The sequence below is a fragment of the Coffea eugenioides genome, chromosome 2 (genome assembly GCF_003713205.1).
Source record: "Coffea eugenioides isolate CCC68of chromosome 2, Ceug_1.0, whole genome shotgun sequence".
NCBI lineage: Eukaryota > Viridiplantae > Streptophyta > Magnoliopsida > Gentianales > Rubiaceae > Coffea > Coffea eugenioides.
The window spans coordinates 12477366-12599261 of record NC_040036.1 but is presented as its reverse complement, the minus strand read 5'-3'; the positions used below and the strand labels follow the sequence as shown (position 1 = coordinate 12599261).

General features: G+C 35.6%; 9 protein-coding genes across 11 annotated transcripts in view; 6 read left to right on the top strand and 3 right to left on the bottom strand.

The window, feature by feature from the left end:
- Positions 1–2376: 2376 nt before the first annotated feature.
- LOC113756724 (TMV resistance protein N-like) lies at positions 2377–3311 on the top strand. The gene is made up of 2 exons (XM_027300283.1): positions 2377–2870; positions 3203–3311. The coding sequence occupies exons 1-2, from the start codon at positions 2377–2379 to the stop codon at positions 3309–3311; spliced, it is 603 nt and encodes a 200-aa protein (XP_027156084.1).
- Positions 3312–3573: 262 nt separating this feature from the next.
- Positions 3574–45875, top strand: LOC113756713 (calcineurin B-like protein 7). The gene is made up of 12 exons (XM_027300275.1): positions 3574–3609; positions 3729–3806; positions 3951–4020; positions 4761–4813; positions 6862–6940; positions 33901–33983; positions 34130–34168; positions 34826–34934; positions 35084–35136; positions 36711–36794; positions 36861–36998; positions 45810–45875. The coding sequence occupies exons 1-12, from the start codon at positions 3574–3576 to the stop codon at positions 45873–45875; spliced, it is 888 nt and encodes a 295-aa protein (XP_027156076.1).
- A 2344-nt stretch (positions 45876–48219) lies between these two features.
- LOC113756706 (zinc finger BED domain-containing protein RICESLEEPER 2-like) lies at positions 48220–60162 on the top strand. The gene is made up of 7 exons (XM_027300273.1): positions 48220–48431; positions 54750–55067; positions 55273–55330; positions 58189–58574; positions 58663–59426; positions 59477–60012; positions 60103–60162. The coding sequence occupies exons 1-7, from the start codon at positions 48220–48222 to the stop codon at positions 60160–60162; spliced, it is 2334 nt and encodes a 777-aa protein (XP_027156074.1).
- An 11083-nt stretch (positions 60163–71245) lies between these two features.
- Positions 71246–76915, top strand: LOC113761824 ((E,E)-geranyllinalool synthase-like). Of its 2 annotated transcripts, none has more exons than XM_027304973.1 (12): positions 71246–71619; positions 71847–72039; positions 72332–72567; positions 72694–72817; positions 72926–73041; positions 73155–73384; positions 73928–74043; positions 74415–74513; positions 74622–74837; positions 75677–75809; positions 75954–76199; positions 76322–76915. In XM_027304973.1, exons 1-12 carry the CDS (start codon positions 71301–71303, stop codon positions 76748–76750), a joined length of 2457 nt encoding a protein of 818 aa, XP_027160774.1. In that variant the 5' UTR covers positions 71246–71300; the 3' UTR covers positions 76751–76915. The 2 variants fall into 2 exon arrangements, with proteins under 2 accessions (XP_027160774.1, XP_027160773.1); XM_027304972.1 differs by having other exon boundaries at positions 72691–72817.
- A 5347-nt stretch (positions 76916–82262) lies between these two features.
- LOC113761499 (S-linalool synthase-like) lies at positions 82263–89132 on the top strand. Its single transcript, XM_027304512.1, has 12 exons — positions 82263–82634; positions 84014–84206; positions 84364–84590; positions 84925–85048; positions 85142–85257; positions 85354–85586; positions 86140–86255; positions 86741–86839; positions 86949–87164; positions 87884–88016; positions 88124–88369; positions 88455–89132. Exons 1-12 carry the CDS (start codon positions 82310–82312, stop codon positions 88962–88964), a joined length of 2538 nt encoding a protein of 845 aa, XP_027160313.1. The 5' UTR covers positions 82263–82309; the 3' UTR covers positions 88965–89132.
- Positions 89133–92724: 3592 nt separating this feature from the next.
- On the bottom strand, positions 92725–102128 carry LOC113756690 (serine carboxypeptidase-like 31). The gene is given in 14 exon segments (XM_027300272.1): positions 92725–92871; positions 93733–93826; positions 93942–94012; positions 94014–94038; positions 94155–94285; positions 94565–94852; positions 95297–95379; positions 95465–95557; positions 95760–95855; positions 96049–96156; positions 96748–96950; positions 98451–98529; positions 98917–99064; positions 101820–102128. Coding segments are annotated over 14 exon segments (1875 nt in total).
- Positions 102009–103288, top strand: LOC113761113 (caffeoylshikimate esterase). The gene has a single exon (XM_027303959.1). The coding sequence runs from the start codon at positions 102176–102178 to the stop codon at positions 103130–103132; it is 957 nt and encodes a 318-aa protein (XP_027159760.1). The 5' UTR covers positions 102009–102175; the 3' UTR covers positions 103133–103288.
- A 3399-nt stretch (positions 103289–106687) lies between these two features.
- Positions 106688–110247, bottom strand: LOC113763366 (metal-nicotianamine transporter YSL1-like). Its single transcript, XM_027307139.1, has 7 exons — positions 109623–110247; positions 109349–109521; positions 108756–108850; positions 108497–108637; positions 108211–108400; positions 107957–108071; positions 106688–107757 (listed from the first exon to the last, which is right to left on the bottom strand). The coding sequence occupies exons 1-7, from the start codon at positions 110077–110079 to the stop codon at positions 106832–106834; spliced, it is 2097 nt and encodes a 698-aa protein (XP_027162940.1). The 5' UTR covers positions 110080–110247; the 3' UTR covers positions 106688–106831.
- An 8132-nt stretch (positions 110248–118379) lies between these two features.
- Positions 118380–121896, bottom strand: part of LOC113760795 (helicase-like transcription factor CHR28) — an 11748-nt gene continuing 8231 nt past the window's right edge. For both annotated transcript variants that reach the window (XM_027303523.1, XM_027303524.1), the window contains 3 exons: positions 120074–120667; positions 119783–119992; positions 118380–118895 (listed from right to left, as the gene is read on the bottom strand). In XM_027303523.1, coding sequence (XP_027159324.1) covers positions 118785–118895; positions 119783–119992; positions 120074–120667 — 915 coding nt within the window. In that variant the 3' untranslated portion in view covers positions 118380–118784. The remainder of the gene's footprint in view (positions 118896–119782; positions 119993–120073; positions 120668–121896) is intronic.

Sequence of the window (121896 nt, the reverse complement as noted above, 5' to 3'; positions counted from 1 at the left end):
TTCTTGTTACCCTATCTTATACGTTGTCTACGTCCCCCCATGCATATACACAAGGAATTAAGCATTCCTAGAACGATGCAGAAGTATATTAACTTGCTTAATGACAAATTAAAACGATGCTATTTGCAAAAGTATAGTATTAACTTGCAAAATTTGAGGTAATTGTTGGATTTTGATTCAAGGTCATCGGTTAAACATTTGCCCCTTAAATTCTTGATTTTTTTTTTAATGTCGCCACAGGTCACTAATTTGGCCATTAACTAATTATCTGGATGATCGTAAAAGTGCATGTTGTGACCTCAAATACCCTTGAAAGTATATTAAACTTCACCGAGCTACGTATTTTATACATTATTCACCCAAGTTTTCAGTTAATGTAATGTTTGAAAAGCTGATCGAGGGTTATTTCCTCATGTTCTGAAATAATAGTAGTGTATGTATGTAACCAATTTTTTTCCCCACCTTAACCTACACTTCACATAATACCATAATCTCATTGAGAAATATTTTCATCAAAATGAGCTTTACCACTGAATTTTTAATGATTTGACGGAATATGTGGCATGGCATGTGTAAAGATGATGTGCTTGGTTCTTAAGACTCACCTTATGTGATAAAAACATTAGTTACGTGACCGTGAAATCTTAACTCTTTTTCTTTTTCTTTGCAAGACATGAAGTCTTACTTTAGAAAAAATATATATGTATAAATTGATGTGTACGAGAAGAGGTCTCTGGATGCAGACTTGGTATAAGTACACCCTTCGTCCTACTTCTAGATACATCACAATCCAACCAAACTACTCATTTTACGTATGTCATTTTCTTATTGATATTGATAAATCAGATACCAAGCTTCTGGACTGCCAAATTTTAAGGTCCTTCTTACAAGGATATTATCTTCCCTAATTTATAAGATGAATAAATAAAATTTGAGCAACAAATGATGTAAAAATCATCAACTGGCATACATGACAGAGGTTGTACATGTGATGCTGAAGTAATTAGTGCAGCTGATTGCCTTGCTAGTGCCTCTTAGTCATGGTAAAACCTTGCAAAATAAGTCTATCGTTGTCCTTGTCAAAGCTCTAGAGGAACCTGGAGTTTTTTTTTTTTTTTTTTTCCAAATAATTTCAAAGCCTACTACAGTTGATTCTGTATAATCTTCCTACAGAGTAGATCCATGTACAGTGAATATAAAAAGAAGAAAATTGCTGAACAAGGAAAAATATCAATACAACTTAGAATTGGAAAAAGTAGATGGAATGAAATACAAATTAATCTCATTTCAGGTGAGGGTAATTTATTTGGATTAATTTTCTGTACACTGATAGTGTGTATATTTATATGCGTGTCAATACTTTAAGTGGCCCTTATCAAATTATAAAAGTAGTAAGGAAAGTTGATTCTCAGACTGAACCCACTCGTCACCTCAGGTGAAAGTGACCCTTTGCACATTCTTGATGCAAAAGTTATGACAATATCAACATTCTACCCCCGTACCCCCCACTGTACATTAAGAAAAAGAAAGGAAATTTCAGAAGTACTCAAGCCGAAATGCTAGCTTGACTCATAATGTTAGGACAAGTTTGAAACAATTTAAAATAGTCACAAGATTTCATCAAAGAATTCAGAAACGAAGGAAAAGTCTCATGATAGAATTCTTATTTTTTTTTTCCTTAAGAAGTAATGGCAGGGTAGGTGGATCTGAATCTCAAATATCTAATTCTTTAGATCTCAATTTTAACCACTACGTTAAGATTTTTTTGGCCTCATGATAGAATTTAATTCAGTAATTAATTAAACTAGTGTGATACAAAATAAAAACCCTCATAAGATGAAAGAAAGAAGAACCCGGCAAAAACAATTCTATGGAGAAAAATTATTATTAACAAAAATAAGAAAATTTTTTGGACAGATGGTTGGAATATTTATTTCTTAATTAAGCAGCAAGCAAAATGAAAAGACCGGAGCTCCTTGCTTTACTTGGATTTTGCATAGTCTAGGCCAGGATAACATAAAATATATTTATTTAACAACCGTGTTTGAAGGATTAAAAGTTCCTCGTTCCTCTGATCGGAGTACTCCAGTCATCCTATTCAAACTCTCTTACTCTTTTTCGCACAATTGTCAAAACAAATACCAGGTATTTGCTCAAAGTCTATTTTGGATTAGTATACATTTCAGCAATTTGGAAATATCTTACATATGATTAATCAGAATGTGGTTTAATAAGAGCTTCAAAATCTATAAATACTAGCCTAGCTTACCCAAGAATCTTCATTACAAATTTACCACATTAAATTACAGCAAAATCCCAAAAGCCACACAAAACCATCAAACTTTACACATTTTCAGCTTTCTTCTTCTTGGGGCCATGCAACGTACAGCATCTTCAGCCAAGAAAACTGGCCAACTGCTTTTCAGATACCGAAATCAAATATTAACACCTAAACAGCAGCAAAAACCATGCGATGTGTTCATCAATCACCGAGGAATCGATACGAAGAAAAATGTTGCAGGATTGCTCTACGATCATCTCAAAAGACTAGGGGTAAGCCCCTTTTTGGACAGCAAGAACATGAAACCAGGTGACAAATTGTTCGAAAAAATTGACGTGGGAATTCACCAATGCAAGGTTGGAGTGGCCGTGTTTTCACCAAATTATTGCAAATCCCACTTTTGCCTGCACGAATTGGCTCTAATGATGGAGCTACAAAAGAAGGTTGTACCAATTTTTTGCAACGTAAAACCTTCTGAACTCCATGTTATGGACAGCCGTACCTGCACATCGGAGAATTTGGAGCGGTTTAGCCGGGCTCTGGAGGAGGCGAAATACACGGTTGGACTCACATTTGATACGTCAACAGGGTGAGCATTCACGTTATTTGGAATATGACATGCATGCGCTAGTATGTTCACACTACACAGTACACACACCAGAAAAAAAAAAATACAGACACACACACCTATCTACGTATTTCTTCTCACACACAGACGTACCACAATAAAAAAAACAAAAAAAAAACACACACACACACACACCCACTGCGGTACAACACTTAAAACAACACACAGATGTCTATGTATGTCTGTATATATACGTATTTCTTCACACACACATATGTATATATGTATGTATGTATGTCATGACTATATGGAGAAACAAATCTGATGTACTTTCGCTCTTAATTTCTGAATAGGGATTGGTCAGAATTCCTAACAAGTGCCTCAGATGCGGTAATGAAGAATTTGGTGGAGGTTGAAGGAGACCGGACGTATTGGAGGAGACACAAGTTTTCTTCTTCGTAAGGTTTAGGCACAAAGACCAGGGTGGAGCAATTTATACGCACAATCTTCAACTAGACTTCATTTAATTCATTTATTGATTCCTTTTTCTTTTTCTCCGATTAGTTTGTTCCATTAATCAAGTCCTTAAAAGCTCTGGGAGACTACATTTTAGCTCTCTACTAGATTTTGCACAGTCTTACCCTTCATCTGAAGTCAAAATTCATAATGCTAGTCAGCCAAAGGGTTGTAGCTAATTAGCTTTAATATCTCGACAACAATGTAAATGTGTCTGCAGATATTTGTAAAAGCTGTGTCCATTGTAACTCTTACACATTCATTTTTCTTCTCCTAATAAATGACTGATCTCAGTAGTTAAAGACTCTCTTGCACTTTTTTTTTTTTTGTCTAAGCGCAACTCTCTTGCACTTCTGTTTGAAGCGCCAGCTATCCCCTCAAATACTTTATGCAACTATTAAGGAACAGCCAGACTTGTCTGATTGTCTCTGGACTCTGATGGTAATAAAACTATGAGAGAACTACACAAATGTTGACAATGGGTGATCTCCCTCAGAGGGAAGAGTAGTTAAACACCGTGAAAAAAACAAAGAAATCCAGGTTTTTGTGAAATTTGATACTATGACAAGTTATTCCGCTAACTAGGTTGTAATTTTTCCCCTCAAAGCAGTTGAGGAACTTGGAGAAAGAGCCCTGATACTCTTCCCATCAAAAGGCATTTCAGTTATATCGTGTCAAGCAATCCTCTTCGCACTCAACTGATAATCAATCATTTTCGATCCATATCTTTGATCATTGGATTCTTGCTAATGTTTCTCCATCTGTTCTGCATTTCTATGGTTAATGAGATATAATGCTGCAAAATAAACAAATAACATAAGCATCAATGCATTGCTAATAGCTTTATATGCTTATCGGAGATGCCAATTACCGGGAAAAAGCTGCCTAAGCTGATTAATCAACACTTATAGTACAGCCAGTTCTAGTTGGCATAGATTTCTTATAAAATGAGTGCCATCAAATAAGCGTGTGTTTCTTTTTCCATAGTATGCCTTGGATTTCCTTTGATGTCACCTAATCTTTTTCACACATGATTTCTAACAGCATTGAGACAATGGCTGTCCTGATCACAGTCGCAACCACGAAAGTTGTCTTACTTCATACATTAATTTCGTAGAAAGAAGAAACTGAAAATATAACCGATCTGTCTTGGTAATTCCTATAACGCGTAGCACTTAGCAGTGATCATTGCTTGCTGGCAAGTTTCATTTCCATTTCCTCTCCATGAAGAAAATGATAGAATCTGCGCATTAATGGTTAATATGATTCTATGCTTTCTGGTCCTATCCATTGTTATTCTTGCTCTGAGATCTTGCTGTAAAATATTAGGAGAGGAATGTCTGGCATGGGAGCTACATTATTATTTGAACTATGTTTTGTTTTTTTTTTTGCCAGGATTTATTTTTCAACTCTTAGAAGGCGTCAAGTTATCCTTGACGGTATTTCAGGTACAGCAGTGAATTGCAATATCATGCAAGAATCAACTAAATACACCAATTTTTGAAGAATCAACAATTTGACCATCGAGGTAAACCTAAGACATACATTTCCCTGAGAAAAATAAAACCAACAAAAGTTCGCTTTATCTCCACACTTCTGACAAATCAAAGAACCACACTTGAAAGAATCTGGTGCTAACGTTAGAATTTCGAGCTGATGGCTTCCAGATTGTGGATGGAAAATACAGTCTCGAGCTCTTTCAACGCAGAATTTTCGGGGCACATATCTTACAGCATTTGTGTGCAAACTGCCAAACTAGGCAGCTGTAGTTGTACTTGTACACTTGTTATCGTTTGGTTCGTTCCATGAACTAGAATACCACATTTCGCAATTTGTCACTTTTTAGCCTCCTTTAGGTAGAGGCTGTCCAAGATTGTTGTGGAAGAAGCTAATGGATTCTAGTTCACGAGTTTTAGACTCCCGCACTCATTATGTTACATTCCTTTTTTTTTTTTTTAATACCACTTTTTAGCCTCCTTTAGGTAAAGGCTGTCCAAGATTCTTGTGGAAGAGGCTAATGGATTCTAGTTCTGAATTTGGTTCTGTTGCATGATGGAGCTGACCTTTCTCATAAGAAACCAAGCTAAATAGGCAAGAAAAGTATAATCAAGACTGTTTTGTTTTATAATGGTTGGAATGGAATGTCTTTGACCAAGAAAATTATTTCAACTCTCTATTGTTGGAAGACCGTGGACCGTTAGTCCAATCCAAAAAGCTATCATTCATCTGAGTTTCTCTTGATGCAGCTGCCTTGTGACGAAAGTGCCCATTTCACTGTTGTTTGACCTTTTTCTCTTCAAAACCGCCATTTTTACTTTTCTCTTCTAAGGTCAATTATTTCGAAAATTAGATACTTATTTCAGAAAGAGAAGGATTGAGCACGATACTTTTCCTAAGCGGGAAAAAAATACAAGTCTCAACTCTCAAGTCTCAAGCCCTACTTTTTTTAACGCCCAATTCAGAAACTGGTTTTAGTAAGCCCGTGAGCTACCCATGGTATTATATTTGAACACGCCGTATGTCCTTTCACATTGTGTCTTGTACGAAACTAGAATTTGTATTTGAACAATTCTTTCAAGCCCTTATTTTAACTTTGAAATAATTTCAGGTCCGTTTGGATGGTAGATTATTTGAGAAATATTATCTTAAATAATAAAGTAATATTGTAGAACTTTTGTGATATAATGCATGTATGTATGATAGAAAGGTAATTGAAAATTGTATTTATGATACAAGTAAAACAAAATTTGCATACTTTTTTTGTGCAAATCTTGATAACCAAACAGATCTCCGAGTTGCATGACAAGTGCATTTACATCCCCTTACGAACAAACAAGTGGTTTCACAAAGGGGGTTTTCTGAATTAATTAAAATGTGACTCAGTCACTACTACGTATACAAAATTTATGATTTTTTTCTCCCATTTTTTGCCATATATACTAATATTATAATTTTCCTTTATCTTCTCGATCAGTACTTGGTAGATGAACAATTCCTTTCAAAAAAGGCAGAACGAGAAAGAGACATTTCTTTTCAACCAAAAACAGGACAATTCCTTTCACATGTGACGTACACAGGCACAAATTTCTTGTTTGAACCATTTTTAGCCCTCGACAATACATTCCCAGCGCTTTCCTTCTTTTCGGTTTATCCTATCCAAAACATAGCGGATATGGACAGAAAAGCGACATTGAGACCTCAACCAATCTATGCTCCAGCCGGGTTTTGAAGGAGTGAAAAAAAAAAAGAAAAATCAACAGATAAACTCAAAAGAATCTAACTTTGCAATTGATAGCAACAGTAAATAGACATTTATCTAAATAATAATAATAATCGATTACCTGTCTGGGGCATGTCTAATACCAGCTCATCCCAATGCTTGAAACCTGTCATTTTTTTAATCCAAAGAGTTTCACAACAGGGTGCTTTACCTTTTTCAATTGATGCTGTAGGAGATATTTGAAGGAGTTTTCTTGGAAAGTAGCATCTCTAACAGACGGGATCCTATTGCTCGAAAACCGTCAGGCAAATCCCTGATTATGAGGAACTTGCTGTTCTTGCAGCTGAGACACTTTGTGAGCATGCACCTCTTTACTAAATTCCTCCTCCTTTGCATAGCATATGGTAGCCATTTATCCCCTTATATTTCTAGCAGGGAACCTTGCATGCATTAATCTTGAACTGCATTTGTAGAAACATGCATGATGACGTTCATTTTTATTTCTAGCTTTACTTAGTTGACATATTTGGACTGCTCCATTCGTTTCAAATTGGATAAGTCATGTAATCTTGCATTCATCTCAAAAAATTACCTCATATTTCATATGTATATCAAAGAATTCTTAGCATTTACTTTCCTAGAATATACAAATATGAAAAAAAAAAGATTTGTACTCCCATTAGTTATCAACTATCTCTTTAGTACTCACATGGAAATTACATCAAATTCAGTGGGCAACAAGTGTTTTCTTTCCTTTTCTTTTCTTTTTTTTTTTGAAATATTGTAAATGATGAGGCCTATACCTGCGCTTTAAATTTTAACCTAATCCCTCGTTAACTGCAAGTGCACGGGTCGTGAATCGTAGTATATAAGAAAATTAGGATCGATCCCACAGGGAAATCAACTATGAATTACTAAGGCTTTTGGCTCCCTTTATTATCTAAACTTTCCAACAATTTCAACTAGACTAATCAACTAAATGCTAAAGTAGTACAATGCAAGTTAATAACTCGAAGTAATTCAACTAAACATTAATGTTTTAGGGTATAGAATCCACCAAATGTACCTAAACATGAATAAATTAGCTAAATATCACTAATACTCTTGTCTTGTTAAGGATGCATTCCTCTCAAACCATCGGAACTTGCTTTCACCAATGAACCGAACTTAGTCTACACAAGCATTTCCCAACTTTCGTGGTGAAATCTTAGGCATAAACCAGCTTCTAGCACAAGAAATGTGATAAACATCCATCTAAGTGCACCACTACTTTCGTGTGTCCACTCCTTAGGTTTCATTCATTCATTTTTCATTATTGTCAACTATTTTCATAGACTAATAACAATTAAAATGGCTTGTAAATGATGATCAAGCATTCACAAGTATTAAATCATGAATAAATGAACTAGCAAGTACAAGATGTAGCAATAATCACTTCATTCATCCATATTCAAGTCACAAGTAGTTTCATCTATCTCTAGAACAAGAAAATTTAGCTAGACATGGTAGATTTAGCACCAAAACTCTTATCTTTAATGTAACAAAGCATTAGTAAGACAAATAAGAGAGTAAAGATGAAGAAATGCTCATTCAAATGGAGAACTATGATCTTCAAGCTCCATCATCCTCATTTCCATCAATAATCCTTTAGTACATCAAGAGTTCTTCAAGTTTTTCAATAGAAAGAAAAACTAGATCTACCACTATATCTAAGTTAAGCTAGAGACAAGAAAAAGAATCTCCTTTTTAACTTCCTTTCTCCCTACTTTCAATAATGTCCTCCCCTTCCATTTTAACTTGTCTCTTCACTTTATATTCCAAAAATGCCCTTAATTGGAATCTCCAATATTACTTCTTCAAATGTACAAAGTGCATTTTACAGCTTCCAGCCGGAAATTGTTGTGAAACATGAGTCAAAAGGTAAGTGTGAAATGCACACAAGTTGTTCTGCAAATTGTAGAGGAAAGAGAAAGATCCGAGACCTAGGATCCGAGGGCTAAAAAACTTATCCGAGCTCGGATCATCTTTTCCATTCTTTCACGTCTCTTGCAGAAGAAGATCCGAGACCTAATTCCTAATGGATCCGAGCTCGGATCCTGTGCTCTAGGATCGGCTTCTGCAGAATAAAAACTGAGGTCTCGGATATGTGGCCTTTGGGAGGGGATCCGAGCTCGGATCCTTTTCCCCTGCTTGTAGCTTCCATCTTTTTCTTTTTTTCCGCGCAACTCCCTATCTTGCTTCATGTACACGTTAGTCTCCTTGAGTTGCCTTGCACTTTGCTTCAACTAGAGAGATTGTTCCATGCGCTCATTCCCTACAAAATGCCATATGTTCCAAGATACATTTGTACATTTAGTTCACTACAAGAAAAATTATATTTGGAGGCACAACAAAATGATGGAATAGGGAACTTTTAGAGGCACTTAGACTATTGAGGCACACACATGAAATGTCTACTAAACTACCTGTTTGGAAAAGGTTGGAGGCACTTTTTAATGCCATGTTTAATGAATTTGATGCACTCACAATTGCCATGAAAGAAATTGCAAACAGGCACAAACCAATGTCTCTAAAGATGCACTATAAAGGCGTTTTACTTGGTATCAGTTTTGTCCTTTTTAGGACACTTGTACATGTTGCCAAAAGGTGTTTGTCTAGGCACAATGAAGTGCATTATATACATTAATGGAGGCAGTTCACAATGCAGTGTTTACCTGTCTTTCAGGGCATTTTCTACCGTTGTTAAAAGGAATCTTCAAACTCTCAAAAAAGTGTCATGATATGTGGTTTTAGTAGATGCATTAGTTTCAATGTAGACATTGGCAAGTGCCTCAATAGCTATCTGTTTTTTTTTTGGTGCAATTTTCATCCAAATTTTGTACTCTAATCTCCTAATACAATACGCCAAACACATAACATGCAAAAGTAAGATAGCCACTATGCCAAAGAATATAAATCTGCTTGAAAGTTTATACCTCTCATAATAAATTTTATGACCATTTCATAAAGTACACAAATCTAAAGTTAATTCAAAAACTAGCTCTAAACAAAAGGCTGCCATCCAACTCTTGCAATAGAATCCAGCAGCATCCTCACAAAAATATTCCACAAATTTGAAGTTAACTCAAAAACTAGCATTGCTTCTCTAAACAAAAGGCTGTTGTCCAACTCTTGCGATAGAATCCAGCATTGTCTTTTCTAAAAGTGCAACTATCAATCCTCATGAATCTTTACCTATACATTAAGTAAGAACACCACTTCATTATCCATCCAACTTACAAAACAGTTTTGTGTCAAAGTATACCAATTTCAGTGGCCAAGCAATCGGTGCACCAAGTGCATCTTCAATTGTCTGCAAGAGCCCATAAGGCCTAATCAATTGTTCGCTGCGTTCCACCACAATTTGTACTAGTATTTCACACCAACATGGTCCTAATGATTGTCCGCCAACAACTTTAGAAGGATCAATTCCTTGGAGGCAACCAATAGCTAGATATTTTGTTGGATCAAGCAAACTGACAATATCCACCCAATCACCTTCCTACAAGATAATTTAAAGTCATAGAATTGAATTAGATAAATTTATTTTAAAAAATTTGATAGAGTTTCCCTTGCATTTTGAACATTTCTCCAATTTTCAGCAATAAAACTTATCAACCACGACCCTACTAAGTTGAAATTGCCATGTTTTAGTATTCAACATAACCAAACAAAATAGCAGTTTAATTAATCAACAAGTTTCAAACAATAAAAGCATCCTCACATGATATAATCACAATAAATTCTTGAAAAGAATCATGAACATACCTGAAGAGAACGAGCACCAATAGGTGATTTTGAAACATGATTAGAGGATGTTGAATTTATCTAGCCACCGGTTTTTGAGCCACTATTTTGCTGCTGACACACCATTGCTTTGAGCTCTGTAAGTTCTTTGGCTTGGTCTTTAAGCTGCTGATCTTGTTCAGCAAATTTTTCTTCCATCTTAGAAATTGCTGCCTTTTGCTCCATAACAATACGCTGACAAGTGCTGCGACTAGGTGCATTACCCCATTTGTCTGATGGTGTCACACCTAGACCATACATGCGCACACGTCCATTCTTATCTTCCCTAAATACTTGGGCGAATGTATCATCACGACCAACATCATCATTAGAACCAGGAGGAAGTTGGCTAACTTTTTCTTTCAAAGCTTGTTGTATTCAAAATCTAGAAAAAGTTTAATATTACTAAAATCGATTATCTTACATCAATCAAGATAAAATCAGTCTTAAGTTAGTAGACAATTTCAGTCATTTAGGGTACTAATTTCATCAACCAATTAGTGACTCACCAATGTAGTTGCAACGTCATCATTTCCCGGGTTTCCATTTGAGTCAGTATAACAGTGTTCGAACATGTCAACTCGTGATGGAAGATGACCTAATTTTTTCATCTATAGAAAACGATGTCTCCATAAGACCACTAGGTGATACAAGGAAAAACTAAATTAAACTAAAATGTTAAACAGATTTACCAATTTCTTTTGAATTTGAGCATACGATTTCTTCCCTGTCTTATGATTCATTGTTTTCTTGGTCCGACTCATCTTATTCTTCTCGCTGGTATTATGAAATTATAGAAAATAGTAGAAACTTATAATCTCAACATAGTGATTGATATTTAATAGTTAAAACAACTATACCTTTGTTTCCTCTAAGCTCCAATAAGCCAGAAGATTTCTCCACTGATCTTTCAAGATCCGTTGATCCCTATTGTTAATTTGACTCTCAATGGATTCATTTGGATTGTAATATTTTGCCTTTAAAGCTGATTTCCAATTTCTCCATTTTTTGCCAATAGATTTCAAAGTCCAGAAATCTGCACCTGGAGGAAGACGAAATTTTTCCTACAATAACACCTCCAATAGTTAGATACATATTTTTGTCATATAAAAGGTACATATGTACATTTGTATCAAGAAAAATATGTATTACCTTCACTAGTACAAGCATGTCTTGCTTCTTATCAGTTGTCATTTCACGCCAATCTGTCACGTCTATAGGAGCATACTTTCCATTTCTTGCTATTGTTCCTAAGAACTCAGCAAATTTGGACTTGTTCTTGCCAACAGGCTCACTATCCTTATCAAATCTAACTTTGTATCGATGACAACTACTAGGTTTACCCCATATTTCTGTCATATATGTTGGCCCTCTAGTTTTTCTTTGTGAATTTTCATCTGCATTTTCTTCATCTACAACCATGAAATATGACCCTAGTGAATTTCATTACCAAAAGAACTAGTAGAATTGAAATTTTGAAACTGGATCTCAAGAATGAACTGCAAAACTTAGCGTGACTTATTAGAGATGTACCTGTAGAATTAGGCTCCTCAATGTGATTCTGATTTTCAGCTATATCCTCGGGTTGATCAACAAGTGTATTTCCATTAATCTTCTGTCTTTTAGTCCTTGCCATTCCTACAAATGAAAACATTTAACAAAAGGAAGAACACAAATGCAAAAAGGATAGCAAAATCTCAAACAAATATGATAATAGTAAGGCTATAACTAGACCGAAGTTTTTCATCTACAAACAAATCAATTTTAAAGTGCAAGTAGGTGGGTTAAAATAGAAATTTCAAAGTAGGCAAATGCAAAGACAAAACAAGGATAATCTGAATTTGCATCGACAAAAAGTGCATATGAAATTGGGACTATGTTTATAGTTACAACTTTTACAGTTTTAATAGCAAAAACTAAGCATTTCAGCAATTCAGGCTAGTGGAGGATTTCATCTCCATCATCTTCTCGAACCCATCGAATGTCTTCATTTTCATTGTCCATTTGAGTTGCTAAGGTTGACGGGTATTTTACATACGTGCAAGCTAAAAAATACCGAATTACACCCGTTCACTGCAAGTATACAGATCAACTAGTAGTTTAGGGTATATATCGGGTCGATCCCACAGGGAAGAGTGAACAACTACCGGTATTACTAAAGTTTCTTTATTATTTAGACTATCAATTAATGATAAGAAATTTAACCTACTGCACTTATACAAGAAATTAACAAATAAAAACTCCTTAGGTTGTGGTATCCCTAACTACTCATGCAAGTGCTATATTTGGATCATTAATTACTACATCTAGGCTAATTATGGTGTAATTTCCTTATGCATTTGAATCCTATTTTCGTAGTGAATCAATTATACTTATAACTAATCCATACCTATTCTCATGGTTATGAAATTAGCTACAAGTTCATTTCTTCAGTGAAATTACATGAAATGAATCACTAAAAACCACATAGGTGCACCTCTACTTTCGTGAGTGTACTCCCTATGTTTTGCACTTATTGAACTAATGTTAAATCTCAATTTTCATTGCAGAAATAACACCTTAGATAATCACAATTAATGGTACCAGATTAATCATGATTTAAAGAGTTAAAGTGCTAAATAACTTGCTCAAATCATAGCAGTTAAATAGCCAAATGATAAACACTAACAATCATAGAAAGTTCAACCAAACCCAAGGCATAAACTTTAGAAACACATAATAGACATAAATTCCAGAACTTGCATATTAACTATATTTAAGAATCCAATACAAAAGATAAAGAGTTGGAGAAGAGATAACCCATGTCACTTGAGCTTCAACTTCTCTTTCTTCATCTCCATTTTCATCCTAATCTAGCCATTATACAAGAATGGATGAACTACACTTATTACACTATCCTACACTAAGGAAATGGAAGAACTACATTTCTGCACTCTTCAAGCTTCTCCCGTCTGATTCTAGACCTCAAATGTCTCTGCATATAAGCTGATGAAAAGTCCTTCCCTTACCAGTCAAAAATTTCTACTATGATTCTCCAAATCTGAATTTGTTAAGGGAGTAAAAAATAATGGCTTTTGACTTGGAACCTTGGCTATATCTCTTCCTTATGTCTTCTGAAGCATGTGCAGCCTACGTTTTCTCTCCAACTCTAGCTGGAAAGTAGTGTGAAGATGAGAAAAATGGCTGAGCAAATTACAGAAATTCGGCTGCCAGACACGTTTTTACTTTTGACCTCACTTCAACTGCATTTTTCTCCATGATGAAGGCCGAACTGGCTTTTGTGCAAAACACAAAAGTTGTACCCCTTTGAATTAGAGTTCCAATGCTTCAAGAATCATCTAATTTGGAGATCGACGGACCGAGATATGGTCAAAATACCATAGACTGGTCAATTCTGGGCTTCAGCTTTCGACCATCCAGATAAGTTTCTGTGTTTCGACCTTTTGACCAAGAAATCGGCTGAATTGGACTTTGATGTCTTCATACCAAATGTAGATATATCTCTTAGCTTCAAAATGGTACCAAGATCACCTTGATCCGATCATTGTAGCTTCTGATATAGTCAAAATACGAAAATGTGTCTGAGTTGTCAAAGCTGACTTTTCTTGATTTTTGTCCTCAAATTGCATTTCTTCCTTTTACACTTCATATTTTATTTTCACCACTTTAATCCATCATCAATCATCCAAATATCTTCTCAATGCACTTCATTTGATGATTGAATCATTAAACCTACAAAATATGAAGTTTTTCCCATAAAAATCAATAGAAATGCAATGTTAGCCACTTTAACATAAAATGTAGATTTTTACCAAAACCTTAGTTATTTTAGTTATAAACTAAATAATCAAACCAAAATTAACTAATAAAACACACTAAAAAATACGTAAAATATATCCTTGTCAAATACCCCCACACTTGAACCATTGCTTGTCCTCAAGCAATAAAAATACAAACCAACAATGATCCAAAATTTGAAAATAAACATATGTAGCATTTCAACTTCATTTCCTCAAAACAAAGTAAATAACCATTATGCAATTATTCAATTAAGTTCAAGTACTCATAATATCAAGTAAAGGAGAGCCAATTATACCGTCATTATAACAAATTCAAATCAATTTTTCATCCTTACCCAATTTCATACGCAAGTAACTCATATGGCCAATAATATGCTTCTAAACCCATGATCATCTTTTTATTCTACTTAAACAGATATTTATTCATATAACGTAGCTAAATATTACTTAAGTTGTGAAAGTATCTTTTTACGCGAGGATCGACATTTTTAGATGAAGATCACCGGTTACTCAACACTTCACATACTCAAGTTGCTTTGCATACTCTTAATTCAAGTACCGTTTTACGCGAAAGTCGACATTTTTAGATGAAGACACCCGGTTACTAAGTACAAGAATCATTGGAGTAGAATAAATCTTTTTTTTTTCTTCTTTTTTTTTTCATTTATTTATTTTTTTTTTAAAGTAAAGATAATAACATTCCCTCGAAAGCATAATCATGAGAAGAGTATTGCAATTATTGACCATATTTATCACTTAACTTATAAAATCCAATAAAGAGAAGAAATTTCATCAAATATGCAAAAAAAATATAGGCATAATTTTCTCCACTTTAAAAGATATACTTTCCTACAAATGCAAAAATTATAATCACATAATAGTCATTTCCAAGTTAAATGAGAAAAGAAGTGCTTAAACCACATATATTTATCTCAAATGTAGAAGGAATTTGAACTACTAATGGTATGGAACTTTGTTACCCCTTTGGATGAAATTTAAAATTTAAAATTTTTTTTGGGGCAAATTTGCAATTTTGGACAAGATGTTAGAAAAATTTTGAATTTTAACACAAGTCCAATATTTGCAACTAATAAGTCAATCACATACAATATATATAATCTCAATTCTCCCCCCACACTTAACATACACATTGTCCTCAATGTGTAAAAAGGAAAATCAAGAGAAAGAAAGTAAAACTCCCCTATGTAGTGATTGAATATGAAGCTTCAAAATCCAGTGTCCGTGTAACTCCAACGCTTCATAAGTTCCATTGAATAACCATTAGTAATAATAATCGAAACATAGAAAATAAGAAACAAAAGTGATAACAAAGGCTTAATAAAACAAAACGGCGATCCGTAATTTCAAACCTTTGTTTTGGTGATGTACCTATATAAAATATACAATAAGCAATTCAAGGTACAAGAAAATATATGAGGAAAAGAAGAAAAAGAGAATCAAGGAATCTGCATTTTTTTTTTCTCCGAAAACGCGACTCAAAAAACGCGCCACCAAGCCGCGTTTTGTGAAGTCGCGTTTCTTCACATATCTTGCAGGATCGAAAACGCGGCTATGCTTAAAAACGCGACTTCATATCGCGTTTCTGAAGGCGCGTTTTCAATTTTTGATCAGGCTGGAAAACGCGACTTGGTAGAAAACGCGACTTCCTATCGCGTTTTCAGGCGCGTTTTCTTCAGTATAGGCGCAGAATTGAAAACGCGATTATGGAAAACGCGATTCTAAGGCGCGTTTTCAGCCCAAATGCGTTTTCTTCTGCGAAATTTTTGCAGAAAGCCAACTTTGAAAAATTACCATTGGTATCCCAACACTCAAAATGCATCATAGATCATTTGTTTGTTAAAATACTCAATACATGCACATGTAAAATGATCAAAATATGCATTTTAACCCCTTCTAACAAATCAAAAACAACAATTACTCAAATTGAGGGGTTGAGTTCCTTGATCAAATTTCGCCTTTTTCACCTCATTTGGTCACTTTTGCTTCCATTTCCCAAACCTACAAATGAAAAATAACAAAATAACTCAAACACATACTTTAAACATAAAATCACACCAAAATAACATAAATAGCCAAAACATTGGGTTGCCTCCCAATAAGCGCTTTTATTTATAGTCGTTGGCTCGACTATTGAACCTCATTTTTCAAGGAGGTTTAGTTAACGAATAATCCACCATTTTAGGTCGTGGTGGATCATTAAAAAGGTGACTTTATAGCAAAAGTCACATATTCTAATGATGTGAGAGATGGAAGTGGCTTACCTATTCCAAGTGTTTCATAAATATTACCTTGAAAATACACCACTTGAGAACTTACTAACGGGGATGCCATAAGAGTATCTTGGGCAGGAATACCTTTAGAACCTATACTTTCACTGCACTCCTCAAGAGGGGTGAAAAATGAGTCATTAAAACTCACCTCTTGAGGCTCAAAATTAGTTTCAAAGGTATTATCATGTGAAATGGATATTTGCTCATTGAAATATAATTGAGATTCATCATTTTCATCCAAATGCAATCCATTTTCACATACAATATTTCCACCATTCATGCTAGGATCATTTTGCAAATTATTAGAAGAAATAACTTCACACAATACATGTAATTGATCTTTTATTCTACCAAAGTGAGAAGCCAATTCATCTATCATTTCCTCAATCCTATCAAAACGGTCGGAAGTCACATTAGCTAATTTTTCTATAGCTAACTCCCAAGATGGTTTTGCTTTATATTGGACATTTTCAGATTGGTAATCATAAAAATATGGATAATCACTATATGCACATTGATTTTCCCAACCATAAGAAAGAGAATTGCTCCAATTAGCACTGTATTGATCAAAATAAGGATTGTAATGCTCTAATTCATCATAGTAATCCACATTTTGTGCTTGCATACATGTATTAGTTGCATGATAACCTCCACACAAGTCACAAATCACATGATAAGAATTAAAAGTATTAACATTCCTCCCTTGCTCAATTTCATTTATAATTGTGTCCATTTGAACTTGTAACATAATTACATCAAATTTTGCCTTTAAGCACTTCAAACCATCTTCAAAAGACATACATTCAGTAAATTCTTGGTTACCTCTGTTGAAGGAGCTTTGCACTAGGCAACCATCCATTGCCAATCTTTCATTTCTCAAGCTTTGTCCTCCCAATTCACCTACCCTCCTCATTATCTAAAATTACTTTTAAACAATCTCAAAAGTAAGATTAGTTAAGAAGGATAGATTCCAAGACACACACTAAAACAGAAAAAAAAATAAATAAATAAAAGTTGACTAAAAAAAAATGACATAAAACACATAAGATACAACAAAAACAACAAAAATAAAAAAAATTGTCTAAATTAATAAAGTTGCTCTTCACACCGATATTGCCAAATCTTCCCCGGCAACGGCGCCAAAAACTTGACGGGTATTTTACATACGTGCAAGCTAAAAAATACCGAATTACACCCGTTCACTGCAAGTATACAGATCAACTAGTAGTTTAGGGTATATATCGGGTCGATCCCACAGGGAAGAGTGAACAACTACCGGTATTACTAAAGTTTCTTTATTATTTAGACTATCAATTAATGATAAGAAATTTAACCTACTGCACTTATACAAGAAATTAACAAATAAAAACTCCTTAGGTTGTGGTATCCCTAACTACTCATGCAAGTGCTATATTTGGATCATTAATTACTACATCTAGGCTAATTATGGTGTAATTTCCTTATGCATTTGAATCCTATTTTCGTAGTGAATCAATTATACTTATAACTAATCCATACCTATTCTCATGGTTATGAAATTAGCTACAAGTTCATTTCTTCAGTGAAATTACATGAAATGAATCACTAAAAACCACATAGGTGCACCTCTACTTTCGTGAGTGTACTCCCTATGTTTTGCACTTATTGAACTAATGTTAAATCTCAATTTTCATTGCAGAAATAACACCTTAGATAATCACAATTAATGGTACCAGATTAATCATGATTTAAAGAGTTAAAGTGCTAAATAACTTGCTCAAATCATAGCAGTTAAATAGCCAAATGATAAACACTAACAATCATAGAAAGTTCAACCAAACCCAAGGCATAAACTTTAGAAACACATAATAGACATAAATTCCAGAACTTGCATATTAACTATATTTAAGAATCCAATACAAAAGATAAAGAGTTGGAGAAGAGATAACCCATGTCACTTGAGCTTCAACTTCTCTTTCTTCATCTCCATTTTCATCCTAATCTAGCCATTATACAAGAATGGATGAACTACACTTACTACACTATCCTACACTAAGGAAATGGAAGAACTACATTTCTGCACTCTTCAAGCTTCTCCCGTATGATTCTAGACCTCAAATGTCTCTGCATATAAGCTGATGAAAAGTCCTTCCCTTACCAGTCAAAAATTTCTGCTATGATTCTCCAAATCTGAATTTGTTAAGGGAGTCAAAAATAATGGCTTTTGACTTGGAACCTTGGCTATATCTCTTCCTTATGTCTTCTGAAGCATGTGCAGCCTACGTTTTCTCTCCAACTCTAGCTGGAAAGTAGTGTGAAGATGAGAAAAATGGCTGAGCAAATTACAGAAATTCGGCTGCCAGACACGTTTTTACTTTTGACCTCACTTCAACTGCATTTTTCTCCATGATGAAGGCCGAACTGGCTTTTGTGCAAAACACAAAAGTTGTACCCCTTTGAATTAGAGTTCCAATGCTTCAAGAATCATCTAATTTGGAGATCGACGGACCGAGATATGGTCAAAATACCATAGACTGGTCAATTCTGGGCTTCAGCTTTCGACCATCCAGATAAGTTTCTGTGTTTCGACCTTTTGACCAAGAAATCGGCTGAATTGGACTTTGATGTCTTCATACCAAATGTAGATATATCTCTTAGCTTCAAAATGGTACCAAGATCACCTTGATCCGATCATTGTAGCTTCTGATATAGTCAAAATACGAAAATGTGTCTGAGTTGTCAAAGCTGACTTTTCTTGATTTTTGTCCTCAAATTGCATTTCTTCCTTTTACACTTCATATTTTATTTTCACCACTTTAATCCATCATCAATCATCCAAATATCTTCTCAATGCACTTCATTTGATGATTGAATCATTAAACCTACAAAATATGAAGTTTTTCCCATAAAAATCAATAGAAATGCAATGTTAGCCACTTTAACATAAAATGTAGATTTTTACCAAAACCTTAGTTATTTTAGTTATAAAACTAAATAATCAAACCAAAATTAACTAATAAAACACACTAAAAAATACGTAAAATATATTCTTATCAAAGGTAATTGTGCTCTGCAAATACATCTCAGTATCACATACGGGGTCCATCATAAACTCATTCCTTGGAGATGTAGCAACAACAACACTCCAGCCTTCAGCTAAGGGGTCTGCAACATAAAAAACTTGTGAAACTTGGGTTGCTATCACATATGGCTCAGGGTGAGACTTTACATTCTTGAAGTTGGCCAATGTGAATCCATCCTCATCTTGTTTTAATCTTTTGCCTTTTGATATCCAATCGCATTCAAATGAAGTGACAATTCGGCCTTCAGTGTAATTTAACTCAAGGATATTCGTCAAAATACCATAGTAAGCCATGTCACTTAAAATTGGATTATTATCTTTAGTACTTGAAAAGCTTGATGTTGTTGCATTGACAAGAACCCCACTATTTTGAGTTTTCCTTTGAGATTCTAATTGTCTTGTATGGAAGTGAAAGTCATTGACAAGAATCTTTTGATATGTTCTCCCCACGTTGTTTGGACCCCTAGCCAGAAGTTTCAAATCTTTGGAGATGTCAACACCATTAGCCACTTGAATCTGCTTAACCTATTATATAAAAAATGTAACAATGACAAAATTTCTTCTTTTTTGCATAAAAAATATAAGAGAACCTGTAAGATTGTTCAGCTTACATGGTTCGAAAACCAATCTGCAAAGTTCTCACAATGAATACACTCAATGACATGTTTTCCAGCATGTGGATTTTGCTCCTCCACCATTTTATGGTGTTGGCTGCATATAGAAACTCACTAAGTATTCAACATATATAAATTTCTGAATTGAAAGGAATCTACTTACTCAACATATGGCTTGATGTGGTCGCAATTAAATAGCACATATTGATGTCCTTTTCTCAAAATTTCATTGCTGAAATTTGTTGGAGTTCCTTTTCCTAATGGATGACATGAATGGAAAATATATCCAACCTTTCACTTGAGGTCTCGGCCACATCATCATTTCTACTTGTCTGATTAAACTTTGTTTCAACATAATCAGCTAGGTATAAGGAACAAAAATTCAAACATTCCTCGGCTAAATACCCTTCAACAATGCAGCCTTCTGGTCGACTTCTATTTTGGATGTAGGATTTCAAAGTTCCTAAATACCTTGACAAGGCAAGTTTTAATTCAGGTTTAGAATATTGAGATGAAGTTAATTACTAAAAATGTCTAAAACTTGTAAAATATTTCAATTAAATATTTCATGAGTACCTTTCTATAGGATACATCCACCGATAATGAACAGGCCCTGCTATTTTTGCTTCGCTAACCAAATGAACAGCTAGATGTACCATCACATTAAAAAAGAGCGGTGGAAAAATCCTTTCCAATTGACAAAGTATGATACCAATCTCTTTTTCCAAATGAACTAAATCTGCCGGATCTAAAACTTTGGAGCATAACTTGCGAAAATACCTGCTCAATTTGATCAAAGGAGAGCGAACTGCTTTTGATAAAGTTCTTCGCAAAGATATTGGGAGAAGCCGTTGCATCAAAATATGGTAATCATGACTTTTTAATCTAGAAATTTTTGGTGGCTTTACTTTAACACATCTAGAAATATTTGCTGCATATCTATCTGGAACTTTTATCCCTTTCAAAACTTTGCAAAATATCTCATTTTCCTTCTTTTTCAATGTAAAGCAAGCTGGAGGCAGAACACTCCTACCATTTCCTTCTCAATCAGATGCAATTCTGATCTTATACCTATATCACGAAGGTCAAGGCGTGATTTTTTATTATCTTTGGTTTTTTCCAGATTCAATAATGTAGCCACAATGCTCTCACAAATGTTCTTCTCAATGTGCATAACGTCAAGATTATCATATTGTCTTTCCAATAGGGCAAATCAAAGAAAATACTTAATTTTTTCTAATTAAACGGCAATTCTGGATTGTCGCTAACATTCTTCCCAAGTTTAATACTATAACCAGCTAACTCATCTAAAATTTCAGACCCCATTAACCTTCCTGGTGGTTTTCCATACTCTACAGACCCATTGAAAGATTTAGCATCTTTGCGAAATGGATGATTCATTTCCAAGTACCTCTGATGGCCCATATAGCAATATTTTCCTCAATTTTGTAGATGCTGTGAACATGTGTATTTATGACATACAGGACATGCAAGTTTTCCTTTAGTGCTCCATCCGGAGAGGATTGCATAACCTGAAAAGTCACTAATGGTCCATAAAAGTGCTGCACGAAGTTGAAAGTTTTCTTTTCTTGATGCATCATATGTATTCACTCCAACATCCCACAATTCCTTTAATTCTGCTATGAGAGGTTTTAAATATATATCAATATTATTTCCTGGAGCAAATGGACCGGGTATCAATAATGACAACATAAAGTTTGGCTGTTTCATACACATCCATGACGGCAAATTATATGGCATCAATATTACCGGCCAAGTGCTATGAGTTGAACTCATATTTTTGAATGGATTAAATCCATCTGATGCTAGGCCCAACCTCACATTACGAGAATCTTGAGAAAATTCTGGATGCTGAAAGTCAAAGGTCTGCCAAGATGGAGGAGAATCAGCAGGGTGCCTCATGTTATCATCCTTACTACGACCCTCTGCATGCCATTTCATATGGCCTGCAATTTTAGCGGACATAAACAGGCGTTGTAACCTATGTTTTAGGGGAAAATGCCATAAAACCTTATGAGGTATTTTTCTTCCCTCACCAGTCGGATCATTTTCAGATTTAATCCATCTGGATTCTTTACATGTTTCACAATGCTTTCTGCTTGCATCTACTTCCCAATACAATGTGCAGTCATTCGGACATGCATCATATTTATCATACCCAAGTCCTAATTCTTTCATTAACTTTTCAGCTTCATAATAAGACTTAGGCAAACCATCTATCGCATCTGGAAAGGCTTCTTTCAACAAATCAAGTAACATATCAAAAATTTTGTTGCTGAGTTTACCAAGACATTTGAGGTGAAGCAACCGAATCATAAAAGAAAGTTTTGAGAATCTTTTACATCCAGAGTAAAGCTCTTTGTTAGAATTATCAATCAGATTGTAAAATTTTTCAGCTTCTCCATTGGGCAATTGGTTTTTGTATTCAGTTCCATCTATCTTTGTATGATCTTGTTCAGGAATTCCCAATGCATCATGAACCAAATCATGCATGTCATCAAGTTCATCCCGTACCCCATGTGAGATATCATGAGAAGTAGGTTTTGGTGCACTAGAGTAGACAAATTCTCCATGAGCTGCCCAATGGGTGTATCCTTTAACAAAACCATAAACTTTCAAATGAAGTTCTGTATTCTCCCTGGTAATACATACACCACACTTACATTCTTTACATGGACATAATATCATCCCATTTATATTTGAATTCTGAAATGCATAATCTAAGAATTTTTGCAAACCATCCCAATATTCTTTGCTTTGTCTATTCTTTTGCATCCAAGTTTTATCCATATTCTGTAACCATGACAAATTTAACCTTAAAATATGCACATTCATACATATATATATATATATATATATATATAAAAGCAAAAAGCAATTAAGAATATCAAGAAGCTATTTGGAAGTCAACAAGAAGATCACTGTTTGAGGTAAAAGCACAAGCCATGAGCAAACAGACCGAACCCAAAGGTATTCCACCACTAGCTATTTATCACGTATCACCAAGTAAACAGTTTTTTACACGAATCAATGTTAAGAACAAAATTTGCATGTCATATGACATATCCACTACAATGACACTCCAGTTTAGCAAAGAAATTAAGAATCCGAATGACCAAAAGATGAAAAGGAACGTACATTACAGGTTCAAACAAATGAACAAATTTAACATCATATCTGTAAATTAATCTAATTTCTAATAGAAAAAAACACAAGAATATAAGTTAGCTTGTATCTCTAGTGAAATCAATGTGCACCGTCTTCAAGAACGAACACTTTTCATAGATAGCTATCTTCAATTCAAACTTGTAATGAAACATTAATGAACTTAAGTAAAATTTTAACAATTGTATAATATTTTGAATAGGTGGTATACGTCCTTCACTAATTATTCAAGAAGAAAATAACACCAGCTTGCAAATTTCTTGACAAATATTTTGGAAAATGAGAAGGAACCAAAAGTGCTGAATGACTTTTCCTAATTATTTTAAAGAAAATAGAACAAACAAATATAGAAGAGTTTTAAACTTATCTTTTTGAGATGCAAATTAATTGTTTATATCTGTGATTAGTTTGAGTCAACCAGAACCGGACAGAACAGGAGTGTCAAGAAACAAAAGACAGATTTGACGTTGTATTATGTAACGGACACAACTGAGGCTACGCTTATCGAATTGAGATGCAATTTATACCGTTTCGAAGCTAAGATAAAGAAATACAACTTTGATGAAGACCACTCAGTCCAATTCGTAGTGTAGCTAGGTCAAAATTTCAATGTACAAAACTAGAATCTCACAAACAGGTTAGCTAACCGCACTATGGTTAAACGACAATAACTCAGGCTATCGAAGTCCGATTGAGGCGTTTTTAGGGGCGTTGGAAAGTTAAGACATAGCACTACAACTTCTATATTTTGGCCAAATACTAAGTCAGTACGCATTAGGGTGAACAGACGCGGTCAGATTGGTGAAATGTCAAAACTGTCCCTCAAGTTCTACCTATGGCAGTCAGGGGTATTTTTATCTTTTCACATGTTACAGTACTCGGATTGAACTAAAATTTTACAGGAAGCTATAAAACATCATTCCCTACAACTTTCATGTTTTGTGATAAGTCTAATTCGGCCTTCCTCATGGTCAACCAGAACCGGACAGAACAGGGCAGATTGGTTTCCAATTTCTGGCTTTTGCACATTTACTCTAGAAATCAATATCTAACAAGTGCTCTATCATCAAACCCACCAATTACTAACTCAATAACATTAATTAAGAGGTAGATAACTATAATCAAAGTTGAAAATATAAACCCTAACTCCATACCCAACAAATCAATAAAAACTAACCGATTAACCGTCATAAACCAAGAATATGAGTTTCTATTCACACTTAAACAAGATTAAGGAAGAGTAGAGGGATAGGCCGCTATGGTACCTTCCAAAAGCCCCTTGGAGGTGAGAAAGACACCACTTTCTTCCAAAAATTTCAGTACACCAAGCCTTCCAAGCACCAAAAGGTAAGTTTAATCGGTTTGGTTCGTTTAATTTCAACTCAACAAGGAAGAATCAAGGTTGGAGGTGAAGTTGTTTTTCTCTCTTTTCCCTCTCTTATTTTTGGCCAAGATGGAAGAAAAATGGAAGGGAATGAAACCAAGAAGAAAGATAAGAAGGAAGGAAACTCATTTGGTCAATGGTCCATGGATTGCCAACAAGTGTCACCACAAGATTCAATCTTAATTTTTTCTTTTTCCTCCCTTTTCTTGGTCAATAATTTCGGCCCTATGGAGGAGATATTTAGGGCCAATTTTGCTGAAATAAAAGTGAGAAGATTAAGGTGATAATGTGGTGTTCAAGTGGTGCACTCAATCGGTAGCGAACGGTACCCGTCGGTCCAACCCGTTTTTCCTTATTTCGCACGTACTAGGGTTTTAACTTATATTTCACTAATTTATTATTATCACTTCTAATCACACACTTAATATCATCTAAAACTTACTCTTAATCACCAAATTTGATCCACACTCCGTACCGAATAGTCACACTACGGATAGGCATAAAAAACCTAATTCGCACTATCTTGAAAATAAAATGGAAAACCCTTAATTTTATGTTCGTTTACACTTATTGTAGGGTGATTGAGTAGCAGGGCCATTATAAAGTAATATTTTTCAAATAAAAGGGGATTTTAAGAAAAATATAAGAGATTTTCAAGTCCTCACACTCTCTCCTCCTTAAGAGAATTTCGATCTCGAAATTCATACCTTTAGTCGTAAACAACTTAGGGTATTTCCCTTGCATATCCGTTTCTAACTCTTAGGTCTCACCGTAGCCACAATTTAACTAAACAATGAAAAACACGATTTGTACCTTCTACTACCTCCGGTGGTTCAGGTACTGCCTGTTGGTTCAAGGCGTACACCCTAACTGGCACATTTGATTTAGTCCCTCCTACATTTGCTTGTTCAAGATTCAGGTGTGACCTACGGGGGCAAGTTGCAAGTTGGTGTTCGGCACTACCACACCATAAATATTTTCGTGCCTTTCGCCAACAATCATCCTCAGTATGATTGGTCTTACCACAGTACCCACAAGATACTCGAGAGGCTGAGGTCTGACCTCCTTGCGAGGCACCTCTTGCTTGTCCCTTTCCACTCGAGGCTCCGCTTGCAGTAATTTCCTTAAGTGTCCTCGAAATTTGCCTACCACCATTCCCTCGACTCATCTTAGAGGGTGGCATATCTAGATCACCTTGTTCCTGCCCGTGACTTCCACCAGGCGCACCTCTTCTTTTTGCATGAAAAACCCTCACTTGTGCCCTAACAATTTCTATTCTCTGGGCTTTCTCCAAAACATCCGTAAAAGTATTAATTTGTGCCGCCGTCAAAACCTCCTGTATGTCCACATTTAGTCATTGGACAAACCTCCTTACCATCCTTTGCTCCGTAGATATCAATTCGGGAGCAAACTTAGATAGTTTCGTGAACTGAGTCTCATACTCAGATACACTCAGAGTTCCATGATGAAACTTAATAAAATCGCCCTCCCTCTTCTCCTGAACTATCGGCGACAGATATTTCGCGTTAAACTCCCGTACGAAATTTAACTAGGTTCAGGCAGTTCCCTCTCTCCCCCATTTAGCCTGAATCACATTCCACCAGGCCCTAGCTGGTCCTTCAAACTGAAATACAGTGAAATGCACCTGTCTATCCTCCGTATAGTTTAAAACAGCAAAGATATTGATCATGGTCTCTAATCACCTCTCGGCTCTCTCAGGGTCCGGTCCTCCCAGGAACTTAGGAGGAGAGAATTTTTGAAATCTCTCGAGTGCTCTATCTTGTCCAATAGCGAGATCCCTAGGTTGGTTCACAGGGGCTTGACCCTGTTGTTCTACCAAACGGGCAAGTATATTGGTCATTTACTGAATTGCCGTTGCTACCTGGTCCCCCCCTTCCGCTCGGGGTCCAGGTTGCGGTTCAACTGTTTCAGCTCTTTCCTCTCTGGATTCTCGTACAGGTTTTTGTGCCTGTCTAGTCCCATGGCCACGGCTAGAACCGCGTCTTCGGGTAGTTTCACGTCCTTGATTCCGTCTACCCTCTATACCTCTTTTCCTACATAAGTATAAGCAAAATAAAATAGCTATAAAGGCCGATAAAAGTATTTTCAAATCATAAAACGAAAATAACATAACACATTGGAAATCATACTTTATATACATGTCAGAGCAAGTCACATATCCTATGGGACATTAACCCTAGATATTACTCAAAACTTGACGAAGTACAACCAAATATGTACGCGTGAATAGAAAGGGTCCCCAAACTCACTAATATCTTCAATTTATCTCAAGTCCAAACTATTCGCATCCCCTTTGCCTTGATTTTCGCCATCCAAACTTATCCTCATATTATTCGGGATACCGACTTATCATAAAGGTATCACTCTCCGGTACTCGGATACAGGAATCCGAAAATATGATAATTCACCACTCGAGTTAGCTAGGCTCAAGAGAAAATCAACCATTTTTTAGATTCCTACCCAACATATATATCTAAAGTCTCCAACAATAGACATTTATTTCACACTTAACAAACCAATCCCCACAGTCCGAGAACCCTCTCCCGGCACGAGCTCGATAGGAGCTCTGATACCATCTGTGACGGCCCCACCTCCCCCTAGGGCGTACCCCAGGGTCTAGCGGACCGCCTGCCCAACTCTCGTCAGGACTCACTCACTCGTAGCTCAAGAAAAATAATGTACAACCATAGAAAATAAATAACACAACCACTTCAACTTAATATATATATACATTGATGCTCAAATCCAAATACAAAACTTTCACACACCAAAATATTTCAAAGCGTTTACAATTCAAGTACAACCAACCCTAGTCGGATGCTAGCGCGAGTACAATTCAAAATTTAAAATAATTAGATTACGCTAGTTTGTACACGTCTCACGCCTTTCTCGTACCCCCTGTAAGGAAAATAAATGACGTGAAATGAGTTAAAAGCCCAGTGAGGTTCCAAATAGAATGTTGACCATTATTTAAACGTGCAAGTATCACGTAGCAAAGTAATGAGCATGAAAAGTTCATAAAAGAGAGTAATAACACTTCAAATAGCAAATCTCAACATGAGCGAGTGTAAAGTTTTCTTTTAAAATAAAACAATAACACGAGAAGTACTAATCATTCCAAAGTATAAGGATATAGATGGCTCTCAGGAGCCAACTTCCCATTGCATCACCAGAGCTTGATCAAGTAATAGTTAACACTCCGTCAACTTTCAAGTAAGTAACCAATCCAATAGAGTACCACTTAAACTACTCTCCGTCCACCATTCAAACCCTCTACTGGGTCCAAAATCCTCAATAAACACTGGTGATAATACTCGAGTATACCGATTAGTCGAGAAGATATTGCTCCACTCGACAAAACAAAAGACTCAGGGTTCGTTACTCAATCGACCAAACCCGTGTCGGCTCGACTCTAGTAACTCGCCACAGGATTTCTGAAATTTCAGGAAGTGCGCACCATATACACAAATATATCAAATCCATTTCAACAATAAACAAATATATCTCATATTAGGGCAAGTGCGATAAAGTGCACTCTTACCCGATCAAACAAATGATATATCATTAAATCACATTGGTCAAGTGTTGAAAATAAGTGTCTAATTCAATCAGGTATTTGGAAGCACTCACCAAAGGTCTAGTGCCTCTCAAAAGTCACGTTCAGGTCCAACTCCCTAGTTGGAGTCCAAATTTGCGATAAAATATCATTTGCGAATGTAAAACTCTCTAAAATTTGAAATATAGGAGTTTTGGTTCAAGAAAATCAAGTAAATGCAATGCACTTAAGTAGTATTCACGATACTTATCAAATTTCAAAACATTCATGCTCGCTCGTAAACTTTTGAAACTTTGAAACAATTACACTTGAACTACCATTTAAGTCGAAGAAATGGAGAAAACATATTTTTTATTAGTCGTAAATTTCATTTTTTTAAGGGTACAAGGTCAGCCACGATCTAACTTATATATCTCGATAAAAGAAGACGCAAATATCCTAGATGGTTCAAGTGGTATTCGTTCTCAAATCCTTACGCAAGTCGCGAGTATATCTACCTAGCCCTCGAGTGTAAATTTGGGCAGCACGTCCTTTGTATTTACCTATTTTTCAGTCATTTATGGCTTCATTATTTTCCTCAATCAGTCCCAAATCACACACAAAATAATCTCATTTCAATCGCCGTTCAATAGGCTCTATGTCATACAAGGACAAAATCAAGCTAGGAACATGTGCGGAAATGAAGTTTGAGTCAAGAAACAAAAGACAGATTTGATGTTATTTTGCGTAACGGACACAACTGAGGCTACGCTTATCGGATTGGGATGCAATTTATACCGTTTTGAAGATAAAATAAAGGGCTACAACTTTGATGAAAACCACTCAGTCCAGTTCGTAGTGTAGCTAGGTCAAAATTTCAATGTACAAAACCAGAATCTCACAAACAGGTTAGCTAACCGCACTATGGTTAAACGACAATAACTCAGGTTACCGAAGTCCGATTAAGGCGTTTTCAGGGACGTTGGAAATCTAAGACATAGCACTACAACTTTTGTATTTGGCCAAATGCTAAGTCAGTACGCATCAGGGTGAACAGATGCGGTCAGATTGGTGAAATGTCAAAACTGTCCCTCAAGTTCTACCTATGGCAGTCAGGGGTATTTTTATCTTTTCACATGCTAAAGTGCTCGGATTGAGTTGAAATTTTACAGGAAGCTATAAAACATCATTCCCTACAACTTTCATGTTTTGTACTAAGCCTAATTTGGCCCCCCCTCATGGTCAACCAGAACCGGACAGAACAGGGCAGATTGGTTTCCAATTTCTGGCTTGTGCACCTTTACTCTAGAAATCCATATCTAATAAGTGCTCTATCATCAAACCCACCAATTACTAATTCAATAACATCAATTAAGAGGTAGATAACTATAATCAAAGCTGAAAATGTAAACCCTAGCTCCATACCCAATAAATCAATCAAAACTAACCGATTAACTGTCATAAACCAAGAATATGAGTTTTTATTCACACTTAAACAAGATTAGGGAAGAGTAGAGGGTTAGGCAGCTATGGTACCTTCCAAAAGCTCCTTGGAGATGAGAAAGACACCACGTTCTTCCAAAAATTTCAGTACACCAAGCCTTCCAAGCACCAAAAGGTAAGTTTAATCGGTTTGGTTCGGTTAATTTCAACTCAACAAGGAAGAATCAAGGTTGGAGGTGAAGTTGTTTTTCTCTCTTTTCCCTCTCTTATTTTTGGCCAAGATGGAAGAAAAATGGAAGGGAATGAAGCCAAGAAGAAAGATAAGAAGGAAGGAAACTCATTTGGTCAAAGGTCCATGGATTGCCAACAAGTGTCACCACAAGATTCAATCTTAATTTTTTCTTTTTCCTCCCTTTTCTTGGTCAATAATTTCGGCCCTATGGAGGAGATATTTAGGGCCAATTTTTCTGAAATAAAAGTGAGAAGATTAAGGTAATAATGTGGTGTTCAAGTGGTGCACTCAATCGGTAGTAAACGGTACCCGTCGGTCCAACCCGTTTTTCCTTATTTCGCACATATTAGGGTTTTAACTTATATTTCACTAACTTATTATTATCACTTCCAATCACACACTTAATATCATCTAAAACTTACTTTTAATCACTAAATTTGATCCACACTCCGTACCGGATAGTCACGCTACGGATAGGCGTAAAAACCCTAATTCGCACTATCTTGAAAACGAAAGGGAAAACCCTTAATTCTATGTTCATTTACACTTATTGTGGGGTGATTGAGTAGTAGGGCCATTATAAAGTAATATTTTCCAAATAAAAGGGGATTTTAAGAAAATATAAGAGATTTACAAGTTCTCACACCCACGAGACGAGATAAACTCAAGAAGCAAACTTATCACTTCGGAAGTTAAAATTCAGAAACCAATACATTTCAAATTGAAGGATTGCACTCCTCCATCGCATGAATAATTATTATCCATACCTCAAACCCTTAATTTTGCAAGAAAATATCGACAAACAAATTGCAATGATTCACGTACGGCAGGCAAAGCATATGCTTTTCAAAAACCCATAATACACTTACCTTTTAACCGCTACACCATCCTTCTCTTCCTCTGGTCAAATTGGAGTGCATCTAAAAACTTAGACAGAACGAGAAAGGGTAGGGATTAAAGAATGAAAAAAGAATGTAGGCTTGGAAGATTGATTTTGATGATGATGGATTTTATTAATAGGGTCCAAGGGTTTAGATTTGGAGAAGAAACTGGTGGAACTTTTGGTGTGAATTCTAATCGACGGAGCTTTCAAAGAATGTATTGGGCAAACTTTTAGTGAATCGGCAAACTATCAGTGAAGTGGCAAAATTTTCCTTGCCGCGTTCTTTTTTTCTTTTCCCTGCGCTTTCTCACCATTTCTTTTATACCAGTGATAAAACTATGTCGTTTCTATCTCAATTTCCTATTACTTCTGCTGACATTCACAGGTAATGCCCTAATAGCTATTCTATTTTGACATATCAAATTTTTCAATTTAGAAAAAATATAAAACAAAAGGCAATGCTACTTGGTTCATGTTATTTTATTATGACACTCACTTTTTCATGTCTTCATAAAAGATGTAAAATAACACTTACAAAAAAGTGTCCTTATAGATATGTCATAATAGGACTTTTTTCTTGTAGTGCAGCTGGAAATTGTTGTGAAACATGAGTCAAAAAATAAGTGTGAAATGCACACAAGTTGTTCTGCAAATTGCAGAGGAAAGAGAAAGATCCGAGACCTAAGATCCGAGGGCGAAAAAACTGATCCGAGCTCGGATCATCTTTTCCATTCTTTCACGTCTCTTGCAGAAGAAGATCCGAGACCTAATTCCTAATGGATCCGAGCTCGGATCCTGTGCTCTCGGATCGGCTTCTGCAGAATAAAAAACGAGGTCTCGGATATGTGGCCTCTGGGAGGGGATCCGAGCTCGGATCCTCTTCCCCTGCTTGTAGCTTCCATCTTTTTTTTTTTTGCCGTGCAACTCCCTATCTTGCTTCATGTACACGTTAGTCTCCTTGAGTTGCCTTGCACTTTGCTTCAACTAGAGAGATTGTTCCATGCGCTCATTCCCTACAAAATGCCATATGTTCCCGCATACATTTGTACATGTAGTTCACTAAGTAACACTTAAAGAAATTTTATACTCAAAAGGGTTTAAACATGGCTATTCTCTCCTAAAAAGACAACAAAACTTGCATTTTATCAAATAAAATCAAGGTAAAATATTTACTTATCAAACTCTCCTACACTTGAATCATTGCTTGTCCTCAAGCAATCCAACAAAACACTCAACCAATAATTCAAGTGTCAAATAGAACATATGCTTTATCAAATTCAGTTCTCCCAACTCATCCTTTAATCATTATGCAATTCCTCTTAATGCATCTAATACTCATCATACTTAATAAAGTGGAATCAATTATCCCTAAATTTTATCATATTCAAATCAATCTCTCTCCCCTACTTGGCTACACAAATAACCGATTCTTACCATCCCTTAGTGAGAATTTTCCATTTCATTTGTTTCCTCCACAAAATACTATTAACGAGGGCATCTCAAATATATACTAATCACCAATACTTGTAATGTTACAAGTGCCTTTTGATGCGAGAATCGACACTTGTAGGTGAGGACCCCCGATTACTCAGCACTTAAACGTCAAATTTCCCACACCTTTCCATCCAAATACCTTTTTACGCGTAAATCAACATTTTTAGATAAAGATTCCCGGTTACTCAGTACTTAAATTTACGGTGTGAATTTATTGCTGCTTTCTCTTCTTTTTTTTTCTTTCTTTTTCTCTTTCTTCACATTTTTTTTCAATGTTAAGAATCAACCCTCTTTCAACATGAAAAGAGAAAAAATATCACTATGGGATAATATCACTCGCCTATTTGTAAATTAAAGTAAAGGGAGAGATTTCATTAAAGATAGAAATAAAAGTATAATTGTTCCCACTTTATTAAATATACTTTCTAAGATACATTAATCGTAATCACATAAAACTAATTACAAGTCACGGGAGAAATGAATTCTTCTAAAGCAGATTTTCATTTGGTCAACGATTAAGGAAATTTGATAACCTAATTAGCTTCTTGGGTCATAGTGCAATTTTGGAAAAGATTCCGGAAAAATTTTGGCAGAGTTTTCCCTATAAATAGATGAAACTCCCTGTCAGCAAACCACAATTCAACAAGAATTCAGTCGTAATGTATATTTTCACAATCATTTCCAGCATTTCTCATCAAAAATAAAGAGTTAACATGTACTAACAACCATAGAAACCACACCCTCCCCTATACTTAATAGTCATACTGTCCTCAATGTGAAAGGAGGGCAAAGAAACAATACTCCCCTAATCAATTTGCGTGAGAGATCCAGCAGTCAATACGAACATCTCGAATATCACGAACATCCCAAAATCTACTTAGACTGCAGGGGGGAAAGTACATAACAGTAGGGGAGTAAGACAATCCAAAAGACTTAACTAAACAAAACACTTATCTAAAAGAAAAATAAACAAAAGAAAGTCCAAAACAAAAGAAAACAAAGGAAATTAAACTAAGGGTCCGCCTCCGACTTCTACATGAACTTCTTGCTCAACTTCGCCTCTGCGTTCAGGAATGGACGCAGCTTGACCCTCACCATGTACGGAGGCAGAGTCGGTGTAGGTGAATGGCGGATTTGGAAATAGTTCTCCAAAGCACGAAGACGCCGATCATGCCTCTCCAACCTCTCCGTCATAACGCGCTTATGTTGGTCAATGCGCTCCATTACTCTTGTCTCCATACAGCAAATGGCATTGAGGACCTAGAGATTGTTCCATGCGCTCATTCCCTACAAAATGCCATATGTTCCCGCACTAATCCATACATTTGTACATTTAGTTCACTAAGTAACACTTAAAGAAATTTTATATTTAAAAGGGCTTAAACATGGCTATTCTCCCCTAAAAAGACAACAAAACTTGCACTTTATCAAATGAAATCAAGGTAAAATATTCACTTATCAGTAAAACTTTGACTCAGTACTCTGAGGTGATCTAGGACACTCTAGAGCTTGTATTGATAAATTATACATGGTGATACTTTTGCAGTTTCAATAAATGAAGTACAGGTATTATTTGAACTGTTTGAGAAAATCAGCAGGTCCATTATTGATGACGGGCTCATCCACAAGGTATCTTCTGTTCACCGGTGAGGTTACACAAGCGACGCTTTCGAACTATCAATTCTGGCCACACAACTTATTTTTAGTACTGATCTTGCATAAGGAAGAAAGGGCCTTCGTCAACTAATGCTTTGTGAATGTAATTTCATTCTCAGGAAGAGTTTGGCTTAGAAAAGAATCTATTTGCAGACAGGGTATGTCTTTCAATACCTTTTTCTTTAGTAGCTGTTGAAATTCATGATCATTGAGCAAATGAAAAATTCTTGGATGGATCAACTCTAAAGCTACATGGTCCATAAACTTTCCTCTTTTATCTTACTCTATTTTATTTTCTTTTGCGACGAAAATGATGTATAAACTTTTATGTGATTTTGTGTTTCTTGCGCCTAAAAAGTTGTAGGAAAATATTTAGATGGATCTAATTTTTACAGAGATTAAGATTTTAATCGTTATACTGTTCTAGAAGGTACAAGTTGACGAATCTGTTCCAGGCATACCAACCATATTATATCCATATTCTTCGCCTGAGCATACACTGAAACGAGAGGACGCGAATCCATACAAGAATTTTCCACAACGAATATATCAAACCGCAGGGGATAAAATTTGGCTGCTTTTGTCTTATTGTTCATGGTGCAAGCTGCAACCAAGCTGCTGCTTCTTCATGACTTTTACTATTAATCTACTTTGAAGCTCTCTACATTCCCTCCTTATTCCACTTTTTGTTCTGCCCTTTGACTCCTGTTTTGGTTCTGTCTTTGGTCTCTAGTCTTGGTTCTACTTTGAACAACTCTCACTACGTTAAGATTATGCAACTGTGGTGACTGAATCCATGGTATTTTGTTGTGCAGTTATTTGATTTGTTTGATATTAAATGCAATGGAGTAATTGAATTTGGTGAATTCGTTCGAACTCTGGGTATTTTTCACCCAAATGCACCAACAGAAGATAAAATTTTATGTAAGGTTTACATTTTGTATAATAAACCACGCTGTAATTTAGACTTGTATTCTTGTTTTGCTTCATATTTTTCTTTTAGGTGAATAAGTCTTTAAATTAACTTGGTCCACTACTCGTTTGCTAATGTATTTTTGTTTGTTTTCCACCAGTTGGATTCAGACTGTACGATCTTAGGCAGAATGGTTACATTGAGAAGCAAGAGGTTAGTTCAACGGCATTTGTGCATCAGCTAAGTTAGGTTGGCTTGCAGCATGTACAATAGGTCCCAATAGCCTCCATTTTTTGAAATTCTTTTTATGGATTTTTCAATTCTGTGCCACGCGATAAGAGTAGGTAATAACAAAAACTAATGGACAAACAAGGAAGTGGGATCACTCCCTATTAAATCTTCTAACTTTAAATGAGCATATTTCTTTCACTCTCCCTTTACCATTTTACCCTTTTAGCAAAACTTGATATTCGGCCTTAATTGATAGAATACACTGATAGTGTATACATTATCACGATTTGATTCATGATATGTGTGTAAAAGTTGAATTTCAAAAGCAATGGAATTATGATTGTTATCTCAATAGGCATAATACTTTGTATATTTTTATAGAGGAAACTACTAATATGTTGAAAAAAGCTTCAATTTAACATCTTCTTGAATTTTCTTGAAAAGGCTAATAAGCGTTATATTTTTAGTTGAATTTTCAACATCTTCTTGCCTAAATTCATCGTCAAAAGCTTCAGAGTTCATTCAAATCAAATTGATTTTGTACCACACTTGCACTGAGATTAAATTCGCAAGATTCGTCATCCATTATACAAAAGAAAATGACTAATAGAAATAATTAAAATCATATAGAAAATGAAAAAAATACAACAAATATTTTCTTTGTCATTTTACCTGGCAACAGACATTGAATGCTAAAAAAAAACCTTGCAAGCCTCCTAACATTGTAAAAAGTATCTTTGACAACGAGCTAACCTTAGAAGTATAAGTAGGATAAAAGTATCTTAAGGATAGATATTTAAAAACTAGGAGGAAGTCTCAATTCTTTCTTTTCCATTTAGAATTAAAAAAAAAAAGTTAGACACACCAGAAAATTGGCGCTATCCATATGGCGCTAATTTTAACTAAAATATATGATAATGAGTAGCTGCTTAAAAAGAGTGATGAGTAAATAGCTGCCTCAAATCGTGGATCATCTTCCGTCAATTTCGGTCATTGGAATAATCAATGAGGACTGAATATCAAATTTTGCTAAAAGGGTAAAATATTAAAGAGGAAGTGAGAGAAATATGCTCACTTAAATTTAGGAGGTTTAATAGGGAGTGATTATTCACTTCCTTACTTATCCTGTGCTCTTAGGCACAGAACAGTTTTTTTTTTTTAACTTCTATGTTCCTACAATCTGTCAGAGATAAATGATATGCACATACCATTGCTAGTTTCTTGCTGTCTTGCATATCCATTTTCACTGATTAATCTCCAGCACAAAAAATTTTACTTAAAGGAGTGTAATAAGCTAGAAAAGGATGTGCGTACATCGTTGCTCTCATCCAAATTACCGCCTTTTAATTGGCAACAAATGCAAATATGAAAACTTTATTTATTAATAGGATTAATCTTTTCTACACTGTCAATATTAGATGAATGATAACTATGCAAAATTTGAATTTGAAATTCAACATTTGCATGCATGTTATGAATCTAACGGTGATAGTGTATATACTGTCAGTGTATATAAGATTTATCATGATCATCAAATTAATCAAACCAACTGGCAGCTAAGGGAGATGGTACTAGCAGTACTATCGCACGAATCAGAGCTCCTACTCTCGGATCATTTTGTTGAAATAATTGTGGATAAGGTGAAAATTCTCTAGACGATTATGTTTTGTTCATTCTAAAATTCCTCCAACTTTTCTACGTTGTAGACATTCAAAGATGTAGATACGAGAGGTGATGGCAGGATTGATCTAGATGAATGGAAATGTTTTGTATTAAAGAATCCATCTCTTCTGAAGAACATGACTCTTCCTTATCTGAAGTCTGATAACCTCTCAAAGTTGTCGGTCAAATTAAATCTTCTTAACGTGTCAAATATGATCACCAAGGTAAAATCCTCAAAGTTTTCTCTGGGTTTTGTAGCAGTAAATAAAACAAAAAAAAAGTGCTAAAAATAGGGATAATTATTCTGAAAGGAAAAGCGATGTCAACATTCATTTGCAAATTCAAATTGGAAAAGAATCCTTCCAAAGGAAAAATTCTGAATTAAGGGAATTTTTTGATAAACTACATGTCAGATTCTAGCCCTAAAAAAAGGTCAGCTAACGCAGTTACTTGGCCTGTCCGGGGACTTAAACTTTAGCATTTCCCAGCTTTGTGGTGAGCTCTGACATTGAAGATCTAGAAATCGAGGTTGATGGTTAAGAAAAAATTGTAGCTTGGAATCTCTAGTTAACTGGGGCTCAATCAAACTTTATTTCTCCGCACTGCCATACTCGGCTTAACCTTAATCATCCGCCTGGTTTGATTCATGGCTCTAAGCAGTACGTACAACTTCTTTGTGAAGCACACTTTTATGATCCTGCTCAGAATGCTTAGATTTAAGAACAGGAATAACATGTTCAATTGTAACATGACCAGTGATACGTTTTCGTGTAATTTTTCATCTTTAAGATGTACACTTACGTATTATTTACTGTTTTTCTCCAAAAATAGGGCTGTTCTATTCTGACACGTCAAAGTGTACGAGACTTGAGAGAATATAAACTTTTAGAACTCTTTCCTGGTAACTTCATTTGAAAAAAAAAAAAGGAGGAAAAGTCTCCTGGTTTGGTGCGTTAAACCCTAACTATTCTTGACGAGTAAAGCTTTTTAGTTTTCCTCCCATATTGTAGCTTCTCGACAACGAGTGTCTAAAACAAAAGCAAGCTGGATTCTGCTTCTCGATTGGAAATTTCTTCAAATTCTTTTGCTACCATAGCTCATATAGGTTTTTATGAATGATAAAAGGGTAAAAAATAAAAAAACCCCTTGTGGTAAGCCTAATACACAGAAAAGCCCCCTATGATTTCAAAATATACAACACGATACCTCATGCTTTGAACTAAATTGTAAAGGTGACGGAATTCGTTAAACTTAACGGAAATGACTTATTGGAACCTAAAAAAAAATTTTATACCTAAGTTTTATTAAATATACCTATTCTACCCCTTAACCCTCAATTCTCTCTATTTAGAGAATAAAACAAATAAATTTTTTGAGCTGTCTTTTGCTTAATTATATCAGGACATTTTTATCATTTTGTTCATTTTCGTTAAGTTTAATGGATTCCGTCACCTTTACAATTTAGTTCAAAGTATGAGGGATCGTGTTGTATATTTTGAAACCATGGGAGGCTTTTCTGTGTATTAAATTTATCACAGGGGGCTTTTTTGTTTTTTACCCATGATAAAATAAAGTTGCCTCTCTGGCAATATAGGGTACAGTTCTAGAAATCTTGACTGCAAACTCTTGATTTTGAATTTGAATTGGCCATACTAAACCAACATAGATCTCTAAAAGAAAAAAAGATCGGAAAGATAAGTAAGCATGCACCACATGCATGTTATATGGACGGAATACAAATACCAAGGAACCTGAAACCAAGATTGGCGTGTATTAATACCAAAAAGGTAAAGTATGCTGATATACAACTATGGGCATGGTACATGAGTTCTTCAGGAACAAATCTGGCAGTAAGGGGCTTCCAGTAGGGTGCAAGTGGAATGAGTAAAAATGGGACATCCCGAGTCTGGACTCCAGCTCATGTAATGATGCAACTCGAGCATGAGAATTTGACTTGACGGTGTTCTTAACATATTTGAATTTGACTGAAGTAATATTCAACAACCAGTTGAGAGCTTGATCAAATTCGAGTTCAAGCACGATCAAGCCTAGATTAATTTGCCAATGAAGCTTGAGTAAAAAAGTAATCATGACGTTGAGGGACAAATAATAGCCCTTTCACATGAATAAAAATAATAAAGAACAAAAGAATAATACGTACGAAAGCTCAATCGAGTTCACCCAGCCCCGGGTTTCAAACCTAATACTTCCGTGCTGGAGCTTGGCTCAGATAAATATGACTTAAACTTTACTCGAGTTGAGTCATTCAACATCAAACTTTGTCGGACTTTTGACTGAATTACTAAAGAATAGATTGAGCTTGTACTTTATTTACACGTTTGGGTCATTATTTAAAATTATTTTTCTTTTTTAAACAACAAAAAACTGAGAGTAATAGTAGCACCGCGGCAAACTCAAATAGATTGCAACAGTTTAATAAAACAAATTACGTATTCTTTCCATGGGTTTTGTGAGTTGGTGTTACTTCAAGATTGCTGTCTCATACTTTTAAGATCCTCCGACTCCAAGTAATTAATATGCAGGCTCCACCCCCTTTCGGCCAAACTGCAGGGCGCCAATTTTCAAAAGCTAACACTACTAAACGATTTTACTTGCTCATGATGGACTACTAAAACATTGCTTGATCCGTCCCCAAACAAAGCTTGAGATAACAATACTAAACGATGTTGCTTGCTCAAAAAATGTTAGTATTGTAATGAAGATTGAAAAGAATTAGCACACCCATATGGGAAAATGTCCATTAAGTCGAGTATGTCCTTGGTCAATTGGATGGAATGGCTAAAAGAAACGTTCTTCAAGGTTTTTAGTAGTTAAAGAAACCATTTCCTTTAGCCAACCAAACCCTAGAAAATAAGGGAGAGAACAAATCAATTTCCTCAAAAACGACTTCTAGGAAAATATTTTCTTAAAGAAAAACTTGTACCTTGTAGCAAACGGATTCTAGAAGAAACTTAGCTAACAGTCCAAACATTGGGACCAGAGTGGTGATTAGCCTAGCATACTGTCGATCGACTACTGGGAAAAACACATGCAAATATTAAAAAATTGAAAAAAAAAAGTAGAAATTATTGGAATTAATAAGAAGAGAATAGAAGAAATTAGTGGAACTTTTTTGAAACTTACTGATTATCTATCTATAGTTTTAATGTGGTCAAAATACTGACTATACGGTGGTAAAAAAATAGAAAAAAAAGTGATACAGAATTTGAAAACCAAATGCCAAATGTCGTGCTATAGATATCCTATGCATATATAAAAAGCAATTTGCAGCTGACTCTTGGGAATTTTTCATCTGTCTTGTGGAGGGGTATTTCTGGGAGAGCAACATTGTGGTGGCAGAATTCCTGCAAAGAGTACAACCTAGGCATGGTTTGAGAAGCAGTGTTTTGTCTATGTTACCCTTTTACCTTAGTTGGTCACGGACTGTTGGGGATTGTAAACTATCCTATGTAGGGGTATTTTGGTCACAGAAGAACAGGGAAGACAATGGTACAGCCTGGCGTACAACATCCTAATGCTTCTGCCAATGTTGTATGCCTATAATGCCCTCTTAAGTGCTTATACAGCTTTTAAACTACGAATTCAATGGCTTAAGTATCTGTTAAATTTGTCATTAATACAAATAGAAAAAGGGAGTAAAGCTGATGAAACCACAGAATTGCAATTCAACTTCGATGAAGAATAGGAACCACACAAATAAGTAATGGGACTCAATTTAAGTGAGTTGTAATATGTGCAAGATGAAGGATCGTTTGGAGAGTGTCCTGAGATGAGAAGGGCATTCGAATTATAGAGTTGGAGCTCAATTCTACCTGAAATGGGATTCACTTAAATGAGTAATAAAACTATGTTGAAGAGAGCTTTAATGCAGCCTGCTTGGAAACCCACTTTTGTAACCGATGAAAAGTGTAAATGCAGGAAGTGAAGGTGTTGACCTTGGTGTTGGGTTTTAGGGACACTACGCAGCGGAAAAATAAAAATTTTTCCCTAAAACCATCCAGGAATCACCCTAGATTTTACGTATGATGTATAAAAAGTAGGGTTATAGGATTACCTTAATCCAAGCAGCGTCTCCCTGCAGCGTTGTTTGAGGATGGTCAGCCCTTGAGCAGTCCAATCGTCCTGCCTCTACTGATATCCACGCTAGAGCAACCCTGAGTCGTCTCACGAACTATGTATTGAAGAGCAAGAAAAAGTTGCTAGCCCTTCTTACTCTTATTCGAAAAATATGTGACACTCACAGATTCTCCCTTTTTCTATTTGTTACCTTCACCCTCTCGTATCTCAGCCAAAAAACTATTTAACGGAGAGAGAGAGGGATACCTGATAATATATGATGATAAGTCTCCTTGTCTGATTCAAAATCAAAAGCCTAAGACTTCTCTTCACTCAAGACTCTATCTATCATCATCTGATAGATAAGAGATAACCATTTACTCTTATTTGCTCAAATAGGCCTGGGATTAATTTTCTTTTAAAATTAAACCCCGATAATTCACATAGTTTCAATCCAGGATTAAATCTCTATTGCGTGTGACCCAATAGGTCCCGAATGTATTGGTAATAATTATGGTTTAATAATTAGATAAAATAAACTACTTTATTTTATCATAACTTATAATAAATAATTAACCCATAATTATAAATCACGAGCGGTGTCTAGCAACACATCGTGATTGCCCAATTATTCGGAATTAGTCAAGGGAATTTGACCTAACCTTTCCGTGAAAAATTACCGTGTAATTATTATCCTTTCACCAAAGATATCCAATTAGTCAGGAATAAGGAATAAGTGCCAATTCCCTGATGACTAATTAAATTTTCTAGTTCCCGAAATTTACCCTTAATTAGGTTAAATTGAAGACATTCTTCAATTTACCTAGTAGTCGACTTTAGGGTTAATTTCTCACTAGTGGCCATCCGGATATCAACTCCTTCTATCAGAGTGGTAAATCCTGTCTTGATCACCCATTTTCTTTACGTGCTTCACACTACATCCAACTTCTACATTTTAAGGTACTCACGAAGAGTAACAAGTAAATAGAGTCAAAATGTAGCGATTCACACTCAAGATACTATGGTGATCTCAAGTCGTAGGATCACTTACACAATTTTCACTAGAGATACACCATTGGCACTAGATAGATATCCTAACGGGATCTCTAAACGGATCATCCAATGCATTTGTACTTTTCAAATCATCTACACATTAGCCTAAGTATCTTCATACCATAGTTGATGAGAACAACCACTAATTACATTAATTAGAGGCTAACTGTGTACTAGTTTTATCGTACTAAAGATGTCCTATTTCATTAGTACAAAAACTAGGGCATTTTAATAATATTACTATAAATGTGATTGATATCTCATAGTCACCAACTCTTGTGACTATCATCACATTAGTAATATTATAAGGACTTTATCGGTTGTATCTAATATTTAACAGATAAATAAGAAGTTATTAAAATACAAAACATATAATAAGGAATGTATAAGATAAAAAACAAATACATTGTTTTAGGGCATACATTCCAACAATCTCCCACTTGCACTAAAACACATTATCCATGTTTTTCATCCCATAAGATAATACATGACTATCATGCTTCTTTTGAGGAAGAACTTTAGTAAGAGGATCAGCTATGTTATCCTCTGTGGAGACTCTCTCTATCTTTACATCATTCCTAGCAACAATTTCTCTAATCAAGTGAAATCTCCTAAGCACATGTTTGGATCGCTGATGAGACCTAGGTTCCTTGGCTTGAGCTATAGCTCCATTGTTATCACAGTACAAAGTGACCGGATCAACAATGGTTGAAACCACACCAAGTTCAGTTACGAACTTTTTGATCCAAACTGCTTCCTTAGCTGCTTCCGCGGCCGCAATGTATTCAGCCTCTGTTGTAGAATCTGCTGTGGTGTCTTGTTTGGAACTCTTCCAACAGACAGCACCTCCATTAAGAGTAAAAATGAAGCCTGACTGTGATTTACAATCATCCTTATCTGATTGAAAACTCGCATCAGTATAGCCTTTGAGCTCTAACTCACCCTTTCCATATATTAAGAACAAATCTTTGGTCCTTCTTAAGTACTTAAGAATGTTCTTAACGGCTATCCAATGACCCTCACCTGGATTAGCTTGAAATCTGCTTGTGACACTCAGAGCATAGGAGACATCAGGTCTTGTACATAACATAGCATACATAATTGATCCAATTGCTGAAGCATATGGAACATTGTGCATCTTGTCAGTCTCAACTTGTGTCTTTGGACACATGTTTTTAGAAAGGCTTATACCATGAGTCATAGGTAAATTACCCCTCTTAGACTGATCCATGCTAAACCTTTTTAGCACTTTCTCTATGTATGTAGATTGTGAAAGACCCAGTAGCCTTTTAGATCTATCCCTATAGATCTTAATGCCTAATATATAGGCCGCTTCTCCTAAATCTTTCATGGAAAAGTTCTTCGACAACCAACCCTTTACCGATTGTAACATCGGTATATTGTTTCCCATTATTAATATGTCATCTACATATAAAATAAGGAAAACAATTGAACTCCCACTAACTTTCTTATACACACAAGGTTCATCCGGATTCTTGAGAAATCCAAACTCTTTGATCGTCTCATCGAATCGGATATTCCAACTCCTAGATGCTTGCTTAAGTCCATAAATAGACTTTTGTAGTTTACATATTTGACTAGGATTTGGAGATGTAAAGCCTTCAGGTTGTGTCATATACACATCCTCATGCAATGTCCCGTTAAGGAACGCGGTCTTTACATCCATCTGCCAAATCTCATAGTCATGATATGCTGCTATGGCAAGCAATATCCGAATGGATTTAAGCATAGCTACTGGTGAGAAAGTTTCATCGTAATCGATTCCCTCTTTCTGCTTGTAGCCTTTGGCTACCAGTCTAGCTTTATAGGTAACCACATTACCATCCATGTCAGTCTTCTTCTTGAAGATCCATTTACACCCTACAGGTTTTATCCTTTCAGGTGGATCAATTAAGGTCCACACCTTATTGTCATACATGGAATTTATTTCAGAATTCATGGCTTCTAACCATTTAGAGGAGTCTGGATTACTCATTGCCTCTTGGTAGGTGGTAGGTTCGTCATCTTGAATGACTAGAACATCATTGCTATGGCTCACAAGAAATTGGTATCTCTTGGGAGTTGAGCGTGTTCTTACTGACCTACGAACCCCTTGTGTATTAACAGCTTCAGTATCTACCCCATCATTATGTGGTTGAAGCTGTTCTTCATGAGATCGTTCAATGTTTGTTGGATGATCCTGAATTTCTTCAAGATCTATTCTACTCCCACTGTTTCTTTCTAGAATGTATTCTTTCTCTAGAAAAATAGCATGTTTTGAGACAAACACTTTTTGCTCAATTGGATTGTAGAAATAGTATCCTATAGACTCTCTTGGATACCCTACAAACAAACATTTGTCAGATCTAGGTTCAAGCTTGTCTGACTCTGCCCTCTTCACATAAGCTGGGCAGCCCCAAATCTTCATATAAGACAGATTTGGTTTCTTTCCTTTCCATATCTCATATGGTGTGGAGTCGACAACTTTAGTGGGTACTCTATTAAGAGTGTAAGAGGCTGCATCTAATGCAAATCCCCAAAACGATTTTGGGGCACTTGAGTGGCTCATCATAGAACGAACCATATCCAATAAGGTTCGATTTCTCCTTTCAGATACACCATTTAACTGTGGTGTACCTGGAGGAGTCCATTGTGGAACTATTCCATTATCCTTTAAATAAACTCCAAACTCGTCATTTAAGTATTCTCCACCACGATCAGATCGTAGTATCTTAATACTTTTATTGGTTTGTTTTTCTACTTCATTCTTGAATTCCTTAAACTTTTCAAAGGATTCAGATTTGTATTTCATTAAATACACGTAACCATATCTCGAATGGTCATCTGTGAAGGTGATGAAGTATGAAAAACCTCCTCTAGCAGTGATCGACATTGGGCCGCATACATCAGTATGTACTAGCCCAAGTAAATCACTGGCTCGTTCCCCTTTTCCAGTGAAGGGCATTTTGGTCATTTTGCCAAGTAAACAAGCTTCGCATGTATCATATGATTCATAATCAAATGAATCCAAGTATCCGTGTTGGTATAACTTGGAGATGCATTTTTCATTTACATGACCAAGCCTACAGTGCCAGAGGTAGGTTTTATTTAGTTTATCTGTTTTCATTCTTTTTCCACTCACATTGAGAATTTGATGATCAAGATCTAGAATATATAAACCGTTATTCCAACTTCCAGAACCATAAAACACACCATTTTTAGAAAAAGAACAACATTTATTCTCCTGGGTTATCCGAAACCCATTTAAATCCAAACAGGAAATAGAAATGATGTTTGTAGTAAGTGCTGGAACACAATAACAATTCGATAATTCTAAAATCAATCCACTGGGTAAAGTGATATAATAAGTCCCTACAGCTAAAGCAACAACTTTTGCTCCATTGCCCACACGTAGGATGACTTCTCCTTTTCCCAGCTTTCTACTGTCCCTTAGACCCTGCATAGATGTGCAAATGTGAGAACCACATCCGGTATCTAATACCCAAGAGTCTGATTTGGAAGTAGACACATTAATCTCAATCATATATGTACCTGATGATGAAGCTTCAGCAAGCTTCTTTTGCTTCAGGCTCTCCAAGTATGACTTGCAGTTCCTTTTCCAATGTCCAGTTTGATTACAATGGAAGCAGGTTGCTTTGGACTGATCCGCCTTTGCCTTTTTGGGCTTTTGGGTGGGCTTGTTTTTGGATTTCTTAAATCCCTTTTCTTGCCTCTTCCTCTTCTTAGAGGAAGTAACGACAAGCACACCAGTAGAGCCTTTTCCCTTTTTGATTTCTTTCTCAGCAGTTTTCAGCACATTCAACAATTGAGGCAAAGTGTGCTGTAGATTATTCATTTGATAGTTCATAACAAACTGTGAGAAAGAATCTGGCAGAGATTGGAGCACTAAATCAACATTCAGCTCCTGATCCATCTTAAAACCTAATTCGGCCAGCTTTTCAATTAGCCCAATTATTTTTAAGACATGCGGAGCAACAGGTGCTCCCTCTGCCATCTTGCACCTGAACAATTCTTTAGAGGTATCATATCTAACCGTCCTCGATTGTTGTTCAAACAACTCTCTCAGGTGTTGTACAATATCATACGCCCCCATGTTCATGTGCTGCTGTTGAAGCTGAGGAGTCATGGAAGCTATCATGATACATGAAGCTTCCCTATTGTCATCCTTATGTTTCTTATAAGCATTTCTAACAGCAGCAGGTGCAGTAGGTTCAGGCTCTTGAGGCATAGGACCATCAAGTACATACTCAATTTTCTCATGAGTGAGAACGATAAGGACATTACGATGCCAATCAAGAAAGTTTGTGTCGTTGAGTTTGCAATCAGTAAGAATAGTACGAAGGCTCAAATTGTTACTCATTCTACAACAAAATGAAAGATAGAATTTGTTAAAAAAATGTTTTGTTTAATAAAATCATAAAAACTTCAAAATTATGATTTTATTTCCACTATTTTTTTTCAAATCAATTACCCTTCAAAATTGATTCGGGAATTTCTAAAATTCCATAGTGGCTAGAATCCTATCTTAATTTATTTCGACCTTGAGTGTGTCCCAACAAATCGAAAATAATTATGAAAGGTAGGTACTTTTACCAATTACAACTTATTGTAATTCCTAGATCAGTTGGGTGTCAACTCTTGACTTTAAATCTCTATGAATCAACCCAACACTTGCCTCTAAAATTAATGATTTTGAGTGAATCCCAACAAATCATAATTTTAGTTAAATCAAACCCATCATTCTTGAGATCATTTCCCATAGCAAAAACACGTAGTAAGTAAGGCAGCCTTGGGTGAATCCCAACAAGCTAGCACTTAATAACTACTCTAGTTTTAGACTATAATGATGGAAGGCATTTTATTGATTTAATATTATTGTTGAGGGATTTGTCTCCTTTTTTCCAAAAATATTTTATAATTATAATTTGGAAAAATTGCTCATTTGGTCTCATCAATAAACATGCATATAACTATATCAAACTTATAAACATGAATTTAAATCGTGGATGGTTGTGGATATTCCTAGACTAATTTCCCCGGCCATTAGGAAAATTAGCATGAGACTAAAACCTTTAATCTCGCGACGAACCCCTTCGTTGTAGTATGCCTTCTTTCTTCTTTTCAAAGTAACAATTTCTATATAAATAATATAAATTCCTATCATCTATTCCTATCTATTGTACATTACAAATAGTATAGAAGAAACCCCGAGTTACATTCGGGGGGAATTTAGATGAGAAAAGAATTTACAATTAGAAAATAAGAAAGGCAGGACACGCAGGCCCTATTTTAAAATTAATTACAACCATTCAATCTTAGAATGATTGTAACCATCCAAAATACCACAATCATATTGCGTACTATATCCACAACCATCCACCATGCATTTTCACGATTTAAACAACTTTAAATAAAAGAAAAGCATGTAAAATAAGCAATCTCAATTCATGGATTAATTGGATTTAATTCCTAAGGTCCCAAACAAATTTTGGGTCCATGCATACGCAAGAAATATTGGTAAAATTAAATTTTATTAGGTCAACTTTATCCTCAACTAATTTGAGGAAAGAATGGGAAAATAATTCAAATTAATCAAATTAGTTCTAAATTAATTCCCAACCTAATAATATATGAAATAAATGATTCCATAATACATTTTAACAATTAAAATGGGATTTAATTCAGAAGATTGCCAAAAGTTCAAAACTTCAAGTTTTAGAAAAAAATATTTTAGTTTCCTAAACCACTCTTGCAATCGTTTTCTAGAATCACTGGCTACCACCACTGGCCACCATTTCTACTGTCACCATTACTGGGTTCTGCACTTATCACCAGTGGCAACGGCTCCCAGCAGTAGCTCCCAGGTGGTCGCAACAATGGAGCTCAGCTACAGCAGCAACCTGCTGCAACTTTTCCTTGCATAGGTTGCTGCTGCAATTTGCAGCAGTTTTGATGCATTCTCATGCCTTAAAAGCTCTTGGTTTGCTTACCTAGCAACCACCAAGAGCTATAGCAACTTTCCACCACCACCAAGGAAGCCTCCCATGGCCTCACATAGCAGCGGCAGCAAGCGGCAGCCCTTGGAAGATCGCTGGCAGCAATCACTCGCATGACCTTGCGGCTCCCATGGCCTGCTGCTGCTTTTGGTCGCCTGTTTGCTGGACAGCGGAGCTACCACCGCAACAGCCACCACCACTGGAGTCTCCACTGACCACCAGTGGCAGCGGCTCCTGGTAGCAGCCATCGGAGGTCATGGGCAGCAACCGTGAGGAGGCTGCTGTGCCCTGGCCGATGTCCGCAGCAAATCTGCTGCGCTTTTGTCCCAGAGAGCTCATAGCTCTGTTACCCAGCAACCACCACCAGGCGTGCATCTCCTACTGCCACCATGGAAAAACCACCATGGTCTCTCATGGCAGCTGCAACTGGCGGCAGCCCTTGCAGCCGCAACATCGCAGCAGCCGCAGGTTTGTAGATGCAAACCTGCTATATCGTTTTTTTTTTTTTTTTTCAATGATCATCTTGCAACTTTTGCAGATGATAAACTTACATCCACAAGCGAGGCAAATCCACGGAAAGGAAAAAAAAACATAATAGCTCCATCCGAGCTTCCATAAGAGCAGACGTACGTAGCTTCAAAAGCTTCGTAAGAAAACCTTTCCTTTTTTTTCTTTTTTTTTTTTTTAAAAAACAAAAAGAAAAACAATTCTCCAATAATTCCGCATATTCAATTAAATCCAATTAGGAATATTAATCCTATTAATCCATGAATCCAAAATTGCCTAAATCATACGTAAAATTCTTAGGGATGGCTCTGATACCACTGTTGGGTTTTAGGGACACTACGCAGCGGAAAAATAAAAATTTTTCCCTAAAACCATCCAGGAATCACCCTAGATTTTACGTATGATGTACTAGAAGTAGGGTTTTAGGATTACCTTAATCCAAGCGGCGTCTCCCTTCAGCGCTGTTTGAGGATGGTCAGCCCTTGAGCAGTCCAATCGTCCTGCCTCTACTGATATCCACGCTAGAGCAACCCCGGATCGTCTCACGAACTATGTATTGAAGAGAAAAAGGTGCTAGCCTTTTTCCTCTTTTCAAACGTATATTTTTCACTCTGTTTCGTGACAATCACAAAACCCTTTTTCTTTAGTATCTTCACCCTCTCGTATCTCAGCCCAACTGGGAAAAAACCAGAGAGAGAGGGATACCTGATAATATATGATGATAAGTCTCCTTGTCTGATTCAAAATCAAAAGCCTAAGACTTCTCTTCACTCAAGACTCTATCTATCATCATCTGATAGATAAGAGATAACCATTTACTCTTATCTGCTCAAATAGGCCTGGGATTAATTTTCTTTTAAAATTAAACCCCGATAATTCACATAGTTTCAATCCAGGATTAAATCTCTATTGCGTGTGACCCAATAGGTCCCGAATGTATTGGTAATAATTATGGTTTAATAATTAGATAAAATAAACGACTTTATTTTATCATAACTTATAATAAATAATTAACCCATAATTATAAATCACGAGCGGTGTCTAGCAACACATCGTGATTGCCCAATTATTCGGAATTAGTCAAGGGAATTTGACCTAACCTTTCCGTGAAAAATTACCGTGTAATTATTATCCTTTCACCAAAGATATCCAATTAGTCAGGAATAAGGAATAAGTGCCAATTCCCTGATGACTAATTAAATTTTCTAGTTCCCGAAATTTACCCTTAATTAGGTTAAATTGAAGACATTCTTCAATTTACCTAGTAGTCGACTTTAGGGTTAATTTCTCACTAGTGGCCATCCGGATATCAACTCCTTCTATCAGAGTGGTAAATCCTGTCTTGATCACCCATTTTCTTTACGTGCTTCACACTACATCCAACTTCTACATTTTAAGGTACTCACGAAGAGTAACAAGTAAATAGAGTCAAAATGTAGCGATTCACACTCAAGATACTATGGTGATCTCAAGTCGTAGGATCACTTACACAATTTTCACTAGAGATACACCATTGGCACTAGATAGATATCCTAACGGGATCTCTAAACGGATCATCCAATGCATTTGTACTTTTCAAATCATCTACACATTAGCCTAAGTATCTTCATACCATAGTTGATGAGAACAACCACTAATTACATTAATTAGAGGCTAGTTTACTAGTTTTATCGTACTAAAGATGTCCTATTTCATTAGTACAAAAACTAGGGCATTTTAATAATATTACTATAAATGTGATTGATATCTCATAGTCACCAACTCTTGTGACTATCATCACATTAGTAATATTATAAGGACTTTATCGGTTGTATCTAATATTTAACAGATAAATAAGAAGTTATTAAAATACAAAACATATAATAAGGAATGTATAAGATAAAAAACAAATACATTGTTTTAGGGCATACATTCCAACACTTGGTTGATCAGTCCTTGGTTTTGATGATTAACAAACCAAAATGTAGATTTGGACTAATGTTTTTATGTGAGAAATTTGTGAGAACATGTCATTGATCCAAAAGAGAATCGAAAAGATTTGAATTAAAGAGAAGTTAAGAAATATGAAGGTTCGGACGTAGAGGATCGGACGCTCGATAGAGGATCGGTCGTCCGACTGACGACGATACTCTTCGGACGCTTGGATCGGACGCTCATTCATTGCTTCGGCCGTCCGATACAAAAAGAATGAACGTTGAACATTCTGACTTCTATCGGACGCAGGGTTCGGAAGCAGAACAAATGGTTCGAACGTCCGATAGGTGGTTCGGACGTATGGTTCGGACGCAGAGCAAATGGTTCGGACGTCCGACAGGCCAACGGCTAGTTTCGACAGCATTTAATATTTGACCGTTGGAGAGCCTTTTGAAGCCATTTCTCACCTTCTATAAATACCCCAAAGCACAAGAAGACACAGACTTTTGGCCAACACTAAATACAAGCTTACAAGTGAGATCTTTGAGTAGAAATATTCTTTATTGGTTGTATAAGGGGTTGGGAAAGTTGGGTTGTGAGGTTGCTCAAGTGAAGGTTACTCTCTAGGAGGAGTAAAACTTTGGTGAAGGTGAACCCATCACTTGGAGTGGTAAAACCTTGATAAAGGTTGCCTCACTTGTATAAAGTAGTTCTTAATTGAGTGGGTAAGCTTTCAATTGTAGCTAGTTGAGGGTTTACTTGGAGAGTAGTAAAATTCCTTTGCTCAACCAAAGTATGTTTGGGGTGAGGAAGGAGTGAGCCTTCACTTGTACAAGTTGGTTAGCACTACCATCAATTGAAGAAACTATTTGGTGGATTCAACTCCAAGTTTGGAAGAAGCTTGGGAGTTTGATTGGTTTGAATTTCTTTTACTTTATTGTTACTCTATTTTTGTGCTTTAAAATTGCTTATATTCTTTGTCATTGTATTTACTTGACTACTTGTCTGGTTGAGTATTTTGGTTGTATTTGGTTGCATCGGGGCTTACAGAAGGATCATTTGCAGTCAATACAATTAACTTTAATGCTTTATTTAGCCTACTTGACAAAGCTGTTGGTTTGAGTATTTAATTTGTTATCATTGTTTTGCACTTGCATTTGTTGGTTGGAATTGAATTGTTGTTGGTTAGAACTAACAACTCTATTGTACCATCAGTATTATCAACCCAGACAATGATGCATTTGCTAAAACCATCTATAATAATATGGTGTCCTTATTGTCACTGCTATATAATTTGCTGGTTCTTTTGCTTTCATAGATTAGAATTATAATTTTGTACAATTCCTTTCTCACAATCCTACTTTATGACACACTATAACCGATCCAAGTACACTTATCACCATCAACATCTATACCTGTACACACAAAAACTAGCCCACAGGTCAAAACTCCCGTGTTGAGCCCGGGCAAACCCCCTAGCGTAAGAAAATATTTTATAGTTTCATGAAGATGTAGGTGGTGGGCTGGTGGCTTATAGAATGTGGTTTCTAGACAGACTGGGTCACTACCCATATCCGCGTACTTCCACGAACATATATGCTTCTTCAGAACAATTATATGGCAATGTCCAAGATCTCTCAACCTTCAATGATCAATTGTGGTAGACCTGATAATTATACTCAAAACCCAACAACTCACCCACTAATTTGAGAGGTTGGGTTGGGTAAGTTGGGTATTGGGTCAATTTTGGGTTAGATAATAAAAACTCACATATATTTTGGGCGGTTTGAATATTTGTATTGAGCACCCATTAACTTAAGTTAAAAAAACAAATAAACAAATTACAAAGGATGGGATATGGGATACAGAAACATTTCATTGTTCATGAAACAGCATGAGACATGAGCCAAAGCAGGGTCTCCATGTATGGATACTTAACAAAATTATATGAGTTACTTAACTATAATACTTACTTGCACGCGTCGACGTTTTATTATTTTCCTATATTCAGAGTATTCCACTCCTTTTACTTCCATAATATTTTTCGCCACTTCTTTTGTCATGCAATCAAATATAAGCCCATTTGGATTGTTATTTTTTGAAATTTTTTTTTAAAAAAATATACTGTAACAATTTAATGTATATGTAATAACAAAATAATAAAAAAATGCATTCAATAAAACATAAAATTTTTTTTGGGAAAAATAACAATCTGAGAAAGTTTGCAGACATCATATCATATGTGTGCCTTTCCCACTTCTTGCTGTACTAGTACGCTATTCCCATTCTCAGTTCTGGTAGACCAGCGCAGAATTGGACATTAAAGAGATCTTAATTGATCAAGGCAACTAGCCTTGCTTTCATAACACGATTCCTTCTTCATTTTATTTCAAAATACACACTACGCTAAATCCATTTCTGACACCACTAACCCACGCCAAAACCCCCCATCTCCTCCCATATCATACAAGATACATGTGTATTTTAGTGTGTTTATATTTGCAAAAATAAAGTATTCAAAATAGCTTAAAAAGTGAGTGTGTGTTTGTATCTGTGAGTGTTTTAGTGTGTGAAAATATGTCTATCTATGTGAAAATGTGTTTATGTGTGCGAAATTTTTTTTTTTGTATGTGAAATATATTTGAGAGAGTTTATGTATCAAAATCTATTAATTAATATATTGGGTCATATTTGGATCATGTGTTTGAGATGACCCAATATGACCCAACCCAAAATTAACTCAATCTAAAGTTAGGCGGGTTGGGTGTAACCCATTTAAATGAAAATCCAATATTAACCCTCTCAAAACTCGCCAAACCTGTCCAATTGCCAGGTATAATTGTGGTTACGAGTTCATGTCTTGCATCCTCCAGAAAATAAAGGGTTCATTCTCATAGTTTCGGTTTCCCTTGTCATAATATGCTTGCTCCTTCCCATCGATCGCTCCGGTTAATGCTGGGAAAAAAGTTCAGAATTTTCCTGAGCCTTGTCTTTTCTTGAAATATATGATTAGATTCTTTTGGTTGCATTACTAGTTTAATGAAAATCTAGAATGTAAGATCACTATATAAAATCCTATATCAGTAATACATATTTAAAGGAGCAAACAAACAAATTAGATCACCACCTGCTTACAATACAAAATAAAACAAAAAAGAAAAACTATTTAATTTTGAATTTACAGTTATCTTACACAAAGGTTGTCCACTAAATCATGTCAATAAGCTTGAATCCTTATGCTTTCAAGAGCTCCTTCCTTATCTTTGAGTTTTACTCTCAATTAAAATTAACTTTCCGCCATATCTAACTGGATGATGCTAGGTAGTACGTGGTTTCGGTATGCATATTTTTGTCTAGCACAAGCATTTGACCAAAGTTATAAATGGTACTGGAAAGTTGAGTGAGGGGAATCAAGTTCTTTTCCTTTCTTTTTTTTTTTAAAAAAAAAATTCATGTTCAAAACTGTTGGAAGAGAAATTAAAGATTCTGAATGTGGGAATACAATGTGTACAGCATTAGGAATTTTGAGAATTGTTGTGGTTAGCGTCACCTATGACTCAATGGTCAGCCATTGCTCGGTTGGATGCGACCGAAGTTTGCTCATGGAAATTTATTTCACGCGCCGCAGAAAATTTATGATGCTCGGTGTCATAGATGTGAGGGGTTTTGACTTTTGAGCCGGGAGAGGGGGCAGGAGCCGTCACATTGCAATCACTTGTAATGTTTTTGGACTAGTTGGCAACTCATTGCAAATTTCTTGCACATTTTTGTGACAAAAATATTATATTCAGTTACTTTTTATTAACGCATAGGAGAAAAAAATTATCATTTTATGTAAACCCTGTAGATGTTGATTGTGTCATAATTATGTGGCTTTTTTTAATGAATTAATCTTTTATATACTGACAGTGTATACACTTTCACCATTAAATGTATGATATATAATTCGAATTTGAATTTGAAACTCAAATTTTACTCTTTTTTTTGAAACGTGTTCCAAGGATCAAAAGTTCAAAGTCTCGTTAAAAAAAAAAAAATCAAACTTTGGAGGCATCAAACTCGATTTATTTTACTCGATCATCAACTCTGGTCAAGATAGATGCGTTATTCCTACGTAGGATGCCCTTCTCCTAAAATCTTAACTCCTAAAACACGCCAAAATAGGGCAAACAAAGCTCCTCTTGAATATTTTGATGCCATGCATCGTTTATCATCGCGCAAGAACACATGCTATCAAATTTTTCAGTGCCAAAACCAAATCAAAAAAACTAGGCAACAAGGGTTCGATGCATTCATCAGCCACCGAGGGATCGACACAAAAAGAAACGTTGCATTGTTGATCTATGATTACCTCAAATGTCTCAGGCTCCAGCCATTCTTGGACTGCAAGAACTTGAAACCCGGAGATGAATTGAAGAAGAACTTAGACATGGCAGTGCTCAAATCTAAGGTTGGAATTCCCGTGTTTTCACCCCATTTTTGTGAATCCTACTTCTGCTGTCATGAATTGTCCCTCATGATAGACTCAAACAAGAAGGTTATCCCGATCTATTGTGACGTAAAACCTAATGAGCTTAAGATTAAGGCTTGGAGAAGCTGCTCCACAGAAGATCTGGAAAGGTTTAATCGAGCCCTCCATGAGGCAAAAGAAAGGATTGCAATAACGTTTGATACATCCACGGGGTAAGTACATACAGAATTTGATCCATTAATTGTCAATTATGTTATGTCTTGTACATGACTGGATTCTTGAATAGATGTACGTGTTGATAAATTTCTTCTCAAAATTCTCCATCTGAATTTGCTTGGAATGCAGAAGGAAAACAAAACAGAGAAAAATCCCCTATACGCTGATGTAATGGTGGCTTGACTTCTCATATGTGTGCAGGAATTGGTCCGATTTCCTAGCAAAAGTTTCTGCTGCAGTCAAAGAGAACTTGGACGAGGTAGTAGAACTGTAGAAGGGGACACTCTGGAGCCAAAATGCATGCGAGTTGTTGAAGTTGTATACTTGCCACCTGTATGCATATGACGGAGAAAAACACATATAGCTTGATTAGACCCCATGGATTATCTATTTGTCTTCCCCCAAATAAAACGCATTTGACAAATTTATGTAGTTTCTGATATATTTTCGGGTTTCCTAGCTAATAGTTTGATTCTGTCAGTTTGATGTAATTGGTAGGGCCTTGGCTCTGTATCATGCTTATCGCTTAGTCATTTAAGAAAATGTCAGTTAATTTTCAGTTAAAAAAGAAGAAAATTAATTACTTTTCTTGATAAAATTTTTAATCATCATGTGGAAACAATATTACGCACTACACATCCTCCACCTCCTTCATCTTGATTCCCTTTTCGTAGAGTTACTTAAGAATTTTGATTTTGAGAAAGAAACTCCTCAATCCATTTGCTTCGTATTTAGAAACTGAATTACGTGATTGCGCAGGATCCCGCAGGATGTAGTTCAAGATCCCGCAGGATGTCTTTTTCATTCTTTTTAAAGTTTCTTCCTAGGAGATGCAAGGGATGAGATTTTCAAGGAGATCTTGATCCTTGCCTGGCAAATGATTGAAAAGGTTTTCTAACCTTTTTCAGTTTAGAAAATTTAATCATAATTTTATTTTTAACTTTTCATTGGAAGAAGTTATTATCTATTATTCACAAAGTAAGAGAAAGTCACTAGTAGAAACTCAGAGAACATTTAGGGACAAAACCAAGAACCATTGTGCCCAACAGAAAGCCGACTACTGAAAATTAAAGGTGTAAAATCTCTAATAAAACTCCATTCGACTAAAATTTATTTGGGCCATCAATCTAAAAGGGTTAATTTTATTTTGTAAGAGAAAGTCACTAGTAGAAAGTAAGAGAAAGTCACTAGTAGAAACTCAGAGAGCATTTAGGGACAAAACCAAGAACCATTGTGCCCAACAGAAAGCCGACTACTGAAAATTAAAGGTGTAAAATCTCTAATAAAACTCCATTCGACTAAAATTTATTTGGGCCATCAATCTAAAAGGGTTAATTTTATTTTGTAAGAGAAAGTCACTAGTAGAAACTCAGAGAACATTTAGGGACAAAACCAAGAACCATTGTGCCCAACAGAAAGCCGACTACTGAAAATTAAAGGTGTAAAACCTCTAATAAAACTCCATTCGACTAAAATTTATTTGGGCCATCAATATAAAAGGGTTAATTTTATTTTGTACCGTTCAAGATATCCACTTTTAGTCCCTTAACTTCAAAATATGACACTTTTGTCCCTAAAGTGTAAAATTTATCCCATTTAATAAGTAAAATCTATAAAATCTACCACACTTAATTATAAAGTCTGTTAAAGATTTTATACATTAGGGATTAAGGGATAGATTTTACTTAAATTTTATAAATAAATTTTATACTTTACAGACTAAATTATTACATTTCAAAATTTGGAAACCAAAGTAGAAATTTAGGTATAGTTGAAGGGTGGAAAGTGAAATTAATCCATCTCAAAAACATCTTATCTAGAATTATTAAGCATCCGTTATTTGATAAAAAGAAAATATTATTAAATAAAATGGTGGAAATTTTAACAAAATTAGATGGAAAATTTTATATATATTTCATAAGCATCCTGTTAGATATCATGCTCCACGAATGTTACTTAATTCATAAAAATGTTGATACGGATGATCCGAATAAGTTCATATTCCACTAGATAAGTTCCATGTATTGCGTCTAATTTTGAGTTCCCTAATACTCCTGTACCTGCTTATACGAAAAGAATTCTAACTTAAACATCCTTACTAACTCACTTTAACGGGATTCACGATATTTGATGAGATTATACTGAAATTGACGTTACAGGATTGAATCAATATCAATCAAAATCTTCACATACCTTGTGGTATAATTATTTCTTAACCAATTAACTACTGGGTTATTATAACTTTACTCCTTTAATATTCGGTGTCATTATCAATTTCCCCCTTAACGTTACCTTTTAGTCACTTTACCCCCAAGATTAATGGTCAAACTTAACGGAATTTGTTAATTAAAGTAAAAAGACATGTTTAGTCCTTAAAATTATTATCACTTTACCCCTATAAACTATAGCTTCATTATCAATTTATCCCCTAAAGTTATTTTTTAGGTAATTTATCCCACCATTAAACCAACTTAGTAAATTAAAGAACTTTAGAAGAAAGTACCCTCCTGTTTGTATAATAAAAAATTTAGAGTGGCTCTTCTACTTTTTAGTATCAAGAAAAAAAGTCAAAGTGTTAATCTCTTTCTTCTTGACAATCTTATTAATATTAAAAAAATAGAAAGATGGGGAGGAGGGGGGAGAGAGATAGAGAGAGAGTTCAATTCTTTTTCTTTTTTAATACAAGAAAGAAAGAATGAGAAAATCCTTTTATTTTTATGTTTTTGAATCTCTTAAAGTGAAAAAAAGAAGAATAACTATTCCAACTTTTTTATTTTTAATTATATCTAATAAAGGTAAATATATTTAAAAATTTTTGATGATACTAGTTAGATTAATAATGAGATAAAATGCCTAAAAAATAATGTTAAAAATTAAAGCGATTGTATCACTATAATTTTAAGAGATAAAGTGATAATAACAATGTGATAATGCTATAGAATAAAGGGGGTATTTTTGTCCAAAATTTTTTAACATGTTGAGTTGAATTACTTTTGGGGGTGACGTAAATAAAAAATAACGTTAAGGGGTAAATTGATAATAGTGATATAGTTTAAGAGGGTAAAATGATAATAACCCTTAAGTTAAAAAGGTCCTAATGGAACATTGAAAGTGCAGTGCAATCACTGCAAAGAACTATTTGCCAAAAGTCCATCTGGAGCTACTTCTCAACACAAGCGTCACCTCAAAAATTGCCTACAAAAGAGACTGGCTGTTGGGGAGGAAAATCGAAAGAGGCAGCAAGTGTTATCCTTTACCGAAGGACCCTCGGATGGTATAACTTCTATAACTAATTTCTCCTATGATCATGCTAAAGTACGAGAGTTAGCAGCTCATATGGTTCTTGTGCATGAGTATCCTTTCTCTATGTTGGACCATGTTGCTTTTAACAAGTTCATGAAAGCTGCATCTCCATTTTATAAAAAGATTAATCGGCAAACAGTAAAGGAAGATTGTGTGACTGCTTACATGCTTGAAAAGAGAAGGCTGAGAAATATTAAAAGGTACCAATAGGGTTAGTATAACCACAGATTTGTGAAAATCTGGTCAAAAAATTCAATACATGATTGTGACAGGGCATTTTGTTGATAGTGATTGGGTGTTACAAAAACGGGTTCTAAATTTTTGTAATGTCCCACCTCCTCACACGGGGGTAATTATTGCCAATGCTTTAAGTAAGTGTTTTCTTGAGTGGGGTATTGAGAATAAGGTTTCTACTATCACTGTGGACAATGCTTCTTATAATGATGTATGCATTAGGAGAGTTAAAGAGGATTTTTCTCTAAGAAAAAGGTTGAGCATTGGAGGAAAAATTTTTCATATTAGGTGTTGTGCCCATATACTTAATTTGCTTGTTCAAGATGGGTTTAACCAAATTGTTGATGTGATTGATGTTGTTCGAGAGGGGATTAAATATTTGAAAATTTTAGAGTCTCGTCTCAATGAATTTGCCAAAATAAAAAAACAACTTCAATTGCCTTCTAAAAATCTCATTTTGGACTGCCCAACTAGGTGGAACAACACTTATTTGATGTTGGCTTCAGCTCTAGAGTTTAGGGATGTATTTCCCAGGTATGGGGACATTGATCCTGGGTTTCACTATGTCCCAAGTGAGCACGAGTGGATGAAAGTTGAAGAAGTTTGTAAATTTTTTGGTATTTTTTATGAGATCACCAATATTATTTCTGGATCCGATTACCCAACAGCTAACCTTTTTCTTGTAGAGTTGTATAGGATTAAAGAGCTATTAAATGAAAAAGCTCTCGATTTTTCTGATCATATTAGGTTTACGGCTGAGAGTATGGCACAAAAATTTGACAAGTATTGGAGTGAAAGCAAGCTATTCTTGATCCGAGGTACAAAATGGTCCTTGTTAATCATACTTTCCTAGTTATTTATGGAGAAGATGCAGCCCCTAGGTATATTGATGAGATTAGATGCATTCTTTATGACCTCTATAATGAATATGTGGATGCTCACATCTCATCTCATGGTGAGGAACCACAAAGGGAAGCTGGAAAACGAAAACATGCAGAACTTTCAAGTAAATCTACCCAAGGGGCTGCTAAAAAGCTTGGAGTTAATGTTTTAACAGGGAAAGAAAAATTTCAGATGATTGTTAGTGAAATTGACAAGACTCTCCCTGAAAAATCAGATTTAGATGTCTATTTGGAAGAGGGCGGATATGTTTGTGATGCAAATGCAAATCTTGATGTCCTGAGTTGGTGGAAAGGGGAAAGATGGAGGTTTCCTATATTGTCAAGATTGGCAAGTGATGTACTCGATATTCCAGGTACAACCGTGGCGTCCGAATCTACTTTCAGTGCTGGTGGTAGAATAATCGATGATATGCGTGCTTCTATGTCTGTTGAAACGGTGCAAATGCTACTTTGTGGGAATGATTGGATCCGCAATCTTCATGGGTTAAAAAACAAGTCTCGTGTAAGTAAAATATATCTTCTACTAGTTGTTTATTTTGGCAGCTCATTTTATCTTGTTAGGAGTTGTAACTTTCTTGTTTTCGTTTTGTAGGAACCACTCGATATTCCCGAATCATCTACAATTGAAGAAATTGATCTTCCGGACATTTGAAGGCTATTTTCTAGAATATGTGATGCTGTTTCTTGTGATTTGTAAAGTTGGACTTGTGAAATGTACTATTTCTTGTGATTTCTGAAGGGGTTGCTGTACTTTGTCTTGTGATTTCTGAAGTTGGACAATTTTTAGCTATGTAGCAGTGTTTTACATAGTTATTTGGCTGTAGTTTGTGTGTTTATTTGGCTGGACAAAACCTGTTATGATATATTGGCTCTTATGGATGTTGTCTCGTATGGAATTAGGTTGTAGTTTGTGTATTTGTTGACTTTTATTCCTAGAGTTTGTGTTGTATGGATGTTATGGTCTTATATGTTGTCTCGGATGAAATGTGGTTAGAGTTTGTGTATTCTTGAATGAGAATGGCATTGCTTGCCAATCCTAGTAATTTTTGTTGATTTTGGATAGCTTAACTCTGGACAAATTTTTGGATCTATTAAATGGAACTATGCTGGAGCATGACTTTGTAATAACTGATTGCTGGACAAATATTTCGAAATCGAGCCTCAAGCCTCAAAATCGAGCTCGGACAGATATTTCGAGCTTGAGCTCGAGCTCGTCCGAGCCTGGCTCGTTTGTGATAAACGAGTCGAGCTCGAACTCGAGTTCGAGTCACATTTCTATTTTTCGAGTCGAGTTCGAGTGCATATCATGGCTCGTCCGCACGGTCGAGCGAGCTCGAGCCTGGCTCGAATTCGTCACGAGTCGAGCTCGTCGTTCAGATACTCGGCTCGATTAACAACACTGTCCTTAACTAGTAGCTAGACAAAAACACATTCCCTTTGCCCATTGTAATTGGAGACATTATTCCACGCATGCTCTTTATTTAATTTTTATGTGAAAGGCACTTTCACTTTATTTAATTTGTAAGTTACAATTTGATTCAATCAATAGTCATAGTGATATTTTTTCCTCAGGAAAAGTAGGCTTATGTTCAATACAAAATATTTTACATCTTCTACTCAACATGTAACTAAATAATCTTATGACTGAGTAAAATTAAGTCAAAATAATTATATTCTATGAAAGTTATTAAATTGAAAGATACTAAAATGCATTAAACAAGTTTTTTTTTCAAAGACTTTTTATGAGTCTTAATTAGACAAAGGATATCTTCAAAAAAATTTAAAAAAAGAGAAGGTATATTTGTACCATTGAAGATACTATTTGATACTGGCTGAATCATCAAATGTCAGTCCTAGTGCAGTCTTTTAGATGCATTAATCCCTTGTGTTAGTAAGGAGTGTTAAGCCTGTTTGATAACCCTATTCAGCACTTAAATTTAATGGATTCAAATCCGACAGGTGTCGGGCCTGCACAATAATAATTACTAAAAAGTCCTAATTACCACCACAATTAATTATAGAACAAATTCAAGTACTGGAGCAGGGACTCCAGGTGTGCAATGGGTTACTTGATTCACCCTGTTCCCGAAGAGTTTGCTTGATCCGATATACCAGAATTGTCTATAAAAATACTAAGTTTGCATACAATGACAAATAGGGTCGATTCCACAGGTAACGGGTAGGAAGTTGTTTCTCTCCAAGTCAATAGAATAAAAGAGAGGGATAGTTAATGGGATGAAAATAAAAATAAAATAAATAAAATTCAAAAGCTAATTCAACAAGTTCAATTTAGTAAAAATAGCAATTAATAAAATTCTACCTAAAGGATCAACTGCTCAGGCACGGTCCTATAAATGATCATCGATGCAAATATATTTCATTAATCTGTCACTAGATTGGTTATAGCTATCAACAAACTCTGACAACCAGTTCTTCCTTACTTTTTTGACAGTCATGGTACGACCATTGACTGCTTCTCTAACCAGAAAATAACCCTAGATACGACCGTAGGAATTTAATTATTCAGTTGCATTAAAGTTAGAAGAACCCAACCCTGACCAATAAGGAGGGCACGATATTGGAGGGCACGATATTAAAGTTATCTAGTCCCTCAACCCGCTCACCTAGTTCATGGATAGAATCTTGGAGGGCACGATATTGGGAATCCCCAACAGGAGGAGCATAGTAAGAGGAGCACGCCACGGCGACGCGCTGTGCGCAGCAGACTAACAAGAAAAGAGGAAACGAAAAAACTGAAACTAAGACAAAACAAAGGAAATTGAAAAGTAGAAACTAAAACAGAGGAAATTAAAAAGACCAGACAAGACAAGAAAAGAGAAAAGTAGAAAAGTGGGGGTAGAGAAGGTCCTGATCAATTTTTTTGACTTTCATTGTTGCAAAGGTTGGAAGGTGTGGGCACGCCTTGGAGGTCGAGGTCTTCTGATCACCAAATTTTACAATTGTCCATGTGCGGTGAGTACAAGGCGTGTCCGCGCGGGCACGCCTTGTAACATGAAGTCTTCTGCCCATAAATTTTTTTGCTCCCAACCTAGAATAAAACTACACAGAAACACCCATTACCTACAATAAAGATTGTTTATCAATAGGAACCTAAACCCACTGATCTTGAACACACAAATATGAAATAAAACACAATTGAAATCCTTGGATTGCCTTCCAAGTAGCGCCTTTCTTTAATGTCTTTGGCTAGACACTATACACATCTCTTCAGTCTGGATGTAATTCAATTTTTCTTGTAATCTGTGGCCCCTCCTCCGGGATCCAAATAGCCATTGAATGCAACATTTTTCATTAATTTCCTATCCATTTTCACCTCATGAATTGCTTTCATTCCATGATACTTGTTCGCAGCAACTTTGAATTTATTCCTACAATTAAACTCAGAAAATTCTTGCACAGAGGGATCGGTAGCATGAATAACAAACACAGAATGAGAGTTAACAAGATGTTTTATTGTATCAAAAGTATTAAAGTAGACTGTTTCTCCATCAAATTCCATCGTGAGAGTATCCTTACTAACATCAATCTTAGTCTGGGCAGTACTCAAGAATGACCTTCCTAATATAATAGGTGATGGATTTGGGGCACTTCTATCATCATGTAAAACACATAAAAATCAGTAGAAAAAATTAATCCATCTACTTGAACTAAAACATCCTCAACTATTCCATCCGGATAAGCAAATGTACGGTCAGCCAATTGAATTATTATCCCTGTTTCCTTTAAAGGTCTTAAATTTAGGGAATCATAGATTGATTTAGACATCACATTAATAGAGGCCCCTAAATCTAGCATGGCATTTTCGATATTAGAACATCCAATCTTACAGGGGATAGTAAACATACCTGGATCTCCGTATTTAGGTGGTAGTTTCCTTTGCAAAATCGCTGAAACGTTCTCACCTACCACAATTTGTTCATCCCCCCTCAATTTCTTCTTGTTGACGCACAAGTTTTTCAAGAATTGAGCGTATTTTGACACTTGCTTGATTGCGTCCAACAAAGGGATATTGATTACCACCTTTCGAAACACCTTTAATATCTCTTTTTCCTTATTTTGCTTCTTTGTCTTTTTCAACCTGCAAGGAAAAGGAGGTAAGTTAGATTTAATAGGAGTTGAAGGAGTAAATTTTACCTTAGGGTCTTCGCGAATGCGCCCTTCTTCTTCAATCTCCTTCTTACTTTTTCTTTTCGAATTTACCAACTTAGGTCCCTCCACCTCTTTGTCACTTCTTAATGTCATGGCACTTACATTCCTGGGATTTGCCTCGGATTGTGATGGCAATTTCCCATAAACGTGGGAGTCCAGGCGATTAATGGCAGTTGCCATTTGACTCATTCGAGTCTCCATGTCTTTCATGCCTGCTCTGGTGTCCTGCTGGAACTGAATAGTGTTCGCGACTAGGGCCCTAGTCTCCTGTTGGAGCTGAGTGGTAATCGTGGCTAAACTCTTGACAATTTCCTCCAAGAAACTTCCTGAGTTGGAGGACGAGGGTTGAGACTTTTGTTGCCAAGGTTGCTGAAATCCTGGTGGACGATTCGAGAATGAATTTTGTGGCCTATTACCATAGCTGAAATTGGGGTGGTCTCTCCAATCCGGATTGTACGTGTTGGAATATGGATCATATTGCCTACGAGGCGCGGGCACGCTTCCAGTCATGTTCACTTGTTCAGCCCTATCCTCTTGCAACATAGGGTATGAATCCATGGGGTGGCCCACATTTGTGCAGATTCCACAGTCCTTTGCCTGGTGCCCGTTTCCCACAGCTAATTGTCGAACGAAGGAAGTTAGCTCTGATAGCTGCTGTTGAATGGATGACGTCTCTACCTCATTAATCCTACGGGTAGGGTTACTCTCACGAAAATCAAACTGTTGAGAATTCTCTGTCATCGATTCAATGAGTAGTCATGCTTCCCTTGGTATCTTGTTCGCCAACGCTTCCCCACTCGCAGCATCAATGATACTCCTATCAGACGACTGGAGGCCCTCACAGAAATATTGGATCAATAGTTGTTCACTAATTTGATGCTGTGGGCATCTAGTGCACAACTTAATGAATCTCTTCCAATAGTCATATAAGGATTTTCTAGGATACTACTTAATGCTGCATATCTCTTTTCTTAGACTTGCAACCCGGGATACAGGGAAGAATTTTTTCAAAAATTTCTTCTTAAGTTGGGCCCATGTTGTGATACTACCTGCAGGTAGGTGGTAGTATAACCAATCCTTCGCTGCATCCTTGAGGGAGAAAGGGAAGGCTCTAAGTTTAATCTGCTCCTCAGTAATTCCTGGAGGCTTCATACTGGAGCATACCACATCAAACTCCTGGATGTGTTTGTGGGGTTCCTCACCTGAGAGACCATGGAACGTAGGTAGGAGGTGAATTAATCCTGACTTCAATTCGAATAAGGTATTTTCAGCCAAAGTTGGGATGTGATGCACAAAGGCTGCTGGGGCAATTTTGGAGCACTGGGTCAGTTAAATTTTCACCACTTGAATCTGTTGATTCAACCTCAGGATCCAGTCCCTGAGATGCAGTGCTAGATTGCTCCTCTCTGAGTTGTTTGGTCGTTTTCCTAGTTTGGCGCTGTCTTTTCTACTTTTGGGTCAAAAATCAATTCACCTGTACGAGAAGAACGAGGCATAAACTAGAAAAAAAAATGCCAAACAAATCCAAAAAAAATAACTTAGAAAAAAAAATTAACCAAAACACCCGTCTCCGACAACGGCGTCAAAAATTGACAGGTGTCGGGCCTGCACAATAATAATTACTAAAAAGTCCTGATTACCACCACAATTAATTATAGAATAAATTCAAGTATTGGAACAGGGACCCTAGGTGTGCAATGAGTTATTTGATTCACTCTGTTCCCGAAAAATTTGCTTGATCCGATATACCAGAATTGTCTATAAAAATACTAAGTTTGCATACAATGGTAAATAGGGTCGATTCCACAGGGAACGGGTAGGAAGTTATTTCTCTCCAAGTCAGTAGAATAAAAGAGAGGGATAGTTAATGGGATGAAAATAAAAATAAAATAAATATAATTCAACAAGTTAATTCAACAAGTTTAATTTAGTAAAAATAGTAAATAATAAAATTCTACCCAAAGGATCAACTGCTCAGACACGGTCCTATTAAATGATCATCGATGCAAAAATATTTCATTCATCTGTCACTAGGTTGGTTATAGCTATCAACAAGCTTTGACAACCAGTTCTTCCTTACCTTTTCGACAGTCAAAGTATGACCATTGACTGCTTCTCTAACCAAAAAATAACCTTAGGTACGACCGTAGGAATTTAATTATCCAGTTGCATTAAGGCTAGAAGAACACAACCCTGACCAATAAGCACGCTAAGAGGGTTTATTTAAATCAGATCTTACGTTTCCCCAACATAAAACCAATTATGGTGGTTGCCACTAGTTGTCAACTAAACGAACAATTACGGATTTAATTTAATTAACGTGGCAGTAGGCTATTATATTAAATCAAATACCCGGCCATTGATATCCAATTAATAAAATACATATGAATAATTAATTCAAGAAACGCACGAATAGTAACAAGCTGGAAGAAATAATGAAGATTCGATTAGATCTCACAGATATTATGGACCGCGCCTTCGCATCGACCTTTGAGTAGAGGAGAAACCTAACCGCTCCTTATCATATTCATCTCGCGTGATTTAATCGAAATCATTCAATTAATTGCCGAAAAATTGGGAAAGATGAAGCAACGAGGAAAACGAACAAAAGGGCTTAACTATCTCTTCGTATCTGTGTCTGTACTGGAGCAAGAAAGTAAAAGTAAAGCACTAGAGAAAGTCGGCTGCCAAAAGACAAGAGCCAAGCCGCCCGTAAGAGATTGTCTAATAGGAAGAGACAAAAGCTACCACTATAAAGCTCACGTGATTCTGGCTTCTTAATTGCTCCCGAAGAGAAAAAAGGAAAAGAAAACGTGTGACCCTCAAAAGCAAAAGCTAATCTAATTACTAAGACATAAATCTGGCTTTTTTCCTCTCTTTTGTAGCGCCGCCAGGAGAAATCCACAAAAGGTCAGGAGCAAAGCTTTTCTTTTTGGGGTTTTAATCCCATGCCTCTCGCGGTTTACGTGGACCCAACCTCCTAATTGCTCACTTTTTGCTGCCACCGAGCTCGCGGGTCCGATATTAGATATATCTCCTCACTTTCTGGCGTAGGCACGCCATGAAACAAAGAGTCTTCTGAAAATTTGTCTCACGCGATCACTTTTAACACCAATCACCTACAATTGACACAAATATGAAATATGAGCAAATTCTCAATTCTTAGCATCATGAGTAGCCAAAATTAGGACAGAATAATAGTGCAAAATATGCCCAATAATTGCTCTATCAAGATTTTAATATATTCAGACCGTTTGATAATAAAAAATTGAACATCTGAATTAATTAAGTGGTACTGAATTTTCTAGACAAAACTTGCACCCAAAATTAAGTGATAAGCTATTCACTTATCACTGAATGTGATATGTAATCAAGTATATTAGATTTAAAACTTAAAAATTTAATAATTTAATGAATTCACATTTCAAATTTCAGATTTCAAACTTCAGTTTTATCAAACGCACTCTTAGTAAGAAGTTGCAGTTAAGTTAGAAACTATTTTTCCAATAAGTAGGAATAGGAGGATTAGGGAACTCAAGATCAGACACAATACGTGAAACTTATTTAGCCGAATCTGAACTTATTCATTGTTCGGATCATCCGAACCCACATTTTTCTGTAATCCATTATGGAACGATTGCCTCTTACGAGAAAATTTAGACCTTTACTATGCCAATAAAGTACATGTAGATAACAAAAAAAAGGCACATATCAATGCAATGCAATTAACAAGTATAGTCTGAATTCATTGAGAGAACATGAAAAATTCAAGATCGTGTAATTCGTGGGTTACAATTTCCAGTAGCAGATTGAAAGTTTCAACAAACGTACTAGTATGTTTTATCTGTACTGATTGACATTTGATCCGGGTCCTAAATCTTATGTGTGAACAGTATTAAAGCAAAACCTTGTCACGTCCTATTCTGTAGCTTTAAGGATCCAACGTGAGTATTCCTTGTGATCGATTGCCTGGTTACAATTGATTCAGAATTCAAAGTGATCACACCCACAAATCAAAATTAATGAATTCAGTTTCCATTGAATTTTTCAACAAAAAAGTAGTTGTTGACATTCTTTCCAATTAAAGCTGATGAATAAGTACTTGCAATGCCGTTGTGTTGGTTGTTGTAGTACATGGTTTTCACATTAAGCCAGTTTTTTTTTTTTCTTTTTTGGAGCCACACTAAGCCAAATTTGATTAGTACCTTCTCTCATCTCGTTTCTAGGTTGCACTTCAAAATTTTCATGTACCAGTCTTTCCGGTTTTTTTTTTTTTTTATAGATAATGAAAAAAAATAGTCTTAAGCTGGAGCTATATACGTTAGCAAAATACAAACGATGGTGGCTCATTTAGGGCCACAAGATTTTGCCGTCAAAATATTCAGACAATTAATTAATCAAATTGATGAGTTAGTATGCTACTATTTCTTATTAATTGGCGCTTCACATCATCGACAAATGAACAAAATATTGGTAGATATCATCAATTCACCCTGTAATGAAGCTATCAAATTGCCCCCATTTCCTTCAAGAGTAACTGTAGCCCAACTCCAAGCAACAGATCGGTTAGCAGCAGGGAATTGGACGAGACTTTTTGAGAGGTTGCATTTCGAACTTTAGTGTCTGACATTAAGTATTAAACCTATAATCTTTTGCCAGTTTAGCCAAGTTAGAGATTGAATGTTAGCTTTTGGACAAAAACTTCACTACTACATGTGGATTTTTTAAGAGTAAATCTTGTATGCATTGACGGTGCGTATATTATTAGCATTTGATGCATGATATATATACAAAATTTGAATGTTAAATTCAAATTTACATTAGTTATCATTCATTAAAAATTGACGGTGTCTAAAGATAGTAAGATTAACATTATTTTCTGCTTTTTTTTCCTACTTTTATAAGAGAATCAGCAGTGGGACTCCACTTACCTCCTCGATGACTCGAACTAGAGACCATTGTTGATCACAGATGAAGTGCCTTCCCAAATTGACTACACTTTGTTTTTCATTTGGATTGTTGTATTATTTCACATAATATTTCGCTTGTATCATGAACACATTTCACAATCTACCTTTTTATTTTTTCAACTACATTTTTCTTTTACATACATCACATTACAAAAAATTTTATAGTAATTATTTCAAATAATACTCTATCCAAACACACGTAGTGTGATTTATCGAGTAGGACATGAAAAATAATAATGAAGCTTTACGCTTTTATTTTTGACTTTCCTAAATTACCCCTTGTACAAATACTAATACTACTAACATCAGGTGGGACCTAAATGCCACGTGGAGAATGATGATTTGGATGTCTTTGTTGACACGTGTACTAAAGAGTGTTTCTTGGGGACCAAAAGGGATTAGCCTTTTCGATGATGAACGAGGAATGATGATAATTGGTGAACATTTATTAAGGCTCAAGAAAAGTACTAGCACTCATATAAGGATTATAATTGAAAAAAATTTATTATATTATTTATTGTTAACGTTTTATAACGTGACGATTATAAAATAAAAAGCAACAAAAAATTTGTTCGAAAACACTAAAATTAATTTTTTTTAAAATAATGACATCCAAATGAATCCGTTAGTTTTTTATTTTCTTTCTTTTTTTTTTTGGAGAATATTGTGTCCATGTTAGTAATATAAATCATAAAGGCACAAAGAGTACAAGCTAGAACGTGTATGCATCAGTTTAGCCATTCTCTTTTCCTTAATTTAGTGGGAAGTAGTTAGATTGATATAAGAGAAGTGAAAGAGATGGATGCAGCAGCTCTCACCATGATAAGTGCTATTAGTTTAAATTTGAAAGTCAAAATTAGAGTGTTTATAAAGTGGAAATTGTATCACATCAAGGTTCATTTGACATCGTAGTGGTTTATAAAAAAACATTTCTGATACAAGTGCTTTTAAATTACCAAAAATTATGCTACTTAAGTTACATAAAATTAGTTACCAAATATCCTACAAATACTTTCAGTGCTTAAAAGCATTTTTTTCTTCGTAAATGTACTGCAATCCCGAATGAGCCCTAAATTATAAATCAAATTACAATATTTGTTTAAACAAACACAAAATCCAGCCGAGTAATAATTTTGCACAGACTCCTATGGCACAAACTCCTCTATCACAAATTTTGCAATGAATGTTGGCACTGACTCCATTATCAAATAATACTCTATTCAAATAATTCACCTTTTTATATTCTCAATTATAACTCACCTTAATTATCTTGCCATGATCAAATAATGCTCAATTGCACAATCTACTTTTTATCCTCGCAGCAAACTACAAATTAGGTCAGCGCAAGAAGAAATGCAAGTTTAAGTATTACTGAAAAGGTCCACGTTACAAACTTGTAATGCTCGACATTTTAGAGGTTCAAAGTAGAATCAGCTACCCCTTACAATAAAAAAGGAAAGTAAAATCAGCCATAAGTTTATATCAGTGTGAACTTTTGACAAATGATATTAATCTTTTTTTTTCCTTTTGGGACAAAAGGAACTCTAGTGAGATAAACTTGATGACAGGCTATTTTGCCCGGGACCCACGTCTATTTTAGTATTTTGGACGGTTTTCCCTGGGCCGATTCTTTGGTTGTTGGAGCAACCGCAATAAGGCATAAGCTTCTCCCATGGGTCGGTTCGCTTCGCGCCTCGCGGGAATATTGCTGTGAGGTTTATCCGTTGGTACGAAGGACAGCCACATATTTTTCCAGCTGTGCCTCTTGCGAGATTCTCGTTTACAAGTTAGAAAATTTTTCTAAGGAGGTTCATCGGCTGGTACTAAATCAAGGACAGCCACATATTTTTGCTAGATGGGCCTCCTGCAAGATTCTCGTTGACAAGCTAGTAAACTTTTTATGTATTAACAGTATAGTAATTTTTGTTATACTAATAAATTTGGATGTATATTATATATGTATTATTTAAATTTTAAATTTAAATTCATATTATGTGATATTTTTTATATTAGCAGTCTTGGATATATATCACATATGTATTATTTGAATTTTAAATTTAAATTCATATTATGTAGCATGATCTCAATCTATTTGTATAAATTTTTACATTGACGGTATATAAAAAATTATCCTTTTTTTTAATGCATCTTCTATCCAACTTCCTATCTTGCTCATTGTCTCATATTTTATTGTATCATCATTTTCCTTCACAAATATTCTATGATAATTCTTTTTTATTTTCTTCAATTCTAATTGCAAACAAGGTAAAAAATAAAATTTAATAAATCATCAAAACAAAATATCACAAAAATAGAAATTTTTTATGAATTTTTTGCTGTACTTTTTGTGTTTCTATTATATATTTTTATTTAGCCAGTTTATTTTTTTTTCTGCCATGTTAGTAGCTATTGAAACAAAAGAAGAATTAAAATAAAATATTTATGATGGAAAAATGATAATATAACAAAGAGCTGGACAAAAACACGAGGTAGAAAGTAGGACGGAAAATCCATTGCGAGCTTTTTCCCGCTTCGTGTCCTCTATAAATAGCTTTCTTCGGGAGCATCATGATTGCACTCACCAATAACTTGCATTCCAAAAGTTTTGCTCCTCGTATCCTTCTCCCATCTGTCTCCAGCATCCAAAAACATGAAAACCTCATTTTCTTCGGTTGAATCTCTAGTCTATGAGATCAAGAAAGAGATGTTTTTGAATCAAGATATTCACCACTTGGTTTCCCCATCTGCCTATGACACGGCCTGGTTGACCATGATTCCAGACCCTACACAAGTTGACAAACCAAAGTTCGAGAGTTGCCTGAATTGGGTACTCAACAACCAGAATGCAGGAGGGTTCTGGGGAGAATCTTATGCAGAGGACCTTCCTACCATCGATACTCTTCCAGCGACTCTTGCTTCCATGGTTGCCCTGAAAACATGGAATCTCGGAGAAGAAAACATAGCAAGAGGCAAGTAGATATTTTGCTATTTAACTGGTTAATACCTCATTATTATGTTGGTTTTTGTAAATAAAGTTTATGCGTACAACAAAATTATATACAAATATACACTAAATCATGTATAAAACATGGTAATCACACAACCAATACCAAAATGTATTTGTCCCATACTATGACTTTTGATATGTGATGCTTTTCAATATGTTAAATGCCATTTGCTTGCTTCCATGCTGTAGGGTTAGCATTCATTCATACCACCGCTGAGGTAATTCTCGAACAACACCGTCATCATCTTCCACGGTGGTTTGCCATTGTTCTCCCAGCAATGACTGAACTGGCTCAAGCAGCTGGTCTTGATCTTGTTTTCTCCCAACGATCCAAGAGGGTGTTATCCGACCTTTTCCATCAGAGGCAACAAATTCTGAAAATGTGATGCTTCAATTTTTTTGTGTTGTTTTTCTAGCTTATGAATACGTCATTAACAACGCACATAAATTCGTCATTAATTTACCTAAATCTTCTACAGGATAACAAATAGCTTAGACACCTTTGGTTTGCAGTTTTGGGAAAGTTTCCAAACGATCTCCAAATCACCTCTTCGTCATGCACAAAGACTTTTTAAGAAAATGCTACTGTAGTATTTAAAGGGAAGAAAGCACAAAAAATGCAACGTAAAGGGAACTTAATTTTGCAATACTCATGACTTGTAATTGATTTTTAGGACTTGCATGGAGAACCCTGTAGATTACTCACAGCAAAAAATTCCATCGCTGCTATGGTATCTAGAGAGCTTGCCCCCTACGTATCATGTTGATGAACAAAACATAATGAAGCACGTAAGTGGAGATGGCTCAATTTTCCAGTCACCAGCAGCCACAGCTAGCGCATACTTGAGAACTGGAAGTTCGAAATGCTTGGAATACCTTGAGTTCCTCGTTCAAAAATGTCCTAATGGAGGTTGATAATTCTATTTTGAAACTGATCCCTATATCTCAATGATGTGTATGTTATGTATATATTGATAGTATCAAGAAGTCTAAGTAAAACCTCTAATCAAACTGCTATTAACATTTTCTTTAGCAGTGCCCGCTGAGTATCCCCTGGACGAAGAATTGATAAAGCTGTGCTTGGTTGATCATGTACAAAGATTAGGATTGGCTGAGCACTTCGAAGAGGAGATTGAAGACATCCTAAAGCTAGTTTACAAGTAATAACCATGTACAATTAATTTTTTTTTTTCAAGGCTAAACCATATATTTGAGCATTTTCTAAGTTATGATCGATCGAATTTGATCCTCTCATGGAAAATTTCCAGGAACCTCAGGAAACAAGACTTTGAGCCAACCAACAGGCGTCTTGTGGCTGCAAAACTATACAAGGACGCGCTGGCTTTTCGGCTTCTTAGGATGCAAGGCCATGATGTTAAGCCAAGTACGCCGTTAAAATTAATTAATTAATTAATCAAATCTCTGTTGTCTTCCTATTTAAATAAAGGAAATAGTACCTAAAAAAAGGAATAAATACCTGCTTATTTCCTATTGCAGGTTGCTTTTGTTGGTTCCTTCAGCATGCTGATACCCTCGAGTATATAGAACAAAATTGTGAACAACTTACTAGCGTATTATATAATGTCTATAGAGCAACGGACGTTATGTTCAGGAGGGAATATGAACTCGAGGAGGCACGCGCATTTTCTAGGAAATTGCTGGAGAAATCGATCAGTTTCAGCTGTAAGGACGATGATCTTGTTATTTTCCCCGGTCTACATAAACTAGTAAGTCCACGTCTTGTTTCTAACCGATAATTCATTAAAAAAAATTTTTTGTTTTGTAAGGGAAAGATTTAGAAAAGAACGGAAGGATATATAATTCTTACGCCAGAGCAGGTCACCCGTGCATTTTTTTCAGCAGCTTATGATGATTTTTTATATATAATTAGTGCTTTAATTATACCACAATTAATATAAAACTTAGAAGTGTAATTAATCATGGGAGAGGGTTAGATTGAATGATAAAGTGGAAGGGATCATAAGTATTGCAATTAATCATGGAAAATGAAACCTCAATGCCAAGAAGACAAGAATGCTTGCGCGTGTGTGACTTATCCACTTTTGTGAACTATTCGCTGAAATTGAATTGAGAATGAAGTGCAATGGACTAATATTCAATGCTCAAGTTCCACGTGCTCAATTTGTGAATTTGTCAGATACTTAGACCATTTTAGTAAATTAATACTATATTGATTAATTAAAATGATTCTGATTGCCATTTCTTAATTACTAGGCAAAACTTGACTTGGTCTCATGTTTTTGAAATAGATTAAGCATGAGTTGACTCTTCCATGGATTACTCGGCTAGATCAACTTGATCAGAGGATGTGGATCGAAGAAAATAAAATCAGCCCCTTGTGGATTGGCAAGGCATCCTTCTACAGGTATAATTAAGCAATACAAATCATTTTCTTTCTAAAAAAAAAAACAGAGTAAATTTTACTACTAAAATTGCTGAAAATCATCCAGCGCCAGTTGTTTTACAAATTGATTTAGCATAGTGTGCTGATGCGCGTAGTACTCTATTACAAAAGCTTTATAATCAAGAGAGAGTCCCATTAATGAAACGCGAAAAAAAGAAAACGAAGTAGCTTCGCTAAGAAAACAGCTTCTCTGCGGTGATAGCTTCAAGAACATAAATCATTTTAATCTGCCTATAACAGACAAAAATTGAAAGAATAGGATTCATTTTTTTTTGCATTGTCGTAATTAAAAGAAAAATCAATGACCCATTGAACATTGCCAACACTTGTAGGTTATTCCATCTTCAACATGAAAAGCTGGTGCAACTTGCTAATGAAAATTACAAGCTTCGGCAGTCGGTCTATGCCGAGGAACTAGAACAACTAAGAAGGTACAGCTGAAATTCATTAGACATTTCTATACATTCTTAATCACTCCAAAACAGTAATGAATGAATACTTGATCTCATCTGTTGCTGCCTACGGACTAATTAATGCAGATGGTCCAAGGAATCCGGTCTGAGGGAAATTGGGTTTGGACGAGAGAAAACTGCTTACTGCTATTTCGCTGTTGCTGCCAGCAGTTGCCTGCCTCGTGATTCCGTTGTTAGGTTAATTGTTGCAAAGATTGCCATTCTCATTACAGTTGCTGATGACTTTTACGACGTGGAAGGTTCCACAAGGGAGTTAAAAATTTTGACTAAGGCCATTCAACGGTATATCATGCATTTTAAAATTTCTTCTTTACGCGCAGACAAGGCCACTCAATGTTTTCTAGTTATTTCATTATCAAATCAGTTATACTAATTTCTTAGATTATATCTTCCTTCAATTGAAACTTTAGATTATAAGATGTACAAGATATCTATCTGATCATCAACTCATTCATATCATATCACCTCATTTTCATTAACTATAATAATTTTAACTTGCATTTTGCTATAGTTAAGGATGTTTAAAAAACTAGACGGTCTCGTGCTTTATTAGTTCGAGTGTGTACCTTTAAAATTTTAATTGATTCCAACGCTGCACCCCAAATTTTTCTTTACAATCTTTTTGCACACTAAATTGTTTCACTTATTCCATTTCAGTCTCGTCGTTAATGTTGTTAATTTTTTTTTGAAAAAAAAAAATCAACAATTTAGTTGAGAGAAAGTGAGCAATTTTTCTTTTCTATTTTTTATAGTCGAGAGAATTCTCTTTCAAAAATCCTAATATTCTACAAACATTTGATGATAATTTAGATGTACAGTCATTTGGAAACACAAAATGCAACCAAAGTGTGAAACAATAAATTAAAAAATAGTTTAGGGTATAAAGTGTCTCAAGATTGAAGTTTATAGCAAAATATGAGTATCAATATAAATTGAGGCTTTTTAGCCCCTCTAACTATTGGACTAATGTAAGGCAAACAATAAAAAGAAAAAAAAAAAACAGTTATCAAATTGAAGTTCAGGGTTCAATTTGAGATTCTCTATAAAGTTCAGGGATGCATAGCCGAAAAATCCATTTTTTGGGCTCTTAGCTCATGCAGATGCTGCCTAAATCCTCGCAGATGGAATGGTGAAGATCTCACCGGCCATAGTAAGATTATCTTTGATGCCCTTTGTGACCTGGTCATGGACATCTCAAGAAAGTACAATCATCAACGAGAAGGAAGCAAATTCTTGAAGGGGATTAGAGATATCGTAAGGCTTAATTAATTTCTACAAACATTCTTCTCTTTTTTGTTTCCTAGAAATGCACCAGAATTATTTTGGTAATTATCAAAAAATCTTCACTCATGGCAAACATATAACGACATAAATCACGTTCCATTCACTCACATATAGTGGCAAGAAACATTCGGTTCATGGATGGTGGAAAGAACATGGAGTGACACCGGGTACCGAGCATCCCTTGACGAATATCTGGACATTGGCATGATATCCATTGGAGCACATACGATCATTCTTCCAGCTTGTTGTTTCTTAAGCCAAGATTATCCAATCGAAAAGCTCAAGCCTGACAATTATGGGAAGATCACGAAATTGTTCATGTCCGCTGCCCGATTGTTGAATGACACTCAAAGCTATCAAGTAATTAATTACGAAACTTTCTCTCTGTCTCTCTGTCTCTCTTTTTTTTTTTTTTTTTTTGGGTACTTGGTTTATTTTAGAATGGGATAAAACAGTAAGTCTTTGTTGTACTATCTGAGCAGAAGGAGCAAAAAGATGGAAAAATGAACATGGTCTTGCTCCACTTGGACGAAAACCCAAACGCGAAAATTGATGGCTCCATTGCATATGTGAAAGGTATTTTGGAGGAGAAGACTAAAGAATTCCTTGAAATCGTTCTCATGGATGATGGGCCGGAGGAAATGCCTAAATCATGCAAACATTTCCATCTATCCTGCATGAAAGTCTTTCATATGTTTTTCAACTCCACCAACCTATTTGACTCCGAGGAAGAACTACTTAACGATATCAAGAAAGCCATATGCATTCCTCCGGATCTCGATTCTCAAATTTCAGACCTTTATTTACCGCCTCCACCAGAAAAGGAAGAGATTCTTCAAATTTCCGCTCGTTGGGATGTCAACACAACACAGCATTTTCTTCACGGAAATGGAAAAGAAAGTGTTGTTTAATATTCCAATAAACAGATTTGGACGCTAGATATGTTGTTAAGTGTGTCCATTAGCTGTCCCTGAATATGGTTACAATAACTTGCTCCAGTCATTTTCAATTTCTTTCTTTTTTTGCCTTTAAAGCATAAGGGTTTTAAATGATAAAGCTCAGTATTATGTTCTAAACTCTGCCTCATTTTCAATTGTAGTTAGTAATAATTGAGTATGTCCTTAAATTGTAAGAATCTAGAAGAGTGCAAATCACGCCGCCAGTTTTATAATATTGCAAAGTTACTATACAAGGACAGGCAAATTTCTATAAATCAAGAACATCTCGTATGATATGGCATACAATTCTTCCATGCCTTGCCAATTATTATTACGTATTCTTCTAAGAGCCTATACCTTCACCATTCGAGTGAACTTTTTGGATCCAGATCGACCTCATAACTTGATTTCCATTCAATTCAAACTGATTCGTGTAATTTTCATTGTGTTTGGTATAAATTCATATAATTTTAGTATAATCGTGAATTTTACAGTAATTTAATTATATGAATTGATAAATTCAAATTTACATCCAAATTATATAAGGTAACACTAAAAATTATAAAAATTATATTAATCGACTTAAATTGAATGAACTCGACTTGTGAGGCGTGGTGTCAAACTTTTTTTAACCCTACCACTGTCTCAATCTAAAACTTATTTGTGACTAATGGAGCATTTAACGATTAATGAAGTGATGAAGACTTATACTGCCGTGTTCCATCACATACGTGCTCAGGAGGATCTTTTTTTCTGAATGATTAAAAAAAAAGGGCAAAATTACACTTTACCTCCTGTGATTTAGTGTTTTTGTACATAACTCCTCTATGATTTTAAAAACTATACATAACTTCCTCATGATTTAAATTAAAGTGTCAAAGTGGCAGACATGATCATTCGTAATGGAACTTATGAAAATGTCGAAAGTACTCTTGTTTAAAAATTAAAATGGTTGAAGTGATCAAAATAACCCCCTTATAATTTTCAAAATATATGCACAACCCCCCCTATAGTTAATAAATAATTTTCAACTTTACATAGGAGTATTTTTAATAGTTTAGGTGACTACGTTATGAATTACAAATTCCGTCACTTTGGCACTTTAATCCCAATCATGAGGGGGTTACATATAGTTTTTGAAACCATATGGGGGTTATGAACAAAAACACTAAATTACAGGAGGGTAAAGTGTAATTTGCCCTTAAAAAAATGACAAATAGGGAAAGGAAATAAAAAAAAAATGGCTACTTTGTAGAATCATTTCCAATCTATACCTTTCTTTTTTTTTTGGGGCAAATAATAAGAGCTTTTATTGATCAAAGCAACAAGGCTAAAAAAGAAAAACCACTGCCACATCTTTCTCTATCACGCAAGAATCTATACCTTTCTTTGTCACTGTTAGCTAAGCAATTTAAAGACTACGTGTCCGGTTCATTCTTTTCCATTACCAAGCAATGGATTTATGTCATTGTTAAATTAATCTATAAATTAGACCGCATGCATTTGGCACTTAATTCAGCGTAAAGATTCTAGACGTGTAATCATAAGTTTTTGTTATCCTAGATATATGAACTGCATAGAGGTAGGAAATTTGATTTAATGGGGACGAAATACGCATGCATTTGAATCTTGGAGTCAACATAAAATTCTTTGAAATTTTTAGGAGGACAAATAGCTTATGACGTATAAGAGTATTTCAAAATTCCCAAAATCTTAAAAGGAGATAAAAAAATATGATTTTCTAGAACTCGTTGGGAGGGGAGGGGAGGGGGGGATGTAATTGCAAAATGCAAATAATGTAGACATATTATACCAAGTCAGTAGTAAATGCTTAGTTTACTTAGCCACGCGGTGTTAGTTTATTGGTTAGTAATGTTGATTTCATTCTTAGGATGTAAGGGCGGTGACATGGGATAAAAGTCATAAAACACCATAAGGGACATAAGAGTCGCAGTCTCCAGTTTTAGTGTCACATATGAATCAGTAGGGTGCAAAAATAGCAGCCCTGTTTTTGTTTGTATATGTAAGAGCCGCAGCCTCATTTTCAATAGAAAAAATCCTTTCTGCCTGTACATTGATTTCTTGTGTTTTTTTCTTTTCCGTGGGTTTCTGTTCATTGTCAGTTTGGGTCCATCAAATAATGCTACTAAATTTAATTGCATAAATAAAAAAAAAATTTAATTCTGAGAGGGAAATGGCGAACCACTAACTTTATTTGTCTACATAAGGTCAAGCACGAGGACCAGAAAGATTTCAGGCAAATAAATGATCGATCAAGGTAAGCTCCTTCAAGACCTCAAAGCTCTTCTCAGCAGCCTAGAAACGTGGCCTCAGCTTTTGTTGGTCATACTATTGACTACAGAGTAAAAGGACTCTTAGTATTTATGGACCAGACTTATGCGGCAATCGTTGTCTTCCCTAGTTATCAAGTCAATAATATGGTCTGGCAAAACTCCTACATTTCTTGCAAGGTCTATATCAAAAACGCAAAACGCAAGGAGGCCGCCTTCCGATTCCAGCCGCCTCCATGTGAATGAAGCCTTTCGCGATTCACGACGGGTAACAGGATTCATGCTGCAATTCGTTTTTCCTAAATTATTTAGTGACAAATGATTAAGGAACCAACTTGAGAATCAATTTTTCACTGTAAGGAGGGTTGAGTTGAGTAATACGATGATGATGTGAAGAATTGTAATACGTGATATTCGTTTCTTATCATGTTAGCAGTTACGTGATCAGCACATTATCAGTAAAAATGGAGAAGTCAAAAGTGGAAGAAAAACAACTTTTGTTGGCTACTCCATTTTGCATGATGATCTATTCCATTCCATGTTTACATTTAGAAACTTAACTTCCTTTCCCTCTCTCAGACAAAGATGTTTTTCTTGATTAACAATTCAGATAAACTGCCCCCAAAAAGAAAAAAAAAATGGATAAACTCTATCCTGCCATTATGGTATCCTTGAAATTAATATACTGTTAATATGATCAATATCTTTATCATCTATGCGTGACTTCAGAAGAAATGGCTATAAAATAGACTAGCAATTGACATTCATCTTTTTTTTTTTTTTTTTATGCACTGCATTGACTACTCTTTTGTTAGTTTAGTGAGATGAGAATGTTCTTTCTTTTTTTCAAAAAAAAAAAAATCACGAATAGTGACTTTTCATCTTAAAACGACAGCGTCAGTCGTTTTTGTTACTGAAGAAAGCCAGTTTGGCCTTGTATAATATAACTTGTACACAACCATACATTTATTTTGTAGGGTTCGAAGACTCTGGTCAATCTGGAACACTAACTTCAGGGGATGAACGATTCACATCGACGTTCGTACTCCGGCCCCCGCCCCAGCCCCCGCTTAAATCCAATGAGAGGTTTGTTGCTTCTTCTGCTTTGGCCAACGTAACATCCTTTTCGTCCTTGTCATTTCTGCCACATACGAAGATGAGTTTTTCTTTAATTTGCAAAAAATGTTGATTGACAGAGAAAGTATTCAGAAATCCAAATATGAAGGTTCTGAAACGTAGCATTTGCTTCAACACAATCGTCAATAATCAAATTCCACCTAAACTTTTTTGCCGGAAGAGAAGTCCCATCGTAAGTCGTGATCCATGCCTCCAAGAAAGGTAAAACGTACCAAAATTTGCAGCGAAGTTGGTTTGTGCAACGCCTTGATTTAAATGAAGCATGAGTTGGGGGAGCGTTGGATTAGGTGGTTAAACCGGTAAAGTATGAGGGATTATAAATAAGAAACTTTGGATTCACATCTTCTTATTTGAAAAAAAAAAAGAAATGAAACATGAGTTATAACTCTAGAGATAATGGGGTCCTAACAATCCGATATAAAAAAAATTGGATTATGGATTTCTTTTTTTTCTTTTTTTTTTTCTTGTGAAAACCATGTGGGGAGAGGACTATATCCAGACACAAGGTTATCAAAATTCCTAAAATTGAACGCCACCCACCTCCCAGGCAATGCACAACTTCAGAACTTTTATCATTCTTTTGTCCCAAAAAAATAACATAAAAAACACAAGAAGCTTAGATTTTCAGTTCTGGCAGCCTGGTTTTTTGTTTTCTTTTATAACTTCATTCACTTTTGCAGGTTTAAACTTTTAGCGGTACACTCCGGTAAAGATGACAAAGCTTTTGCCAAGGCAAGTTGGTTCAAAAGACGGATCACTTCCTTATAAAAAAATTGTGTATTCGAATCCTGCTGTCGATGATATGATGATATGAGAGTTGTGTTGATAAGTGATTTATAAGAACTTGATGAGTGATCTATAAAAACTCTCATAAGTTACCTATAGTTCCAAGAGTATACCCTAACCCGTGATAGTATTTAGAATCAAATCCACCCAAACTTTTTCACATAAAAAATACAAAGATTTTGTAATTTATAAAGAGGGCATACTTTTTTTTTTTAATACGAACAATTACAAAAAAATTGGTGTGCTTAATATAAGCATATTTACACTAGCGTTGACCAGAAACATGTGCAAGTTAAGCAAAGTTAGGCATTTTGAAATTTTTGTTGCTGCTAATTTAAAAAAAAAAAAATCCTCAACTTTAAAGGGTTCAGCTATTGTAATGTGATTGGTTGTAATGCATGTACCTTTTGGATCGACTTCATTCAATCCAGCTGACACCGCGATAAATGGGTGTACAAAGCTTCGGATTAATAGGTCATGTTATCAACTACTGTATATTCTACCATGCTGCAATCTTTTTTTTTTTTTCAATTCTTTTTAGTACTTTTTCAAATTTGGCAAGTACTTTTTTTCAATTGGCAAGTACTTTTTCAAAATTGTTAATGCTTTTTTTTGTGGTCCTATGGTTCTCTATGCATGTATAAATTTTAGTTGGCAGTAGTTTTGAGTAGTTGAAATCCTATGTGCCGCTATTAGATGTCAAATCGAGTGTCAGTCCTACTTATCATATAAGGATAAAGAAAACTTAAATAAATAATCAGACGGGATCCTTTATCCATTATATCTGTTTATTTTTCATATTCAATGCAAAACTACGTAGTTCCATTTATTAATACTGCTGATATAGCACATAACATTGAATGCATATTTAGGGAGTGTTTGGTAAAAGGGTTTCAAATTCAATAATATCCTAATTATACCCATAGTCTTCTACTTTAGAATTTCACACTGCATAATTCAGATAAGATTAGGCAAGCATTTGAGGACGAGATTCTTAAGTTTGTCAAAGTTGCAATTACGTGTAGTCATATTATTTTTATTTGATATAAATATAAAAGTTGAGCCTGAAAAGTGACACCAAGGATCTAACGTGAGTTTTGAGAACCAGAAAACGACAAGCATTAATTACAAATGTAAAAGCATGTGACTTGTACATCTACGTGTACGTTGGAAAGCATCGTGATCCATACATTTTCCAATGCGTAATTCTCCAAATCCTCCTATAAATAGATCTCGACATGGTACAACCATTCCAACTCAACCAGAAATTTGTTAATACTAAATACATTTTGCTTCTATCGTCTTCTCCCAGCTTCCCATGAACATGAAGTCCTCCCTATCTTCTATTCTTTCTTTAGTCGCTGAGGTAAAAAAGGGGATGTTCTCCAATCAAGACATTTACACGTTGATTACCCCCTCTGCCTATGACACAGCTTGGTTAGCCATGATCCCAGACCCCACAAATTCCACGCAACCAATGTTCAACAGTTGCTTGGATTGGATACTCAACAACCAAAATGAAGCAGGGTTCTGGGGAGAATCTCACGCGGAGGGTCGTCCTACCATTGATACTCTTCCGGCAACTCTTGCTTGTTTGGTTGCTCTCAAAACATGGAATGTTGGAGAAGGAAACATAGGAAAAGGTAGTGACTATTAATACCATATTTGCTACACTAGAATTTGAACATTTTAGTTGTGAGGATCCAAGTTCTTACTGTCAACTATGAAGTACTTACTTCCGCTCAACTTTTATTTACTTACTCACCTAAGGTCATTGTACGTACACTAGGAAATCTTTAGGAAATACTTAACGAGGAGGTGCAGGAACGGTTGCAACAGTTCCTAAAAGTTTATGGCTAAGATTTGGCTAAAAAAAAAATGTAAAATTCAAATTACATCTTGTACATCATTTTTCACACCATGTTTGAAGTTTACAAAATTTTGTTCTATAATTATAGTCCCGTTTGACAAGTGAGTTTTTTGGGTGTTTTTCTAAAATTTTACTGTAGCTTACCATAGAAGTTTTTAAAAAAAAATTTGAAATTTTTTTTTTAATAATTTGAATGGTATAGTTTAAAATTTTTGAGAAGTTTTTTAAGGATACTGTAGCTAAAGTTTTTTAAGAACTTGTAACAGATAAATTTGACAAAAAACTTATCTACCAAACAAGACCTATCTGTTATTGAAAGTAAATTATACCGCATATAAAGTTGATCCCACATGCCCACGGTCGTTATAACCATTTCACATGACAATACTGCAATTATTGAAGGGAGCACTTGCCAATAAAAGTACACAAATATGTGGATAACATTAGTATGATTTTGTACAAGCTCGGCTGTCGTGTCACGTTTACAGGTTTTCTAGTCATATCGGTCGAACTTTTGGAGCTTTCTTCTCTAAATATACAGTAACTTTTCCAAAATTTTGAATTTTTCCAATTTCCACATTATTGTTTCTTGGCCAAAGGGTCGAAAACTCGAAATAGCGTACTATATACAGTCTTATATGCTACTCATAGACAATTCTACCATCATTCATTCACCATCCTACGTGTGTATCTTTAAAAAGAAATCATGACACATTTTTCACAAGTTTCTTAACTCTCCAAACAACCTGGCTGGCAGCTGGCTTTTTAAAACTAAAATCCACTTTTTCGAAAAAAAAAAAATACTTTCTGTTTCGGGAAGAGGAAACACGGATAGTCTCTAAGTGTAGCAAGATAAAAACAGGGAGTTGGGCAGGTACGGTTAAGTTCTTACACATTCATGTATGGTAGGTGTATCTTTTACAAAATATGCTAACATTTATCAGTACTTGATTCGTAAAAACAGTTGATGCATATAAACAAAGATGATGAGCAAAAGTATATTTTGGCTCATGGCGACAAGAATACTTGTCATAATCATTCACAAAAGTAGAACCATGCATGCTGTGACACGTATAGTTCTCTATTGGTTTCGTTCATATAAGCTTTTCTTTTTATACTTGAATAACGCATTGTCCTCCTGGGGTTGTGCAGGTTTAGAGTTCTTCCAATCCAAAGCAGAGATAATCCTCAAACTAGCTTATCATCATCTTCCACGCTGGTTTGTTATTGTTTTCCCTGCAATGGTTGAACTTGCACAAGCAACAGGTCTTGATCTTGCTCTCACTCAAGGGTCAGAGATTGTTTTGGCCGATGTTCTATGCAAGCGGCAACAACTCCTGGACATGTATTGCCTTTTACTATCTTTTTAGAAGTCACAAATTGATTGTATCATAGTAATTATAGTACTTTTTTTTTTCTGAAAATATCTTCTTAGATGTTGTCCATTCCCCCAGTCACACTTTTTGAGCATCAATAGATGTATAACATGTTTGGAGCTGCAGGGAGAACGTTGAAGCTGATTCACACCAGTATTATCCACCACTGATATCATATCTAGAGAGCTTGCCTTCTGCGTATCATGCCGATCAACAGAAAATACTGAAGAATTTGGGTGGAGATGGCTCATTATTCCAGTCACCCTCAGCCACAGCAAGTGCATATATAGCCACTGGAAATTTGAAGTGCTTGAATTACCTAAAGTCTCTTGTTCAGAGGTGCCCCACTGGAGGTTAGACAGCTTCGCCACAGGAAGCAATCATTGACTTGTTATCTGTTTCACTACTATACTGACCTCAAAGAAAAATAATTCATGGATCCACTTTTTTTGCTACTCCACCTTGGGCCAGCATTATGTAATTACCTGCCTGCAGGATAAAATAGCTATTTAAGTGTTGCCCAAAATTCATAAACTTGCGTCTACCGTTACGTTTTAGGGCTGAAGCAACGCGAACCACCTAGCATAGACTTTTTCACCATCCACCAAACCTACAGCAGGGATATCTCCTGTTGACAATAATATGTAGGTTCTACTAAGGCACCGAAATTTGAACTGTTTTTTGCAGTACCAGCCGTGTATCCCGTGGATGAAGAATTCACAAAGCTCCTCATGGTTGACCATGTACAGAGACTAGGATTATCGGAGCATTTCAACGAAGAAATTGAACATATCTTGAAACAAGTTGATGGGTAATATGCCGATAATTTTCAAAGTTGAAACGTACATATGTGCAGAATTTGCATAGTTGATTAACCTTTCATTAACTCCGTTTTAATTTGCAGGAACTTTAGGTATCAAGACTCACAACCTACTGAAACATTTCTCCTAGTTAAAAAACTGTCCAAGGCCGCACTGGCATTTCGGCTCCTGCGGATGCAGGGATATGATCTAAATCCACGTATGGAGTTAATATGATCATTATCCTCAATATTCCATGTCTAGTGCAAAATTAAGTACTTTAATTTGACAGTTATGCTAAATTTCTTTTTTGCAGGTTGCTTTTGTTGGTTTCTGCAAGATATAAACATGCTAGATTATATGGAGCAAAATTGTGAACATCTTACAAGTGTACTATATACTGTATATAGAGCCGCGGATATTGCTTTTACAGGCGAATATGAGCTGGAGGAGGCACGATCTTTCTCCAAAAAATTGTTGGAGAAAGCAACCAGTGCTGTCAGGATTAGAGATGATAATCTTGTGATTTTTCCGGGTCTTCAAAAAGTTGTGAGTGCCTGTCTTTTATTGCACTCGGTAATAAGTAATTAACTTTGATTCGTATAACCTCGTAAAGGGAGGTAGCTTAATTAATTATCTTACGCCTTTTTCAATTGGAATTATTCTGAGACGACCTCAAATACAAAAATTCGTATTAAACACTCTGGAAAGAATGGAATTCATGAAAACACAGAACAATTTTTTTTTTTTTTTAAAAGAATTGGAAATTAAAGCCAAAAGATAGAAAAATGCCCTTTTTATCAGATGAACAAAAAGGAATACTAGTAAGGATTTAACTACAGCTTTAAATTGTATGAGAATCAGACTCTTTTTTGGCTCGTGAAAAGTTATCCTCGTGAAATTAATCAATTTTAAAGAGCAGAAATAACTTTTTAAGATGAAGAAATACCTAAAAACTTTTGCATTGCCAATTTAGGGTATGCTTAATCAACGTCAAGTACGTACTTGATTCTTGATATTAGATGCTACTCCATACATTAGTTGTGCAGCTTCCAGATAATAAGTAGCATTATTTGACATGATTTTCATGACGTTTCAATAGATAAAACATGAGTTGACACTGCCTTGGATTACTCGACTTGATCATCTTGAGCATAGGATGTGGATTGAAGAAAATAAATTCAGTCCCCTGTGGCTCGGAAAGGCATCGTTCTACAGGTATAGCATTTGATTTGATTGTGTCCATACTAAAATCACTGCCAGTTTCCTAGTCCACACGCTACTAATTATCTTTCAGCAATTCGTATAGTGACTGCACCCCTTTAAATCTTCATGCATAATTCTGCATATTTATCTTGACTGTGCTTACGATGGCTCCTTTTAATCTGTAAATGAAATGTTCTCCATATTCATGTAGGTATTACGTAACGCTAAAATTCATCCTATACTTGTTTTTCCACTTAAGTTTGCAACATAGAGAAACATGAGTACAAGGACATGGCATCGCATTATTTTAAAAATTAAGTATGTAAAACGAATTTCATAGATAAAAACACGAGTCATCAATCCCATGGAATAAAAACTTAGTGATGCCTAAGCATAAGATAGCAACCATGTCAGTCCAATTTCCCCTCCAATAATGCATGACAAAGTCTTGCTGTCGATGCAAATGTATACATCTACTGATGTTGAATAATTATTAGGTTGTCTTGTTTCAACAATGAGAAACTGATACAACTTGCTTCCGAGAACTACAAGTTTCGGCAATCAATCTACGCCAAGGAGTTGGAAGAACTAAAGAGGTGCACTTCTTTTTGGATGGACACATTCGTCAAAATTTGCTGCTGCCCACAAATTAATTTCTTGGCCTTTTGTTTTTTTGACACATTTTTGGATTTATGTAAAATGCAGATGGTCCACTGAGTCTGGTCTAGCTGACATGGGATTTGGACGAGAAAAAACTACGTACTGCTATTTCGCTATTTCGGCCTGCTGTTGCTTGCCCCATGACTCTATCATTAGGCTGATTGTTGCGAAGGCTGCAGTTCTTATTACAGTTGCCGATGACTTCTACGACATGGAAGGATCTATCACTGAATTGGAAGCCCTGACTGAGGCCGTTCAAAGTGTAACATAGTTTGTAACTCTAGCCTTTAAATCATATAGTCATCGCCAGTGGATTAGTGTAAACTTACACCATATGCAGTATATATACAGCAACATCTATTTTAAAATGCATGTGAATAATAGTAAAATTTTAAAGATGAGGGGATTTTTCTCAGTTATGGTGATGCATCTTCTCTTTTCTTATTGCCAGATATTAAGAGGAAAGAAAAGAACTTTGCTCAAGATGTTGATGCGTCTCTTTTTCTTATTCACTAGAAACTTGTGGTGTACATTTATCCACATTTTTTCTCAGCGAGTATAGATTTGTTTTTTAGTGCATGCAATTTTGGTAGCATTTATTGTTCGATTAATAATCTCGTTCACTTGTTTAGGCCTCATTTAAATCATAGCAACCTGCTACTCCAATTAGTGCTTTTTATGGAAAAAAAAAAAATCTAAGTTAAACCATATCCTTACTGCACCAAAATGATTAAGAAGATTAAAAAGTACCCAAATTTTATCCACTAATTGCTTTCAGTCTCTCGCATTTTTCTAGAACCGTGGCTGGTGTAATAAGGATATTACAGCCTTCAAAGTAGTAATAAGAACAACCTGGCTTAGATTTTATGTGCAGTATCATATACACTATCATTCATGCTACAAAATTTTTCTTCTTGTGCTGATAATGCACATGTTCCTCTTATTACTTATATTCGCTCCTGTGGTCTAAATCCTTACAGATGGGATGGCAAAAATTTGAGGGGCCACAGTAAGACAATCTTTGATACCCTTGATGATCTAGTGACAAAGACTGCAGCTACATACCATCTTCAGCAAGAACAAACCAAATTCTTGAAGGAATTTAGGGATATCGTACGCTTTCGAACCAAAATCTCATTTCTTGATAACTCCATATACATTGTGTCGATTAAACATGAGTGCTATTTTTCACTGACAAACACATAATTTTTCAATGACAGTGGCGGGAAACATTTCTTTCTTGGATGACAGAAAGGACTTGGAGTGATACCGGTTACCTACCATCCATGGAGGAATATCTAGAAACCGGCATGGTATCTATTGCGGCACACACGCTCGTTCTTCCTGCTTCTCGTTTCTTAAGCCAAAAACTGCCGGTGGAAGAGTTCAAGCCGGGCAAGTACAGAGACATCACGAAATTGCTCATGGCTTCCACCCGTTTGGTGAATGACACTCAGAGCTATCAAGTAATCATTTCACAATCTGTTTTTGACTAGCTGTACCCTTGCTAATAAGCATAAATTATGATTATTGATTTTACTCTCTTATTAGAAAGAACAAGCGGATGGGAAAATGAACATGGTGACGCTCCACTTAAATGAAAATCCAGAGGCGGATATTGATGATTCGGTTGCTTATGTGAAACACATTTTGGACGAGAAGACGAAAGAATTCCTACAAATTGTTCTGGAAGATAGCTCCAGCGATATGCCTAAATCATTCAGGCATTTGCATTTATCTTGCATGAAAGTATTTCAGATGTTTTTCAACTCCACCAACCTATATGACAGCAAGGAAGATTTGATTGATAATATCAAGAAAGCCATCCACATTCCTCCTGATTATACTCAAACTCCAGACCATCGAGTTAAGCCACTGCCAATGCCATCATCAGCTCCTCCAGAAAAGAAAAATGTCGTCAAAATTGCTGCCCGTTTCGACCCCAACATCAAAGTCAAATACCGCGGCGGCAAAGCCATGTTCATGGGACAACAGTTACTGATCAAGAATCCTATTTCTGTTTGTGGTAGTGGAGCAGTCTGTGTCCCGCCAAGATTTTAATAATTTGGTTGTATCATTTGAATAATAATGTTGTCTGTATAAATTTCTTCTGGTGTATTTCCTAGATGTTGTTTGTGTGCACTTGGTCGGATATTGCTGGCACGTTGTCTCTACTGTATGATTTGTATGATATTGAAATAAGACGTTGAGATTATGTTTGGATAGAAATTACTATTTATTTGCATCACAAATACATTTTTAATGCACATTTTTATCTTCCCAAACATCTTTTTCTCTCACATATATCACATCGCAAAAAATATTATAGTAATTAAAATTATTTACTTGCATTATAAATATATTTTTCTATCGCACTTTTTTATCTTTTCAAATACCTTTTATCTGGCGTACATTATCTCGCAAAAAAGTGCCACAATAATTATTTCAAATAATCTCTTATGGTCAAATAAATATTTCAAAAACCTTGGCAGAATTATTTTAACTTGTATTTTGCTAGTGTTTTTTTGTCAAAAAGAAGAAAAAGGATGCCGGTTTCGCATTCTTAATTTCATGGAATATGGACCACTACAATGATTTTCCTTTTAAGTCTTGGAATTGGATAGTGAATTATTTATAAAAATTTATTTACTTATATTATTAGCGCATTTTTCAATTACTTTTTTTGTTTTATATACATCACATCAAAAAATACTACAATATTTTTTCAAAAAATTATTCCAAATAATTTACTATCCAAACATGCTAATACATTCAGCCCCCCCCCCCCCCCCTTCTCTCTCTCTGGTCCTGAGCAAAGTAGAAACAGCTTTATGAATGATAAGCAAAACAGTACATGCCCGCGGAATTCCTCAATCTATATCAGTCAGAAAATGCTAAACATTACAAGCCAACAAAATTGCTTAAAATTTAAACCCTGCTGTTGGAAGTTTTCCACAACTGAGGACCACATAATGGACTTCTCGCCCAACAGCAGCCAGGATATTCCTTGATGAAGCCCGATTGTTGGCAAATTACAGCAATACGGGCCCCCATATGATATCTCATGGACGGTGACAAAGACTCTTCGTTCATCTTCCCCCATCTTGTTGTATATATATATATCCCATTCAAGTACTGAGTTTTCCAATTGTCAATTTATCAACTGCTTTTGATTTTCATAAAAGCTCAAAAGTCGGAATCTGAATAGTAGATTCACAGCTTCTAATTTTGACATCATCGAGGATCTTCTCATCACTTTCAAAAAAGACAAGAACTAAAGGGAAAAAAGTAATTGAGGTACAAGTGTACATGCAAACTTAGGGTCCTGGAATTTGTTCTTTTGAGTTGTTAAAGAATTTGATAAAAATATGTAAAACTTGACATTAGGTAAACAAATTCTCTTGAAATATTAATAAAACAATTGGTGGAAAGAAAACATATAGCAGCATCAATGTTCATGGACAAGTTCAACGGGATTTGTACTCTTTCAACTAGTGATATTCTGTAATTTATTCGAGTGTAAGTAAATATTTGCCATTAGGTATGTCATAATATTTTGCACTTTTGGAACCACTGAAGATTTCTATTTAGTGATGGAAATGCTAATTGGTATACATTCTGCAACACATACCCTATCATAATGTGCCACAATCCCATACCACCTCACACAGCGAATATGAAATCTGAATTTCTTGCATTCCTTTAACGATATAAGATATTATTCTTTTGGCTGCTATCAAAGATGTAGGAGGAATAAGAGTACCTTTATGCCAAAAAGTGACTTCTTGGGGTTGTATCAAATATCAACCAGTTTAATATGATTTAAAATACTGCAGCAATCGCTAGATTTACCGAATCAATCCAAACTGAATTCAACTTTATTGAGTTGTTCGTTTCCAATAGAAATTTTTTAAAAAAAAGAAAGGGTTTGCCTTGAGTTTTAGCTAAGTTGATATACTCCATCGGAGCTATAAGCTTTTTGCATTGAGGTTCCTTTTCCATGCATTCGACAAAAATAAAAGTAAAATAATATTGATAGGTATCATATATAGTTGGCAGAAGGGAAATTGATGATACCAAATTCATGTGAGTTGTTGTTCGACCACATATATACATGAGTCCAATCATGGTGCATTATAAGTTTTTCCGAAATTTCAAAAAACTTGTAAAAATATGTATAGCTTGGTGTTTGTTCACAAATTTGAACAATCAATACTAAAACACCTCATATTTTGTTTATCATCAACATGCACTAATGTTTATGCATTCATATTGGAAAAAATTTTCTATGCTTTTCAACCATATTGGAAATACAATCTGTACATTTTGTAAAGTCTCTGTGCATTTTCATATTTTCCCTCAAATTTCCAAATTATGGGAGATCAATTCACGGGAAAAAGAAAAGGGAGCTTATTTCTTCTGTGGCAACGTCATAGGTAAGATGAATGTGATTTACTAATATATTTACCTTGATAAAGAACATTAGAAAGGGACCTGTGAGAGTTTACAAATGCGTAACATTTAATGGATAATGGATTAGTTAGGCATCTAGCTCATGTCTTCGCTAAATCTGCGAAAAAATTCACATGATTAGTGCCTGTTGTTCTTACTTCGTGTGAAATCTAATTGAGGGAAAAAAACAATTTAATGCCACAACAAGAACTTGAATATCACAACAAATTTTTCTCTTAATACCCTTACATGTCAATTAAAGTCCAATATTGATTAGAAAGGTAACCTTGACAATTAATACCGAGTTGCTGTGACATTAAATTTCTAGTTAATGGCAACATCTGTTTGACATGACACATCTACATATATATATATATATATATATATATATATATATATATGAAATCTTATACATTCTAGGATTCACATTTATCCTAAAGTTAATTCCACATTTTCCCATAAAATGAGAAAATAGAGCTGCTTATTTTCCCTTCAGATTGTGACGAAGTTTTGCATGTGAAATCAAAGCTTTCTTTTTTTTTTTTTTTATCTTGTTGTATCCTCCCACATCCTTCCTTTTCCAAGTGCTTGGCGCAGGATTCCCAATTGCTTGGCACAAGATTCGAATTCTAAACCTGATGGGGGAGGAAGGGTTTTTTTGGCAGTCTTTTATCACTATCCTCCCACACCCTTCCATCCCCAAGTGCTTGGTGCAAGATTCCCAATTACTTGGCACAAGATTCGAATTCTAACATGTCGGGGGAGGAAAGGTTTTTTTGGTAGCCTTTTGTCACTTTCCTCCCACACACTTCCAATCCCCAAGTGCTTGGCACAGGATTCCCAATTCCTTGGCACAATATTCGAATTCTAAACCTGCCGGGAGGAAGGGTTTCTTTGGCAGCCTTTTATCACTTTTTCGAACCTTTGATTTGGATTCAAGAAATTATTCGAGTGACTTTTTCATTTAAATTACGTTTTTCGTATCAGTTGCTCTCCCCTAACCAACGGACCAACACTCAACACTGGGTGGTTAATCAAAGCTTTGCATCAATTGAATGTTTATCGCTTGAGTATAATGCTTATATAAGCAACTTAGAAGAGTCAATGTTTTATAGGTTATATATGTGGAGAGGAAGATTGCATGTGTGAAAGTTAGAATTAGAGGCTTTGGAGGACTACAAAAAAAGATGATGTATTAATAACATCCAATACGCTCATATTGCTTTCATGCCGCAAACGCAGTGATGCACATAAAAATTACAGTAGTTATGTATATATATATATATATATAAATATGCCGTGAATAACAGTAGTAGAAGAGCAAAAAACTCTTGGAAAAGTACACTAAAATAGGACAATTATGTTTGATCTAACGTTGGAGAGGTGGATACTCCCCAGATAGAAATGCTGAGAAGAATGCAAGTGATTCGCTTGGTTTGAAAATGGGCACAGCATGACCGGCTCCTCTAAATGTAGCAAAAGTAACCCCCTCGTACTCCTGAAGCCAGCCACCAACCTAACATAAATGGTACAACATAATCTTCACGTCAGACCAATTCAATTGTCTTTTGGGCACAAAAGAATCAATGCAAGTATTAACTATGGAAGAATACTAGATCATTTGGCAGGGTTTTTTATCCCACTCATGAATGCAATCATGACGATGGAAGTGGAGCTAAACCAACATTTTATGGCATTTCTTTACTGCAAAGGTCTCAAGTAGGCTCTAGTTTAACAACAATTAAAACCCTCCACTCAACGAATCCAAACACTATGAACACCAAGAGTCTTGTATCAGATGCAAGAATTTGTTTTCTTATTCCCTTTGATCCAAGTTATACTCATGTGCTGTCATATAATACCCCAGAGAATAAAACGTGTTGAATGTTCAATTATTAGTCCTACATTCTTAAGTCGAAGTTATTAGCAAAATAGGGATTTCTATTTTCGGGGTGGGTTGCAGATCTCCAGCTGTTATGCGTCGATGTGACAAAGATAATCACTTTTTAAATTGTAGTGAATTTACCTTTAGAATTAAGGAAAATTTTTTCCATATTTCTTTTAGGATCATAAATCATCAACTTTTAGCAACTGGTTTTCAGAAACTTAGGTAAACAATAAAGCAAAATCTTGGGCGAGGTCAGATTAATATTGAAAACATTAAAGAAAGCCTAACACTGTGACAGATCTAGAAAGCCATTTGAAAAAGAGTCAAAGAAATCTCTTTTCAGGAGTCTCCTAATATTTTCTGTTTTTTTTCTTTCCTCCCGTGTCCCAGACTGCACAAGGCTAGCAGTCGAAGTTTATGAGAGGGATCAAAGTGGTACCAGGTAATAGCAATTTTTTTTCATGATCTACTGTATCCAAATCACGTTACCTGTTTCTGATGTACAGGGCCTCCACGCTCGTGTAATGCGAAGACCTGGAACTTAGCTGTACTTGAGACGGGAACTCTTCCATCAGTGTCTCCACTGCATCAACGGAAAAAAAAAAACCCAAAAAAATGGTCCAAATACTTTTATAAAGTGAATGATATTCAAATAGCAAGTAAATTAAAGCAGAAAGAAAAGAGTTTTGGCCATGTACCTATACACCCAAATTCTAAGTCCTGAAGCAATGAGTTTCTTGTATATAGGGAGCATAGATTCCTTTGAATCTTGACCAGCTATTAAAGATAGTCATGCTGCATCAAATGTGGTTGATGCGATATTAAGAGAACTAAATAATCTTATTTATCACACAAATGAGAGTTGCAAACCACAGAATTCAAATAAGTGAGATGGATGAGAAGTATATTACTTGCAAATGCTCCAGCCTCTCAGGCGCTGACCGTCACTAACATGGAGGGCTTTCTGCACCTCAGCTCTGTTGTAATAGTATCTTGCATAGTCGTCAAGGCATGGATCATAGCCGCCGATGATCCTTGGCATCTAGTATACGAGTGTTCAAGCACAGCCATGTCAAACACCAGAACAGGTTAATTCATCCTGTTGATAGTCAATTTTGGACTCTAGACTAGGAAGGATATCATGCATAATGATACGAATTGAAAATGACTAACTGAACCCACATGCTTCATTTTGGCTCCCAGGAAAGTCTTAACTATTATCTAAAAGTCTCATATGACATTGATGCTTTAGAGAGTTGGAAAATGGCACCTCGGTACGGAATATATAGTTATTTCACATACTTAAAAGCCCGCTTCTTACCAATTTAGAAGTGCTCCTGAACATGACTTGCATTGATTTGTCTTCGGAATTTGTTGAATTGCCAATACAGATTGATGTATATAGACTATAGATATCTATCTCCTTGTACTGTTTAAGAACTTCATCCACGGCCTGACTACAAGCTTCATTGCTCCATGTGTCATTGCTATAAAAATCACAAGATTCCTTGATAATTTTGTGGGTTTCATCTGAAATCACAGCATGGCTCCAAGCATAATCCACAAGACCTTTCCAGTCTTCAGCATCACATGTTTCAGGATTACCTAGCTGAAGCAAAGCAACAGTTTTCGCTTGATGTTACTGGTCAGAGAAAAGTCTACAATAATGAATAACAAAAGAGTTCACCTACAAAAGCGACTAAAAATCACAACATCTTTATGCAATAGGCACAGACGTGGGAATAGCTAAAAACTAGGAAGTATCATTTCCCGTAACAAAATAACCAGTTGCTACTGAATGCACACTCCTATTGACATGTCAAGATGTGATCATTATGTTGGCATTGAAATTAAGAAAGTGAAGTAACGATAAGAAGAGGCAATCACAGTTACCCTCTCACTGAAAGTGGACCTTTTTTTTTTTTGACTCCTTTAGCTTTTGCAAGATATCTAGGTAATAACATGTAAAGAAATACATAGGACTGTCACTCAATGCATCAGATTTGCTGTAACAAGAGGCCTAAGTTCCGCCCATGATTAAGACAGACTATACCAGTATGCCACCAAGATCAATGAAAAGTGAAGAATTTTTATTCTCGTCATGGATAAGTTCGGCCAGCTCAGGTACGTATTTGCCTGTTATAACATGTCAAGGAGAATATGAGCATATGCGAACTTTTGACAAAATGAACACCACAGTAGGATTAAAAAGTACAAAAACCTGCATAACTCTCCCCAGCTATATAGAAGGTTCGCTTTCTATATGATGGGAACTTGAGGAACCACTTGTGCAGGAAAATATAAGCATCTTGTGCTGATATCACAGTGGAACAAACACAGTTAAAAATAGAATAATTAGAAGTACAAACATATGCTTTTAAACCCAAATAATTATGCAACAGAGAAATACCAATGGACGTTAGTGTACAACGTGCAGGGAGATTGGGGAAGGGGTAAGGGATGAAGAGAGGAGATAGTAAAGGAACTTCAAAAGGAAAAAGCTTGTGGCGTATCACCTGTAAAGTCATCTCCTATGTTATCATAATCGGTACTTGTATTTGAGTATGAAAAGCCAACACCAACAGGAGATTCCAGGAACAACAAGTTTGCTTCTGCATCATTTCACAGGAAGAACTATAAATCTATAGTTTGTCAATGTATGAATTTGGAGTATATATTATGCTGGCGGTGCGTCGCATCTTAAAATATGTGTAGGGAGAGTGGTGACATGCGGTTCTGTATTGGACAGATGTAACTTAAATTAAGTGGCACACCTAATAATGCACAATTTGGTAGACATCAAACCTGTGTTCCATGAATAAGGATTAAATTTTAAGGCATGTCCATCTGTGTCCACAAGGAAAGGTCCAATCTCTTGTGTTGCTCCATATCCAACAGAAGAACATCCAGGACCTGAAACATTAACCTCCTGTCACCTTACTGGAGAACAAGCTACACAAGCATGGATTAAACAAATTGTAGGTGGCCTTATGCATTATGTGAGAAAAAGGAAAAAGCACAGTGTACCAAGTACTAGTAAATGAGATAGAATTAATCTAATCTATTGGTGGTACAGAGAGCTTGATCATTTTTAAAGTGCAAGCATCTAAAGAGAAGATTAAAATATTAGCTAAGATTCTCCTCTCCTCTTTTTAGTCAGAAAATTAAATTCCTTTGTCTAGTAATCCTTTAGATGAATAGAGGACTGGTCAAACAATCGTTAGAAATACTCGGTTCGGTTGCCACGAAAATACAAAAAAAACTTGTTAATCCTTTTCTCTTGCTGACATAGTAGGGTTTGAAAACCCTAGAGTTAGATGGTTGACATTATTCTCATTCAGTAAAAGCGCAAAAAGCTGCAGAAAATACTTCACATTTCCATGAATGATCCTAAGACCAAGATTTTACTAAAGGAAAGGTGTCTTAAAACCTATGACAGATGTGAAGCATTCTGCAATTAATTAACATGAGAAAAACCTCTGTGTACTGTTCCATGCTGCTTACCTCCATTAAGCCAGAGGACTAAAGGTTTCTCATCAGGGAGAGCAGAGGCTTCATAAAACCAGTAGAAAAGTGCTCTTCCGTTTTGTTCATTCACGGTGACATATCCGGCATAGTGCCGAAAGTTCACCATAGGTTGACCCGGCAAATTAGCAACTAGATCTTCTGTTTCCCGTAAGTTAGGTTTTTTATCAATGGACCAATGCCTAGCATTCAAGACCAGCAAGTTAACAAGAATCAAATAGAAGAAAACCATTATCTTGAATATGGGATCCATTTAGAACAGACACCAGCTGTGGGACAATTCAAGTCCTGAGGGTGAAACAAACAAACACCCACATGGCTATATATACTTTCTAGGATGCACTGTGCACCAAGGAATGAATGCCAAACTGTCTTCTGTGGGTTTAGGCAGGTTTCATCTGACGTAGATTTAGGCAGGTTTCAGAGTTTTAACTTGCACCAGAAAGGCAAGTGGAGCCTCCATTTCCATGTGGGTTGTTGGATCACAATCACGTGAACAACACGGGAAACAATTTAATACAGTTGCTAGTCTCTAATACACAACTTCAAAGGTTTTTTTCACTCCCTTGACGCACCTTACAACTCACATCGTAGAAAAACATGAAGGTATTCTTTTCCCACCAGTCTTTTGTTGTTTTTCACTTCCTTTTCCATTAGATGACAACGTCCTTCATTAATTTACAACTACTAATTATGATCCTTGAAAGTTCAAGGATCGATGGCATAGCAAAGCATATGTCATTCACTTACAATAAAAAAAAACTTAGAGATGGAAACAAGAAGTTTTCTGCATGTGTCAACAACTTATCTCAGAGCTTGTAATTTAACTTAGGGTGATTGGTGGGTGGGATGTCCTCAAAAAATGAGAAACCACCATAACATATCAGGAATCATAAACTTAGTACTTGCAGATAACATGAATAATTTTTTATCCAGAAAAAACAGAGGGAATTTCTGAGCACCAATGAATAAACGCAACAAATCAAGTGATAAATACTATGACAATCATTTGGAATATCTGGACCGGACAACCATATTTTCTTCAATAAATCATAAGCTAAAATGTCACCGCGGATTTGACATGCTTAGAAAGATGTATCCAAGTGATCACAACTAACAAATCAGTGGTGACAACTGGCCCAAATGACCACTGATTTGATCAAAGATAGAAATGGAATTTCAAACATCAGAGATAAAGGGATAAAGTGACAGCAGAATTGAATAGGAAGAGAAGGCTTCATTATGTTTTCCGCACGTGGCACTTCTTTATGCTTGCTGACCAAATTCTTGTAAGGAAATTTTCACTTCAACAGAGTGAAAGAAGTTTTGGTATATATTCCCAACTGATGGTGCCCTTGCTACACAAAGAAAAGATGAGCTGCTTTTGGAATCTCATCATCAAAGGGGAGAAAGAAAGAGTTTTGTGGCGAACCTTATGCGTCGTGACTCTATTACCTGAAGTCAATGTGATGATAAGCGATGATGACAGCAACCAACTTAGTCGTGAATTATGACTTGGATCCCAATACAACAGGTAGGGATACATCCCTTGATTATTTAGTAATTATTTTATGGTTTACAAATTCTATCCAGACTATGTGCATTCTAGTAATCTATTCGCCACCTTAAAGAAATCGAGCTCTAAAGATAGCCCTCTTATGGCCAATCTACGGATTTCTTACCAGCATGTCTTGATACAGGATGCATACATATCCTGCAACATAAGTACAAGTGAATTTGCATCTAAAGATGCTGACAAGGCTACACCAAGATTAAGCTATACAGGGATTAAAGTTAGGGAAAGGAGGTTTTTAGGATCAATTAAAGTACTTCAATGAGAGAAGAAGAAGTAGTATCTCTGAATACATAACCAACTGTCCACGTAACAGCTAAAACGTGAGTGACGAGTTGCAGCTATATGTGTTTCCTTATTTCAGGTGAAACCAGATTAATGGAGATTATAGTTGTACAATTCTTGAAACTCTTTTCCATGGATTTGCATAGTGTGGCTGTATATGATCTTTTAAGATCATCGTAATTATGAGACAATACGCAGTCAATATCTCATATCAAAATTCATGTTTCCTGCCAAACTGCAAGATCCTATTTCTTCTTGCTTGAGCAAGGAACTTCCTCCTTGCTCCTCACCGTACCAAGTAATTTCTTTTGGCATCAATTCAGCAGCACAGAAATCTTTCTCAAAATTGCATTTTTCATCTTCCCTGACTGAACAGACATGTGATTCATTGTTCACACTGTTCTCGGAAGCACTCCAATCCAATAAATTAAATTGTATCTGTATTCCAGAAATTATCACAGTAAGATAACGTAGAATATAATTTTATCCAAAAATTGTTGCTGACCAGAAATTCAGGTTCAATGGTGAACTCTATCTACCTGATGATGAATCCTTCAATTTAGGTGTCTGTCAAGTCACAAGAGGCTCTTTGGTCCCCAGAACAAGGTACAGTTGACTCTGCACTATCTCAAAAGCAGTTCCCACTTATAATAGATGAGGAAGAAGATCTATCTAACTTGTATACTTCCGTGGTCTTGCAGGAGTTAGACTTTCCTTTGCTTCGAGTAAATAAGGAAAAGAATGCACTAGTCTAAATACAAATAGTGTCTGAAATACTTAATTAATCATAGAACTACTGTGTCACCTTTGTTGCTCTTTCAAATCCTACAGGAGCAAACACAATTCAAAAGCCAAAGGATCTGTCAATCTAAAGACACTAGCTCATCAATTTTGCTTCTTTGGAGATGAACATTTTGCAAAACTGTTAAAATTAAGCTTGTGGCCCTTAAATCCCAGTGATGAGAAAAGTGACTAAATGTGCCAGGCAAAACCTAAGCAAATGGAACAGCAAACAGAGAGATGGGACCAAAGTAGTCTTTCACTCTTTTGTGCCTTCAATACCAAGATGTACAAGTAGATTAACAAACAGTATATCTAGTCTAATAGTTATCTATAGAAACATCAATCATGGCATTGGCCATCATTCTCTCTATAGGACCATAATTCTGTTATCTGTATGACTAAACATCCATTTATCACCTTCTCCACCTCCCACCCAGCCCCAGACAAAGGTTTGAAAAAATTAAAAAATGCCATATAGGCACCTCTCTTAAGCATGACGATTCGTTGTTTGCATTGTTACAGAAAGAATGAAATTTGACCTTACTGGTGAAGCTTAAAGAGAAGATGTCACTTCTAAAGTTTGCAGGCGGTATCTGTTTATTTTGCATTTCAGTCTTTCAAAATGATTAGAAACTGTCCAGAAAAGCTTATCTCTTAGTTCTTTTTGCCGCAAGCAGAAGGATGAAAGAGTATATATCAGCATCAAAGGAGTTTAACAACACCCTTTCATCTATTCCACTATCTCCAATTTGACTGTGCAACTGTCAACATTAGTTTGGAGTAAGGTATGTGGTAGGTAAAAGAAATCCAAACAGCTGTTTCTGCCAAGTATTGTAACCTAATGGGAATACTTCTACCTTTGTATCCAAACAGCAGTTACTAGGATGTGGTAGATATAAATAGATAAATAATCTATAAAGAGCTGAAACAGAGTGCAATCTCAATGTGCTGAAGAAGACTAGACTGCTTCCAACCAATTTTCAGCTAATAGGTTTACAGCATTAAGACCGCATCTTTAAAAGTTCAAGCAATTCTATCTTTCATTTTGTAGATGGCTTGGCCAGGGCATACGGTACTAGTATTTATTTACCCTTTTCTATGTTTTTCCTTCTTGACTTGGCTAAATACAGCCAAATAACATAATAGCAGGGGAGGATGTGGGGGACACAAAGGAGAGAGGGGAGTCAAACTCGCTTCCTGTAACACACTGATGACCAAGAGAAGGTGCAGGCAAGACAATCCTTTTGTGGGAAAATCTTTGTAAACACCCAATAGTATATCACCTAAAAGGGACAGCAGGACAAGGATGTGCCAAAAATCTAGTGTAATTTCCTTTTGATCTTGAGTTGCACACTGTCACTAACAGCACCATGGTGTCCATATGAAGCATACTCAAATAGTTAATCAAGTAGCAGGTCTTTTCCCCACGGCTCCTTTTTTTAAGTTGACTTGTCTACTATAAACGTGATTCAAATTTATTTTTCTCTAGCTAGAATCTGTTGTCTCCACCTTCCGTGATGGAAATTTGACCCCACCTAAATGCCAATTAACAGTTTGCTTTTTGTGTTCTTGCGGAAGTGTCACTTTTACTTTATTCAACTTTTCTTTCTTTTTGTAATTAGAAATTTCCCCCTAGAAGCTTGAGTGAAAGAGACAATGCACGGTTGTTGTTGACTTGCCGTTCGTCTCTATCTCTAATCATTGTGATGCATTGCATCTTAACAGTTTTCTTGATTAAGTTGATATCCATAAGAACATCAATTTGGAACGAACGTAACACCGCTAGTGATTACACCTTAACACAGTAAAATTCATTAAAAAAAAATTAAAGCATGAAGAAGAATCAATATAAAAGTATATCTAGAAGACCAAGCAAACATTTTTCAATGAAACAGGAATAAACAGAGACAGGATATTCATCAGCAGATAATCCTTTACCTCTGAGAGTGCGATTAGACTAGTTACAAAGCTAAAAGACCCTCTGGCGCTTGAGTTTTTTCTGGTGTTAGCACAAACAATCATCAATGATCCTCCCGGAAGCAGGAAAATTGACAGTATGAGAGCTTTTGTACTCCAAGCCCTATTTGTTTAAGTATTGGATTTTTCCAAAAGTCATTGGACCCTAGATTAATCCCAAAATTCTAAGCAGAATATTTCCTTCGCAGTGACAAACAGCCCACAACCAAACATAACAACCAATTGCAGTTTAATATTGCTCAAACGTAGCCATCCATTGAAAAGTAAGATAACGTGTCAGCAGTCATTAAAGCGCAAAAGCTCAGCAGATTAAAATATAGTAGATGTGGTGATCAACGACCTGTCAAATAAATTGACGGGAACAGTACCTTGCGATAAAGATCATAAAGTGAATTTTAACAATGCATTTTGTCTTGCATCCAGGACTCCAAACCTTTGTTTGTTCTTTTTCAAGTTCTGGATTTTCCTTTGTGGAGACTGGAGAGACGAATGTAACTGGGAAATTCAGAGGGCCAATAAGACCAACCCACAGCTTTGGCATAAGATATCTACCAACTACCATCCTACACCTCATGGTCCAAACTCCAAAGCCATAGTCCAATACAAAATTGTAAGTGCTGAGAAGGCCCCCAGCCCCACAACCGACAAAGGCGGAAAAATCCCCAGCCCTGCTCGGCAAAAGTAAGAAATTTCCGCCGCAACTCACCTCTAAATAAATCTCTAATCCCAGAAGAAACCCCATTAAAGAAAGGAAAAAGGCCACAAAACCCCATTCTCCGGACTCCAGTAATGGGAGAAGATCACCACGAAGCCCTCAAAACAGAACCCTATTACTGGGGAACCACTCCGGAGGACGAGTACTTCGACCTCCATGGCATCAAATCAACCAAATCTTTTTACACTTCGCCCAGAGGCGTCACCCTCTTCACCAAATCATGGCTACCTCCTAACAACCATCCACGTGGCGTCATCTTTATGGTCCATGGCTATGGTAATGATATCAGCTGGACTTTTCAGGCAACCACAATCTTCCTTGCCCAAAATGGTTATGCCTGTTTCGCCGTAGACCTTGAAGGCCATGGCAAATCTCAGGGCCTCAAGGCCTATGTCCCAAATGTTGACCTTGTTGTCGATGATTGCCTCTCACTCTTCAACTTCATATTGTCCCAAAATCCCACCTTTCAAAACCTCCCCAAATTCTTGTATGGTGAGTCAATGGGCGGAGCAATTTGTTTGTTGATTCATTTCAAGATCCCAACTTTGTTCAACGGTGCAATCTTGATTGCACCCATGTGCAAGATTTCTGAAAAAGTTAGGCCTAGATGGCCTATTCCTGAAATCTTGACAATTGTGGCAAGATTTGCACCAACTTTACCTATTGTGCCGACAGCTGATTTAATAGAGAAGTCTGTCAAAGTCCCAGAAAAGAAAATTACTGCAGTATCAAATCCATCAAGATACAATGGGAAACCAAGATTAGGGACTGTTCTTGAGCTTTTGAGGGTTACAGCTTACATTAATGGTAGATTATCTGATGTTAATCTTCCATTTCTTGTGTTGCATGGCAGTGCTGATGTTGTTACTGATCCACAAGTGAGTATGGAATTGTATGAATTGGCTAACAGCAAGGACAAGACTATCAAGATCTATGACGGGATGCTGCATTCCTTGTTGTATGGGGAACCTGATGAGAATATTGAAATTGTAAGAGGAGATATCTTAAAATGGTTGAACAATAGATCATAGATGCTGAGACAGGAATGTAAAGTTCATTGTTACCATATTGAGATGAATTGATTCATTTACTGTTTATGAGTCCAAATGGATGATTGTACTTTTATGCATAGCTATGGCTATGAAGTGCAGTGAAATTTTAGTGCAATCCATGATAGAATTTTGTCATTTGATTGAAACTCCAGTTGGTCTTGGGTTCTTCCTAGAAGCAAAATTGTTGCTGAAGCTTCAAAAATACAGAGCAGACTTGGCTAGGTTCGATATATTCCAAGGAAAAACAACAGCCAGCAATAGCATATCTTTGAATTCAGAATGGGGAAAAAAGGGGAAAAAGGATGAAAAGAGACTCCTTTGTTTTCTGTTTACTGGCTACAATTATCCGCGATTAGTGTTAACAGTTATTTCTCTAAAATGGCCTCTCAAAATGGTTGCAAAATTTGCTAAGGTAAATCAAAGGTCGTCTGATATGTTGGATAAATACTGGCATTCCTTCATTTTTTTTTTTTCTTGGTACATCATTCCATTAATTCGAAGGAACTTAGAAACAGGGGTGCTACATTAACAATGATGAGAATTGATTCTTGGTCTCGTCAGTGTCTAGGAGCAGAACAGCATATGCCTTGGCATATTAAAGATACTTATTCTCCGTAGGTTGATTCTTTTTACGAGTATGTAATGGTTGCTTCAATAAAAATATGTGGTGGTTACTTCCACGTCCAGTAAAACAAGAAGAAAGTTTAAATCACGGCACGCGGTTTATACTTTACATATCGCATTGAACTTGAAATATGTTAATTTGAAGTGCTAAGTTGAGGCAATCTTGATTTTAGGACTCAAGATCAATTCAGATAAGAAAACCATTTTCTCCTTATTAGATACAAGCAAATTGTGATGCAGATGATTCTCTTCTTCTATGTGCAATGTTGCCCAATATAATAGGGTGAGCTCAGTAAGGAACTTGGTCCCCTTTGGGGAGACTCCCCTTGGTTGTTTCTCTTACTTGCAAGCTGCAATGACTTGTACAGGCGGAAATCATTGTTTTGAAGACCGGACCGGCCGGTTGGACCGTGAACGGGTCATAACTCCAGTCCAGTTCATACCTCGGGTCAACTAGATTCAAAAACCAATAAAAACCATTTGAACCGTGCAAATCGGATTGAACTGTTGAATCAGCGATTTTTTGTTTTTGTCTATTAAATAGAAAAATATATAAAAAGAATAAGTTTTCGTTAACCCTAAAGACTAATTATAAAATGTCACATCCACTTACTTTCTTTTCATTTTTTGCCTCTTATCAAGATTGCATCTTTATTTTCTATTTTCCTGATTTCTTCTAAACTCCAAACTTCTTTTTTTTTTAAGTTGCAATCTCTAAATCCCAAAAATGTAAATTAAAAATTTAAATTCACAATGTCTAATTTCCATGGATGTGAATTTTGTATAATTTTAGAATATTGTGGTATTTTTGGGTTGGATTTAAGATTTTTTTTTTTTGGTAAATATAATTGAGACTGAGATGAAATTTATTTGTTACAATTTATAATTTAAAATTTTTATTTGTGAAAATCCAAGATCTTTGAAAATATTAAACTTTTCATCATATAAAATCTTAAATTAGTCCATTGCAGGTCTTATTTTATACATATACATTCATATATTTTTTTAAAAAAATTCATCGAACCAGGGTTGAATCGGTCCAACCAGTTGAGTCTTGACCCAAACAGCTTGCCAATTCAATTAATAGTCCGAGTTTCAAAACATTGGCAGAAATAGATGCAGAATTTGTTTGCACAGCCTAAAATCCAACCCCAAGTCACTTTATGATTCTAGTTTGTCCTTTTAAACTGTACAATATGTTTTTGACTTAGTGCCGAATGCTTATGAAAGACTTGCCCGTACCAAGCTCATAGTATTGCTTAGGAATCACCCAGGATCAATGTTGACTTGCATTCTTGATCATCATGAAAAGATGATCTTCCAGTTGGGTTTTTAAACATGCATTTGACTTCTTAATAACACTAAATTAAGTTGAAATTTCGGTATTGCTCAAGTTCAGTTCGAGTAGCTTGGTTCTTTTGTACTGAATTACTACTATTTTTCCTTTGCCTTCATGAGTTGAGCTTCACAAACGAACACTAGAACTTGTTGAAACTTGATTTGATTGGTTACGCGATCATTGAGACGAACTTCAGTAGATTATATGCGTGGAGATTTTTGGAAACTAGAATTTTTGAGGGCAAAAGCAACTTGTAAATGAAACTGCAGACAACAGAGAAGACATTGCATACTTGAACTGATTTATATGCAAAATTGCAGGTGAATCAAAATAAACAGTGGTAAAATGAGATGTCAATCTGGCAAAAATGGAGACGACCGACAAGGGGCAATTATGTGGGATTAAGCTAACAAGATTGTGGAAAAAAGCATGCAGATGCAGATTATAAATGTACAACTAAATCTCTTCTGAGCCATCTAATCGAACACTTGTTTGGAGTCGTAATTGTCCATACCCCTCCTTTGAGGCTTCAACAGAGGGATTTGAAGATTAGTTAGGAGCCTGGGATGAGGAAGAGAGAAACTAATACTCCCTCCCTCCCATTTTGATAGTTCTATTTTCTTTTTTTGTCTGTCTGAAATTGTAGTTCACTTTTCAATTGAAAAATATAGTTATCTTTTAATTTATCTAAAATACCCTTATTCAATGTAGGGTGTTATTAGTATGAAGTTATAAACTACCCTATTTAATATAGATTGTTAACCTACCTCATTTAATACATTTAGATTTTCCAAAACATATTGATATATGAAAAGCCAAATTTGTTATTCTTTCAAGCCAAAATGCTCGATTTTTTCTTGATCATCAATTCAAGTTCCCATAAACCATCAATTCAAGTTTCCATAAATAATTAATATAAAGTTGTACTCTATTTAATGTAAGGGTATTTTAAGAAAATAGCAACTTAAATTTATTATTCCAATAAAGTTAACTACTTTTTTCTTAAACTGTGTGGTGAAAAAAAACTAGAACTATCAAAATGGGACAGATAGATAGAGTATTATATTGGCTTTGTGTTGTCATGGCTTAAGCTTGTCAATGCTTTGGAACTCAATCCTCAATATTTGCTAAACGCAACCTACAACGTAGCCTGTAGTGTTTGTTAGTTATGCCACAAATTGTGGTGTTTGTTATCCAAGGGAAGTGAGAAACCAAGCTACGTGAAAAGACTATGGCCTTAAAGTAACAAGGACTTCAAAGATTGAAGAAGAGATGTGAAATCAGCATCTGCAGTTATTTGGATTCCAAAGTACCCCAAGTTTTGAGATTGAAACTTTTTATTAGTGGAGATCGAGAACATAATATCCGAATCTCTTTTTTTTTTTTATTTTTTTGGGATTTTGAAATAAACATAATTATGGTATTAATTTACTACTCATGAGGATGATAATGATCGAGTTTGGGGGCTACTAATAGAATAGGAGTGAAAGCTTCTTTTGTTGTAGCCGTGTTATGGTCGACGTGAATTGTGACTTTTATATTTAGAAAAATTAAAATTATGGGAAGGAATATATGGTTATATTTTATATTGATGCCTTGTATCTTATGGTTAAGCTACAAGTAAGTTACCATGGTGTTGTGTCCAGGATTTGGATTGGGGCCATCCTTTTTCTGTTGGACATATAAACAACAATGCAAATTATTTTCCTCTAATTCTAAGAAGCCAAGAATTTCATGCAAATTGGTGGTTTGACTTTGGCCAAAGCAAGAATTGATGCCGGCAGTACCCAAAGGCCTTCACCACATATCAGTCCAGAAGCAACTGCTGGAACCATCAGCTCTGCTTTCTTGGAGTTAAGCTTGTGCCACACGAACACAACCAAACTTCCAATGCACATGTCAATTGCGACGTATGCCCCAACTAAGAAGGGCAGTGCCACAGCCATTGGCACTGGCATCCATTTTCCGATCCTCGCCGGAGAAAGATCTTTCACTATATTGATGCCAACCGCCAAGGCAAAGAAGCCATAACAGAGATCCAGGCAATATCGTGGTAATGCTGAAAAACCTTCAACTCCAAGAATGGCCATGTTTCTGTAAATGATACCATAGGGGGCCTTAAACTCGCCGTTGGGGTTTCCAACGTCGAATGCCTTGTAGAACAGGAAGAAGATGAGCGGTGCAACCACGCAACCTGTAGCTGTACCAATGGCCTGGCTCAGAAACATTGCTCTAGGGGACGTAGAGGTTAGATGTCCTGTTTTAAAATCTTGCATCAGAACACAAGAAACAGAAATGACTGACTTCATGAGACCTGCCCCAGCTAATCCTGCCACAACACCGTGTTCTTTTCCAACCAATGCAGCAATGAGAAAAAGCCCTACTTTACCATAATTGTAGCCCATGTTCAAATCCGTCAAACCAGCTCCATAAGCATTGCAGAAAGCTAAAGCTGGAGCACATATATATGCTACGACAACATAGTACCACTTGAGCGCAGGAAAGATTAAGGGAATAGTGATTGCTGAAACGACTGCCAGGGATATATACCCACATGCTGCTATCCACATTGGAATGTTTTCTCTGATGAAGACCTCATCTCGTGTCCGATTATCAATGGCATCGTTATTGTTACTTTCCTCTGCCAAAAGGAAATGTAAATTTTTTAGAGTCTTTTTATTGCACAAGATCGTTCAAATTTACATTCCAGGTGTATGATGTTCGACGAGATGCTTGAAAATCTTTTTAACCACTTTAACCAAAAAATAGGCGTGGCATTAATAAAGTTTAGGAACAAAATGCTTCCAGGTATAGCCTTACACGTTTGTTCGTATCTTTACCTGAGCTGATTTTTCTCCCTTTGAACTTGACATACATGCTAGAAACCGTGATACAAGTTATCTTGATGAAATTGTATAGCCCATCACCTAAAAGGAGAGCAATGGGAATGAACACCTGCCAGGAGATCGTATTTGAATTGAATCATTAATCCAACATGATGTCGAATCCCCATGAAAATAGACATACTAAGGCCAGATGCACATATAATGTGTCAGTGTGTGGATATGTGTGGAAGAAAGAGGGAGAGAGAGACCTTATAACCATTAAGACTTCTCATACTGACTTCTGGTATTTCTTCTGGGAACCAATGTCCCTTTTGCTTTTTGATGAGTGGCCACATTATGCCCCATGAGAGCACTGAGCCAAGAAGCATAGACAGGTTCACAACGTGGGGACAGATCATTCCAGTTCCCACATAAGTAAAGCTAAAATCAAAGTAGAATCTAACCCAAAAAAAAGATCAAAGTATCAGCAAGTCAAACAACTTCAATGATACTCAGAAAGTAACTAACTATAAGTGCTGCATGATCTAGACGTACGTTTGCCTCTGAGCTTGCAATCCAAATGTAGGAAACTTTGAGAATCCGCATTCTCCTAGTCCTTGTCCAGAATAAAACCACTGAAAAAATCCCCATAAGAAACTCAAAGAGAACATCTTCGTGAAACCTCGTACTTGCTTTCTGCAGCGTCAAAAATTATATGTCATCATTACCAACATTAGTTTATTTTTTTTAAAAAAAAAAGGCACATATTTCTGTACGTGATAGCTGTTATATATATTAAAGAAAGAAGGTGTACTTAGCCATTTTGTCATCCATGGAATGAAATCCATTGATCAGAATAGCAGTTGCCGTGCCACTTGGAAAGGTCAATTTGTAGTCTATTATCAAGATCTGCAGACCAATAGGAACTCCTAAGACTTTTAAATTGTAAAAGAGTAGTACTTGAAAGTTGAAACTCGTAGGTAAATGATAAAGAAAATGCTGTTTGTATCTTTGCTAGAACTTGTTGAAGGAAGTACATATTGTGGTCCAACAGTAGAACAATAGCAAATATGTAAGAGTGGAATTGGATGTACACGATGAGTAGTCTTTCATCATTTGGTCATGCATCTATATCGAATATACAAATACAAGTATACTAGTATATCGATGTTTCATAGAAAGTTGGGAATCTTCAAAAGTTGCAATCCATTCCAGTGCAGCTATTTAAAGAGTAAGACACAAATCAGCATGATGAGAATTCGACTTTGTATATTTTTCCCTAATAGAGGAAAATTGAGCTAAAAAAAAGTCAAATTTTACGAATTGCATCATATCTGATGTTCAAAAGATTTAGGAAGAGGAACAAAACCAACAATAAAGACAAATGCCATATTCACGTACGTATACCTTTCGGAGTGGAATCAACACGAAAAGACCAATGAAACAAACTGCAAATAGGTAGCCGGTCATCCAACCAACCCCAGGTTCCTTGTAGCTGCCTGGAGGATTTCCCTCAGTGGTTACTCCTGTCTGTTCATACGTCTTCTTACTTAGAGCTAACATATAAGAACTAAATCCGCCTGAAAGTCCGAAAACAAATCAAAAGGGATAGATAATTAGAGACAGTACTAAGAGAGTAGATAAACTAAACTCAGTCATTTACTAGTAAGAGTGCTCTAACCTCCCAGTGCAATGCTGTAACACGCAACTGCACAAGTTTGTATCATAGTGTTCTCCTGCGGGGTGAACGGAACTGAAACTAGTCCAACCTTTCGAACCAGCTTTGTCCATGTACGAACAATGATGAATGCAAGAAGAGCAGCAGAGACATTGAGGTGTGGATTGATCCCTGCCGTGAGGGCTAGCTTCATAGTTATGATGCTGTAGATGCTCCCTATGAATACACTGACAATGACACCTCGGACAGTGATCTGCTTCTTCCATGGTTGAAGCCTCCTCTGAACCTCAGCCGCTTTCTGCAGCTCTTCCAAGTCCTCTCTCTCAATCATTTCTTCCTTCTGGTGATGAATTGTCTTTTTTTCAACATCCATAGCTTCTACAAGAGTATTGTTCATCATCTTTAGTTTCCAGAAAAACCTCTGTGTAATGTCAAAGGAGTAAATCCTGCCAAAATACATGTAAATTCTGACCCATGGGACTCTTTATAAGAATGATTGGGGTTGTCATTTTGTTGATAGTTCAATGGTCATGATATGCATCCTCTACTGTACATGCTTGGCTTTTCATGCCGTCGACCTTGTCATTGACTCTCGTTTCTCCATGTCACTTGAGGTTGAGGTAGTTGTGACTTGTGATAATGGTGGAGTAAAGAAGATAAAGTTGGGCCTCTAGTAGGCGGTTCGCGGGAGAGGGACAGGAGTAGGAACGATTCTCAGTACGATGTAACTTTCTTTTACCACGCCCGACCTGTGGAAAGTTTAACAATGAAAAAAGTTGTACTCTGATTGATGAGGAATGAAAAATACATGGTTCTGGCGTTTACAAGTTCCATTTCAAGGCGAAATTACCATTCTAAATCTTTTCTGTTATTTTTTTTACATCGTATTGCAACTTATTTACGCCATATCTATAATTTATTTACATGCAATTTTAGAGCATTTATACTTACAAGGCAAACTTGTTTGAAATGAAACTTGTGAAACCCCAACCACAAATTACATCAAATGTAATCTGATTGGTCACAAGAGTTGAAGAGACTCCTTTCGTTGGGTTGATGAACAACTTGATCATCAATAAATAACAGAGGCAGATGAGAAGGTTTGTTCACTTAATATCTTAATGCACCAGAGTTGCTTGTTTATCTGTGATTCTGTGTACTAGAAAAGAAAACCTTGGATTAGTCGAAGATCTTCTGGTTTTTGAAGGAACGTCCAGTGAAAGAATTTCAAGAGGTATTGGATTTGGGTGATTGTAAATTCAGTGTAAAGTTTTGGATCCTCTCATATTTTGTCCTTTGAGCTTCAAGCAGTGTTGCATAAATTTGTCCTTGACTTCATTAACTAATTCTCATTATCAACTTTGTTTCATTTTCTTTAACAACGGGTACAGCCTTCATATCATATATTGCTTACTTTCTGGTTGTGTGCATATATATATATATATATATATATATTCGGATGAAGCAACAATGACATTGGAGTCTTTAGGATTCGGCGATAGCCTGCGGCGCCAAAGTAATTCTGTGTTGGGCAGGTAGTCCTAAATTCCATTTGCACAAAACGAGGTTCTAAATTTCTTCTACAAGTACTAAAAATGTTCAAAAATAACAATGGAAGTGGAGTCACATGCGCCTAGACGGAAAAAACAGCGTTTTGTATTGTGATATATGTAAGATACTCTCTATTTCATTTTTGGTAGCTTTTATTTTTTTTGATAGTTTTGATTTTTTTTCTCACACAGTTTTAAAAAAATAGTTAACTTTGTTGAAAAAGTAAATCTAGACTAATATTTTTCCTAAAATATGTTTACATTAATATTAAGAATATCACTAATCACTATACCTTTTTAATTATAACAACAATAATGATGGTATATTGCACCATTCAATACATATATCAAAATAATTATTGGTAAAAAACTGTATTAAATAGGATAGGTTATATTTATTGATAACAATGTATATTAAATAAAGATATCTTAGAGAAGTTAAAAGTTTATTATATTATCGAATTGGAAGGTGGACTATAAATTGAGACGGTTAAAAAAGAAAAATAAGAGCATCACAATGAGACTAATGGAATACAAAAGTTATTAAAATTATTTAAATTGTATATATAATTCAAGTAAGTACAATCTACTTTGTAGGTTAGTTCCCACATCGGAGTTGGGGGGATTTGGGGTAGTTTATAAGTCTCCTCAGGAACCATAAGAGTTGCAGGCTTTTGTGGTTTCTGTGGATTAAGGGTTGTAAATTATCAAAAGTCTTAACTGGCTTTGACAAAAAAAAAAAAGTACAATCTACTTTGTACAAAAACTTGGGTGTCCAATCCAAACACTTGAATAGATGCATTATTAGTCCATTTCGATGGCTTTGAATAAAACCAAATGGTGGGTCTACCCTACTTGTCAAGTGGTGAGTGGTGTGACAATGGAAATGGGGCCTGAGCAGTTAATGGCCATGATTTGGCCAAAAAATTTTGTGCGATCCAGATAACAAGTTGTGCATCGATTTTCACACCGTGTGTGGGGCCTATAAAATTTTGTACTAAAGTTACACGCTGTGCAAATAAAGTTATGCCGTGTATAACCAAAGTTACGCGCTATTGAAAATGACAAAAACCGTTGGGACAGTTGCACCTGCAACCGTCCGTGCCCCTTTTCCGTGTGACAATATATCACTGGTTACAATCCAATCGTATTCGTATAATTATGAGAATTAGTAATTGACTAATTGTAGGCTTTGCATTAAATGGGAGAATTAGTAATTGACTAATTGTAGGCTTTGCATTAAATGGGGTAACAAGTTTGCCTGATCTGGCTCCTCGAGTTTAAAGACATACTTATTATTAGCAAGTACGAATGTGGAAGTATGACTGATCTCAATAACCTTTGCCATGGGGGTCTCAATTTAGTAGGCAGCCAGTGGAAAAAGATCCAAGTTTGAGAGTTGAGACCATGCCATGCGTATATTTTCCACTTCCTTTGAGCTAATTTCACTTGGCTTGGAACAAAAAGCAACTAATAGGAAAACAAAAAGAAACCGAGGACAGAAATGATTATAATTGTTAGATAAATCATAGGTCGTAATCATAGTAATAAATCAGACAAATCACCAGAAAACAAAATTTACTAAAGCTCAAGCGAGGTAAATATAAGTATGGATTTTTTTTAATATATATGTATTTTTTCACCCTCCGATCCCTCCTCATTCTCTTCCTATTCTTAACCGTCAGAAACAAAATTCGAATCATGAACTTATCAGCAAAAAATTGCACAGCGAAAAAGACTCGAACAGATCTCCCCAACCACCACTCTACTGGAGGTGAATACAAGAAGTACGATATTAATAATAGGTAAAACGACTAATGCAGAAGCTCGAGTTAGGTAGATAGCTTCCTAATTATGGCAAACTGCAGCCCTATAAACGAAGAAACATATGGCGTTCAAGAACAAGAGAACCCTAATTTTAGCAGAAGGATTGGAATACAGCTAGCTCTCCCAGATTTAAGTCACCTAAAAAGTAAAAACACCACCATTTCATTTAAGTACTGATGAACTGAAAACAAGAATACTGTGTCACACTCACTCAGGAGGAAGAGTCAAAACAGGCAGGCTCAATAATGTTAAGTTGGACTTCTTTGCAAGGTCTCTAGAACACTTTTATGGCCTCAGGAAAGATGAAGTCAAAGTCCACCTCCGTAACTCGGTTTTGCCCGTCAGTCACCAACATTGAAGTTGGACAGCAACGTGACCTTTCAACTTTCAAGAATCCTTAGAATTGATACAAAGAAATTAATGCTGACCTCAGCCCAAACTGGTACAGTCCATTATGACTGTTAGACAGATGAATTCACTAATTCGGACTTTGATGTTCTTGATATTAACATAAAAATATGAAAAGCACAACTTACAGAAAAGTAAACATATTACTACTCTTAAGCAGCAAATGTCTCGTCCAAAATCAACTATGCGGGGAAGCCAAAATTTTCTAGTTGCTCCAAATCCAAAATTTTCTAGCCGAAAGGATGTCCTATCTTAATTTGCCAACATCCTTTCGAACGACTAATTCAAATTCATCTTTCTAGTCCTTCTCGGGGGTCCATATTTTGTCTACCTCTTTAAAAACAAAAATTTTAAGTAAACATTTCTCGATTCAGAAGATAACACATCGTTTCTTTGCAAAAAAACAAAAAACCCATAGTTTGGAAGGTCGATCCTTTTATTTTTGTCCAATTAATTACTTTTACATCTCCTAAGATGAGGCCAAATAACAAGTTCTTTTCTTTAAGCCCCGGTCTGCTCCCTTTTTGCTACTGAAAGTTTTGCAATTATTTGTTTATAAGATATTGACTACAATTGAAAAGGTCTTAACAATCATTTCTCAATTATTTGCTTTCCGGACGTGCACGGCAGTCCACTAGATAATTCTTCCCCTTAGCTCTCATGAGAAAATCATCTCACTAAAGGAAAGGGCCCCTTAGGGAGCAAAGGGCGCAGCTTATTCAGTTATTTGTTGATTGAAAAAAAGACATGAATGGCATCAAAGTTACCGAACATGTCACACAAAGTCTATTAACTAACCTTAGATTTTGAATCGCAACATCCAACCAATTTCCAAAATGTGACATTTTTTTGTTTTTAAGGTTGATGTTTTTCGAACATTTTCTCAAATGGTGAAAACGAATTTAGCGAATACAATGTCTATTCAACCCTTCTAGGGTAGCCGACCTGGTGGTGTAGTTTCTAGTTAGAGCATCCACCAGAGTTCGAACCCTGTAACAAAAATGGGGAATAACCCAACAACCCAAATAAGGGTTGGGGCCTGAAGTGGGGCCAGACCCTTTTTTTTGACAAAAAAAAAAAAGAATACAATGTCTATTCAGAAGATGCATTTACTAAATATGTCTTTTAATTTATATAGATGTATATTTTTTAAACGGCGTATTCAGTGAATATGTTCTTCTAAAACCTTCACTATTTGAAAGTTCTTTTAACAAAAAAAAAAAGGTAGCACGATTTGAGAATTTTTTTTGAGAAAATAATTAATCCAATTTCTTAAACAACGCATTCAGTGAATATGTTTCTCTCTCTTTTTTATAACGTCGATCTTCTCATCACGATTATATCACTTCTTACATGGACAAACACGGAAAAAAGTGACACATGTTTGGATATTACTGCAGCACTTTTTGTGATGTGATTTATGTGAGATAAAAAAGGTGGTTGAAAATATAAAAAGGTAGATTGAAAATGTGTTTATAATGCAAGTGAAAAATTTTTTTTGTAAAAATTTGCTATCCAAACATAATTTTTTTTATTTAGAAAGTATGAATCTCAGAAATTTGCAAGTATTCTTAAAGGAAAATTTTTCTACACCGATTAAGGGTGCGTTTGATAAAATTGAAGTCTGAAATCTGAAATCTAAAGTCTGAATCAATTAATTTATTAAATTGTTAACCATTAAATCTAATACATTTGAGTACATATTACATTCAATGATAAGTGAATAGCTTATCACTTAATTTTGAGAGAAAGTTTTGTCTAGAAAATTCAGTGCCACTTAATTAATTCAAATGTTCAATTTTCGTTATCAAACGGTGTGAATATGTTAAGATTTGAATCCATTAAATTTAAGTGCTGAATTGAGTTATTAAACAAGGCCTAAATTTCTTTATTCAGATTGTCTATTCCCTTGTACCTCTCCGCTACTACACCTATTTCCATGGATTCCAATATACTACATTAAAGCTTCAATTAGTACGATTTTTGCAAACTCTTACATATTTTTGCAGAACAAAAGAAAATTAATGACTTGTCCATGTGGGTGATGAGCCACGGAATTGAAAACTTTTATCCCAGTAGCTTCCAAAATTTAACGTGATATTTTTTCTATATCTAGTTGAAATTGTTTACTTACGATATTAGCATTTTTTTTTTATTTGCTCAACAGGAGAAGCCAGCTACGAAACCCTCTATGTTCACAGATTTCTTGTAGTTTTTCTTTCTTTTTTTAGAAAAGTTATTTATATTTAACAAATACCTTAACTTTTTACTTTGAGAATTTAAGCAAAGGACCATTAGAAATTTATTGTTAAGCTTTTCATTACTTTAGGATTGGCCAGATTTCGATGCGTCTTAAGGAGGAAGAATAGCCAATGTATTATTGGCATACCTTAGGATTCAGAAACAAGGAAATTAAATCAAACGATACTCCTTTTATTCTGCTTATTGCCTAAGCAAATGTCCGCGATTATTAGTGGTAACATTTTCTCTTGAGAATGACCTCTCAGACTCAGCATGCTTTCAACATTAGTTGGCCAAGCGAGGTTGGATGAATACGGATAGGCATGTCAATGGGTAGGATCTTATCCATATCCAACTCAGATCTAATATATTTGGACAGAATTTGGATTTAATTTCTCAAATTCAGAACCTACCCAAACTTAGATCCTATGAGAGAGTCCTGGGTTTAGATAGGGTCTAGTTTTCTAGAATTCATATTCAAATTCAAATCCATACCAATTCCTACTCAAACTCATATATATTTAATTAAATAATATATATATATATTAGTAAATTTATAAAATAACCTAATATTTTATGACTATTGGATCAAATACAGTAAGATTTCATGGCATCAGAATTTGCATTTAGTGTTGGTGGTTGGATAATTGATGATACTTGTGCTAAATTGGCTTCAGATATGATTGAAACATTAGTGATTACTGATGATTGGATTGAATAAAAAAATGAGTTAAGTGTTTATAAATTTTCTTATTCTATTATTTATTTGCCATTGGTTCTTAGTCAAATGAGTTTTATCTCATTCACTATTTTAGTGCTGGATCGCGAGACATCTACCAATATTGAGATTTAAATAAGAAAAAGAGGTACAAAATTATATTTTTTTTAATAAAGCTAAATATTTATATATGTTATGGTTGTTTTCCTTTTTAAAAACTAATCCTAATTGTCATTATAATTTGTACAAATTTTTTCAAGAAAAGGTAAAAGTGAACGAATGAAATGTTGGATGTGGATGAAGTTGAATCTTTGAAAATATATAGAAATAGTCAATAATAATTCTTTCTTTGAGTTCACAATATTGCATTCAACTTGTTGAATGTTAATTTTATTAGTTGAAAAAAAATTAGATGGTATTTATATTATTTATGAACTCTATATATTTTTACTTTAATATGTTTAGAAAATACCCATGGATGCCTATTGGATACCCAAATCCATAAGATTCTGGGTATGGATTTACCTTTTCAAATCCAAAAGGGTCTAGATCTGGGTTTGGATTTAACTAAATTATATAAATCTGGATCTGGATAAAAGGAATCCAACTCAGACCCTACCTATTGACTTGCCTAAATACGTACATTGGCCAAGCTAACCAAGCAAGGTTGGATGAATACTCCAAAAAACAAAAAAAAACAAGGTTGGACAAATACTAATATTGGCAACCAAGGTTTTTTTTTTCTCTTTTTTTTTGTTTTTTAAAATTTGGATGGATTCGGCTCTGGTTACCACCACGAATCAAGGCGTACTCTCGAAACCATAAGTCACTTACCGAAGTTCAAGTTTTTTTTTTTTTTTTTAAGTTTGAATGAATTCGTCTCTAATTACCACCGGAGGTCAAGGTGTACCCCCGAAATGATAGATCGCTTATTGGAATTGTTACAGATCACCCACCAATACAGCCTTTACATCGATAGGAGATTTCGAACGCACGATCTTTTATGAAAAAATTATCTCGTCCTTATCAATTGAACCAACTTGTGTTGGTGCCAAGCACGATTAGTTCAAAGGTTTTTCTCATCTCATACGTTCGGTAAATACTAACATCTCTTTGGCAATATTTTGAACGATTTAGAAATTGATCAATTAAACCAACTTATGTTGACGCCATGCACGATTAGTTTAAAGGGTTTTTTCATCCCATACGTTGGATAAATACTAACATCTCTTTGGCTATATTTTGAACGACATGGAAATTGAATTAGATTGTGACTAATTAAGAATTTTAAATTGAAATAAAATTTGAAGACGGAACGCATGGAGTATTATATTTGGCTTCAGCTCATAATTCGAATTTAATTAAGTTTAAGAGTTTTTTTTTTCATAACTACTACCACTATTGCTATTATCAGAATGTAATTAATCTAATTATTAGGAACTTACAATCTAATCTAACGCTTAACATTTTATCTTGTCATCAATTATTATTTTCTTCTAAATTAATATACATGATATATTGAATTTAAATTATCATAATAAAGTAGGATGTCTTGGTTTCAAAAACTACCGGTTACCCCAAAAAAAAGGGGCATCTTGAAGTTAAAAAGCCTAGAACCAACCAACCAACCAATGGTTGGTTGGATATAAAGTTACAATTCCGCCTCAAAGGAAGCCAGCCTAGAGAACCCTGTTGCAAGTTGTGATTGCAGTCAAGACACCAAACAAAGAAAGAAATTTCAATGATCCGTGTAATATATAGGTCAGCCATTTCAGTTGGATAGAGTCAGAAATCAAATTGACACGAACATTAAGTGCCAGGTTTTAACTCCCACAGCACCAAGCAAAAAACAAAAAAGGTTAGACAGCCAAAATAACCGTCTGGTTGTCAAGATCAACGTATCGACTATACTCACTTCCAAGAAAACTAAAAATTAAAAATGAACCACAGCAACATTGATAAATTATAAATAATAAATTTTTTAAAAAAAAAAAAAGCGAGAGACAAGACGGAAAGTTCACCAAAAAGATGCTCACTATATTAACCAATCAAAATAACACCGTCAATTTGTGGTTATATCCAGCCAAAAAGGAACCTATCATTTACAATGCAACTTGAAAGAATCATCGATACCCAGCAGGGATGTATCCTCATCGGATGAAATATGCAGCGTCCCAACTCCTCCTATACACGGTAAAGCTATAAGAAACCAATGGTTCAAAAATTCGATCACGCAAGCCTTCAATGACGGTCCACATGATCAATCATCATCATCATCATCATCATCATATAAAATGTGGTCACCTGTTCCAGTTAGTCCTAAGATCTATTTCAACAGCTCCCATCATTTGCACTTTGCTAATAATGAGCATACAAAGCCAAACACTTCTAAAAGTTATATGAACCATCAAAAGGACCTTCTCAGCCTTTTGCTCTAAACAGGTATTCCAAGTCCTGCAGAGTAAGTCGAGTCGCTTGGCCACCGGTCGCATCCTCTCCAAATGCATTGGCAACCATCTCTCTCTTTTTTTGCTGGAAAATACAGGTGGTCTCCACTCATTAGGAATACCAAAAGTCATACCAATAAAAATATAGATCAATTATTGGACAACTAGACATTTGAGATTTATCCCGCAAGGCTTTACAAGTGCCCCAACACAACAAAAAAATAGGCAGCATTGTTAATAAAGCTCCAAGGGCGTGAAACAACACTAGAAGGTTAAAGAGTTTCAGAGCATATCCCAAACATAAACCTGGCGTTTTAGTTCATACCAAGCGAGAGATTCACAGATCCATCATTATATGATAGCATGAAGTACCAGTCTCATATTTCTTTTTCTAGATGATGATGATAAAAAAAAAAAAGAAGAAAGAGAGCAAGTGAACTCACCTTTGCAAAGATTTTTTGAATTTATAGTAGAGCTCCCACATCAACTTTTTCAAATTATTGTTCTATCTCCTAATCCTACACTTAAATTTGATCACCAGCACAGAATGTCACATTTAATGCTAGTATTTTTAGGACTTAATTTGTGGACATCAATGTATATATGAGATTTATGCAACATGACTTCGAACTTAAAGCAATTCAAAGTGTACTGAAGGAACCTCATAGGAGCTGCATGTAATGATCACAAACGCCAGAGAAGGTTACTATAATTCACCCCATAGAATAGATACAACATGGTATTTATGATGGACAAAAACACTGGGCAAAGGTTTGATTTTTTACAGACTTAACAAAAATTTTGCAACCAACCAGAAGAAAGAAAATCCTGTTCAACACGAGAGAAATGGTTCACAGAAAATTAACCGCCCATGTAAGTTTCAATCCAGCAATTATGACTATCTTGTACGTTGAAGATTAACATATGGGATGAAATCTAAGAAACACCTACAACTTAAAAAGAAGTCAATACCTGAAGGGCCAAAATGCGGTCTTCAACTGTGTCTTTCACAGTCAAACGGAAAACTGTAACAGGACGGGTCTGCCCAATTCTATGAGCACGGTCAATCGCTTGATCCTCAGTTGTTGGATTCCACCAAAGGTCCAGAAGAAGAACATGGCATGCTGCTACCATGTTCAGTCCAAGACTTGCAGCTTTCAAAGACATAATCATTACAGACACCTACAGAAGTTTGAGTTTTAAAGCTAGGAATAATCAAAAAATGAAACCACAGTTCAGAAATATGCCAACATTTCAACAAACCTCAGGAAGAGTATTAAAATCTTTCACAGCTTTATCTCTGGCAACAACGGACATTGTTCCATCAAGTCTCCTATACTGAATGGAACAATCCTTCAGACAACCTTCAAGTAAATCAAGCATTCTCGTCCACTGGGAGAACACAATCGCTTTTTCCCCCACTACTGTAACTGAACCACAAGAAGATTCAGCCATGCCCTTTATTTCTTCTTCTTTACTACATGTTTTCCCATGCAATCCTCCTGAATGAACACTTGACGTATTCTCTACACTAGAAATTCCTTCCTCAACAGAACTTGAGGAACTAACTTGTGAAAAATTCTGTCTTTTAGTCACTGACTGCAGGACCTCAATAGCAGCCTTAATTTTTGAAGAATCATATGCGCAATCAAAAGAGCAATTAGAATTGCTTTCCAAAGTAGTCCGATCAGATAGAGAACATCTTAGTGTTGCTACAGAAAATACAGAAGATCTGTTAAGATGAGCTTTGCACTTTGCAGTTGGGCAAAGGGTGTCATCACCACTTAGATGCTCACATATGCACTGATTGCAGAAAACATGTCCACAGCTAGTTATAACAGCATCTTCAGGGGGATCCTACATGATAATGAACTATGATAAATAACAAATCTGAAACAGCAAGAAACTATGAAAAAATAATTAACTTGAGTATCAACAGCAGATGTATAATTACACTTCAAGAAAAATTACTGAAACACTATAGAGGAGAGTATAGAATTATCAAGCCTAAATGCTTAGGAAAAAATTTTAAACTAAAAGAAAAGGCATTAACTATACAGAATTCCAAGAACTGTCACCAACAAATAAACAAAGATTTAAAAAAAAATGTAACTTGTCTTCTTTTCTTTCTCTGGGAAGAAGCAAATGATTTCTCCATATCATGTCTTCCTCAGCCTAATTCTCAGCATCATAGAAACTTATAAAATGTTTTAATTAGGACATCAAGTTCCTAAACATCTTAATAGGAAACGTTCTCCATCTTGGAAAGAGCAACTATCATACTAAAAACGTTAACTGTTTAAAAGAAAAGAAAAAGAAAAACTTAAACTTTATGCACTACTGAAAAATGATTTCTATATTTTGTGTAATGCTAAGAAAAAATTGAAGCAATTTCCATAGCAGGGATTGCAAGCAAACAGAAACATATCAATCAACCACAGAGGGAAAAAGAACAACCTATAATAATGGATTACAATTTAGAAGAAAATAATGTAAGCGACTCATACAAGACACTTATCCAAACAATTGACTACTAAATCCTTTGCTTGGACCAGAATAAAGATAAAATTAAAAAGCATCTCAATAGGCAGAATTTAATAAAAATAGAAAAACTAGATTTAAGAACCTCACTGGAGACTGTACAATAATGTTTAATTAACCACTAATACATACCATATTTTACATACAGATTCTTAAAATCCATAATGCGCTCTTCATTTGCTGCTTGAGACATCATTTAAAACTATAGGGTACAACAACCAATTCGAAGAACTATAAAATAATAATAGCAATAAAATATATGAAAGAAAAAACACAAAAACAAAAAACAAAGAAGACAGAAACAATTCTTAACCAAAAGTAGACGCAGAAGATCCGAAGGTTTGATAAAAGTTCGATGCACCTGGTCTTTATTTTTCAAATGGATGAACCTAAATGCTCCCCAAATGTAATTGCTATGCATGACCATCAACAATATGCCACAGCTGATATGACATAAACAGATTACAAAACATCTCAAAAGAGCTAGCCAAAAAGCTTCATCATGCTCAGAGCAAAGAGCTGGAATGGACCCACACAAAGATTCA

Excerpts from the sequence above, each read along its gene's own strand:
- LOC113756724 (XM_027300283.1), top strand. The coding sequence starts at position 2,377 with ATGCAACGTACAGCATCTTCAGCCAAGAAAACTGGCCAACTGCTTTTC. Across the intron at positions 2,871-3,202 it reads ACATTTGATACGTCAACAGG|GGATTGGTCAGAATTCCTAA; the intron begins GTGAGCATTCAC and ends ATTTCTGAATAG.
- LOC113763366 (XM_027307139.1), bottom strand. The coding sequence starts at position 110,079 with ATGTATTTTGGCAGGATTTACTCCTTTGACATTACACAGAGGTTTTTC. Across the intron at positions 108,851-109,348 it reads TGTTGATTCCACTCCGAAAG|ATCTTGATAATAGACTACAA; the intron begins GTATACGTACGT and ends ATTGGTCTGCAG. Across the intron at positions 108,072-108,210 it reads GAAGTCTTAATGGTTATAAG|GTGTTCATTCCCATTGCTCT; the intron begins GTCTCTCTCTCC and ends ATCTCCTGGCAG.
- LOC113756713 (XM_027300275.1), top strand. The coding sequence starts at position 3,574 with ATGTGTCTGCAGATATTTGTAAAAGCTGTGTCCATT. Across the intron at positions 3,807-3,950 it reads ATTGTCTCTGGACTCTGATG|GTTGTAATTTTTCCCCTCAA; the intron begins GTAATAAAACTA and ends TCCGCTAACTAG. Across the intron at positions 6,941-33,900 it reads TCTTGCAGCTGAGACACTTT|TTTCAATAAATGAAGTACAG; the intron begins GTGAGCATGCAC and ends ATACTTTTGCAG.
- LOC113761499 (XM_027304512.1), top strand. The coding sequence starts at position 82,310 with ATGAACATGAAGTCCTCCCTATCTTCTATTCTTTCTTTAGTCGCTGAG. Across the intron at positions 84,591-84,924 it reads TCAGAGGTGCCCCACTGGAG|TACCAGCCGTGTATCCCGTG; the intron begins GTTAGACAGCTT and ends TGTTTTTTGCAG. Across the intron at positions 85,587-86,139 it reads TTCCGGGTCTTCAAAAAGTT|ATAAAACATGAGTTGACACT; the intron begins GTGAGTGCCTGT and ends ACGTTTCAATAG.
- LOC113761113 (XM_027303959.1), top strand. The coding sequence starts at position 102,176 with ATGGGAGAAGATCACCACGAAGCCCTCAAAACAGAACCCTATTACTGG.
- LOC113761824 (XM_027304972.1), top strand. The coding sequence starts at position 71,301 with ATGAAAACCTCATTTTCTTCGGTTGAATCTCTAGTCTATGAGATCAAG. Across the intron at positions 71,620-71,846 it reads AGAAGAAAACATAGCAAGAG|GGTTAGCATTCATTCATACC; the intron begins GCAAGTAGATAT and ends TCCATGCTGTAG. Across the intron at positions 72,818-72,925 it reads ATCCTAAAGCTAGTTTACAA|GAACCTCAGGAAACAAGACT; the intron begins GTAATAACCATG and ends GAAAATTTCCAG.
- LOC113756706 (XM_027300273.1), top strand. The coding sequence starts at position 48,220 with ATGGGCAGCAACCGTGAGGAGGCTGCTGTGCCCTGGCCGATGTCCGCA. Across the intron at positions 48,432-54,749 it reads CAACATCGCAGCAGCCGCAG|GCTCCAGCCATTCTTGGACT; the intron begins GTTTGTAGATGC and ends CAAATGTCTCAG. Across the intron at positions 55,068-55,272 it reads ACGTTTGATACATCCACGGG|GAATTGGTCCGATTTCCTAG; the intron begins GTAAGTACATAC and ends ATATGTGTGCAG.